The sequence below is a fragment of the Brienomyrus brachyistius genome, unplaced genomic scaffold, assembly GCF_023856365.1.
Source record: "Brienomyrus brachyistius isolate T26 unplaced genomic scaffold, BBRACH_0.4 scaffold47, whole genome shotgun sequence".
Classification (NCBI taxonomy): Eukaryota; Metazoa; Chordata; class Actinopteri; order Osteoglossiformes; family Mormyridae; genus Brienomyrus; species Brienomyrus brachyistius.
This window is the reverse complement of record NW_026042322.1, coordinates 512,558-619,432: the sequence shown is the minus strand read 5'-3', so window position 1 is coordinate 619,432 and position 106,875 is coordinate 512,558. Positions and strand designations below refer to the sequence as shown.

Genomic DNA, 106,875 nt, shown 5'->3' with positions numbered 1-106,875 from the left:
ATTACAACCTCCTGGACTCCTGTAAATTGGTGAAGACCTCAACCCCCCCCCCCCAATTCTCAACCCAATCTGCCCTTTATTTCAGGTGTCCTGTGCCTTTTTGATCAAAGTGTATGCTGTTTGGTTAGCAGAGGTGGAAATTTCATGTCCAGAGAGTACAAATCTAGACCAAGATTTTGTTTCAACCAACCAGTTCAGAACTCTGTGTCTCTGACTCTTTATGCTGAACTGGTTGGTTGAAGCAAAATCTTGGTCCGGATTTTTACTTTCTGCACCTGAAATTTCCACCTCTGTTGGTTAGTTACTGCTGACGTTTTATTCAGATGTAAACTGTTTTGCATAGTCTAGCTCCTGAAATAGGGTGTGTCATCTTTGCCCAAACACACCCAGAAAGATTGCTGCGGGTCTAACGATTACTGTAGCACCTCCTGGGCCGTGTTCATGAACGTACTGGCATTTGCAGACGAGTCCAGATATTTTATAATAGCTGCATTAATAAGCAGGTCTGGGTGGAGACCCATTTAAATGGCGGGGGGTTCAGACATTCAATCTCAGGTGGTATTTGCAGGCTGGTAGTTTTTTTTTATTTTTTACCAGGTGTCAGATTCCGAGCACGTTATCCACCTCCAACCTGTTACACATCATTTAATGAAACTACGTCCTTCTCAGGAGCAGGCTGCATTTCGGCGTCCAAATAAGCCGCACACATGGATTTTTAGCCAGAATATCAGACCTCTTGTAATACTTGCACCACACAAAGATATTCAGTTCCTGCATACTTGTCTAGGTGATATGAACCGTAAAGCCGACATTTAATTGCAAGATTTGCAATTTGTGTCAAATCCATCTTCATTAGCTCCTGGTAGGACAGACTATAGAGAGCGTGCAGTGATGTGTTTTGTCAGCAAGTAGCCTTCTCTGACTGATACTCTGTTATTACCTTTGGGGGTGATGTGGTGTGTGTGTGGGGGGGGGGGGGGGTTTTATTCAGTGGGTAATGAGATGGTTTTTTTCATGTGGGTCCACCTCCGAGTTTGTAGGTCCTCATCCTGGACAGTACCGGTCCCAGCCAATGCGTTCCCTAGGTGAGCATCACCATCGGTGCCCCCTGTCTGAGGCAAAGTGAAATTACTACAGACACAAGGTTAACTACTTACAGTCCCTTGTGTTTGTTCCCTGTAGTATGTTCTGTTTTCCTACTTTTAGTTTTGCTTGGTGTTTGAACCTCTCTGTGCTTGAAGATTTTACATGTACCTCACCTGTTCCCTGTTGCCCCAAGTCCTTTGTGATTGGTCAGTTGGTTATGCTTCTCGTCCGTCCCCCATCTAGTCTTGTTACCAGAGTATTTAATTGGCTGCTTTTGTTCCATTCCTCAGTCATTGTGGATGCTGCTGTGTGTGAGTTCCTGTCCCCCATGGGTCTTGTTTTGACCCCTTGTGGTCCCTTTATTTGCCGGTTCTCCCTTTCCGTTCTGTTTTGCTAATAAAACCCTGGTTTGTTGAGATCCCAGCCAGCGATCCCCCAGGCAGATACACTGTCCAGTTCCACCCACCAGAGATGGCCATCCATCTGCCACAGCCAGGTGTTACGTGGGCGTCCTCTTGGCCTGGCCCAACCACTTGTGTCCTCAACAATGAGGATCCTACGAACCGGATCACCCTCAGGGAAATGCGTCACATGGCCGTAATGCCATAACTGATGCTACCTCATAATGCGGGTAATGTGCCTCATTCGGGACTCCTCTAGCAACCGCTCATTTGACACAAAGTCAAACCATGTCTCATAATCATATAGCAAGACAGGGAGCACCAGGACGCTGAAAACTTGGACCTTCGTCCTCTTGCAAAGATATCGGGAGCATCACACACCCCTTTCCATCGCTTCATGACCCCCCCCCCACCCCCATCGTCTCTTCCAGTCTGTCTGCTGACTTCATAGCAAGAGTCACCAGAGACATGAATGTTCCTGCCCAGGTAAGCGAACCTCTCGACAAAGTCGACATTCCCCCCGATGCATGATTCATGATTCACTTGTACTGTGCTGAACTTCTCAGTGAACGTGTTCTTCCGTCACTATAGATGTGCATTGTGCCCTCTAGCGGACATAGGCGGTATAGCGCACCGATTAGTAAATATTACAGCTCAGTATGCGATTTGCACGCATAATTACCTTTAGAATGTGAAATAATGCCGCAACTCGAACATTATTGCCCACATAGCACAAATTATTATGTGCAAATCGTATTCACCATGCATTTGGACAGTAAATACGCCTATAAAGTGTAAAAAAATCTAAAATTATATGACATGTCAAAGCGTGGGATTTGAACACTATTTTATGGTGCTTAACCAGCAAAACCAACAACGAGAAACAGACCAAGTGGCCTCTCTGTCTGATTTATTTAGCATTTGTATCTAGGTGCGTTATCCCAATCGAAGGAAGTTGGCCGGTAGTCTTTGAAAACATGTATATTTAAAGCACACATTAAAAATACATTTGGTGAAATTGGCAATCAGTATGACCCATTTAAATGTATAAATGAGACTCCATCCAATACACAGAGGATCGTTGGGACCCGCTGGTGTGGAGTTCGATATTAATCCTCTCAAAGGCAGTAATTCGGTAATGTATTCGCTTACTTACCTACAAAAATAGTAATACTTACGAAGATATGATAATTAAATCAGATTTTTTACTGTAGGGTGGTACATCAAAGGCTTGTAGTAGCTATGAGAAGTTTTTAATTAGCCGAGGAGAGAGTGCATGTCAAGCTGGGCCGTCTTCGGGGTTAAAAAGTGAAACAAGGACGGCTGCTGTTTGAAGTTTTGGCTTAAGACAGAAACTGATGTGACTGCCTGATTGGTGCCGATCTTTACCGACTCGCTAATACGCTCATCCCCCGCTGTTAGCGTTTACAATCCCGTCTCTTAATTGACCGACTCCAACTCCCGGGGGCTCCTTGTTATTATTTATTGATAATTAATTGTTAAATAATTCACACCATGGAAACCTATAGCGTTTCAACGGACATGCAACTAAACGAGCATGTTTTTTTTGTTTTTGAAATGATGCGATTGTGGTCGGATAGCTGTAATATGGTTTAATATATATGGTCTGGTAAGTTAACATCGCTTACATGTTAGACATATGTACAATGGGTCCTAACTTACTTTTAGTAAATCGCATTCCTACACACTGCTGAATTAAAACATAACGCCCGATTTCGAAGGTCAATAGGACGTTAGGGTGTTGTTATAAATGTCATCTGGGTTGCCGAGTCTTCATGCCCGCAGAACCAAATCTTATTTTTATAAGCTCCAATAGGGGTCAGTGTTGGACCGACAATCAACCTCAATGTCACGTTCAGGCTCGGATCCAAACCATATTACAATGCATGGAATACTGAAATGTTGAAACTTTAAAAGATGACAAGTGATACGCACAGCTAGGATACCCAAACAAACACAATGAGTTTCGACTCAAAAATTTAACAAAAAGTTAACTTTTTGTGTTGCAAGTCTTTGTTGTTTTCACTTGGTTCTTGGTTAAATCTATGTATGCTAGACATTGGCTGTGTCTGAATTCGGGGACTACTTCCTCTGAAGGATGCGATCTACGTAGACCCCTTAGAATGGATGGACGGATCGTTATTTGTCATGAAGAAGGGGCTCAGGGCCCCTGTGTGGTAGGGTCTTGTATTTCATTATTATTATTATTATTATTATTATTATTATTTATTTATTTATTTATTTATTTATTTATTTATTTATTTCTATCTACAGCCATAGAAAAAAATGTAGAGACTCACAACACAATGTTTTGTTTCACTCATTTCTGAATCGATGGGTGTGTCTGTGAATAATATATATTTTTTTGCAGACTGGTTCTTCCCTGCTTCTCATTAATGAAGGCCTGCTTCCTTGCTTGCTTCCTTGCTTTATGGGACTTCAGTCCTGCTTCTAATAGCCTGACACACACTGTCCTAACAGTGCAATTCACACCTGCACTTAATGTCTCCCATTCCTTCTGAAGGTCACTTGATGCCATCCTACGATTCATGAGAAACTGTCAGATAAGTTAAGGTAACGGTCATCTCTGGCCTTAGGAAGTAGCTTCCACTCTTTACCTGGCTGGTTTCTGGTCCTTCTCAGTGTCTCCTGCTTCACCTTCTTCTTGTTTGCTGCCGTCTTAGAAACTTTGAACCTGGGAGCAACCTGCTGCTCAGCGTCGCCTCCTGCCAGCAGAACCACGATTAAACCAGGATATAAAAATGCTGATTTTTTTTAAAATATAGAGCGGTTTTAAACATTTTTTTCCAATTTATTTATTTATTTGTAAAAAGCGATTGTGTTGTTCTGCGCTTATAGTCATGTCTCGCTTGCTTAGTTCCCTTCTTTCTGTAAAGCACTATTGTAGACAGTAAAGCGCTGTCGTTGTTGTAGACAGTGCCGGTCTGAAGGCCTCCACTTCGTTTTTCAGACTCTGCCGCAGTTTCATTTCTGCCGGAAAGCGTTGAGCGGATTTTCTTCACAGACTGTCCTGAACTGACTTTAGGGAGCGATTCATCTGAAGTTATAACACAGTGTCAACATGTATCGCTGGAGCCTTTTGTGCTTCAGGCCCTGGGGAACAAAAAAGGGCTGGACAGACTCTGAGACGATTTATATATTTTAATATATATGTATCCTATGTATGTGTGTGTATATATATATATATATTTCCTTTGTAGCCATCACTGCAGTCTTCACTTAATCTAAGAGTACATCAAAGCCAGTCTGTTTTCTTTTCACTCACATCTGTATTGGTCCTTATTACCAAAGTGCGTGTTAATGCCCGCTGGGAACTGTGGTGAAAAAAAAACAAACACAAAAAACAGACATGTTTGCTTTTATCTTGCAAATAACTATTTATGCTGATACAAATTTGTTTTTATTTTTTGTAAATTAATTTCTCAGAAAAATGCGTGCAAGTATGCGTGTTTGTATGCGTGTGTGTGTCTATACACACACACACACACACACACAAAATGTTTAGGGAAAAAAAAATGCCTAAATGCATGACAAAAAACTTAATACACCCCTTTGTAAAATTTCTGGACACTTTCTGAAACATAATTGTGTGTAATAAGCTTGTGTTGGATGTTGCGTTATTTAACAGCATATGATGATGTGGCTTATCCATCCACAGCCATAGATTAATATCCAGTCCCAGGAAGCATACAATTACCAAGCGACTTGTATTTTGAGTCATTTTGATTTATTTTTGATATCCCAGAGTTGTGTATATGCAAGTAAATAAAGTGATTGAAACCCCCCACCCCCCCCGCCATAAACATCACCCCCGCTTGCCGAGATGAGATCCAAGCTCAGGGACCATGTTAGCATCCCAGCGCTACAGGAGTGTTCTGAAGCGCGAGATAGTGAATTATTGAACAAAGTCAGCGCGGCCCTTCTGAGAATCTCTTTTACTGGTCCTGCCTTTGAAAGCGGGGGCTGGGGGGGGGGGGGGGGGGCTTGGAGATGGTGAGCAGAAGCTCCATTCACTGCCCAGTCAGGGAAGGTCAGCCTCGGAGGGCAACTGAAGTGCGGCATGTGGCGTTTTCTAAATGGCACTGAGCTGGATTTACCTAGGCGGCCATTTTGGCTGAGAGGAGACGCTGCCTTCTGTTAAAGTGAACTGAGTCTCTTTTTGGCCGGAACACTATGGCCAGATCGGCGATATGGAGGGAATACTTCTTGGGAGAATCCAAAGCAGGATGGTGGTGGTGGTGGTGGGGGGGGTATATTCCTTTTGTCTGAAGGACCAGGCAGCATATCTGGAGCCACCTCCATCTGGCTGACGTAGAATTCCAGCGAATGGGAGTCGTGGTGGTGCATTCAAAGACAGATGGAGTTCAGGGGTCCCTCTGGGCACAAGCGGAGACGTGAGGCGCTCCGGACGTCACGCGCGCCGATTGAAGTTCGGCGCCGTCCGCCGTGGCTCTGCCTGGCGATACCCCGCTTCATTAGGGCTGTCAGTTATGCCACGCAAATGCGGGGAAACTCAGCGGCGGCCCCAGGGTTTAATCAATGGCAACTTCCACTGGAATGTGGCATCAAACATTCAATGGGGAGACATAATGAAGCTTGGGAGGGTTTTCAAACATTTTTTTTTTCCTCTCCACTTTTCTTTCCGTTAATCGTTAAAAAAAAAGAAAGTTGGTTCTTTCGCTCGCGCTTTCAAAACTTTCCTGTGACAGATTCCGCATTCGCTCAGATATTTCGTTCGTCCTTAAGTTCTTTCTCTCTCTCTCTCGCTCTCTTCCCTGGGCGATCTTCAGAAGTTCTGTTTACGGCCTTTAATGTGAAGTCTAGCCTCAATCAAAGAGCCGCTCAACGTGTACAAATTACACCAAGTCCAGTAATACATTAAAAATAGATGATCCGACTAGATAGGGGTATTCAGAACAATGCGGCATCCATGGAATCACATCCTGCAAATTTATGAAGAAAACTGGGAAAGGGGGGGGGGGGGTGGGGGGGGGAGAAGACCAAACAAATCAGAAAGGCTTTGAAGAAACGTCCCTCTGCCAAAGTTCCTTAGAAAAATACACATGCAATGCTAAGCCCCGTTTTGGGAGCCAGACCAGTCCTACAAATATTTTGAGAAAGCGAGGGGAGATGAAAGCAGGGCGAACAATGGAGCCTGGTGGTATTGTGATCTCCTGGAGGCCCTGCCCCGCTGCCTCTTTGTGTTGGGTCCAGGGTTTGTCCCCCCCCCCCCCCCCACACTCCCCAGGTTTAGAGACGTGTCCACACCTTGTTCCCATCTCCACCTGCAGCCTTCCTCTCTCTCTGTGTGTGTGTGCGCGCGCCTGTTTACCTATTTCAGGACACTCTAGCTGTTACGCAAGACCCCAGGCCAAAAGCAGACATATAAAAACATTAATATTCTCCTCTTGCTCCTCTTCGCCAGGACTCGTCTCTTTCTCCTTCGGCGTTGCCAAGATGAAATGATGTTTTTCGCGAAGTTCTCCCGTCCTCTCTGCGTTACTGCTGTGAGAATTACTTTTTGCAGGCGATGTAGTCTGCTTTCTACACAGACCGGGGGGAGGGGGAGGTGTGGGTCGGGGACAAATGCGACGATGAACAACCATGAAAAAAAATCACCTGCAGATAATATAATGTGACAAAACTTTATTAACAAACGCATGAAGAGACACAAACAGCTTCGGACCCTGAGCCGTCGCACCACTCCGGACCTGAATCTCACTCCACTGCTGCACTACTACACCTCTGTACTGTATATTTATATGTATTTATAATGCATACTTTTAATACATATCTATATAACACATTCTTCTGTCCCTTAGTCTTAGACTTTGTTTTTATGTTTATTAGTATTGGCTACACCGGGTCAAATTCATCGTATTCGTGCATTTTTGGCCTATGAAACTGATTCTGAATTATCCGGTGTTTCATTCTTAAACAAAATGTTACATTTACATCCCTCTAAAGCAAACAGACAGGTGAATATGACTCTATATGTCTCCCACACTCCCACCCCCCCGCCCCCCCACCTCCCCCCTTCTGGTGCATCTTAAGGTCTATGCGTTTCTAGCTGATGTCTAAAGGGTTGTGAACCTCACAGCCAGTCAGTCCTACATTGTCAGGAAGAAAAAGTACCAATTTGTAACAATTCTGTGTCACTAGGAGTAAACTATCAAGGGTCTGCCTGTTGTACCTTAGCTGTAGGTAAATGTTCCTTTTAAGGTACAGAAATGGACTCTGAGGATTATTTTTGTACCATTGGTGGTACATTAATGTTGTTTGTACCTTGGGCTGTACCATTTTTTTTTCTGAGAGTGTATAGGTGACACAGGCAGTGGCAGCCAGTTTCACTTTACCTCGAACAGGGGGCGGTGCTGATACGCACCTCAAGAACACAAGTGATTCTGCATGTGTTTCTTGTGATGGCAGCGATGACGAGGACAGAAGTCATGTGACCTCTTACCGTGGGCGAAACGGCATGAATGGCGCAGGGGAAGCCTGGATGCTCAGTCACGTTGTGCAGTATGGATTCCTGAGCTGCAAAACAAAGTAGAGTTAGGTTTTAATCTGGCTAGCAACGTGAAATTGCAACGTAAACAACTAAAAACGTGGCCTGTTCACCCTCGCGGACTTTCCAGTCCTGATCCCTGACGGAAATGTGCTGCATGGTTTCTTGAAACAGTTTTAATAGGTCACATATTTAACATTCTGTTATGTGTTTGTTGTAATCCACCAAACCTCCTCCGAGCCGCCAATCGCAAAGACCAGGGACTGATTATGTAGCAAAGTTATGCAGTACCTGTGGACTCCACTAGATGGCACTGTGTATAACGGTAGAGTAGCATGCTGGCGATAACAAAGGCGTTACGATACTTCTTGTCGATTGTACCTGATTTCTGGTGTGTTTCGGGAAGAGATGTAGAATTTATACAGGCCAAGTTTACGTGTGAAGGTAAGGGACAGCTTACACCCAGAGTACAACTACAATCAGTGTCGAAAAAGACTGAAGTATTAATAAACCATAAATAATTTTATTTAAAGCCACGGTTAGGCTTTGTGCAGGCTGGAAATGTTTAATTCCTTCCACGCTTGCTGAATTACATAAATTGCTAATAGCCACTGTCAAAGGGGATGACCCAGATAGCTTGCCAACAAATGTTTCTCTTCTTACAAATCCAAAGTGTCTTTATCGCATCTTGCTAACTCTCTTGGTTTGTTATTACGGTCCTTCAGAGGCATATATATAGACTCCTGGCTTGATTCTGTGTGCACGGTTTTAGTGTATCTCCTGACGTCGTCGCTTATCATATCCTAAGACGTTGTGTTTGCTTGGATTTCCCATTTTCCGTCGGCTCGTTCGGGTGCCCTCCGTGGAACGACCGAGCAGAGCCCTGCGTTTGTCGTCTGGATGTGCCGAAGCGAGCTCTAACACGTTTATCTCGCAAATTCCGCTCCGTTGCCCCTTTCCGTCCCGTCATAACAAGACCGCCGGGACTATGCACGCTTCAGATGCACCCTCGAGCAAATAAAATTAATCTGTAAGTAATTTATTTGATTTTTTTTCGTGTTTCTAATAGAGTACAGTGGCCATGTTGTACTTATGCTAAGAAGAATGTGAGATGCAGCCACCCCTTTTTAAACGAGGGCCTTTAAGTTGAATTCATGCTCCAGTAAAGAGCTGCAAAGCTTGTGGATTACTATAGTATGACTGGGTGGTCTTCAAGCCGCAGAAAACTCTGTAAACTAGCATGCGGCTGTGTCCGCAAGGCAGAGCATAATATGAGCCTTATAAACTGTTTGCACAATATGAGGGATTATCCAGCACCGGGCGAAAATTCCCAGGTCGTCTTCCATCCGCTCGTCCACACGACGGGCAGCGCCGAGCGACGGGGGCGGGACGGAGGAACAGAGTCTCCCGTCCGCCAGGACTCTGGCCGCCCTGCGTTGGAGAGGCGGAATGTCACGGACGGGCGTGAGGTCAAAACTCACAGGCTCTATCCTGGAAGGTAATCCTCAGTGATCTCCTCTAATCTGTCACAGATACGCTGTTGAATCGGGAGAGCTGCTAGACGAGGCACTTGGGGGGGGGGGGGGGGGTGGGGGGGGAGAGAAATGGATTAGAGCAAAACGTCTGCATTAACCGTGCTGCCTTATCTCTTAAATACTCCGAAAACAGCTTTGGCTTCTTACACGCGCTGAAGGGGAGCAGAAGGCTGAGGGGAATACCAGGCCGAGCCGCGGATCGCCGCTAATGTGGAAAGCGGCACAGGCATGCCGGACCTTTCCGGATGGACGACACGATGCTGCGGAATAATCTGGACTGCATCCATCCCTGTGGGATCCACTCTCTCCAGAGCCCAAGAGTCGTCTCTGGCAAACATTCTGGAACCTTGTGCTCGGAATTCCCCCGGCAACGGTGAACACGGGGTGGGGGCGATCTTTCGCGATATTTCGCAATTTTTTTGAATCCCTTGCCGCAGACTCTTGCTCTGTGGCTCCGTGGCGACCAGCTCTGCCTGCTGATTTGGGTTAATCGACCATCCTAAGGGTCAAATAGCCGGGTCCAGTCGCACCCAAAGCTTCCTGGGTCCGCCTGACGCCCAGCTGGTTCCGCCGAGGTGCCCCGTTGACTTGCCCACTCTTGTCCCCTACGGCCAAATAAGAATGGTGTAGGCCGAGGGTCAGGAAGGCCTTGAGAACCAGTCTTCGCTCCCACTGAGGGTCTTCTGGCCCTTCTGATGTTTGCAGGCAGGACCAGGGAGGATGAAAGGAGCCCTGATGGACGCCCCACCCTTACTCCACACATCCAGTCTGTCCCTGAAGAGCAACGCAGTCACCTCTCCACATGCACTTTACTCACCCTTTGTCCATATTTTCCTAATGGATGGCTGTACTGAGCTCTATGCCCAGCCACCCCCCCCCCCATATCCCTGCTTCTCTCCAAGTCTGTCAGCAGTAGGAGCCCTGTCACTCGCTGATTGGCCGATGCTCCTCATTTGAAGCGGCTTTTCCGTTCCCTCACGCGCTCCGAAAGATCCCTAATGAAAGGGCTGCATTGTTCTTTCCTATCTAGCTGTGTCTCCCGCTTGTCGGGGCTGATTGCCTTCTTCTCTTGTGGTGACAGGGATTATAAGGTGATTTATATGTGTTTACTTCCCATGCCAATAGTCTGCACCCTCTTTCCCATTATCTCTCCCAAACGTTTCCTCTTGGGCTAAATTCCCCCTCAATCTGGACCGGAGCACCTCTGCCACAATCGCATGCCTGATACAACAATCCTACGACTAACGAAATGTACTCAGATAATTTGCTACCGATTATTCAAGCGAGAGGAAGAGTCCCAATAAGTCATTGTTACTGCTGGCCCAGGGATATTTGGTTCCCCTTATTGTAGAATACCCATCCTGTATAACCTTCCGGACTGGATTCCGTAAGTACAGTCAGTCACCTTTATTGATTCTGACAGACAAACTCTTTGAAAAGAATCGGCAAACTCAGCAGTGTCTCCATTTGGATGCAGCCAGCTGTCAAAGTCGAAGACGACAGTGTGATCTGATTGGCTCGTGTCTTCAGACACCTTTCCGCAGGAGCCTATCAGTCACTCCCGACGCAGAGCAGATATTCATGAATCTGCTTGTGAACTTGATGACTTTCTTTGCTGTGGAAGCCACTGATTTATAATTGATCCGATTAAGCGTCTGGGCACAAATGAATTCTCGCTCACGCAAGCCTTCGTCATCAATCTTGGCCGGGGAGCGCGGGGGGGGGGGGGGGGGGGGTCGTGGCATTGAGCTAATCGGCGCTTTCTCATAATGGAAAGTACCTTTGACTGAAGTCATCTGAGATACGTCCTGTGGTTTACATGATTGAAGAGAGGAGAAAGCGCAGTGCATTGTACTCTCTTTTAATACTGCGGTGTATAATAAGGAGTGTAGCAAAACGCCTGTAATTATCTCCCAGCCGTTCGGGGGGGGGGGGGGTTTGGCATGATAATGCTCTAGATTCCATTAACTAATAACAGGTAGTAAGAGCTGCAGCTCGTGCCCGTTGACGGCGAGCCAACGAGGACCTGACCTCAGTGTCGTCTGTTCCTGGCGGCTGGTGTGGTCACACGCCACGCTACATGTAGCGTTACGGCGCCCCGCGGGGCTGGTGATTCACGGCCAAAAAAACACGGCGTATCGTCTTACAGAGAATTACGAGTTGTCAGACTGCCCTGGATGGTGGAAAGAACCCCCCCCCAGAGAGGCAGAGGGCGGTGGGGGGCGGTGTCCCTTCCATCATGGAGCTGCATCTTGCATGGGAGACTCGGATACGATCAGAATTGAATCCGAGTCTTGTTCGGGGGTGGTCTCAACGAGATTCGACTTAAGATCAACCTCACAGTTATGAGATCCTGAATATCCAAAGCCAGTTACCCCCCCCCCATCTTGGCTGTGGCACCAACTTTGGTCCGTCATTGTTGAATTTTGGAATCCTTACCCTTTTCGTGTCTCTGTCCACATTGGAATCTTTTCGCTCTTCTTCTCATATTCCTACATTTCTGTTCTTAGCTATTTCAGTCTTTTTTTTCCCTCCTCGGTGATTCTTGTTTGTCTTTCAACAGTTGCCAGTTCTCACAACCTCCTGTACCAGCCCAGCTCAGCCCCCAGCGCTGATCTCCGTTTTTCCCAGAGTAGCTCTTCCTTATTGCCTCTGCTTAAACCCAGGTACCCAGAGCTCTCTTTCAGCTCAGTCGTTTGTTTGTTTGTTTTTTTCGTTCTGTTTATATTCAGTTTCTTCTCCGCACCGTTTACGTTTGTTGACTTAGCCTCAGACTGCTGTAGCGAGTCCCATCTTACGCAGTGATGTCAGACACACTGGTCTTGCTGACCTCGGCCGGCATGACCTCCCCGTGGCGTCCCGTCCGTGGGCTGAACCGTAACACGATTTGTCTTATCTGGCCAAATTTGCCGGCAAGGAGGCTTTGAAGCTACGGCTCAGTGGCGACACGATCAGAACAGACGGCTGTTAAACGCAAACGATCAGCCACCGCCGTGTCGGGTTTGCGGTGAGCAACGACGACGCACAGGGCTCCTGACTTTTTGAACTGGCTCGGAATCAGCAGGCGGGATTCTTGGAAAACGGCGCGCATGTCGGCCGTGCCTCACAGCGCCCAAATATCTCTGGGATCCCTTTTGGGAATCCCTGGGGCAGTGGTGGCTTAATGGTTAGGGAAGTGCCCTTGTAATTGAAAGATCGCTGCTTGAAATCCCTGATTAGAAAGATACCACTAAGGTACCCTGAGCAAAGTACTGCTCCCCGGGCGCTGAATTAGCTGCCACCTGCTATGCCACATTGGCACATATGGGTCAAATGCAGACGACACATTTCATTGTTGTGTGCTGTGGTGTGTCAACAGCGATCTCTACATTATAACAGGAAATATAGGGAATTCCTGGCACGATAAAACTGCTTGCAGGATCTGCATTGGTTTTCTTGACCCAGACTGGAAAATAAAGATGATTATGTGAGAAAGGTTCGAGGTTAGGGAGAAAAAAAAACGTTCTGGAGAACATTCAACGTGTATTTTGGGGCTCAGTGCTAGTGGCGCCCTCAGAAGCATGATGGTATTAATGACAACTTGGTGGCCTGTGTTAGACTCTCACTGATTCATCGTGGGATGTTGCTTTTGATTCCTGATGTAAAATATATGCCCCTTCCCCATGGCTGTTTCAAGTTAGCAGATGTTATCAATTATCCCATTGGCTGTTTGTGTAAACAGAGCCCATTGATTGGATGGGTGTCTTACAGCAGGCGACAATCATTATTAAGGGTTTGTTATTCTCATAGCTGTGTCTTATTTCTTTTGGCATGGGACGGGGGTCTTCAGCCATGGGATTGTGGCTCCTTGGGGCCCAAAGATCAGTGTGCCGGGGGTCCACAGGGACGTATCGTAAAATGACAAAATGCACCGTCCCTGTTATTATGTGCTTTGCGCATCGTGGAAAAATCTTCTGGTGGGACCACCCCCTCCCCCAGAGGAATGAAATATTAAAGCCCCCCCCCCCGTGTCATTAGTTCTTAGATTCTTATGTGATCATGCATCAGTGGGGGGGGGGTCCCTTGGCTTTGCTCTGGTTTCGTTTGGAGTTTTCTGGTTAGGGAAACATGCAACTCTAGTCTTCCACAAGGGGCGTAGAAGGTGACATGTTGTCCTAGAACTTACCAAGTTTTCTGTATTCTGTTCTTCTATTGTCCAGTATAGGCTACCAGTTTGCTACAGCGTCGCTCAGGATAAATCTTTTAAAAGGCACAGCTGTGTGCGTGTGTGTGTGTGTGTGTGTGTGTTTGCACATTCCATCACTGCCCACCCCCCCCGTGAGCCTCATGCATTGGCCCGTTGCCCAGAATGCCCCGTGCCCATCGATTAGGCCTCCGCGGCCTGTCCCCGGTTAGATTTCCCGCCGCGCCGATCGGCTCGCACGCTCTCTGGCCCGCTCTGCCGCCTCATGCACGCTTTGATGTGGCGGCTTTAATTTGAAACTTAATGGAATCTCCACCGCTTGTCTATCGGAGTCTCCATCGCAGATCCTCCCGGTTCCTGTCTCCCCCCTGCATATGGAGTAGGGGGGTGGGGGGGGGGAATGTGTCAAGATTGGCAAGAGACAATTGGAAGGATAGAATGGCCCAGGGCGTCGGACAAATTAATTTTCAATGCGGTTCAGATGCAGAGGGTTGGGGGGGGGGGGGGGTGGCTTGGGTGTAGTAACTAGTTCAAAACTGAGATTTTTGCACCATCCACATTTCCTAAAGGGGCACTGAAAGTGTGTCAAGTAGACATTTTTTTTTATAAAAAAAATAAAACAACTGATGAAGAACATCGATAAACTAACAACACACCCAATCGCCCGGTAAACTGCGTGTAGCTTGTGTTTGTAGCCCATGGATGTGATATGTGATAGACCCCCCCCTCCCCAACCTGGAAATCCGAACAGGTGGTTCCCCCCCAGAACAGCCGGCTTGGAGGTGATATTACACGTGAAGCGTCTGATCAAAAAAGCCAGTCGGCCGTAAATCAGAGCTGCACCGCTACCAAAGGCATACTTCAGCGTATTTATACCGTTTAAATAAAATCATCATAAATGGCTGCCATCTGCGTGGAAACGGGCCTGGATTTATGGCCTGAAACGCACCGTCCTTCGGCTACCAATTAAAGCGCGCTCAAAGGCACGGCGGTGGCGTGTCCAGGCACGGCGTCCTCTGGGGAAGTCCCTCGTCAGAAGATGAGGTTCAAACAGGTCATACTCCGCTGCGGATCTCGCCTGTAGCACTACCAAAACATCAGTTAATGCTTTTGTGGAGGGGCTTTGCTTGGCATGGCAATGGAAAACATCCACCCGGCTTATAAGCGCTTATCCTGGCAGGCTAGCAGGGGGGTCTGGAGCCTGTCCCAGGCAGCACAGGGTTGAGAACGACCCGAACGGGACAGCAGAACACATGCATGCACACACTCAGATTCTCAGCCATAGTCTACAGGCAATTTAGAGATCGATTAGCCCAACTGCGTATATTTTGCATCAATCTAATTGAATGCTCCTTATTTTTGAGGGGTTTATAGGCGTTAGTTTTGCAGTCTGCACTGCCCAGTCCCGAGGATGGACCAATCATCCACCTGATCATCTGCCCACTGCAGTTCCCATGGCGCCCTGTGGGAGGCAGTGCATCTAACATCTGGCGAAAACGCAGCTTGCAGGTAGATTGGACAGTCCAAACACAGAGGAGACCCGCTACCTATTACGCACTGATGGTGACCTCTCAGTAAGCTCCAGGACTGAGTAACTGTGTGAGATACCTATTAGCTATTTCCTGTTACATGGAATCCTTCATAGGGAATGAGACAACTCACAAGATGTTGGATGATTCTGCTTACAAAGGGAATATGTGTGTGAGATAAGCCGAAGCATAAAAACACGATATGAAGATTTTATATTGTATCACGATGTATCATTCTTACGATTAGAAGCCAGAGTTTAGGTGATAGAATGGCAGTTCTGATTAGGCAGACTAGAGATTCACAGAAACCTGTACATTGTAGGCAGTGTGTCATCTGGGGGGGGGGGGGGGTAGAGGCCTGTGTGATCCAGACATCAACAAAATCTACGTATACTGTATGAAGGTTAAAGAGGTTCCTTTTTAAAAGCCAATTCTGCATCTAAAGCCTACCATGGACTGAGTAATATGGACAGTAATATTGATGTACAAGGCTTGAAAATACACTGAAGATCATTTCAGAGGAATTTCCCACCGTATTGCACATATCTCAACTTTTGACTTTTGCCAAACTCGACCCCTTACCCCAAAATAAGCAACAACATTCACCCAGGGGAGGGTAATAGATCCTTTCAGCCTTTGTACTTTGTAGTTTGTCCTCTGGCCTCATGTTGGGCCTGCAGCTCAGGGTCAGTGCTGACAGGACGGCTGTTCTGGGGTCAGTGCTGCGGTCAGGTCCACTGGCAAGATGACCACTTGACAGGACGGCTGAGGCAGTAGGAGGTTCCATAACCTCTGATATTTCCCTCCTTCATTCAGGGCTTTGTTGTGTAATTAAGAAACAGGAAGATCAAAGATTTCTTTTTGGAAATTTCTAGTCAGTTTTTCCATCTTGCCTATCTATAAATAATTGTCTGCGTATGTCTCCATTTGCTCTCTCCTGACTGGTGTGTTTTATTTTGCATTTTCACAGAGGGTCAAACGTTACTCCCAGATTGGTCAGAAACTTTGGGGCCTGGTTTCGTCTGTAATCGGCGCCTTAAATCCCTCTAGTCCTTCCTGGAGAAAACCCCTGAAATGTTAGCTTCCCTCCACAAGGTGCGTGTTGGTGGGTGAACAAACCTTATGGTTCAGCTATAGAAAGTGGGGAAACGGGCACATGTTCACAAATGGGCGAAATGATTGGCTTTTGAAAGAAGGTCAATGGGGTCAAGTAATGACTCCAGAGACCGAGGGTGCTGCTCAACACCAAGACTGCAAAGATCGTAGTTATGGTCTTGGCAAAACCGGTCTTGCCAACTTGCTTTTCAAGAACAAACTAGGGGCGCAATGAATCATGGGATTGGTCTCGTTCAGTGAGGATGCAGCGGATGTATCCCTGATATTTGAGGCTGGTCAAAAATGACATCCGGGGATTTTTACAGTCCTCTATACTTCTGCTCTTGAGTATCGGAATTAGTCTTTGACAATGGAAAATGATGTAAAACGGGTACATGACAAGTAGGGGGCGGCATGGTGGTGCAGTGGTTAGCACTGTTGCCTCACACCTCTGGGGCCCAGGTTCGAGTCTCCGCCTGGGTTACATGTGTGCGGAGTTTGCATGTTCTCCCCATGTCATCGTGGGGTTTCCTCCAGGTACTCCGGTTTCCCCCCACAGTCAAAAGACATGCTGAGGCTAATTGGAGTTGTTAAATTGCCCGTTGGAGTGCATGTGTGAGTGACTGGTGTGTGAGTGTGCCCTGCGATGGGCTGGCCCCCCATCCTGGGTTGTTCCCTGCCTCGTGCCCATTGCTTCCGGGATAGGCTCCGGACCCCCCCCCCCCCCCCCCCGCGACCCAGTAGGATAAGCGATGTGGAAAATGTATGGATGGAGAAGACGAGTAGGGTCGAGTGCGCATACTTAGAAACGCCACTAGAACGCGAATCTCACTTGTGGAGGGTCACATGACACCGTAAGAGAGCAGAGGCTTCTTTTCAGACTTTAAAAAGTAAAGAACTGATGTAAATAATAGAACAAATACTCTTTATGGTTAGAAATAACAAGCTTTCGGCTGATAAAAAATTTAAAGCAGCCTTGTCCAAATATCGAAGCCTCAGATTAGATCGGTTGTGAGTTTCGCTTTTTTTTTCCACCTGTACGTCAAAACACAGCATATTAGAAAATGGACGTGGCGTCTAAATCGATACGCGCCGACAGGTCCACTCCACCAACCCGCGGCCGCACTGACCGCTCTATTGCCGAAGGCCCGTGTCGCTCAACTTGGACGTGCAGAGAAGGATGCGCAGCTCTTCCTGCGAGCGGCGAGGACGCTTTTGGGGTCTCTGGCCTGGGGATGCAGCAGCGATGTGGGTGCAGAGCGGGAGACCGCCGAGGGGGGGCGAGTCTGAACACACACGCGCACACTCTCTCTCCCTCGCCTCCTCCCTCAAAGAGGGGTAATTTCCGCACCCACATGAAAGGCTCAGGCTGTGGGCTCCAGGCCAGAGCCCAGCTACCTGCAGACAAAGGAGTCTCACCTTGGGGTTTAATGCTCGTCCCTGTGCGGGTCGCTGATGGATGGCTCGAGGTGGGGGCTTCCTGCAGGATGGCCCCAGTGCAGCAAGCTCGCAGCTCTCGTGTTGCCTCACCGTCCCCACCCCCGGCTTGCCTCAATTAATCTCCTTGACATCCAGCGGTATCCTCGAGGTATGTCTCTGTGTGTGTCTGTGTGTGTGTCTGTATAGCGAAGGTGATATCAGGGCCGGTGTTGATTCTAGCAGCCATAGAGGGAGGGGGATAGTGGATGGGAGGGGGAGGGGGCAAGTTGTAACATGGAGGTGTGTCAGCCCCAGGGAAACACCTGGAAGGACAGGTGTGCTTTGTGGGGGAGGGGTGGCGGGGGGTGATCCTGTCTGAGTAGCAGAGCATGGCTTTGCCCCCCTCTCAGGTCCAACGGCGCCACCGCAGCAACCGCCCCGCTGTGCCCCATGCCCCCCCACCATGCTCGGTGTGGAGGGACTCACCTGTTAGCAGTTAGCTACCAGGGCCGAAATGGACGATGTTCCCCATCCACTGAAATGCAGTTAAAACCCAGTAAATCAACGGTGCAACCTGGACACTTGATAAAAGAATGGAGAAGAGTCAACAGTATCAAGGTCTAAGTATGAACATCGTCATCGTCAGCTTTACACCAGATAAATAATCTGTGTGTACTCGGATGACCTCAATTAACCTTATCTTTTTAAAAAATTGTTTTAGTTCCAAGTGCCCTAGACATCAACATCAGCTCATCAGTTCCTAATCGGAAATTTCAACTCGGACATCCCCTGAAGTCAAAATTCCAACTTGGAATCCAAAGGAACTTACGCAACCCTGACCGCAGAATTCAAGATGGCCGCACCATTTATCAACAGAAGTTAAAGCTGTAGTTTTATACTGTTTATTAAAACTTATGTCTTATTTGCATTTCTTTAAAGTGGTCACATACTCAGTACTGTCTAACTGCTATCTGTGGACATCTTGCTATTTTGTATTTGCGAAATACCACGTCAAGCATTGTTATCAACTGGTATCGCTAACAGTGGCTAACAATTAACTGGGCTAGAACTGGGGCCTGATTCCAAAAGCGGGATTTTTTGCTTAGATGGATGACTTGTCAGATTTAAGGTAGTCTGGGCTAAATGTAAGTGAAGGAAGATAAAGGCCATTTAAACTGGGGCACGTTAAATCCAACAAGTTATCCGGCTAAGCAAGAAATCCTGCTTTCTCAGAAGTTGGAAATTCCGAGGTGCATGAAGTCATGTCCGACTAATCTCCCGCTGAAGCTACACACATCTTGGAACAAATATGGCTGCCTCCATGAACACGCTGTTGTGTTTTGTTGCTTTATATTTTAGCAGATTTGGAGTGAGATTATTTTTTTCCGTAAGACAAACAAACAAGAAACATGTAGTCAAACCACATTAAAGGCTTTATAATATTTTAATAGATCCATAGCGATAAACCTTTTTCAGATGCAAACCACAAACAAAATAAAGACACTAACAAGTCTGGTAAAAATGTGATATTGCTGCTAGGATACTGTTTACGGTCACGATACGGTATTCTCTAAATCGAACACATGCAATTACATATTACATATTAATACATTTAACAAAATAAACATTTTTAATATTTATAAAATAGAATTACTGTTGACCGTGTAAGCCGCCATGTTGAAATGACGTCACAGGGGAAACTCGGACAGCAAAATTCCGTCCAGCATCAACGTCATAAAAGACGCGTGTTTCCGAGAGGAAGTGACGTTTTTCGTGACGTCTTCATCCGAGTTCCGACTCGGGGAGAGATGATCGAACGCAGGATAAATAGTTTCCCGACTTGTACAGGAATGCTGTGAACTTGCGTGTGTCATCAGTATCAGCTCCAACATCCGACCTCCGAGGTAAATGGAATGCAGCGTTACATCTGCTCAGTGGATAGTAATAAAAGGAGTTACTGTAGTGAGAACCAGTCCCTACATTGGGGGTCTCCAATTCGGGTCCTGGAGAATTACTATCCAGTAGGGTTTCTATCCTACCCGGCTTCTGATGAGCCACACCTGTGCTCAGGTAATCGACAGGTGTGGTTCACCAGAAGGCAGCTACAACAGAAATCCTACTGGACAGTAACTCTCTAGGACTCCATTTAGAGACCCCTGCCCTACAGTGACAGTAGACCCCCCAACTTCTCCGCCCTCGAACCCTCCACAGTTGAACTTTGCAATCATTCATATCGTATCTGCAGAGCAGCTCTAACATCTTACAGCCCAGTGTTCGCAGGAATGTGTGTGTTAAAAAAAAAACGCAATTAAAAGTTAACCAGAGCTCAGTGTTGACTTTAGCGGCCCCTGCTCTTCTCCCTACATGTTTCAGTCGAGCAGAAGCATACATCGGCTGTTTGCAATACACTCGATCCCAGCTCTTTAAAGAGCCCCGTATTGTACCGACGATGTGATGATGTTGTCGGAAGGGCACGTGCGGATTTTTGTTGCAGTTTCTTTTTAATTAAACTCCTATCAATTGCTTTGAAGTTAATTAGCGAGCTTGGTTTTGTTGGGGGGGGGGGTTGTTTCTTGAATCTGGGCTTCTGTTTTACCTTTGATTCATCCATTATTTTACATTTTGTTAATGTTTGCTGTGGGTTTGTGATGCCAATGTTTGTACAGAACCGTCTCAGTTAGCAAATAAAAACAGCGACTCGTTCCGTCGTGTCTCCACGTTCTGACGTCGTGCTTGTGTCCGCCTGTATCTCCATCCACCGAAGATGCTTGATGTTCCTGCTGGATGGTGGTCATGTTGCCATGACACCACAATGATTAAACCTTGAAGATAAAGCTTCGATATTGTGGGATGTTCAGTGTCTCCAGTTCCATGAGTTGAATGCTGTTTGTTCTCCATGGGCCAGTTGATCTCGGCGGAGTCAACGTCAGTCTGTACTGATCTTATGTCCTACTGGTAATGACAGAAATGCATAGTGAGGTATATGCATTGTGTCAGATTAAAACAATCCTGAGATGTCAGACCAAATCTTTCTTCGCATATTGAAGTTCTAGAGATTTAAATTTTTTCATATATCCATCCCATCACCTATCCATCCATCCATCCCTCCATCTATCTTCTATATGGCCTATCCAGCACAGTTCACATAATAAACTTAATTTGATCACAGCACATTGTCTACAGCAGCGTTTCTCAAACTGGGGCCACGGACCAGTGCCGGTCCATGGGAGGGTTCCTGCCAGTCCGTGAGAGGGTTCCTGTCGGTCCGCAGAGCCTCACTTCTGCCCCAATCAAAATTCAGTCAGATCAGGTCAGGTATTATAATAATATTAATACTATCTATCTTTATATCTATCTATCTATCTATATAAGTTTGAGAAACGCTGGTCTACAGCATTCATTGTGATATCAATGCATGTGGCTTCACCAATGCGGATTCAGCTATATGTATAATTAAAGTATAATGTAGTGTGCAGTGCATTTTTACCACTCTATCCATAAAATGTCATCTTCTGTACCATGAAGCTCAACCGTCCCTGTTACTGTGGTCAGTTTTTAATGGTAATCAGTGATTTATGATATATATGCATGTAGATGTATATGCACAAATGTGCTTATAAATGTGTAATGAGTTTGCCTCTTTATACACTTACGATTTTGTTCGATTTTCCTTTAAGTCACATGTGAATTCTTGATGTTTTCACCTGCATTTAGAAAATTAAAACTGCGTGTGCGACAGACGTGTGGAAGGTCACGCCTGAACAGGGGAAAGTTTACTAAAGATCGTCTTAAACGATTCACGCAAAGTTTTGTCCTTCGTGTTGCCATTTTCAGAAAATCAGATACCTTAACGACGCCTCTTCGTTAGAAGTTTCTACTTAATGAAATCGTGTCTTTGTTCCCCGATGTCTTCCTGCAGTTTCCACCCTCGCGGGAGAGCGACACTGGCAGAACAGACGCACGTTTTGAAGCTCTTGACTTTGCGATGATGATATATCTTTCCCGTCGCACTTCCGTTTCTCAAATAGAATGAACTTCAAAAGCGCTCCCCCGAACAGCGGGACTCGAACGCGTCGCCGCTTGCGGATGACTGACGGCGCGTCTGCGGCGCGACGCGGCCGCTTACATGAAAGACCGCGGAGACGCGCACGCTGTCACCGACAGGAAAGCGATGCTTACAAGGGAACGATGGCAATGGCCTCTGCCTGTAAAAGCAGCCGCTGTCATATTATTTATGTAGCCTAATTCACAATCCGACCCCCCCCCCCCCAAAAAAAAAAAAGATTTTCTATATAAATAGATAAACACGTGTGGTTTCACTGTTTGTCAGCGTGTGTTTCAGTAGACAGATTACACGGGTGGCAGGTCTCTGTATGTGAGAAAACTCGGCACAGGCTGTGCGTTATCTCCGGTTTTCCTAGTTCATTGGGAGCCTGGGGTACAGCTGATCTCCTCCTGTGGGAGAACATTGTAAAAAAAAAAAAAAAAAAAACAGTGATAGATTGTGACACGTGGAGTTCTGCGCAAAAATGTTAGGCTGTCAAAGAAGATGTTTATCTTCTATTTATCTGGGTAAATAAGCAGGGGCAATGCTAAAGCTTTTGGGTTCATGAAAGCATAGCATTTTGGACCTCCGAGTCCAGACCGATCCAGCTATTTTGCAAATTTTTTGGGCCCCCGTCACTCAGGAACCCTTGGAATCGTCCTAACTGCCCCGCTCGGGGGAGAAACAATAAAAACTAACAAGACTTTCATCTGATATGTTGTTGGACGGCTAAAAAAACACCACTTCAACTCCCAAACCTCACCTCAGGGGCACCCCAGCTATGTATTTGTTAAATTTCACCACCAGTTAATTAATTAACTTGATTAGTCAAATAGCACAGTGAGGTATTAATTAGCCATATGAGGTAAAAATACATAGATGTATTGGACAGCTGTTGCCGATATATATTTTAGGGGAGGTTTAGAAATGGCTAAGCAGACACACTTTGACGAACCTAATATTATCGATTATCACCAACATGAAGGTCAGACAAACATCATTTTCTTTGACTGCCTAAGACTTGCGCCGTACTGTATATTGTATATCTGTGTGGGTATCTGTCCAGGAACCTAATGCTCTGTCTCGTTGATTTTGGAGCTTATCCACAGGGGACATCCTGAATGCGATGCCAGTCCAACGCAGGGTATGTACTATGTATATTTTCGCATCTGCAACAGGGGAAGGCAGTTTTACTATCTAGAAACATCCGTGTTTGGGAAAATCAACACCTGACCAATTAAGGTGTATTATACTTCAAAGGCAATGGGCTTAAACCTCATCTTTGCCAACAGATGTCTATTTTTAGGCACTGTCTATCAGCAACGGGAGAAATAATCTGTAAGGTCGTCTTGAGAAAACGGCGCTTTGTGAGGGCACTGGTGCACCTTGGGATAGATGCTTTGTTCTGGAAAGAGCCTCTTTCGCGCTGGCTGAACATAATGGAGGATCATTACCAATCGACAATGCATTCTACTAGAGCCAGGAGTCCGTAATGAAAATTAATTGTATGGTACACAGCGATACTTAAGAGTTGTGCATGAAAACACAAGGCAATGGAGAACATCCTAGCTTGAATAGGAGTGTGGATTTCCTACGTGCGCTGCCATTGGCTGGTGCTGGCACTGGAAGCGCGTGCGATTGGTTCACGTTTCATACCCTTTTTTTTTTTCCTTTTTTTTGTTTTGTTTTCTTGAAGTGGGGTGGGATGGAGGGCTGCCTCTGTACTTCAAAAGAATTTGTAACCAACCTAATTCAGCTGAAGCACAGGACGAGCAAGTAAGAAAGATGAAAGATGAAAGTCTGTCGTCATGGAAACAGAAAGCACATCGGCACAGTCTAGGGCACAAAAGGCTAGTTCTGCGGTATGTTGCATTTTCTTGTGAAAGGACATGCGGGGAGGTTTTAAGGTAACATCGTCGCCTTTGAGAGAAATTACTCCAAGCATGAGCAGCCAATGCAGAATGTTTATATATATATGCTCTTTATATAACTTAAATAAAATATATAACAAGTTTCATTTTGGATGAAACTTTTCCTTTATAGGAGACTAAAAGCTATAGTGTGTAGCATTAGTCAGGTGATGGCAAATAATCCCACCCCATTTACAATTTAGTTTCAGTGATGCGTCTCTCAAGGCTTGAGGGCTCCTTCCATCCAATTATTTCGGAGAGAATCCGGATCCTGAAACATCTTCCGGAGACGTGCATTTCGGGACTGGCCTCTCTCTCATGCATTTCACCTGCTGGTCTGTTATGAGTAAACAGCTGGGTTTGTCAGACTGATACACTGAGGAGAAAGGTGGGGGGGGGGGCACCCATTAAACCAATTGTGTGCATGGGGGGGAGGGGGGGGGGTTGCACAGATCACATTTGTCCCAAAATGTCCCTAAAGTGTGGTAAAACCCGAAGCTTGTTTACATTTGGGGACAATTTTCAAGTCCCCGTTTGGATAACCCCAATTTTCATAAATGTTTAAATGCATTCCAAAAGGTAAAAATGCCAAAAGACTCATATTTCCTTTGGTTACTTATGGTTAAGGTTAGGGCTGGGTAGGGGTTAAGGTCATCATTCATGTTGGGATTAGGGTTTTCCCCATATAAATGAATGGAGAGTCCCCACAAAGAAATTATTACAAATCTGTGTGTGTGTGTGTGTGTGTCTCCCAAAAGATATTTTTAGTGGGCTTCACTGCTGCTGTAAGGAAGTTTGCCCACATGGCCGTAAGCTGGGCGTCTACAAAGCAGGAGCTAGCGAAGGTTGTTTTAGATTTTTCCTCAGTATACCATGCTTGCGGCCACAAAAAAAAACTTTCTTTACATCAGCTAATAAGAAAGGGAAGGGGGAGAAAGGATACATGTTTACCTTCCGCGTTTTTTTTTGCTTGCTAAGAGGAGATTGATGTTTTTAACTTGCCAGAGTGTCACAAATATGCAACAGAAGTTCAAGGCTTCAAATAGCATCGCTGACAGGTTTTATGCGAGGATGAAATATTCATTTTAAAATTTGGTATAAAAATAAATGAAATAAGTGGAAATGTGAAATAAATAAACATGTCACGTATCAGAATATGAAAGTAAATTACAGAGCAGGAAGAACCTTTGAACACCTTTTTTTGTGCTTTTTTTCCCCGTTCTTTTAAAGTCGGGTGCCAAAAACCGTCTTGATTTTTTTTGAAAGTGGTGCTTCGCCATGTTGCTCTACACGGTCTGAAGGTGTAGTATTCCCAGAAGCTGGCCTCATCAAATTCCCAGCCTTAGAGCAGTTTACGACTGAAATGAAAGCCATGAATCATGCGGGTAAAAATTCCAAATGAACTATTCACATTTTTTAAATGGAAGCATCGACAGAACTGTAGCACGGCTTTTTTCTGTCATATCCTGTCCTAGTCACAATATTTGAGTCCTGGTGCGGTGGGTGTGATAGATATCCGATGGATATCTTTAAGATATTATTGACCTGTGTGCAACCAATGGCTGTTTGCGGTGCTACAAGTTGAGCGGCACTGTTCAGTGAAGCTGGTGCCGATAGGACGGCACCCAAAACCTGGTCTGACCCGGACACATCCTCAGAAGATACCGAGGTGACCATCTGAGCTCTTACCTTTCGATAGACCAGGTGTCTTCTGAACTCCTGATCACAGCTGATGACAACGAGAAAGTCTAATCTAATCGAAACCCCCCCGAATGTCTCGCCATTAAGGTGACGTTTGATGTCAGACACTGATTGGAGGTTCTCTAATGTGTTCGATTCAAATTCCCGGTACATCTGAGGCACGGTGAGTCTAGTGGGGAGATCCACTCAAAACAATGAGATCAATTAATCCTCCCGAGTCCCGTGGGAGTTTTAATCTCTGCCGGGGGCCACAGACGGTGGCTTCTTCTTTGAATTATATCGATCCATCCCATTACATAAGAGATGTCATTGGATGGCCAAAGACCTCAGGCATCGGCACAGGCCCTCGAAATCTGAAACTTGAATCGGATCCTAATAGTGTACCATGTGCTTTTGGGGATTTTATATTTAATTACTGTATTTTTGTCCTGATTGTGGCAAGTTTCTTGTGCTCAGAATACTGATTAACTCTTCTGTTATCGGAGCAGGATTCGGCGCGGACCTTACAGAACCTGTCCGAGGCGTGTCTGAGTCGACTGCTCGCGAATGCAGGTTGCTCTGGACCCCCCCCCCCCCCGGACTTGGAAATGAGGGGTTGCACACCATTACAGGAAGGCGGCACGGAACATACTGGAACATAGTTATGGATTTCTGTCCCCTGTTTTGAGTTCTGGGGTTACATTTTCTGTTCATGGAAGCGAATGGCGTGTCTATTCGGCGTCAGCAAAACGCCTTTTTACGGGAGATTTTTGTTTTGTGTGCAGTCCTGATCTCCACTGCGCTGCCTCCAGGACTATGGAGACACCTTCAATAACATCTTTCTTTCGGTTACAGAATCTCAGGGGGTTGTTATGGAGCGTCAGGCAATTCTGCGGCTCTCTGGGGAGGGGCGGGCACGTGACACTGGCCGCCGGCGGACTTAGTCCTGAATCCCTCCTGCCTTCTCCACCACCACCAGAAGCCGGAGGAGACAAAAGCCACAGTAGCTCTTAATGTAACGCTGCCTGAGAGAGCATCAGTATCAAGGGTGCGGAAGACAGTACAGGCAATAACCCCCCCCTACTCACCCAGCCAATTATTCATCTTTCTAGAAGATCCTGGGGGGGGGGGACAATCCTCTCTGTGGAGCTGCCAAGCATCCAAGGAGGCCGCAGACTTTAGTGGATTACAGCTGTCCCCTCCACGCACACCCCCACCGCGCCCCCACACCCACTGTGGCCGGGGCGCTGAATGCAGTGTAAAAGGGGAAGGGGGGGCATGTGTGTTTTGGGTTGCATCCCGTGATAATTCCCCCGATGGTGGCTGTCCGCTGAAGCTTTGTGTCCCACGGCCGTGTGAGCAGCTCCCAGAATCCACCAGGACCAGAACCAGACTCGACCGAGCCGGGCGTTCCTTTTCCGCAGCGTCGCCCTGAGAGTCATTGGCGTGTGGACACAGGAACTAGCACGGTTGGCTAACATGCGAGGGTTGCTAAACCGTGATGATTTTTATGAATGGAATTTCAAGGTCTCCCAAACGGCACAGCGGCGACCCAAAGCGCATTCCTGCGTGGGAAGTGAGCGCTCCCCCTAATAGCCGGTTACAGAGGCGTCACGCCCACCTGCGTCGAGGTGTGCGGCAGGACCCAGCCGGCCACGCCCCATCCCCCTCACCCCCCCACTGCCGCGCCGCAGCCCTTGAAGCTCGGCGTCTGTTGCCCCGCTGCCCGGGGATTTCCTCTCCCTGACTGCGGGCCGCATCAAAGCCTGGCTGCCGCTCAGCCTGAAATACGTCTCTCTTTTGTGTGTGTGTGTGTGTGTGTGTGTGTTTCCTCTGGTCTGTCTGAAGAGTGTCAGGCCAAGCTGGGCGAGACTGGGCCTACCTAAGATGACTGGGCTGGTGGACTGGGCCGAGCTGTGCCTGACTGGGCCGAGCTGTGCCTGACTTGGCCGAGCTGTGCCTGACTGGGCCGAGCTGTGCCTGACTTGGCCGAGCTGTGCCTGACTGGGCCGAGCTGTGCCTGACTGGGCCGAGCTGTGCCTGACTGGACCGAGCTGGCATATGTTAGCAGATCCAGCTGCTCGCTGCCTCTGGGTCCAACTTGGATGTGGCCCTAATGACTCGCTACCGTGAGCTGTACTGTGATTTTCCCCTTGGGGGGGCAGATAAGAGGCTTCCCCCCCGGACAGCTATAGAAGCTCAGGTAAAGCACAACGCCTTCTCCCCAGTCCCCTCTCACCTGAGTCTGGCCCACAATCAGGACACAACATCTTTATAAGTATCCTGGGTAGAAACACAGCTAGCTGGGGTCGTGGGGTGGGGGGTCATTTCTACTTTGTGCTTCATGAAGGGAAGGGGAGTCTTACACATTACAATGTGGGACATCATGTGTCAGTGGGGGGGGGGTGAAAGTGTAATGTGAAGATGATTGGATGATAGGGGAACCTCCTGCTCAGGTGCAGGAATGGGGACAAGAAGTCCTGGTGTAGGGACAGGAACTCCTGGCGTAGGGACAGGAAGTTCTGGTGTAGGGACAGGAAGTTCTGGTGTAGGGACAGGAAGTTCTGGCGTAGGGACAGTAAGTTCTGGTGTAGGGACAGGAAGTTCTGGTGTAGGGACAGGAAGTCTTGGGAGATGATTGTCAGCAGAGACACTATGGTCAATTATCTTTTCATTATTTGCAGAAGTCGCTGTTAGTTCTGGATCTTTCCGGTGTTCTCCCAGAAAACTATGGTCCGCATAAAACATTGCTGGAAAACATCACCTCAGGCACAAAGGAGAGTCTGTTTGCCTCGATAACTATTGACGGCTTCCCTAAAAGCGTGACTCCCGCCCGCCTCTGGGAGTCTCGCGACTTGCACCTCAGCGGTACCCTTCTCTGGGTGGCGTTTATTATGACAAGAAGCAGTGGGTGGGGGGTGGGGGGGGGTGCGACAGATCTAAAACACCTTTCAGCAGTGGAGGGGAAAAAGCAGAGCCCATGTGACCGCAGTGTGCTGGGTCTGCAGGGGTCCACACCTCAATAGCACAATTATGATAAACGAATTACACTCATTTCAGAACACTGGGCAGCCGTCTCTTTCTTTGTTATTGTATATTTGTTTTTACAGGAGACTTGTTCATGTCCTCCAGAACTTCCAGGAATGGAATTCCAGCATCGTTGGCCGCACTCATACTAGGCCATCCATACCGTGCACGAGCACATCTGACCCCCAATGTCCAGTTCGTAAGACTGGTGTTAAGCGGTACGCTTAACTGCACCCTTGCCTGCTTGCAGAGGTCTGCTAGAGCACAATCAGTTGGGCAAAGTATGTATGTAGTGTGATCGATAACCATGCCTGAGTACGGAACACAGACATGACTTGAGTGATGCGGCTGACACACGCATGCACACATGTATGCTACACACGAACCAAACCCGGAAGGACCTGTGTGATACCACTTGCCTTCCTATGTTTTCTTTAACACAAAAAAAATCACACGATGATGATAAAAAAGTGATCGGGCCAGGAACGTTAAGCGCAGTGTTGGCGCGGACCAACAGGGGGAGCAGGGAGAGGGACGACTGTGCTCGTGCGCGGTACAAGGCAGCTGGGCCTAGTGTGCGTACGCCCTTACTCACAGTGGAAGTGTGTCTCAGGACACTCATCCAGGTCATATTGGACCCCAGAACCTGGGAATATCCATCCATTCCGTAGGATTGGAAGGAAATGAAGGTCTGGAAGGAAATGAAGCAAGCAAATAAATAAATGCCTGACAAGTCGAGAGCGTACGGCTAACCCACAGAGCTGTAATGATTAGCGCTGGGTGGGGAGACATTGGCCTGATACTCGGAGAGGGTGGGGGCAAGGGGCCGGTGTGGGGGGGCTTCCAATGAGGGTAAACACCTTGCCACCCAAGCACAGATGGCTGACTGTACATAAGCCCTCATTTACATTTTTAAAAACACGGTTGGAAAGTGTGCCCCCCCCCCCCCACCCAATCCCCGGAATGTATTCTCTGACTTTCCGAAAACAGTCCCGCGGTATTCTCCGTCGTTAGCCGAAGACCTCTCGCCAGCGGATGCACACGGACACGCACAGAAGGGCCAAATTAATTGCCCCTGTGCAGAGGCGACTGTAGGAGACCATCCCGTAACCGATGCCGTGGTTAACAACGCGCACGATCGCGCTGGTGGAGGGCGTTCGGAGAAAGCCGGGGATGAGTGTTAGCTCTGACGGATCTGCCGGCCTCTTTCATGCAAATAAGTCCGTGCGTCTCAAAATATCAGTGTCACCCCTCCCCCCCCCGTACTGATAGGATGGGTGTGCGATTAATCTCTTCACATAATTAGCGTAGCGCATCTCTGCTAGCAATCAGCAGTCGTTTTCAAACCCCGCATAGAACGACGCTGTATTTTTCTCCTTTTTCCTCGTCGCCCTCGTTCCACAGCCTCTCCCTCCACTGTCCCCATCCCATCCCTCCTATTCTCTGTTTATTCCCAATTATAAGAAGCCCCCTCTGGCTTTGCCATATTTGGCGAGCGCCATTCAGATGTAGATGCCGTTAAATCCTATCCTGGCTTTTTTTTTTTTTGTATTCTTTGTTGAGATTTTCGCTCTCTCTCTTTTTTGTTTAGCTCGTATCGCTAAACGTAATGTTGAAATAAAGAGGGGGGCGGGACATAAATGTAAATTCGTTTCACGCGCTGCACCCTCAATCAAACTCCTCCACATAAATACCACATAAATATTTCATACGAGATATTTAGCATTATTCTCAGCCCTAATCCGTCCAGAACCGAACTCCCCCCCCCATGCTGAATATCCAGCTAACAATAGGCCTGACGCAAAAGTCCCCCCCCCCCCCCCAAATGGCCGGCTGCCGCGAGCCTGAATGCCTCTTCGTTCCGCGGGAAACGCCAGCCCTGTCCATCCCAGGCTCCGCCACCATCCATTTTCGCACCCCCGAATCACCGGCCAATCAGGCAGCCCGTGCACCGGGCAGGATGTTGCGTATCGAAGGCAAGGGCCCCGTCTCCACTGCCGCTAAAAAAAAAAGGTCAGAAGCCTCGTCGCTGGGCTGTGGTTCCTGGGAAATGAAGCAGCGACTGACTTTGGTGATCCCTAATTATTTCATGCCCTATGGTTCCGCGATATAGGCCGAGATGATAGCACCGACTGGATTAAAAAGGGCCGTTGTGATTGACAGCCGCCTCCCCGTCCCCGAGGAGCTCATTAGGCCGCTGACAGACCCTGCCGGGCGCGGCTGCGCGGGTCTCTGCACCTCTGCTCTTTTCACTGGCAATTTTTTTTCTGGATCTTTCTACCGCGCGGCGCGATTGGGACAGAACGTCGGCGTGTTCCTCAGGAGCCGTGCTGGGCGGCTCGGGGCTGGTGCAGAAAGCAGAATCCTTCCCCTTTCATTTGGGACGTCTTGTTTGTGTGGGTGGGCGGGGCGGCGGGGAGGGGGGGGGTTAGCCTAGTGTTCTCTCTACCCCCCCCCCCCCCCCTCGTCAACAAAGCGGTGCCGTTTGGAAAATCGTCCTGAAGTGTTCCTGGTTTTTCCAGACCTCAAAGAGACTCCGAAGAAACTCTCCGACTTTGATGCCCAACACTCCCATCTTCCCAAATGCTATTCCCCGACCCCCCCCCCCCCCCAACTCCCCGCCCCCTCCCTCGTTCCCCAGAGGAGGCGAAGGCCGCGGTAAACGGCAACGGGGAAAAACCCGCAAGTCTTTAAAGCCCTGCTTTCAGCCGGCGGCCCGTCAGTCGTTTCCACGGAGACTGATTCGCGTCTTTGAAGACGCGCCGGCCGGGTAGACAGGCGACATCAATCACCTCCTGCTTTTTATTGACCACCTTCGGACACGTCGCCTTTGCGGGCGTGCCGTTAGCACTCTGTCTGAATATGACATGAATGTTATATGTGCTCCAGGTGTGGGGAAGTATGTGCAGGTGTTGGCTCATGTTGGGGGGGGAGATGTCGGGGAGGGCCCCCCCCCGGGGCTGGGGGCCGCTTGTTAGCCCCGGGTGCCTCGTGGCCCCTATCCTCACAGACCCAGGGGAGCCTTGATCAGTAGGTGGGCCCCTGGGGTTTGCAGCTGGAATTGGCTTATTTCTCTGCATGGGAAGATAAGCCAGCATTAGTGGGACACCCCCCCCCATCCAGTGTCTCCCTCCACCGGGCAGTGGGGCTCTGGCACGGCCTTGCGGTTGAGGACAGAACTGGGACTCGTGGCTCCCCGGGACCCCTCTGGCTACGTCAAGCAGAACGACAATATCACGAGTAAGTCGAGTGACAGCATGTAGGCTATCTGCATACACCCCCCCCCCCCCACAACATGAAACCCGTGTCAATGTACCCAGAACACTCACAGAGCAACAGAAAACCAGAAATGCAAAATGCAGATCCAAACCATAGCCCTTTCTTCATGTTAGAAAGTTCCGGAAGACCTCCCAATTAGAAGCATGAAGTAGGAGGTCGGCAGATAGACCGTTGAGCATTGGATGTCACCCGGCCCAAATTTATTATGCCCCCCCACCCCCGTTGTCCGCGTCCCCCAGCCGAAACAGGCTCACGTCGCCTCCGCTGGCTGGGATTTGCACGCTCAAGCAAAACGAGCGAGTCCCTTTTCATCTCCCTCAATTTAAGCGAAGGGGAGAAGGGGCCATTAGAAGGCCTCTCCGCCAACAGGCTGGGGACCCGCCATCTCCGCACCATCGCGGGGTGGGTGGGGGGCAGTGGTAGCTCCCATGCTAAGAGAGATGACAATATCACCTAATTAACAAGACCCGTTTCATCATGGCTGCCCCGGGCGACCAGGTCCTCGATGCTTGGGATGGAATAAACATTGTTTACAGTCTCACCAGGCCGGGATTATTCCCAGGTAAGGAGGGTCGCTTGCTAGTCCATAAAAAACCTTTCAGCGCTCAGCCAACAATTAACCAGGAGGCAGAGATAAAGCCAGGCCTCGCCGATGTTTGTTTTCACTGAAATCCCCACGCTGAATATTTCCTTTTGAAGTTTCCGAGGAAGGGCCTCGCCCGCTCTAAATCAAAGACGTGTCATTTCTCTCTAAATGGCTGTAGTTAATGTCGACTGCTTTGTTTTCCGACTGTTTTTTGATTCCGACGCGGAGAGCGGGCCACAAAGACGGAGGCGTTACCGCCGGGAAGAAGCAGCGTACCTGTTTCCTCAGGTGACGACGGGCAAAACGGATTCACACGGCAACAGCGACGTCAGATCAGATGGGGCTGCGGCCGCGCTTATTATAGAGATCTGGTTTTTAATTTTTTTTTCGTCGTTCAATATTTTTACATACAGCAATGGCGGATGGGCAATGTATTAATAGCTCTTCACACGTACGAACAATAGCAACGAAAGCTCATTATAGAAGATGGGCCCAAAAATAAAGAAATATATTCACTAAAGAAATTAACCCGTTTGAATAGAGTGTGACAAGTCTGTAATTAGCGTGCGTGTTGCCATCATTACACGCACAGGAAAGGGACTTCTGTTGTCATCAGCCGGAATAATCCGAAGAGATTAATAGGAAGTCCTGCTTCACCGCTGAAGCATCGCAGACAGGGAGACGGAAAGAAGTTCATATGGTTGTGCTGATAACATTGGAGCCAAGCGATGATTCATACTGGGCTATTTAAGTTTTAATGTGCGCATTATCCTGGATTAAGGCTTTTGATTAGAGCTTTAATCGAGGGCAGTCGGGGTCCTGTTCTGAACTGGGCGTGTGAAGGCGTCACTTTGGATGCTGTCATGAACTCAACCTATGACCAAGTGCTCGCACTTTTCTGAGAGGAATGCACCGTCCTCAACCAATCAGAGTCAGGAGATGAGGTCACGTGACATCATGGTCACATGTCCTCCTGAATGCCTGATGGAGCTCCAGCTCTTAGCTGGACGAGGGATCCCACAGATGGAGCGGTGTACCTGGAGACGCCGACGTGTGACGTCTGTGAGTGCGCCCCCCCCGAGCCCCCGCCATCCCCCTCTCAGCGGTACCCCAGCCTGAGCGGTCCCATCTGGCCCCGGCAGCGGGGCGCCCAGCCTCAACGGGCAGGGGGGGGCCCCAGCGGGGCAAGGCGAGGGTACAAAGGCAGGATTAGTGCAGCTGCCAGTCTCCTTAAGATCCTCCGCCACACTTGCCGCATACCCCTCAAACCCCCCCCCCCCCCTGCCCCCGCCTGTATGATGTGCCGCAATTAACCCAGCACAATAGGCCCTCCGCTCCTGCACAGAGTAAAAAGATGTCGGACACAGTCGCTTCGGGGGCGGAGTCACGGGCGAGGCAGGCGTATGTGACACTGTTAGCCTTTTCTTACTCTTTTTTCATTTTATTAATATCATTATTTGTGCTTCGGAAATAAAGCGTCCAGTTTGGACAGCGGCTGGGAAAACAGTCCCCCTGCACCCGCCGCATGCTGCTTTTTTACCATCATGTGAACAGAAATTTGATCTTTTTTTTTTAAAATAGATTGTCGTGATCAAAGAGTCCATTTTGATCGGTCAGGCGGAATGGACTTGAGATTATGGTCAGTGGTACCATTTTTACTTTTTTTTTTTTTTTTTTTTTTTACTTATTTCACAGATGCTTTTATCCAAAGCGTCGTACATTTATTTTGAGAAAGCAGGCTCAGCCAGTAACTGGGGTAACTGGGAGCTGAGGGTCTTGCTCTGGGGGCCCAATGGTGAAAACACTCTGCCAATCATGGGATTTGAACCAACAACCTTCTGCTCTCAGGCACAGCACTCCAGCACTAAACTCTTAAAACCCTGTGGTAGTGACCCCTGAGCACTTCGATTAAAGCTGTTTGTTGGCTTCGCTGTTCAGGCTCCACAGAAACCCTCCCCACAGCGGGAATCGGCAGGAGTGGCGTATGCCGGGGCCCTTGCGTCACCTCCGTCCGGGCGGTCCTGGGGTCAGCATAGCGCACGGCGGCGAGTTCTACGTCATGCAGCATTGAGAACAGATAGTTTGCGTGCCTCGGAAGTTCTACTCGACCAATCAGAGACCAGCCACCGCTGAAGTACGCAGTATGTGTGAATTAACAACATGCACGACAAACAGCCCATAATATTCAGCTGTCATTAAGAGCCCCTCTGTCCACAGGCATGGTGCATAACACCGTTATTTATAGAAACTATATCCTACTGTTTTATTCTGCAGGTTATCCTTAGCAGGAGAGTTCCTGCTATAGACGTGACATGTGCATCACATTTGAACAGCAGATCTGCTTTGTGCAAATGGGAGAATGGATCATCATTTTTAATAATCTCAATTATAAGTTAAAGAGATTCATTATGACTGGTAGTATTTTCTTCTTCTTGCTGTTAGGTTCTTTGAAAAAACGTCTTTTATGACAAAATCGTTACGTCTGATCTTTAATTGGAAGAAAATATTCAGGAAGAGAATAAACACTGATTTAATGATCACGCTGATTTAATGATCATGCTGATTTAATGATCACGCTGATTTAATGATCACGCTGATTTAATGATCATTCCTCTTCTTATTCCTCTGCTGTTGTATGGTATTCCCTTTCCCTCAGATTTTTGGTGATGGGAATGTGCACAGGGAAATATGAGGAGCTCCCAGAAAAGCAGCGTGATGTCACTTCCACACGGGCCGCACGACGGCACGGCCGCGACCAGAGCTTATCGCGCAATCGCCGCGCCGCTGCAGACTCCACACGGGCTTGTTTTGTCAAACGCCTTCCAGACTTTCTCTTTCATCTTCCGGGGATGTTGGGATTCTATCACAGCCCTTTCTGTGGGAATGTTGTGGCTCCGTTTCCATGGCAAAAAGTCGCTGAAGGAAAACCCGACGTTAGCTCGAGAAATGCTGCATAGCCTGTGTCCAGTGTTCCTGGGTTCGCCTGGATCATCGAGAAGAAAAGCGGGCGACGCGTTTCGCTGTTCGCCCGAGACAGCACTCCTGTGTTTCATAATCAGATACGCTTCCCTGAGTCATTTTCTTCGTTACTGAGACTCACTCAAACTCTGTACGGTCTATGAATAAGAAGGGCGGAATTACAACCAAGAGCCTGGTAGCTGGAAGTCAAGGCCGTGCGTAAGTGTGGAAAAGGTATTACGGTATTGCGCCGGTAAGCCGCAGGAGGAGGACATTGCCACTTGTTTTACGTTATTTACTTGCTTGACATATATTCTGATTCATTAAAACGACTGTTTTTGCATTTATGATGGAGACCTCAGCAGGATATCCCATTGGTCAACATTCCGCAACTCTCTGATTGGCTGCTGCCTCCGGTGACAGATGCAGAGGTCGCATCCCCCCCTCCATCCAGCAGTCCTTTACAACCCGTTTCAGTTATAGGTGTGTTAAGAACATGGTGACATCATTGTAAGGGATGACATATTAAAGTGCCCCCCCACCCCAGTTCTTAGGGGCAGGGAGGGGTTGGGCGCTGACTAATGCTTGTACATTTACACCCGTCACTCAGAATGCAATTAGATATAATCTTTTATTCTTCAAATCCCCTTTAAAGCACTGAGTCTGAATAAGCCTGGAAGAAAAAAAAAATCAACCCCCCCCCCCCCCCTCCCCGTCTTCTCACTGACTGGGTCCCAATAAAAGGGGGGCATTAGATCAATATACCATTGGGATGAAATTTATGGGACAGATGGCTTTCGGATCCTGCGTCACCTACCCCCTCCCTGTCCCGATCGAAGGTAACCCTCCAAATTCAGAGCTGTTTGGCCATGCCCCCCCCCAGGAATCGCCGACTCCGACCTCACGACGGAGCAGAGGCCACGACAAACTCCCGCGTTCCCATTTCCAGGTTAGTCCGTGTCCTTGGCGCCCCGTGATGATTCCGCCCTCAATTCCGGTGATAAGCCATCAAACAGACTTATTTACGGGTGAATCGCCCCCAAACTGGCCGAAGCAGGATTTAAAGAAAAGGGGGGGGGGGGGGGGCATCAACATATACAGCGAGAGTCTAAAGGGCAGTGTCACCCGAGGGGAGCTGTCTTTCGGTGGGAGACTACGGCGTCCCACGCTTCTAAGGCGCCAGTGAGCGGGAAACATGGGACAGGATAGACCCACGATGTCCGGGGGGGGGCATCACTTAACATGAGCGTCGGGAGTCGGCTGGGGATGAATCACACGTCGGGCCTTCAGTGCACGTGAGATGGCAAGTCACCAGCAGACAAAAGAGAGAGACGAGTCATTTTATGTGCCAAAAAAAGAAATGAAAAACATCTGAGGGCTGGGGGAAGCCTGAGAGGACCTGCCGGGTCGACCCGACGTGTCTGAGCCTGGAAAAACTGACTAACCCTCCTGGGCTGGGGGATTCCAGGGGCACACAAACGCAGAGGGAGGGAAGGAGCTCAACGGCGCCGCTTCACACCCCGGTGGCCGTCAGTCGTACAACACGTGCATCCACACACAAACTCAGCAGCGGTCAAATGTAGCGCCATGCGGGCATGGGATCCGGGGAGTTGTGCCCCCCCCCCCATTATCAAACTACCCTATACACACTTCACTGCTGTTCAAGACAGGACAGAGTGAAATCAGCTTGCTAAGTGGCCCCCCCCCTCAGCGAATGCCACCCACCTACGTCACTTAATGAGTTGACTGCCACTGCAAGCATGTTTGCATACATACACTCAAGCCAAACCAGTGTACCTGCACTGGGCTATAAAGGCAAGCACCAGCCTGGGGTCATAGTTCACGGCAGCAAGGACAGGGACGTGCTTGATCTGTAAGGACACCCATGGGGGGGGGGGGGGGGGGGCAGAGATGCAGCACGCGTCAGCTTTGTGGCAGCGAGAGTGATTTATAAGGGCGCGGGAGGTTCTGGGGTCAGGTGACCCCTCAGCGGGGTCGGCGGTGACCCGTATCTGTGTCTTCCACCCCCGAGGGGGCTCTGCTCTCACTTTCTCCCCCCCCCCCACAAAAGAACACAAAAGTAAACAGAAGACAACCAACACTTCCCAGGATGCGAAACATGTCTCCGCTGGGTCTGTCAGGGTGGGGTGAGATTCGGCCTTGTATCCGCCTCCAGCCTGGCGAGTCTGGGCTGCCAGTCGCGTCCCATAGCCCGCCCATGCTCTCCCGGGGGGTCATTTTAGGGTGGCAGAGGTACAGCACTAAACCTTGGTCTATTTATGGGTGGCCAAGATTTGCATGAGGATGATAAATTTCTAAAAAAAAATAAAAAATAATAAATGGAAACAAGCTTTTGTGTTGGTCACCTGGATAACCTGCCTCTTCTACATACTAACTGACAAAGTTATTCAAACCCGCATTAACACACTCTAATGCCAACGATGCCAACTCTCATTAGCTGTAACCTGTAGCCTAGCTCTGCTGCCCGCTATATACAGGACAGTCATCATGAAGCAAAATAAGCAAATGCATAAACTGTAGAAAACGTGAAGTTCAAAATTTTAAAAGAACCGTGTCGTTGTTTAGGACGCACACGGTGCTCCCTAGTACGTGTGACGTGTCTTTACACGTGCGCGCGTCCGGCCGCGTGTCGAAGGGAGCAGGACTTACGAGCCACTTGCGGACGTAAATCAAACTTTGTAGCGATACATCGCATGACAAATCCCCTTTCCTCCCCCGATGGGGGGATAATTTCTTTTTAATAACACCGTGTCTCACACTCTTAGTTGGTGTTACCATAAATCAGTAGATCACAGGGCAGGCCAAACTATGCCTCCGGAAGGCGTCCCCCGGAGCCGCGTTTTCCAGCTTCAAACGGCAACTTTCTAATGTTTTTGTATCTATCAAAGGGGAGAAATAACGGCGTGCCCCGGACCTCCCCTGTCTCAGTTTCATATGCTTGATAAATGGACCCCTTTTAGAAGTTTAATTGCAAACTGTTTAAATCTTAATGTGATGTTTGTTTCCTGTCCTTTTTTGTCTATGGCTTGAAGCGCGCAGCTGTAATTTCACAACGCGAGAGATGTCATAATTGCAGCAGGTGGAAAACCCGGCGTTGCACACGGCAGACTCCGGCGCCTGGACCGCTTGTATCGGCGCCGAAAACAGCACGCAGTATCCGGGACGCCTCGCAAAGGGCTCGCCTGTCACGGCGCACTGGGGTCCCCTTGCACGCTTTACGCATTTAAATGCCCCATCACATAGTACGACTTTTGACTACATGGGACCAGCAAGTGACTGCTCCCCCCGTGATTTTCACTGCATCTGTAATAACGCTTGTAAAATCTTCTCTAGAAATAATCAAAAGTTTGGGCAATGCCATCGATTATAAATACACGGCTCATTATTTTGTACTCTTCTTAATTATCATTATAAATAGACCTTATATCAACGGTAAATTAGTCATGTTAATACCACTGAGTGGCCGCGTCAGTTTGCGTCATTTGCCGGCGATATTTTTCTATGCATACGCAAGACAGTTGATATAAAAGAAGGCGGGTTTCCCAACATGTACATGCTTCCGTAGAAGTGCATTTTTATATATCGTTGGGCTTATTGATAACATTTAAGTCAGAAATTCGCAGATGGTGGTTTGTTTTGTTAATAAGACTGCAGGGTGATCAGAGAAAATGGGGGAAACTCGGGAAATTAGAACTAAATAAAATGAGAAATCGGTTTGAAATCCAAGCGCACTTTCATGGCCGATATTCTGTCATTTCCTACCATGATGACCACACAGGACTCATTTTTAACTTTTATCTTAATAATCTACAGTAGCGAAGGAATCATTGTGGGCTTGAATTACTGCAGTGAAAGAAATCATCATCTTCAACTGCAGGCGAATTTTCAGGCTGGAAATGGAAGCTGTACAGAATCCGCGGCCTGGTTGCATCACCATAGATCACACTGCAACGACGACGAAAACGGGCAGTTTCTTAACTTCTCTCTTTTATTATTCTGCCTTTTCAAAATTGAAAACAATCCCGAGATAGTAACTCTTTGGACGCTTCAGAGAAAACGCACTCGGATAAACAAAATAAATTGGTCAAATTGTTTCAAATTTGACATTAAACAACTGGCTAAATTGTTAATCTTAATTTGACCCGTTTGGACGCGGTGTGAATGAGACTGACCTTCTGAAAGCTGCATCAGTGGCTCATTAGCAAACTCATCTCGGATTTACCACGAAAAACATGCAACTTCTGCCCGATCCGAACGTCTTCAACTGATATAACCTAGCTGAAAACGTTTAAATGTAACGCTATACAGCTGGATGTTGATCGCATATAATAATTAACGGCTGAACCGTATAATACATAACACTGTTCAGCCCAGAAAACAGCAAGTAAAATGGAATCTTTTAGGACGTCTTTTTTTAATTTCATTCTTTACTATTATTGTTAAAAGCCAGAATTGTTTCTGTTATGATTTTAAAAAGCCTCAACCAGCTTTTCTCCTCTTTTTGAGGGTGGTCCTTTTGTTTCTAGAGCACTCGTAGTATAAGAGAATCGTCTGTACTTACTGAGTTTTATTCCAATTCCGCGTTTCTTCAGCTTGACTCTTTTACTCATTATTGCAATGATATTGGTGTCCTGACCTGGGGCGTGATCTGTCGGCGAGACAAAGAGGCCTATGTGCTTCTAATGTATGGTGGGTGTTTCTAATACTTTGTATCAGCAAATCTGCAGTTTTCCACAGTTTTTTAATGTAGCATTTTATTTAGTTCGCATGTGCCAGGCTCGGTGCTTAACTCGACCCAGTTCCCAGAAGGTCCTGGAAATTCTGGTTTTCTTTTAACAACGCCTTTATCAATTGGTCAGATTCATTTATTAGCTACTAATGTAGCCTATTTAAAAGCACCGTATAAACGTGGAATTGTAATCAAGCTTATAATATTGAGGGGAAAAAAAGTTCGGAGGCGAAAAAAACATATTTGTGGAAACCGAACCTGAGTCAATGAAGGTGGGGTCGTGTTTCAACCAGGGATGCACTGACTTTTTTTAGTACTGCATTGTGATGTAGCTTTCTGCTTTTGACAGGATAGCCCACCTTACGGGCATGTCTGAATTGACTGATCAAGCTATGATGTATTAGAATCATTACTAGTTCGAATCCGTCGTGGTCAATGTTCACCCACAATGTCTTCCGATGTAATGCACTTCACACTGTTGTTGGGGAGAAAAAAAGGCTGACTGGGGTATTTTATACGTTGCTACAGGACACAAATTATGCACAGCGTTTCGTAAATTATTGAACATTACAATACTCCGATACTGAAGCAGCCCTCTCTGCTATACTGTGGTCTTGTTGGCCATTGCAAAGGTAGAATAAACGGCTTAGACCAGTTGGGGTAGAAGTGCACCCCGATCGGGGATGAGGACAAAGCTTCTTAACTACTGGCTTATCTATGTTTCACGTCTTTATTATAGACCCACTGAACAAAAACCCAGCAACCATCGCATGCGTGAAACATGCAGCGCGAGCCCGCACGACACCTTCATCCTCGCGCGACTGGCACCAGGGCGCACGTGTACGCTTAGCTTATTGTGAATGTCGGCTGGCTGGGGAGGGGTGAGATGCAGAGGTGATTAGATCCGGCGGGCAGGGGTCTATTCAGTGCCCTCAGAAGACGCGGTTTCATTTGACAACTGCGGTGTCGGTACCAGCAGGCAACATATGCCAATCAGGTGTGTCGCTCCCTCTGGCTAAACGAAAACGCCTCAGAAGTTCCTGCGAGCTGCGCCTCCCCGTGAAATAGTCCATCCGGGTATTGCAGATAAAAATCAAAAGTCAACAAACGTGTAGAGTAAGAGCAGGGCGTAGATGCGTGTTGAATTGTTTTAACGCAGCTGTGCAAATGCGTTGTTGTTCATACAAGTCGTCGTTACACTAAGTTCGAAAACGCATTTATTTCTGTCCTATACCTTAGCCACAAAGAACGCGCCCCAAACTCCAGAGAAATAAATCATATTCCAGAGAGCTGGTAGAGTGGGTAGGCTGAACCAAATCTTCTGAAAGGGTGTCCGGCACATTCGTTATACAAGCATATCCCTTTACGTAAGCTACGAAAAAAAAGGTTTCTACATATCTCGTGGTGGGTAACGAATTCACCAGATAGTGGAAAAATTACACCTCCGTTCCAACAAAAGCTCTGGAACCGAATGTTAAAAGGTGGATTGGAGAGTTGTACGGGGCATTGGTCAGATCTCTTAACTCTGGGGCTCCAAGGTCAAGATTTGACAGTTGGCGCAATTGTTACTCATTCTTGCCTTGCAGGCCTATATAATATGAGATCTCCTTCATCATTGATCTTCTCGATTGATGAGTCTACACACGATGGGTATGGAAGGTACAGGCCTATATATTTACCGGAGCCAAAAACTATGGCAAAAGATCTGTTAATTATAGTACCAGTCATTTAAAGAAAATAATTTAAAGATAAGCAGACCATCTTCATATATGTTTTCGACACCGGAGTCCGTCTGAAATTAAATGCGGATTTGTTTGTGCTGTATACCAAAGAATCCCGACGCAGCAACACGATTTTGAACTTTCAAACTATTAAAGTGAGACTCCTGCCCCAGGATTTTATGTTTTATTTATATTCTCAGAAAATAAATCCAATGTGGACGTTTGGACACTTTTCCTACTTACACATTTCCAAGGTGGGTTAACAGTCGCTTTAAATTACACAATAGGTCATTCTAACCGGAAGGAAAATCATAAATTAACGTGTACAGTTTTTTTTTCCAAGATTCAGTGTATGTGTAGGCCTAATTAAATCTTGGAGCAATCAAATCTGTTAATAATAATGAGGCATCCACCGTAATTTTCTAATAAGGGTGTGTGTGTTTACATTGCGATGCTCGTCGGCAAACTGGAACGGACAGAATGGCAGAAAGTCCGAAAATGTTGTTCTGAAATGAAACGGTACAACAAAACCGGTTTCCCGTAAGGAGGTGGTTCCCGTCCGCTCATTTGTGGCCCGAGTTCTCATTTGAAGCGCGGCTCTCCGCTCCGCCTTGGAGTTCAGCCAGTCGTGGTTCTTCTTTTTTTTTCAATCCACACTCGGATCCAAATCCAAGGCTTTGATCTTCTCGCTGTCTCCTTACCCGGAAGAGAACCCTTGCCTTCTCTCTCAGCTGGGATGAGTGCACACGTGGAAATGTTGGCTCGTCTCCATGTCCCTACCAAATTTAGTCATACAAAGGGAAAGGAGACGGAGGGGTGGGGGGGACCGGGGATGAAAGACCCAGCCGCCGTGAGATCAAAGGCGACCGCGACTCCGCCTGCTAACCCCACCTCCGAGCTTTATAAAGATCTGCCTGCTACTCCAAAGTTATTCTCACGCAATCTTTCCACAGCTAGCCGCTGAAGCGGTACCCCTCCCGGTTTTAATTTTTTTGTCTGTCTCCAAATACGTCCGACACGGAGAACCCCCTCAGCCATTATTTATTTACTTTTTCATAAACCCGGAACAAATGTTATTCTGAACAAACATTACAAAATATGTCGTTACGGCAGTACGACGGCTTGCTCCGATTTAAAATTACTTCGCTTTCCACTGTTGAGTGTTTCCTTCGTATTTGTTACCTCGTCCTTATTTTAATAATTTGAGAATTGTCTTTGCCTTTAAGAACTGTTATTTATTTTAAAATGCATTTTAGTTCATTCTATAATTCCATGCTGCTTTACCAAAAATATATAAGATACGGTTAATCGGAAAACATTTCAATGCGGTGAAATAAACATCTTCGAGAAGGTCATGTTCAGCTTCATGCAGTGTTTGGCAAATATCATAAACAGCACCGTTTTCCCCATGACGATCCATGGAATATACTTTTAATTGTATATATTTTTACTGAATACCCATGGAAATCGTATGTAGAAAGTGTCGCCAATTTCAGCCCGGTAGGTAGTTCCGCATTAAGTCAAAATTCTAAATTCAAAAGACATTCACGGAAAAACTTTCCCGATTAACAGGTGAAAGACCAGGAGGCACTACGGGGGAAAAAGAACCCCCCCTTTAAGCAGACGCTTCTACTAGAATTCGTAGCAAAAATAAGGTTTTAAAAGCTTGGTTCCTTTTGGGGATGTTTAGATTAACAGCAAGATTAATACACGTTGGTTGAATTACGCAAATATCAAACCTGTTAAAGCGCTTTTTTCTCACGTTTCATAATTTCACCAATAATAAAATAACCGGGACTATGGCACCGTGTTGATATTTGCACTGAACTCGAACAGTTTCGATAAGAAATGTTTACAAGATTTTAGATGCATTTAAAATGAAAAATTTCAGCACCGTATTGTTCATATAAATGCCCCTGTTTTGCCTGGACAATGCGTTGTCTGAAACATGTATTAATAAAATATCGAATAGCTATTCGCAATTACAGTTTTAAAAATGTCTCAGAATTGTCTAGATTAAATATCGCTTCCAGTGAATTGCAAGTTAACGACTTAAACAAGCAACAAGAAAAAAGAAGTCCTACTTGTGTAGATTTAAATACGTAGCAAATTGTTCTGGGAAAATTTTATTATAGTGGGTAATACGGCATTCTCATTTTTCACAGAAGATGACTGTACTGAGCACAAAGGATTTATTAAACAATAATCCAAATATGATTAAACAAAAATTGTGTTCTGAATTAGTATTGTGTGTAAGGATTAATAAACCACAAAGTGAATAGGTTTAAATGTATTTTTAAATAATTCACTGTTTTAGAAATACGATACGTGTAAGCATCTCATAAGCAAGCTCTGTGACTTAAGGGCATTTAAAATACTCTGATTCGCGTCAATACTTCGCTTACGAATTGATAAGATTTTGTGGTGGGGGGGTAGCGAAATTAACACAGTTCATACGAGGCCGGGTAAATTATCAAGTGTTGTGTGTTCAGACCATCCGATTCCCACGGTGCCACGAGTTGCAAAACGCCAGGTAACCACCCGTGATGAATGGAAATCAGTCCGTGCGCATCTACATATTTCTTACCCCAAGTCCGCCTGAGCATCCTAACTTAATATAGTTTTTTTTTTCACATCCCAGTCGTAAGTATTTCTGCAGCCTGGTGTCGGCTTCATATACACCGCAGCCCCCGCCCCGTGCTTCCCCCAGCAGTCTACCCATTTGCGGCGTATAAATCTCTCTCTCCCGGCGCTTCGAGGAGTGTCAATCGGTGCGGTGTCAATCACGACGGCGGCGGCTTGTCTTTCATCTGCGCCCTCGCAGCTACGGCAGGACGGAGCATCGTGGAGGAGAAGGAGAAAAAAAAATAAGAGGAGGAGGGGAAGGAGGGGGAAGGAGAACTACATTACAAACACACTCGCAGAGACGCCACATTACTCGCGGAGCGGAGCCCCAGCCTGGACCCGCTTTACGACGCGTCGGAAACGCAATCTTCAAGTTTTCTTTTCGTTCCCGTCTGGTCTTAACACTTTTCAGATTATATAAAGTTTTTTTTCTCTCCCCCCCAAGATCAAGGATGTATTTTAAATTGAAGAACAGAAACAGATGCTCGGCACGCCGCAAATAAGCGGACTAAAAGATTTACTTAATGTGAATTTACGAGTTAACACGCGTTGGGCAGGTCGCAATTAAATCTTTCCTGTTTATTTTTCTCCACCGGGAAGACGTTACGCAGTGTGGACACTAAACGGGGAAATATATGAAGATTCACTCACTTGTATATGCCTTTTTTGTTTATTTATTTTCCACGAAGTTCTTACCGGGAGAAAAGCAGCGTGGTTTCCTTTTAATTTCTGGCTATTTGAGCAGTTGTGATGTGGTTAACTTTTGATATTTGAGAAACAACCTGAAGAATGAGCGTGAACTAAAGTGCCAGAAAGATAACATCATCAGATGTGTTGGGCTTCGTGTGTTTTTGAGCAGTACCGAGAATCCATAATATTTTTTATAAAGCCAAAACATACAGGTATCCTGTTGCTGTAGTCAAAACAGGCAGCCGGGGGAGTTCGTGCTGCCGGGGGCTGACTCACGCTACAAGATCCCGGCTTGGGTTCGGGACATCGAGACGCTTTAATCCCGCTCTCCCCCCGCGAAGGGTGCCTTACCGGGCGCACTGACTTCATCTGCGCCGAGATGCCACAGCTGGCTGGCGGCGGAGATCCCGAGCTTTGCGCCACGGACGAGATGATCCCCTTCAAGGACGAGGGAGACCCGCAGAAAGAGCAGATCTTCGCCGAAATAAGTCACTCGGAGGAGGAGGGCGACCTAGCGGATATCAAGTCCTCGTTAGTAAACGAGTCCGAGACCAGCCCGAACAGCAACAGTCACGATGTAAGTATTTTAATTCCATGTGTCGCTTGGTAAAACTTTTTTTTCGCTTTAATATTTAGAGGCTTATTAATGGGAAAAACAGCACGAATTACTTCGACTGCAATAGGCTATTTGCAGGCGCGTTTTAGTCGTTTATTTGGATGCAACATCTGACCTAGACATTACGTGGAATAATTTATACATTGATTCACATTTTTTTTTGCCACATGATTGGTTTATGCGTGGATTTTAATTTACCAAGAAAGTGGCGATAGGGCGAGAAACAAAGTACAACGTGAATCCTATATTTCCTTTGTAACTTATTTTCAAATGAAATTATCGCACTAAAATACTTGATCACTGTTTACCATGAAAGGCTGAAAATACGTTGGTTTCTTTGCCCCGACGACTTTAGTACACGGTCGCTATTCCCCTGGACGCAGGGGCGTTTAAAACAATATGACGGTTCCGCACAGCTGTTTAAAACTTCAAATATGTTTATGCAGTGAAATTAAGAAAATACATTTGCATACAATACATTTTACGCAGGCCTACATTTTCCCGTGTAAATTGCACTCTCCCACTTACCGGGTACGTGATAACGAGTTAATATTAATTTCCATATAATATGCTCAATGTTTTTTTTTCATCAAGAAAAAAGACGTAATACAAAAAACATTGTGGAAAAATTTTTTGTGTGTGTGTATATATAAATATATATAAATAAACTCAGGCCGTATATACCATGCCGGGGTTCCCTCTTCCCTCCAGTGTAACCGCTCCGATTTTTTGTTTTATTACCAGAAAATTAAACTCTGCCATCGATTCCACGTCCTCTTTATTAAATAATTATCATAATTTTATTTTAATCCAGTTCTTAATCCAGAATCTGTCTTCGCTTTACATTCCCCTGCGCTGTTGTTGAGTTTTTCCTCTATTGCGGTGTAAACAGCCAAAAGGAGGGGAAAAAAAACAGCCGGCGAAAACACCTTGCCTGGCTTGTTTACCCCCGTCGGCAGGAGCCGCGGCTCCAGGCAGAAGACACAGTTGTCAGCGCGGATTGTTATTAAGTGTCCGTAATGGAATTTGTCACATTTCGGCTTGAGTGCTAAAATACGATGGGCACCGAATTTTAATTGCGGATCAGCCGAAGTCGCCTTTTTTTTCGGATGGCGGGCCCCCGGGAGGAGTGAACTCCTAACGCAGGTCGTCTTGTAAATTCCCGTTGAGAAATGTATGATTTGCCCCCCCCCCAACACACACACACACACACACACACACACACCCCAACCGTCCTTTTTCTCCATTGCCACCCCTCCACCACCAAACGGACAGCGCATTGTAATAATTAAACCCGTAAATCTTTGAGTGCAAGATAAATAAAATGTAGGAAGTAATTTTTTTTTGTAGCACATGGGCAGTGTTTTTGCTTAGCTTGTGTTTGGTTTCCCTCCAGTTTTTTTTCCGTGACACAGAACGCGTGGGACACCCTGCACTTATGATGGTCTGGCTAAATAATCCCTTCGTGTCTTGCCCTTGTTCGCTGAGATGTCTGGTTTCTCTGTGCATGTCTCCTGTGCAGGCGTCCCGGCAGTCCCAGATGCCCCCGGGCGCGTACCATGAAAAACATAGGGAGCACCCTGACGACGGTGAGTCCCCGGCACCTCGGCCGTGGCCCCCCCCCACACACACACACACACACACACACACACACACACACACACACCCCGCCACGGCGTCGGGCGTGTACTTGCTGCTGCGTGCCAGGACTTTATCCAGGGCTGCTCTCGATCTGGAGACGTCGAGCCCGGCGCCGTTGGTCCCCAGTTTGCCCTGTCGCTAGTCTGCAAGGTGATGCTGTCCCAAGTGAGGAGATCTGGGAGACCATGAGTCTGATCTGGTTGTCGGATCAGGGATAGCAGGAAGCGTCGGGCGGGGTACACAATTTTCTGCCACCCTCCCCCTCCAACTCAGGTGGTTGTAAACCACACAGCATCTAAGTCAGGGCTCGCTGTCACCTGATTGGCTCATGGGCACGGGTGCTGCTCCCTAATCGGGGTGTTTTTGGCCCCGTTCACATCGCCCCAGGGGGTCCCTGTCTGTCCTGACCGTCTTTCCATAGCCAAGAGCTTTAAAGTCATTTAAATTAGGGGCTTAAACTTTCCTTTCTTTATTCTGCTCTCTGTGGCAAACGCTGGTGTTTCTCATTCTGTGAATTTAAATTTTTTAAAGCTTTTAAAAACTGGGTCGCCTCAAAGTGCCGGTTTTTCTCATGTTTGCGAGCTCAGTTTCCGCACCTTGGTGCGGCGTTTGATGCCCGGTGGTAACTGTGAATGTTTATCAATTAACTGGCCAGTTACTAGTTTTTAATTGTGCCGTCTCATTAATCCAGGTCTTGCCTTTGGCTTGATTGATGCCACGTTCATGTTTGCCTTCAATTCATCCTCGACATTTGTTATTTTTTAAGGTTGAAGGAATGAGGTTAGGATCCATCTCGCAGTGACGGAGTCCAGGATCAGTCTAACTTCAAACATGAAAGGGGCGTTAAACTCACCTACGTGTTCGTGGGTCATGGGGGGACAAAATCGCCCAGGTCTCCACAAAGTGCCCCCCCTCTAATAAGAAAAAGCAGCTGCTGTTGTCACTAATGCCACGTTGCCACTCAGAGGAGAGCGTTTGATCCCTTTGTCATCCCCGAATGGGGGCGTGGCAGTGGGTCGGGATAGGCGGGGATGGGGAGCGTGTCCGCCTTTTGTTCTGCCCCCTTCCCCCCCCCCCCACCAGTGAAAGGAGCACCCTTAAACTTAACGGCCCCCTTGTAACAACACTCACAAAACTGCCATCAGCCCCCCCTCCCCAACCAACCACAGCACTGTCAGTCTTTCCACGGGTCCGAGGGATGCAGGCCCCATTTGGGTCAGAGGTTGTAACAAGCTTGGGAGGGGGGCACTATTTTGGCACTATCTGTCTGTTTTTCTTAAATGCTCCTAATTGGCACAGGGGGGCTCTTTGTTCCCTGTAATAATATAGCTGGTTGCTCTGAAAGGCAGACGAAGATGGAGGTAAGGAGCAGTTTAGGAAATAGTAATCCGGGAGTCGCTGCTGAGAAGTTTGCCGGCTTCCTGTTTCTTGTGATATTTCAATTCATCTTCACATAGATTGACAGCTCTGGGGCTGATTTCTCTTCACCCGGGGTTCTGTTTTTGGGTTATGTCAGAGAGGTGTGGCGATGTGATTAACGCATCCAGAGTCTGATCAGCATTGTAATCTCTGCAACCCAAGGTCCTGAAAGGTGCGTAAATCCTTATTAATCTTTCCCATGATTCTCCAGGGAAGCACCAGCATGACCTCTACGGCAAAGGCCACCCCTACTCAGGCTACCCGGGCTACGTCATGATGTCCAACGTGAGTGGTGACTCCTTCATGAGCAACGGTTCGCTGTCTCCGCCCATGGCCCGGACGGTGAGTCCTGCCCACCTCTCCGGAATGTTCCACGGTTCCTGTAGTCGTTCCTCCCGTCTCGCTGTTTCGTGGTCGAGTCCCAGCTCACTAGCCTCATCTACGGATGACTGATGTATACGCTCTGTTAAAAACTGTTAATTGATATTGCTAGTGATTAATGAAATATCAACAATTTGCACTAATAGGCTCTTCAGAAATATCTCTGACGCTGGTTTGCGGTAACAATTGTCGTAGTCTGTCTGCACGTTGTCACGGCAGCTGACGAGAGACTGGCCAGCACACACACGCAACACTGAGTATTACTGGTTTCCAGTATGATCCAAGGCCCCCGCTGGCTCTCCCCTCCTGAGCTGTGCCTGTCTAGCCAGCGGGGGGGCTCCAACACCTGCCCCTCACTAATCCCGCTTCGTGCTTTTTGTCCTACGCCCACCCCTTCCCCCTCCGACGTGCTGTCCTCGCCCCCCGCCAGTGCAGGGATCTATCACGGAGGCATTCCGATCTTTTTTTTTTTTTTTTTGGTCTCACTTTATTTCTCCTTCCTCATGATCCGTGGCGGAGCTTTCAGCCACATTACGGACCTTTTGTTTGTGTATCTTTGTCTTTTGGCCCTGGGACGGATTTTCGGCCCAGTGTGCCAGGGACCCGTTCGGATTGAGGACACGCCGTGGCTACTGGTGTCCTCATGACCGCTTGCTGGTCGGGGCCATGTAGGAGGGCTGCGTTAATGGCTCGGAAGGTGGCAGAACCCCATTGGACGCCGGACTTGGTCACGTGACCCCCAGCGAGCCACCGCATAGGATTATTCTGTATCCACCGCTTCTGTTTTCATTTATTCATAAAACCCAAAATGGTTGACGGTGCTGCGTGTGCCAGTCTCGGCGCCGGGGCTAATGGCGTCGCTTAGGAGCACATTCTGCCCCAGGGCTCTTCTTGCAGTATGTGGGAGGGGTTGGTTTGCATACGCGCCCGTACCGAACATCTCTTTCATGAGCTGTGTTTAGGTTGCAAAGCTGAATGGCTGCCAAAACTAAAGTGTTTAATGGCTGTGGTTTGTTACACCGCCATCGACCCCGTTCGGCTGTAAGATGGACAGGCGCGGATGTATCAGAGTCCTGGCATTTTAATGTCAGATTATTAAAATGAATGTATCTGTTACTGGGCCTGCCGTAATGACTGTTGCCAGGTGTGTCCTCTGGGGGAGGCATATAACATTACGACGACTCTTGTTATTTCGATTTAAATGTGAGTCTCCAGCCTTGGTAATCGCTCTGTCAAGATCAAAGGCTGTTTTCCCTCTCTTTCTGAGGGATGGATTGATTTCCACCGGTCCGGTTCCACGTTCCCGCGTACGGTCCCCGGTGGACCGTCTGTCTCGGATGCGGGTGCCTGGGGAAGCCTGAGAGGAGCAGGGGAGTGCCCCCACTGGTGCTGAACCCAATGCGTCCACTCCAGGGATGTCCGGCCCGAACGTTTCCCACAAGACTGATGAGGAATCCCCCCCCCCCCCCATCCCAGATATGGATTTTAAAGTGGACTTTTCAGGAAGTACACAAACGCCCAGCTTGACCCTGATGGATCTATGTCATCTGCTCCCATAATGGGGACCTTGTCCGGAATGTGCCGCCTTTGAAATAGGTCACCCAGTGACTTTTTGCCATTAATAATAGCTGGGGGGGGGGGGGGGTTGTTTCCATTCTATCAGGATGCACATAAATTACGTGAAAAATTAGCATAGTGGCTTATGTAAACATCTCCGTCCGGCGTGTCTGCCGTCCTCGTGCATCTCATTCAGACTGCAGCCTTCGTAAGCTGCCCAATGCGGGGCTGTGCGATACTGTAGAAGCCACTCTCTTAGTACGAACAGTGACCAGTTACCACCAGTTATTTTGGTCACTGTCATGCGTTTCTCTCGGAATTTGCTTCTGAATATGGTTGCATCTTTATTTTTTTGTGGTTCTAGGTAATTAGTGTCTCATTTATTTTTTTTCCCTTCCGGTAGTACTGTGTTCCTATATTCAATATTAATGAAATGTTTTGTAGTTGTGTGACTGGATCATTGCAGATGTAGTGCTGATTGGCAGTTTCCTAGTGACCTAGAGACTTTGCAGGCCGTGTCCAATCCAGTGATCTTCTGTGTGTCGCCCATCGCCCTGACACCATCATGCGCCCACCTGACCTTGGATTGGGTTGGGTCATTCGCTTCCTCTGAAGTGCCACCCACTGTGGTGGGATGGGGGGGGCGTTTTTGATTTCTAATCTGTTTTTATAATGAGGTAATGTTATCCTGCAACGCTAAACAAGCCACACTTTGTGCCTCTAACTTGTTTGTTAAACAACCCCCCTCCCATCCATAAACACAGTTGTGAAAATGTAGAGTTGATTCAAAGTGTGTGTGCCAATGGTTAGCGAGCCTCGGTGGGTCCTTTCGGTTGATTACTTTGGCACACAAACGGAGCATAACGAATACCACCCCCCCCCACCCCCGTCCCCCTGCTTGGATTGGTTCGATATTTAAATAGCCGACATTCTGCCTTTATCTCAGAGGGCGTTGGGAATACCATATATATTTTTGTCTGCTCTGTAGACGGGAGTAGGAGTGAAACTTTAATTTAAATTTGATGTTATATTTGGTGTGACATGCAATGTATTATACATGTGGGTGCTAAAGGATGCTAAACGCGAAGAGTTTGAGCAGCGTTGGGGTTTGGGTGTCCTTCCCACCCTCTGTCTTTATGGAGGATTTCTGGCATCGTTCCGGTTGAGTAGGTTCTCATGGGCGCGACGATGTGATCCTCGCAGGGAGTCGGAACCTAGACTCTCAAAGTCCGCTTCCGTGACCACATGCATGGACGCATCAAGACGCGTGGCGCTGTTTGACACGGTGTTTGGGGTCTGGGACGACCCCGCTTCGCGAAAGGGGATTTTGCCGCTACTGCTGGCGAAACTCTTGCCCATGAAGGGCTTTAAGAAGGAGCCCGTCCACTGGCTGGTCACAGAGTCTTCAGTTGGCTTGTGGCGCCTGTAGGCTTATCCCTTAACTCTGGAGGGATGCAGGCTTAAGTCTGACGGTTGACACCAGCTTTGCGTGTACAGATAGCCGGAGGTCATGTATCCTGTGCTGGGGAAGGGGCATTGAGGTTGTTTGTTTCCTGGTTCCTTAGGGTGTTTTGGTGTCCTAGAGGACAGGGTAATGTTCAGCTTGTGCGTCGAGCTGCTCTTTATCTGAGGCCCAATCAGGTTGTCTCACCTTGAGGCAATGAATGGAATCGATGGAACAGGACATACAATGATCCCTTAAACACCAACTGCAGCACCGAGAGTCACAAGAATGTTCCTGAATCCGCAGTAGGGTTCTAATGTAATTTCAAAATGGACAGCAGAAGGTCTCCAAAGCCTTGCCTTGATACACCCTGTATATGTCTAGACACCCTGATGGTACTGGGTTTGAAATTGATTCATGGAAGTTCTTGGTTATAATTATAGTTTTCCGAACGTGACACGAAACCATCTGGTCCGATCTTGTTTTCTGCGTCGATTCACGTGGACGATTTTGGCCCCGTGAGCAGATTTGTAGATTCGGTGCTGGTTGGCTTGTGCAGAGAGTCGTGGTCGTTTGGTGACCCAGCCCAGCCACAGCAGCACCTGGTTGTGACATTTGCCAGCACAGGCCTTTCTGCTCTGGGCTCCAAGGGTGAATCCGCAGAGCAGTTCACCGCCACCCTTGCTGGAGGTCTTCATCGCCACCTCGCCGGGCGTGTTCTGCCAGCATGTTTCCTTGATTCCTCACTGTTGGAACTATGGTTAAGCTCATCCATCCTGCAGGAATGAGACCTGCAGGAGACCAGGGGAGCTTCCGTCACTCTGCATTCCATCGTTTGCCTGAACATCACTGTGGTTCCTCCCCTCTTTTCTACATACCCTGTTTTGGTAGCTACATCATCAGTTTTGTGATATTTGAACATTTTAAGTCTCTCCTGTAGTTATGGGATAGTTCCTTAATGGAACCTGGACTTTGTGCAACATTAAGAGTTTTATGACTGGCACACCTATAAGGTAATCAGCTTATAGTTGGTAGGTTGACCAAAACCTTGTCAATGACCAGTTTCCTATTGAATCCTGCGTCACGCTTGTCAAGATTTTTGGGCACGGAAGTTACTCTGGTTTTCATGGTATTGGAATGAACCTTGAAATGTTACCCAAGCTGCTGTCCATCAAGTGCGACCACCGGTGTTGAATGGTCTGTGTAGACCTTCCTCCACGGTTCACGGGCTTCCCAGGACTTTCCCGATGAACCAACGGCCGGCACGTTTGTCGGGTGTCGGGTTTAGTTATGATGGTGGGTGTGTTTTCAGCATCACGTGGTACAATTGATTGACAGCGATATTTGTCCAGTCGCGGCTGTGTAGATGTGATTTACTGGCGTCAGTAAAGGGGTGGAGAAAGATTCGTGACCACCAGGTCTGATTGGTTAGGCTGGTTAGATGGAACATGAATGGATATAGACTGTTATGACCACATCAAACCCTTTTTTTCCTGCCCCCCTCTCCACCCCCACACACACATACACACAGACTTCTCTGTTCTCGTCTGTAGGAAAAGATCGGGGGTGGGGAGGGGTAGTTATCTGTCCTTTTTGTGTGGTCTAGACTATAAAAAAGCCTGTTCTTTGGATATGTAAAAAGGCTGTTTTTAATTTTTGGGAAACGCATAAAAACTCCGCCGTTCCTTTTATATCAGCCCGCGATTGAAAACAAATGCTGCCCTTCTTCTTTGAACTGCCCCAATTACGGAGTTGTGAAAATAAAAATTGGCCGGTACGTTCCCCCCCCCCCCCCCCTTGCTTTCTCTCTCTCCTCTCTCTCCTCTCTCTTCCTTCTTCATCTCTCATCTTTCTCTCCTTCTCTCTGTCACCTGATTCTTGCCTTCCCTCTCTCTCTTTCTTCGTCTCTCATCTTTCTCTCTTTGTCACCTGATCCAACCCACTCTTTCTTCCTCTCTCTGTCTTCCTTCTTCCTCTCTCATCTCTCTCTCCTTCTCTGTCACCTGATTCTCGCCTCCTCTCTCTCTCTCTCTCTGCCCCCCCCCCCCCCCTTGTTTTTTAGACGCAGAGCGAGGGCTCTCTCTCTCGCTGATGTCAGAGTGAAAACCCCAAGCGTCGGTTTTGCGGGGGGGGGGGGGGGGGGAGCGAAATGCAATCCAGCTGCAATCCGTGACGCCGGGGAAGCGGGCTGAGGGGTGCACAAAGCCCCCCGTATTCCCAGGGCATGCAACTGCTTGCGGCCTCCGCTTTGATCTCTTCAAAGCCTCCTGCCTCCTACTAGCCGGAGAGCCTTGGCTGCTGTTCACTGAAGCTGGAGAGATGGGGGGGAGGGAGAGAGGGAGGGTGTCATTGGTTGGCGGGGGGGTCCCTATAATCCCCCCCCCCCCCCCCCCCCACTTCCTCCTCTTCTGTGCTGAAATGAATCACAGCGCTGGAGCAATTATGTGTAATTCAGCAAGGCTAGATTAGGGGGTCTGTTACCTGGCCCCGAGGTGGAAGGGCGGGGCAGCCCAGAGATGAGAGGGGTTGGCCTGTAATCCCGCTAACGTGCCGCCCGTTCTGTCACGGGGATCCTGGGGTGGGGGTGTCGAGGATCTGGGCAGTCGTGCCGTCCAGTGGGGCGGAAAATCGCCCCACAATGTGGTAATTACACTTGCAGATGTACCCATATTCCCCGTTGTCCTGGGTAGGTTTGTTTTTGCGTCTCCCTCATGTGGGAGGTGACTGACAATGAACTGCTGAGGTTCTGGCTGGCTAGTTTGACTTGTTAGACCCCCCCCCTCATATGCCAGAGAGAGTGAGTTTTGACAGTGATGCCAATGGATGGTATTTTATTTTCAGGTTATTACAGCATTCCTGCCTGACGGTATATAGTAGCTCTTTTTTCCCTGTAATATAACCATGAGTTGGAAACTTCTGGCAAAGCTTAATGAATTTCGCCTCTTAATTTCCATGGGAAACGAAATGTCGTCCGTCCACGGAATGGACCGGCGAGGCGATGCATAGCCCCGGGGAGACCTTGGTGCGTAATTAAACCACGTGCCTGGCCCTCTCGAGACGGGAGCCCAGGGACTGTGGGCAAATGCACTGGCGAGAGAGCCATGTTGGCACGTAAACGAACGTGCACGGGGTCCTGCTCTCTGTCGTTTTTTTTTTTTTTTTGGCGGGAAATCAGGCTTCATAAGTCACAGGCCTGGTCATGACAGAACAGCGGTTTCGATGATGGAAGCTTCTGAGGGGAAAAAAAAAACACTTCCACTTTTTTGTGAAGGATCTGTCTCCAGTCCCCACGAGCACTGGTGTGCTGTGTGAGTGGTCAAGTTGGTTTTTCTCTTGTGATTTCTGCAGGATCTGAATTCAGAGAGCTATGGATCTACAGTAATATCAGGGTGAAATTCTCATGTAGGAATAGTGAAGTAGACGCCTGCTTTCCGTAGGTATCCAGTGGTGGCATGGAGGTGGGTGGATAGATGGAGCCAGGAAAGTGTCAGGTCGGGGTGGGGGCATAATTTCCATGAATATGCTGCCCTGGGCAACATGACTGATGGGCCCCCTCATCCCCTCGACGTCAGTCATCAAGCAAGCAGTCAAAAATATCAAGCTCAACTCCTTTGGTCCCCTGCTTGTGACGAGTGAATTGCAGTGATAAGCATGGTCAGGGACGTTGGGTCGGGGCCAACTTCCGGAGCGCCTTTGAGCTCCGCCCGCCCAGTGGGGCGGGCCGTGGGATGCAGGCCGACCTCACCCAGTGCTTCAGGTGACCTCGGCACTTTCGAGTTTCTCAGAAGTGGCCTCACGCTGCCCGATTAGCTGCCCTCAGGTGTCAGACCGAGGTGGGAAGGGGTTGCGGCAGGGTGCCGGCGTTCTCTGAGCTGCTCGCCGTGCCGGTGAATGGGGCATCGTGATGATGTGTTTTGGTGTCGCCCAGTTTCAGAAGAGCTCGTATGATTTGGGCCAAGAGGATCAGATTCAGACTAGGTGCTGAAGGTGAACAGCCTTCATACTGAGATGGTCAGTCTTCAGTCGCAGTATTAGCATGGATTGGGGGCCCGTGGCTGAACGAGTCATTGCAGTGAGATATGTCACGTGGTCAAGATGACTAAATCCAGCTTCTCAATAGTAAAGCCAAACAAGCTGCCAGTGGTGGATAGTTTGGGTCCAAAAAAGTAAAAATCTAAACCAAGATTTTGCTTCAACCAGCCAGCTGAGAAACTCTGTGACTCAACTGGTTGGTTGAATCAAAATCTTGGTCTGCCATTCCACCGCCTCTTGGGTGATTCTGTGGACGGTGGATGTTTCGATATTTGTCTTAGTCAGTCTGTTTGCAAGACAAATATTTGTAGCACCTCGAATTAGACTCCCAACACTCTGGTTGATATGAACTTGCTGTCATCTGGAGTGCTGGGTGATTTGCAGGCATGGAGTGGGATTATCAAGAAGGTTTGGTGTCATGATGGTTTTCTTTTGATGGCGTCACATGACCAGCACAGGTGTTTCACAAGTTTCAATGTTTTGTTAAATCTACACGCGTACGCTCATTAGTGTCCAAACGCGATGGCTGTTCATGGACTTTGGCCCGTCGAGGAGCCAGAAGGGGGAGGGGCTTAACTAAAACAGACCACCGTGTGGCTGTAGCCAAAGGCAACTGCTGTTTGATTGGAGGGTATTATGTGTAGGCGGGGCCACAGGCCTCGTCTGGCTCTGAGAAGGTAATGCGTGCAGGAAACTGAGAAAACACTGAGACGTGAGATTCGGTTGGCGAATCGGCGCTGCAAAAGCAGCTGTTTAGTGTCTTACGAGTTAATCTGTCAGATCGTGCTAAGCTGCCGCGGTTTGGTGGAGAGGCGGCTGGGGACTGTGTGTATTTGTGGAGGGTGGGGGGGGGGGGGTACTTGGTGGCTTATGGGTAATGTGTCAGTCGCTTCTACAGTTTTGATTTGGGGCCCGGTCTGTGTGAGGCTGTGACCATCCCCTTACCCAGAATCCTCTGGGGTGCCTTGTGCTGTCGAGGTGTGACCCATTTTCGTTTTAACTGCTGTAGCTGCTTCATTCAGCAGAACTGCCCATTAAACTAGGTTGTAAAAGTACTGTAGGAGGTTGGGGGTGAGTGCCAGAGTAACCTTAAAACATAATTAACCGGGTCCAAAGGGGGTTCCGGCGTGCGGCCTTGTGACGTCCGAAATCTGATCTCCCATGGCGACCTTCCAGCCAATAGGCATCCATTTCACTCGCTCTCATTCTCACCTCCGTCCGGCCCTGTTCCGGGGACCTCGTGGACGTCATCTCGCATACGTAACACACACGTGCACGTGTCTGGCCATGGCTTGGTAAAGGTCACTTTTTCACAGTGGCAGGGGGCCACCCAACGTGTATAAAATGGATGCATAACCCCCCCCCCATTTTCAGAGGTAGCTGGATCGCACGGCGGCTCTCGGTCTAATGCCGTGGCGCAGTTTCCAAATATAATCCCGGAAATTATGGCCTTGGGACTTGCCGTGGAAACCGTGATGCCGCACAGTGCCGGAGGATTCCAGCATCCCGCTGCCCTTGGTGGGCCGCTTGCCCCGTGTATCTAAGCGGCACCCACCACACGCACTGCCTCGCGAAACATTTGCAGTGAAATCATGCGGCGCGACCTGGTGAATGACGTTTATACCCATGGCTGATTTTTGGCGGCGGTGTTTTTTTTTCTTTTTTTTTTTCTACCAGTTTACACAGGTGGGTGTTTCTGCAGCAACGTGAATAAACAAACAGACAAAAGCCGGATTTCTGTGGGGTTTAAAATGTCGTTAAGAGCTGCTTGGGTTTTAAAGGCAGTCTGGGTGTTTTCCCCAAAAGCGCCTCGGTTTTTGGTCATTTGTAGGCGATTAGCTGACGGGATGGGGGGAGTGGGATAGGGGGGTGTGGTTCTGGGGGGCCGGGCCAGGTCTGTGGGCTGTCACCTCAGTGGAATGTTTGACCTTTTTCGGAGCCTTTGATCTCACCAGGCCCTGCTGAGCTAACGAGTCTGTGCCCAGCCGCAAGGTGAACATCCCACCGGTGGGGGTTGGGAGGGGGACTCTCGGCGCCAAACGCTGCCCCGCACATGCCTGCCTCCACCCATCCACACCGACGCCTTATCTAGCCAGACCCTCGCAGGCCTGTTTGCTGTATCGTCGTGGTATTTACCGGTTTGTTCACTCAAGATTTTCCATCAATCAAATTACGTCCCTGACATTTTTACTGGCTCTTTCCACATTCCTCGAGTCTGGCCGTTTTTACCAAACCGGTTTACCTCGGTTTTGGTCGCCTCCGGCTCAGCACAGTGTCAGTTGGCCTGTCACCTCAACCTTCATGGGGGGGGTGGGGGTCTGTGTTTAGCACTTCATTGTGCCGAAACCAGGGACTTCACTGTTCTTGCGTAGTTGGTAATTTGGGGGTAGGGATGGGGTGTATGCTCTCTTCCCCAGTAAAAGGTCACGCTCACACGGGGGGGGTAATGAAAGGCCTTGTTGGGGGGGGGGGATGGATCCGGATGGCTTTGTAGCGGACGCTGGCGGGTCAGAACCTTTGTGCCGTGACCTTTCCAGCACGGGGGGGGGGGATCTGGCTCGTGCGGGGGGGGGGGGGATCTGGCTCGTGGGCGTACACAGGAAATGCATCGTTTTGGGGGTGATGGTTTATTTGTCTGTCTGTACCCGACTCTGAGTTTTTGCTGCCACGAGTCGTCTGGGTCGGCTGAGGGTGAGGGGTGTTACTGCCTGCTTGGGGGGGGGTAGGTGTTTCTCCAGGGGTGTCTGTATTCGGCAGTGTGAACGCATTACTGGGGGAGGGGGGTCGGGGCAACCATCCGCAGAGATGACTGCTGTAGGGCTGCAGTGTTGAACTTGCCAATGGTGCAGTGCCCAGTTTTGGGGGGGGGGGGGTGTGGGGGTAACAGGCCATGTCTGGAGTGTGTGGCTCTGTCCCCTTGCTGTGTACCTGAACGCTGGAGGTGAGGAAGTGTTTGATCCCCCCCTGTGTGGGGAGGGGTTTACGCGCCTGTTTACCATCCCGCATGTGACGACTCTCCCCCAGGCCAGGCGTGTGAAGAGGCACAAACAGGAGCTGGGGTGGGGGGTGTCTGAGACCAGCTATTTACTAGCTTGCAGATCTAGGTAAACCTTTCAGGAGTACAAGGATTATTACTTTATATTGGTTACTTCATGCTGGAGTACAGTGATTATTACTTTACCTTGGGTATCTGTTACCAGAGTATAGTCAGTACGTTTACATACACACTAAGAAGATCATTATAGTGTTAGTCCAACTAACTTTTTAAGTACATGTAAGTGTTAGTCTGACTGAAATCGTACTAAAGCTAATTTCTCAATGTCGGATTATGACAGCCAGATAATGCGATTTTCTCCCGCATGTGTGTGTTGAGTCAGACTCGAACTGGCCTAGGCGCTCTGCACATGCCCTACAGTCTCCCCCCCCCCCGGGCTTTGACCTGGAAGTAACAGAAGCTGGTACACAGCAGAGTATGTCCAGCACGTCAGAAAATTTACAGTACTGTAAAGCTGCTCAATTCACTGCTCAAAGGACGCTTTTCTAAAGCACCAGTTACTGTACTTTTGGTACTTCAAGAAGGTACCAAAAAGTATGGTACTTCAAAGTGTTGCTTTTCCACTGATGCCAAAAACTGGTACTGGCGTCGAATGACATCACAAAGCCAGGTGGAGAATTTTGTACTGAATTTGAAAAATGGCTGTAGTAGGACTCGACCACAGGCAAGATTAATACCAACATTGGATGTTATACACATTCAATTTTTACACCTTTCCTTCAATTTGGTACCAATATTGTAACTGGAAGGAGTTTGTCTTGCTCAAACATTTTCATTCTGTCATAGGAAAAAAATCCTAGCAGGTTTTAACGATTATTCATTTTCAAGATTATCTAGTATATGTTTCAAAATCAGTTTAAAGTTTACCCTCGCTGTTTTTGCATGAGTGCTGCGTATTCTCTGAGACGTTTTAAATCACTCCTAGACAGGTTTGTGAGAAATTTATGTTGAAGCCTTTTGTTGTTTCATGATTACCCCAGTATTTATTACAGCAAAATCACATTGCAATATTTGAGAAATTTCCAATACCGTGCCGTCATAGATTATTATGCAGAATACTTTTATTTCTTGTTATTCTATCCTGATCTGTTTGTATCTGTTCTTCCGACCAGATCGCAATTAAAGCTTGTCGTTTTGTTCATGCACCCATCATTATTTATTTATTTACATCTGTGACGTAAAAAGCTCAATACTAATAAGCTGAAAGGAGCTATATCACTAATCGTAGCGGAGTTCCCTCCGTGCATGTATACTGGGACAAGGCCTAGTAAAGCTATGACCTTGGATACCTTCTTACCAGAGTACAGTGATTATTACTTTACCTTGGATTCCTCTTACCAGAGTACAGTGATTATTACTTTAGTTCCCTCTTCCCTGCTCTTTACCTTCCTCCCCCAGACAAGACCGCAGATGGGAGCTGGTCTCTGACCCTGACCCTGCTGTATCACTGCCCCCCCCCCCCCCCCCGCCCAAACAGAGAGGTGCTGTTGATCGCTCGCAGCCCCTGAGCACCAGGTCCTGATCACGCCTCGACTCCGGCTGTGTGGAGCCTCTGTCCACTCCACTGCCCCCCCCACCTCCTCCTGGGCGCTCCGGTTTCCTTCCGCAGTCCAGAGAAGTGTGAATCAAGGTTGTCATTGTAAAAAAGAACCCGCACCCCCACCCTCGACTCCCGCCAACAGCACCTGCCTTACCTCCAGCCGCTTTCGCTTCTCACCGGGGGGCCTGGATGGTTCTTTGCGCTCCAGCGGCTCTTTCAGACCCCTGAGTTGCACAGCCCCACCCCCCCCCCCCAGATCACACTCACCCCTCACCCCCCCCACCCTTACTAAAACCCCACATCTGAGCCTCTCTGTTGAAAAGGGCAGCTCTTCCCAGCTTAACGGGCAAATGCCGGACTGGGACGTTTCTCTTCAATCTGCGTCGCCTCTGCAAATATGAAAAGAGGGGTGTATAAGCCTGTTACTATGAAAGGGGATGGCAGAGTGAATCAGCGGGCGGGGGGGGCAGCCAGCCCCGAATCGATTCGACACAGCGGTCACTCACGGGCTCCCCGAAGTCACTGACGACTGCGGGGGGAGCGGTGCCGGTGCCAGCCCACTCCCAGCAGCTCCACCGCTGCCCGTCTGATCCCCTAAAGCTTTACGGAATTCCGGAATCACGTCCGCTGCGGAGCGGCTCTTTTGAAGTGCCGCCCGGAATTCTGCATGGGCCGCTACACCCAGGAGAAAGGGGAGTGCCCCCCCCCCATATTTTTGGGGGCTGTGTAGGCCACTTGTTCTCTCCTTCTCACCTTTGCAAACCCCTTTAGCATCACGATGTTACCTCGCCCCCCTGGCCGTCTACATGGGAAGTTAGTTAGCTTGATACCTAAAGCTTCTACTGGTTTTCTAATGGGTCATGACTTGGTTACAGGCATCCAGTCCTACTGGAAAAGGATGCCGTTTCGTTTGACTGTGTCCCCCAGTGCCAGGTGCCGTTTCGTTTGACTGTGCCCCCCAGTGCCAGTTCCGTTTCGTTTGACTGTGCCCCCCAGTGCCAGTTCCGTTTCGTTTGACTGTGTCCCCCAGTGCCAGTGCCATTTCGTTTGACTGTGTCCCCCAGTGCCAGTTCCGTTTCGTTTGACTGTGTCCCCCAGTGCCAGTGCCGTTTCGTTTGACTGTGTCCCCCAGTGCCAGTGCCGTTTCGTTTGACTGTGCCCCCCAGTGCCAGTGCCGTTTCGTTCGCCCCCCTCCTCCAGTGCCAGTGTCGTGTCGTTCGCCCCCCTCCTCCAGTGCCAGTGTCGTGTCGTTCGCCCCCCTCCTCCAGTGCCAGTGTCGTGTCGTTCGCCCCCCTCCTCCAGTGCCAGTGTCGTGTCGTTCGACCCCCTCCTCCAGTGCCAGTGTCGTGTCGTTCGCCCCCCCTCCTCCAGTGCCAGTGTCGTGTCGTTCGCCCCCCTCCTCCAGTGCCAGTGTCGTGTCGTTCGCCCCCCTCCTCCAGTGCCAGTGCTGTTTCGTTCGCCCCCTTTCTACCAGTGCTGTTCGCTCCTTATCTCAGGTATGCCGGTGAACACTGTGTTTAGTGTTTGTTTTTAATATCGTGAACTGGAACTTTAAAACTTAAAGCTGCAGTTTTGGCAAAAAGAGAGAAAAATGGCAGGCGTCCTTTTGAAGAAGCATGTTACGCACATCGAGCATATGGGATTATCCCTGGTGTCAGAGGAACCTTGTAGGGATCCTCATCTTAAATTTGGTCTGTACTGATCTATGCTATCTGGCCTGTTCTTCGGGATTAACCCAAAGTGAATGTAACACGTGCAGGTGACCCCCCCCCCGGGCCAAGGGGGTGTTAAACCCAAATCTGCTCTGGCTTCTATTGGGTCTGTTTCCAAGACGGCTGGGTCACTGTTTGCCAACAGTCTGTTTTCACAGGCGCATGGGGGGGACTCTCTTGTTTTTGTGGGACTGAGGGGGGGCCATCTCTGTTTTAGAGGATCGGTGCATGTTTTGTGTGTCTCTTCCCAACTGCTGTGCTAATTAGCATGTGTGGCATTTGGAGACAGAACATCTACCCCCCTCCTCGCACCCGCCACTGGCCCCGCCCCTCTGCCGGCACTGCATCCCTCCCCAGTCAAAGACGAGACCAGAGCTTAGAAGCAAATCCTTCCAGCTCTTATCTGCTCCCCACAGGAGAGCAAATGCGAGCTGAAGGCTGTTAAATTATGAGACGGGAGGGGATGGTATCGCTCAGCCAGCTAACACGCGCGTCCGGGCTGGGGGGCCAGCTAGAAATTGGCAGGTGGCCCCCTCCAATATATAAAAGGGGGGGGGGATTCTTAGGCGGGATAAGACGTGTTAAACAGACTTATTCTTGTCATTTTAGCAAGATTATATTCTGCCGTTTGACCTGCCTCTCGATGTGTTTTTATTAGTCCCAGGTCTCGTCCCATCAGTCCCGGCCTTGCTTTTGGTGTGCCTGCAGTGCATGCTGGGTAAATATCCTTAGCCTTTGACGTGGGTGTCGCTCCCAGTGGCTCTGAGTCCCAGGCGGTCGCTGGGTACCGGAGGGAAGTCAGCAGCAGCCCGGCATTTGACTCGCACGCGCCGTAGAGGCGGGCTGCGTTTTTCCGTACGTCCGGCTCGCAAGCCGTGCTGGGCTGCGGATTCTGGCTTTTTTTTTTTTTTCCCGGGTCAGTGGCTTCCCGGAGCCTGACGTCTTTAATCCCGCTGAAGTGCCCGGGCTTCTATAATCCTGCCATATGGCCCCCGGAGTGACAAAGGATGGATGTGCTCATTCGGGAATATCGGAATTAAGGGATCCAGGCAGGTTTGAATGAAGACGTCAGTCTCCTTCTGTGATGGATGAACCGAGCAGTGAAAAGACCAGCCGTGCGCGAGGGACGCGTGATTTAATAGTCTCTGAATAACTGTTGTGGGGGGGGGGGGGGGCTTGCTGGATTTCTGGTCTGGAATCCCAAACCTGATAGGCCTGCAGTTAACCCCCTTGACAGCCATGGCTCAGTCCCACCCCGCTGTTGGTGATACTGGTGGCGGCGCAAGTGACTAGTTACTAGTCCATCAGTACGCCCCCCCCCCCCCCCCCTCCTCCCCCTAGCATCGTGCTGTGAATTCGGCCAGCTGTTACCATGGCACTGGCAGGATCTGGGGGTGTGGATTTTAGCCCCCACGCTCTGCTCGAATGTTTCCTCTCTCGCATACCGAAGCTGTTAAATTCCCCCCCCACCCCCACCCCCTCACACACACACACACACACACACAACCCTCTCCCGCTGAAAGAATGTGAATCCTCCCCACCCTGCCACCCTATGCCAGCCTCTGTGGGATGTAGGGCGGGGGGGGGGGGGGGTTGGAATACAGGAGCTGATGTGATTGGCCTCGTTCAGCACGGGAGCGGCTGCAGGCTACGTTGAGCACCCCCGGCGCTGTAATTAAGTCTCGCGTTTGGCTTAATGACGGCCTTTGATCAGTGGCTGAAGCCCCCCCCCCCCCTTCTGAAACAAAGCCCAGCTGAAATGCTCGCCCTGGCCTAAGCCTCGACTCGCTCTCATGGCGCCAGCAGGATGTTGCACCATATAGGCTGACCTCTAAGCAGGTGACCTTACTGTCTCGACGGGTGGGAGGGGCCTAAGATTTGCTCGCACCCCATTCATGACGGCTTTCTGTGGGTGGGGCATTCTGCCCGGCCAATGCTGATAGACCTCTGATCTAATCAAACGTCCAGTTAATAGTTGAAATGATCGTGTGTGGGTTAGGGGTCAAGACGCTGGGCGCGTGATGGAATCCCAGACTCTGCAGAGTGATGTCACTTTGCAGAATGATGTCACCTTGCAGAGTGATGTCACCATTGGACTGTTGACTAAGCCCCTTAACCCCCAGTTCCTCCCAGGAACCGTCTGACCCTGCTTTCTCAAAAATGTCACTTTTTAAATAAAAACATCTGCTAAATAGGTGAAATGTAATTGAGTACTTACTCTGGAGCTGGGAATTGAACCTGGGACTATATGTACTCGTATTTATACGCTGTAGCTGCTCTCCATGCCGTTTGGTGGGGGTTTTAGGTACATTCTTTGGAGGGACTTTTTAATATGCCCCCTTCAGGAGTAGGTGTGGTAGTCGCTGGGCCGGTCTTTGACTGTCTCCCCTCCCTTTCTCTTCCAGTCCAACAAGGTGCCGGGGTGGTGCAGCCATCCCACGCCGTCCACCCACTGACACCCCCTCATCACGTACAGCGACGAGCACTTCGCTCCCGGGGCCGCACCTCGGGCCACCACCCCCAGGACGTCAACTCCAAACAAGGTAGGACTCTCTGCCGCCCCCTAATGGTGGAAGGCGGGAATGCGGAACCTGACATCCTGGTGAACCTGTTCTGGAAAACGAAGCTGGGAATGATCCTGGGGATATCCCTGCTCCTTTTTTGGATTGCGGGGGGCATGTTTTATGTGGTGTGGCTGTATTTCCTTCTCCTGGGGGGCAGCCTGGTTTATCAAGGAGCAGCGTAGTCTTGCCCTTTAACTTAGCAATGCATTTTTATTTATCTTACGCTTTCCTTGTGAGAGGTCAGGACAGTGTGTGCCAGGACAGGGTAGAGGGCCTTTCAAAGTGTGTGTGTGTGTGTGTGTGTGTGGTATGTGGGGGGGGGTGGTGGCCTTTGGCAGGCATTGCGACCGAAACTCAACTCCATATGTGTCCCGTACTCCCCCTACCCCCCCACCCTCGATTCCTGCTGATATTCAGCACGTAGCCACTTGAAAGCTGCAGATTGGACAGGATGCAATGGATTTGCAAAGTTTGTTTATATATATGTGTGTGTGTGTGTGTGAGAGAGAGAGAGACTTCATGGGGCCAAGTGTCACCACTTAATTTGTATCTAAACCCTTGGCTCTGTCTCCGCCCCCTCTCCGCTCCATTGGTCCATTCCAGTGAGTAGTTCAGGTGATGTCATCATTACCAGATTGCCCTCATCAGCAGCCGCCAAAGGCCGTCTCCATCCTACTGATGACGAGCATGTCCCTAAAAATGCCATTAATCCCCCGTGAAACGCACACTGAGCTTCCACCATGTCTCAGCGTCATGTGCACGTGTTAAGATGTTAAGAAGAAAAAATTAAAAACCCTTCTAGAAGCATTCGGTTTGGTACGAGTGTAGGGTGAATTTTACCGAAAGGCCCGAATGGATTATCCTGTTGTGGACTGTTACGTCTCGCGTTGGTAAACGGAGTTTGGGATAATCCTCTAACCGGAAAGCTAGCTTTTCCTCGACGCTGCCAAACCACGCAAATTTCTCAAAACGGAAAATGTGCCGAAAACAATGCGAGTGTGTGTTTTTTAAATTAACCGTACACGTTGAACTTGCTATTTAAATTTCAGATTTTTACAAAAACAGTACGTGAGCACTATGTATCCCTCAAACCACCGTCCAAGGAGGTAATGGCGACTGTAGATATTTTTGACTCAGAAACTATATTTGCTTTGTGTGTATTTTTTTTCAGTGTTTCTCCGCATTTATTTGTTGGATAATAAGATGGTTCGCTTATTGACTGTGCTCGAGTATTCCATGTCGCAGTGAGAGACGTTCTTGCTGTAGTGTTTAGGGGTTTTGATGTGGTGAGATGCAAAGCGGGGGGGGGGGAAGTGCCGTGATTCCAGCCAATCGGCTTTAAGATGAAGATGTACGTTGCTGAATCCCATATAGCAGCGTTTCCAAATCCGGTCCTCAGGGACCCACAGACAGTTCACGTTTTTGCAAAAATGTGGGCTTTCTGGCAGGGAGTTCGGAGGGAGCGAAAACATGGACTATCAGTGGGTGCTCGAGGACTGGATAGGTAAACATTGCCATGTACGGTGTTAGTGATTGACCTCTGGACCTTGAAGGAATATGGATGGGGCTTGGATGATCACAGTAGGCTTGGGCAGGAGGAATCGCATTGTTATAGTGACCCAGAAGCAAGCCTTAATTAATGGGGAATCCACCTTTTGAGAAGGTATAGAAACTGCCCTGTGGGCAGGGCCAGGGAAGAAGGGGGTGTGGCTTGTAATCGTCCCTTGAAGCCTAAGTTGGGTGTTGTGGTGGTTGAATACCGCCTGGTTGATGTATGTCAACGTCTGTTGCTCTGTGATGGTAAGCATGTCTGTTGCACATTGCGGCTTATCACATGTCGTCCTTGCTTGGGTTTTCAAATGCCAAAACACTTTAGGTCTGGGTTCATGACGAACATCGACATTCGGACTTCATTAGTGGTTTTAGGCTTTGCGCACTGATGGGTCCTCTCCTCCTCCCCCACCCCCCTCCCCCCACCCCTCCACACACAGGCATGCCAAGGCATCATCCAGGGCCTGACATCCCCAACTTCTACCCCTTGTCCCCGGGTGCAGTTGGCCAGATCACGCCTCCACTTGGATGGTGAGTCCTTCAGCTTTTTTTCTTGTGTCTGGCTGTTTCACTCGTCCAACTCCTCCATCCATGCAGGACTGCACCCTCCCCCCCCCTCCCCGAGCTTGGTCCGTGGCCCGGGCATCTGCACCCCATTACTGTGGCTTTGGACGACCACGGCCTGTTTAGTCAGGCACATGTCAGGCCGACCGCGCCGGTCATGACCATGCGTTCCCAGAAGCCCCCAGGTCGTCACAGACCCCCACTGTGCGGCTCTGGAGGGGGCGCTGTCCTTCCCGCAAGTCCCTGCTTGGAGTGCCCGCATGGATGGCTGGCATCTGGCTGGTGTGGGGTGTCACAAATGGCATTGCCACTCCAGAGGGATTTTGATTGGCCGACATACCTGGCCTTGGGCGAATCGGGGGGTGTCAATCTGTAGCTGACGCCTCAGATGCAAGTTTTTTGGAGCGTTTGGACACCCCTGTGTGTGGGAAATGAGGCCGGGGGCCTTGCCTTTTGGCTCCCCCATGGCGCTGTGGATCTGCATCGCCTGCTGTGCTGGGGACGACCGCCCCCCCCAAACAACCAGCTGACTGCTAACTCGCCTCCCGGGGAGTGCCAGTGTGGGTCCCAAAACAGTGGGAAACGCCTACGGGCTGTGCCCCAGCTGCCCCAGTGCATTCTGGGATGCAGCAGTCAGTAGACATTCTGCCTCCGTGGGAGGACAGAGGGCGAGGACCGCGCTGAATTTTTACGAGCAGTTAAATTCCTAGCGACTACGGCCCGACTTCCTCGATATCACAGAAGAGTAGGAAGGCCCTTGTGTGTGTTGTGTTTTTTCTTTTTCTTTGCCAGGGTTAAATTATGGCTGCCGTTTTCAGATGCACATGTGTTCCCTGCACACTCCCGAAAGCACGAGGCTCTGAAATGGCGACCAGGCGGCTCCACAGCCGCTTGTTTGAGGAGTGACACGGTTCATGTTTAATAGAGATTTATCATCCGCCACGGGTTGCTCTGTCAGACGGCGTACATGGGTCAGGCACGTCGGTGTTGTATGTGTGCTTTATCTTTATGAAACTCCTCCAGGTTTTCCCATCACATGGTTCCAGGCCCCCCCGGGCCCCACGCCACCGGCATCCCCCACCCTGCCATTGTGAACCCCCAGGTGAAGCATGAACCACAGCACGACGGTGAACTAATGCACATGTGAGTAGTTCTCCCTCCCCGCCCCCCCAACACCCTGTATGCATGTTCAGGTTTTCTACCCCACTCGCTCCAAACACCCCCTGTAGGGTTGCAGAAGGCATAGGGCTAGGGTTAGGATTAGGTTAGGGTTAGGATTAGGTTAGGGTTAGGATTAGGTTAGGGTTAGGGTTAGGTGGGAAAACATGGACAGCTGATGCAATGACACTATTGTACCACCCTCTGATAGGCTGGCAGCGGAGCTGATGGGGGCCAATCCTGATTCGATTGAAGCCCCATTGGCTGCCCGGGGTGGTTTTTGTGTGTGTTTCCCTTCCTCCCCCCCCCCGCGTATTATAACCCCGCCTCCCTATGTTGTTTCTGTAGGAAACCTCAGCATGAACAGAGAAAAGAGCAAGAGCCAAAGAGACCCCACATCAAGAAGCCACTGAACGCTTTCATGTTGTACATGAAGGAGATGCGGGCCAACGTGGTGGCCGAGTGCACGCTGAAGGAGAGCGCCGCAATCAACCAGATCCTGGGCCGGCGGGTGGGTGGTGGCCAACCCAGGAGGGGGCGGGGCCAGTTGGGAAGAGGGCGGGGTTAGTCCAGTGTTCCAGAGGATGAAATAAATGACCTGCAGCCATTGCAGGATAATGGTGACCATATTCGTCCTAAATATGGGGGCGTGGAACGGCTGAATGTATTTACTGCCCCCCTCAAAGCCGACGAGCCACAGAAAAGGGCATTTGCGGCCACGTGGAGTAATTGCTCACTGACATAGTTTTGTGGGGGGTTTGGGGTGGGGTGGGGGGGGGCGAGTTAAATTGGAACCAGTGTTTTGATATAAAATCAAAGTTTTCACTGCGTATGTTAATCTCTTCATCGCACCCCCACCCCCCCCCCCCCATACAAAACGCTTGGAAGTTAAAAAGGATTTTTACCAAAACACTCGCACACGTCTCTTTGGAGGGAACTTGAAAGTGCATGCCAGTAATTGAGTGGTTTTTCTCTCCCCCGCACGGAACAGTGGCACGCTTTATCTCGGGAAGAGCAGGCTAAGTATTATGAATTAGCCCGCAAGGAGCGACAGCTACATATGCAGCTCTACCCCGGTTGGTCCGCCAGGGACAATTATGTAAGTATGATCAGGACAGCCTGGCCGCTGAGAGGGTTTGTGTGCCGCTTGCTGTGTGTCTGCGTGCGCACGTATCTGCGTGCATGTGTGTCTGCGTGCGCGCGTGTCTGCGTGCGCGCGTGTCTGCGTGCGCGCGTGTCTGCGTGCGCGCGTGTGTGTGCGTGCGCGCGTGTGTGTGCGTGCGCGCGTGTGTGTGCGTGCGCGCGTGTGTGTGCGTGCGCGCGTGTGTGTGCGTGTGCCTGATTGCCGCTTCTCAAACGTGTGCCCCCAGCACTCATTCTCACTACACCACAGAAATGCGCCGTTTGAGGTGTTGATCTGCCCCCCCCTCCTCCAGCCCCCCCCCCCCCCCCCCCAGCCTTTGATCTGTCCTGGTGCCTTTGCCACATGCGAGGAGATTACGCAGATTTAACAGGAGCTCGTGGTACCTGGGGACCCTTGGATTCCCATTAACGCCGCCACTCTGGATGGGCGAGGAATGGGGCTGCTTTGTTCCTAGACGAGAGGATTTAACTTCAGGGAGGAAAAAGGTTGAAGTGTTATGCCGGTCCAATAATTAAGCGATAAGATGGTAACCCGGCTTGCGATTTAACCCTGAAAAGTCAGAGTTAAGTGGAAAATGCCCCCACCGTCAGTGACCACGTCACTGTGTACACAGTGGCCCCCTCCAGCACAGACGTAGCCCTGGTTGCTTACCTCGCTGGCGGCACAGATTACTTCGGGATTATCCCGGTTTTACTGCAAAGAAGTCCCGTCTCACTGGGAAGGAGGGGGCCCTGAGCAGTCTCCCTGGGGGGGGAGGACCGGTTGACACGGCAAACGGCGCCTTTGGTTTAGTGATGTGAGTGCTGGGGTCACACCTTAAGAGATCTCCCGGATATTCCGCAGGGTAAGAAGAAGAAGCGAAAGAGGGAAAAACTCCAGGAATCGACGTCAGGTAATTCCAGCGTTTTAATCCATTCCCACACTGGCTCCGTCGGCCCCCGCACCCCAACACCCCCAGACTTCAGAATTAGTCTGTGGAGAATCCAAGCCAGGAGGGGTCTGTCTCCCTGACCCCCGGGGCCCCCCGTTCTGCGCGCTCCTGCCTTTGACACACGGCGGGCAGCCTTGTGCGTTTGCGGTGCCCCTCTAAAAAGCTTATTAAAAGGTCCAATCTTCTGCAGGTACAGGCCAGAGAATGAAAACAGCTTACATCTGACCAATGTAAGAATCCCCGTTTACGTTTCTGTGTAGCGTCAGCAAGATGCTTTGTGGAAGGAGTGTGACGTATTTACAGGCTAATCTGGAAAGTCCCGCCTGTGTACTGTATATCAAACGGGGCTCACACAACGGGCCGGGCGTCCTGATAGGCCCGTGCCTGCACGCACCACACACCACACACACACACACACACACACTTGCATTGAAGCCATGGTTCTGTGACTTAGGATGTAACTCACTTCCTTCTGTTTTGTCCGATATGCTGTTTGGGTGTCGTCCCTGAACTACAGGCTGAAATTCCCATTGCAGTACGAACTACTGTCCCAACGAGAAGATAAATCCCATGCCTTTGTGTGGGGGTGCCTTACTTGTATTTTCCGGATGAATGGATTTTGAAACGCACTTGCGCCTCAACGCATTTCAGATGAGGATTATTATTCGTTTTTTTTTTTTTTCTTTCTTCTGGCAGATTTTTAGATTCCCACAAAGTCATTTTATTGCTGGGGAGCAGCAGCCCCCATTAGATGTAGGAGCGTAGCTGGTGCTGGTTTTAAGCACCCCCCCCCCCCGGCTGTATCGCCTCACATGGTCAGCACATGAGCCGGTACCAAGCCGCCGGGTCTCTGTTTCTCTGCCAGGATTCGCTCCCATGGTTCCGCTGCAGCTTCGCACCACGAAGAGAGACCATGTGGGGAATGACTGTGTGTGCGTGGGGGGGGGGGGGGGATTATGTTTATATTACATCGCGAGGACCGAATGTCCCCCACAATGTGATAGAAACCTGTTACTTTGACATTGTGGGGACCATTTCTCAGGTCTCTACAAAGATCTGTGAATGCAATCAAAAAACTAAAAACACTTCTATTTAGTTTGGTTATTTATGGTTAAGGTTAGGGCTGGGTGGGGGGTTAAGATCGTCATGAGGGGGTTCGACTGATGGGGGGGGGGGGTTCCCGGTGCAGTCTATATCTATCTGCCCCAAATGGGTTTATCTTTATGCTTTCAAGAAGCAGTGATTTTGTTTCCTTCTGATTCACATTTTTTCTTTAACTTTTAAATTAATGGCAAGCTGCCCCCGTTCCTCAGCTGGGAGCCCATCTGAGTGAGTGAGGTCTGGGACTGGGACGGCTAGTTTGGTGAGACACATCCCCGTGGATGTCTGCCTCCTCATCGGGGTACCTGGAGAGACGGGGTCATGGCCCCCTTCTGAAGCGCTGTGACAGCCTGAAGCTGATATCCGTAACGCAGAACATTGGAAAGCTGGGAAATTCCTCCATATATTTTGATCTCATGAGCGGGATAATCTTTGCTCAACTGATGACATTGTCAACACTGTACACTCACTCATCATGTGACCTCATACAACGTCAGCAATTGGCTCCTGGAAGTTTATTGCTGCCTCTCCATTGGTCGTCATTCTCCATGGAGATGGCAGTCTCCATTCAGTGGGCCCGTCTGGTTGGTTCTGGTCATGTCACGTGCTCTGCCATCGCCCCCCTCCTCCCACTTTCTTCATGTCGTGTTGTGGGCGTCGATCTTTATCTGCGTGAGACGTGTATGAGTCACCGTGTGTTTTCCAGGCAGGGGGGGGATAAGGTAACAATAGTGTCCCTTCAGCGCCTTTGTTGGGCCCGGGAATGGTCAGCCATCACAGAAGGGCGGATAGTTTCAGAGAGGGCCTTGCAGATGTCCTTGCATGCTGGTTCTGGCTGGTACCAGTCCAATTCGGATTCAGTTTGTGTTCCGGAGATGAGATGGATCTTAATGAGTTTTTCGGCGTAAAATGGACTTTAATGTAGCCTGGAGCTTCAGCGATGTCCCACGATGCACTGCTTCACTGCTTGTCTGTACCAGGTGGTGTCTCTGTATTTCCCCACCACACCCTGCTCCCCCTCCCCTCAAGGTCGGCTGACCCAGGGAGGCCCGTGAAGGAAGCACATGCGCTGCCGCCTATAAACTCAGGCCTCCATGGGGATAATGTGGGTGGGATCCCCAGAAACTCCGCCCCCTTCTGCTGGCCTATGCCAGCGGCACCTTTGAAGCACGACCACAGTGGAGGGACTGGCAGTGGGGCTCCCTGCACCGGCCTGGCCCCCAGCTAGGTCTGCCTGCCCGGGGAGCCTTCAGATGTGGCCGACTCCCCCCATCCCCCCTCCCCAGCAAATGCTTGTGGTTCTCTGAAGGGATCCTGATGTGACTCTTGCATGCTGCTTTTCTTGCGGGCCCACACTCCGCGGTGCCCCCTGACTCCCCAGAAAGCGCTGGAATCATCTGCCACTCATTACCGGAGGCCGAAAACCCTGAAAAACCTCGAAAAGCTTGTGGGTGCCATTTCCTCCCCGGAGCCGGTGCTACAGGCCCGGCTGACAGAGCGAATTAGGCGAGGTTTAAAAATACCGGCAGGTAGCGGCCACATCGCGCGTCTCCGCCACTCTGCTGTTCCGGGCTGACTGGAATCCGGTTAGCGCCGCGGCGGTGGCTGTGGGATGGTGAGTCGGGAAGGACGCGTTTCCACAAATCCTGCCCGATCTCCCCCACCGCGATCGGACCACGGCAAAAAAAATTGTCCCTCTGTCTGTATCTGCCACCCCAGCATGAAAAACCTATGGTAGTTAGGTTTGTTTGGGAGGGGGAGCCCATCCCGCTGCCTGTCAGAACAGAGTCTCACTGGCCTAGCCCTGCCCAGAGGGGGCCGGTGTAAGCGTGGCATGGGGGCCCGGCTCCACTGGCATTTCCGGAACATTCCTTTTCCGTTTGCCGTGCTTCCCGATTCGGCGTATCTTTCTCCGCTCACTTCCCCGTTTTGCTTATTTATAAGGTCGATATTTTTTTGGCCATATTTTTTTCTCTCTCTCTCTCTCTCTCTCTCTCTCTCTCTCTCTCTCTCTCTCTCTCTCTCTCTTTCTCTCTTTCTCTCTCCCTCCTTCCTCTCGGGGCTTGGAGGAGCAGCCCGGAGCTGCCGGGGGCCGGCGGCACTTTGATTTGCGCCGGGAGGTGAGGGCCGCGATCGGGGGCCCACGATCGGGGCCGCGCCAGTTATCTTAACCTCCCACACTTCAAAGGGGACCCGGCTGGCTGGGGAGGCGGGGGCCGTGGAGGCCGAGGCCGGGGGAGGGGTGGGGTGGGGGGGGGGGGGGGCAGTCGTGGGGGGCCGGGCGGCACTCGCAACAGAGCAGCATTTCATTTCCTGCACGTCCAGTCGGCATTCCTGAGCGCTAATGGTGGTTAGGGGGGAGGGGGGGCAGGGCCAGTCGCTCCTGAATCCCGGCGTTTGTGTGTGTGTGTGTGTGGGGGGGGGGGCTGGCAGAGACCTTGCCCGCTCCCCAGGCCCCCTTCCCGAACAGGAAGCCCTCCGCTTTTCATCTGGGGCTGTGAGGGAAAACTCCTCCCCAGGAAGGAGTGCTGGGAGCCGGAGGCCTTTGAAAAGGAGGGGGGGGGGAAGGTTAGGGCAGGGGAGGTAAATAAGAGCCAGAGGGCGTCTTCACCGGCGCGACCTCCCGCCCCGGCCCAGGGTCAGCTCCCCCCGGGCGAGCCAGCCCTGCTTCTCTGCTCTTTCATCCACATGTGGTAAAGTAGCCTGGGTGGGACAAAGTGGGGGTTTGAGGGTAGGCCTGTCTGGGGGCGGGGGGCACCGTGGCATATGCTCCAGGGTCTGGGTGGAGAGGTAGGCCTGGACTGTACCATTTAATACGGTGCCTCCACAGACAGGCATTTTGGGGTAAGGAAAGTCCAAAATCATTTAGCGTTTAAAATAATTTTCTGTCGCCGAAGTCCAGCCGTTGCCACTTTGTGTAGCGATGGGGGGGGGGGGGACGTCGGTGTGAGTGACCCAGGACTAATGGCCGTATTGTCCCCGTCATGCTCACATGCTCTGTTGCAGATCGCTTGGCCAATTAGGCCAATTTAAGGGCGACCCTGTGTGCTATTGCGGGGTCCCCATGTCCCCGTCTGGCGAGTGTGAGAAGCCAGTCTGAACGGCTCATTCAAACGCACTGCTGCTTATACCATTACAGGACAGATCAGGATCAGAAGCTGCTGGCTGCTCTCTGTAGCCACTCGGCACGTCCGTGTGCCTCTCAGTGACACTAACCAGTCTGACTCTGCTGACTAGTAGCTGTTGATGCCTGAATCGTCTTTCTGCCTGATGGTTTTTTTTCCCTGTGTGTCTTTTTTTCCGCCGTAGGAGGAAAGCGAAATGCGTTCTCCACGTGCAAAGCGAAGGCCACAGCTCTTGGTCCCCATTTAGAGATGGAAGCCTGTTAGTTCCGAACCCCCCCCCCCCCCCCCCCCCCCAAACCATTCCCCCTGGCCTCCCCACCACTATTCGCTTCCCAAAGACCCCCACGCCAAGCGACACACCACGCTCTACGGGGAGAAGAAACAGACAATCACAGCCGTAAAGACCTTTCTCTTACCGACCACGCAGAAATGCAAGCGATCGGTGGAGACCGACCCAAACCCCCCCCCCCCCACCCGCCACGGTCCTTCACGGTCCTTCACGGTCCTTCACGGTCCTTCACGGTCCCTTTCGTCCAGCGTCTGCACGGAGCACGACCCAGCAGTTTTGCCACGCAAACATTCCACCCCCTGTGTTACTCTTAAGTAATTCAGTTCATACCAATTCACCCCCCCCACTTCCCCGGTTGTTGGATGCACACCCACCTGAAAGAAGCTTCAGCACCACGTGGGGGTAAAACCCCAAAAGGTCTCCCCCGGACAGAACCTTTTTTTGTTATTGGACCAGTTGATGGCAGTTTTCCCCCCTCAATTTATGTTGAATGCTTTTGTATTTTGAATTTGGTTTTAATTTCTTGGTGTATATTTTCAGTGATCGTTTACTTATTTTAATTAACTGGTATATATAAGCTTTTAAGCCCCCCCCCCTCCTCAAAAAAGCATCTTGCAGAAATGAGACCTAAATAGGCTTCTACTGACTATTTGTACCAAATAGTGAGGCTTTTTCCTTCGGGTGTAGAAGAGAGCTTATCGTGTACATTTAACCCCCAGTCAGGATGCTTCAGTCTATCTGTATTTTTGGAGGCGAAATAAGGAATAAGACATTACATGCTTAAAACCTATATTTTATTGTTCAGAACAGACAAATGAAGCAAATATATATTTACCCAGCACTTGACATTTTCTTTTATTGTAATAATGTACTATGTCTTCTATTTCTGGTAGCTAATAGTGTGGTTTTTTGCCATGTTTATTTCATGCAAGTAATTCTGCAACTTCGTTTTGTTTTTTGTTTTTTTTAGTATACCAATGCATTCGATCTTGTTTTATTCTCATCGTCGTCTTGGTACAGCACTTTGCTGCCAAGTGGTTGCATTTGAACTGTGTTTTAACATGTTTTTTTTAAGAAAATAAAAGGCAGCATTGACTGATCCCGGATCTTTTGAAATGTGTTCATTTATAACTAATATCCGTACGTGAATAGATGCTCTGGTTATAATTTTGCCGGCACTGCCCCCTAGTGGCATGCAAAGGACACGCAGGATGCCACTACTTGTGCTTTTCTAAAGACAGTCCCGGATTGTCATTGAAAACTGCTCCACAGCATCTCCATAAAGACATGGTTGAGTCCCTTCCGCGGCATGGGCTGGTAAGTCACCATTTTTGGCGTTGTCCTCTTGCATTTTAACTTTAAAACAAAATTATTTCATGCTTTTACACTGTGCTTACACAGGACTCTGGGTAGCTTAGCTTCTTTAAAAAAAGGGGGAAAAAACCGCATTCGTCGAAAGATTTCTCTGACATATACGCCTGTTGTAGTAGCTACCTTATATTCCTGGATGTGCGATGAAAAGGCGTTTTAGAGAACTTTGTATAAAGGCAGGAGGGGGGTTCCCATTACGGCAATGCGATACCGGTAGGCTTCGCGGAGGTCATGCCCGAGGCCGGAGGCAGCGTCTCCCGTCTCCAGATCAAAGCGTTTTTCTGTATATATGTCAAAAAAGATAAGCGCGATAAGTTATTCAGATCATTTAGAGACACTGCTGATTGCGGCGCTCGCAGCTGGTAAGATACTTATTACACAGCAGAACCTGGATCAATCTGTTTTCAATGACAGAATAAATGATTGTGCGATACATAATTAGGTGAATGAAACGGAGAGAAAGTTCCAAGTACAGGGAGAACCCTGCAAATCGTGGGTACTGATGTTGAAGGAGGATTGTGGACTTGTTGGGTGGGTAGCCGTCGTACAGGGCAAGGCATCAAACGAAATGATCCGGTACATTACCCCCCAAAAAAAGGGGGCCTTTGAAACGCACACGGGTCTGCATCACCCTTCTATTAGCGACACTGACGCGGCATCTCTTTGAAACTCCTAAACGATAAAACGCCTTTTTAAGAAAGCAGTTTGTTCCTAATTGCCCAATATATTCATGTCTGCTGAAACGCACTTGTAAGACGAACATGGAGCCCAGCCACGTGGCCGTTTATCCTCCGTATTTACGATGGGTGCTGCACTTCTGCACGCCTTTAAAAACGATTTACCCCTTAAGTAATTCCAGGTCTACAACCGGAGAGACCTGTTCATATCATATTCTCCAGATGTCTTAAATGTTGCTGCAAATAGTTTCAAAAACGGGACATCGGAACCAGTCCGCTACAGGGTAACCGCGGACGCTAAATTCACTTACACCTTTTATTATGATTAGTTTTTAAGATAAACCTAAAGATTTATGTAATTCTTGCCATATCGCTGGAGCACTGGCGCCCCCTTGTGCACACTATGCGATCTGCATTCCCCTTTTGTCTGACCGACGCGTAAACACTGAAACCATGTCAAGACACAAACGTGAAGACACGGAAAACATTTTAAGAATGCCCTTTATTGGATTATACAATACGATTGTAAAAAGTTAAGCTGAGGGGCACAGTGATTGCATTGACAGTTTGTAGAGAACTTGAGATTAATTCAAGACCACACAGTACCTGAATTCTTACAAGTGTGAGAACCACACAGTCATCCATCAGAGTGGGAGGTGACCCACTCACCCCTGTTTACTACTTCTTCCTTGACAGGCTACATAGCCCAGGTTGTCCCTGGTTACTTATGCTTGTAGAATCCTTCTCCGGTCTTCTTTCCGAGTTTGACCTCTGCCACCAGCTTGTTCAGCATCGGGCTTGGAGCAAAAAGGGGATTTTCTGGGTCCATCGCATGCCAACCTAGAATTATAGCAATTATTACTCTGTCTGTTTGAATTGACATTGTAAAAATATTTACATTGATGCTAAAGCAAATCAGCTAAGGCAAATTTTAACCTAAGCCAGTAACCGGTTTACAATGCATGCCATGATAACCCAAAGCACATTACAGAACTGCAGAGCAAATGCTTGCCCACGATTCAGACCTACAACCTTCCGTCCACTGGTCAACGGCCTTAACACTCACCGTCGATGATGAATTTCGAGGTGTCCAATCCCACATAGTCAAGAAGCTCAAAGGGACCCATGGGATATCCAGCGCCCAGCTTCATAGCCATGTCTATGTCTTCTTTTGATCCGTGCCCTAGGAGAGTCAATTAGCCAGTGAGCTAGATAGTTAAGCTGAAATATGTAAAGCTATACTGCGACGCTATTCTGCCAATGTAAGCTCGTACATATTGCTACCGCAGCTAGCGTGGCGTAAATGCTAACTGCGAAAATTTCAAGCCAGCTCTCATATAACACGTGATCACTGTAACAGCGTCACACCTCTTTCGTGGAGTCGAATGGCCTCCATCATGTACGGTACAAGAAGTCGGTTCACCAAGAATCCTGGGGTATCCTAAACAAGGGGAACACGACTCGGTCCCATTCATATGCAACGGTTCTATTAGTATCTGCTGTTATTGGCGTTAAAACTCTTACCATGCAAGATACGGGATGTTTTCCCAAAGCTTTGCTGAAGTCATACAGAGCATCGAATGTCATCTGACTAGTCTGTGATGTTCTAATCACCTACAAACATCACGTCAGAAGGTGAGAATCATCAGCTGTGCTTCCCACTCGAAAACAAGCACAGAACACCAATCCTCTAGATGTTCTGCCATTGGAAAACATAACAAAATACCTCCACAAGCTTCATCATGGGAACAGGGTTGAAAAAATGGAGACCTCCAAATCGGTCCAGCCTCGTCGTGGTACTAGCGATGTCTGTGATGGGCAGCGATGATGTATTGCTTGCAAATATTGTGTGCCTGTCAATTGAAGGAAATGAGAGGTTCTGGAACTTTTCTGCATCCTGGGGACAATTTTTTTTGCACTATTAACACTAAACACTGAAATATTTGGCTGTTGGAGAACCGGAGGATAAGATGCTTGGCCTTTCAAATGTCAAACAGAAAAGCTTTGAGTTACTCTGGGGCAGCTTTGTCAAGTGAACTGAAGAGGCTCTGCTTGACTTTAAGATTCTCCACGATGGCTTCCACCACCAGGTCCGTGCTCCGCACCGCTGAGACTGCGTCGGTGTTCGTGGAAATGTTCTTCAGGACCTTCTGGAGAAACTCCGCTGCCGCCTGGAACACGATATAAACACACTTGTCATACACAAGCTGGACTGGCTACAGAGCAGTACTCGGAGACAGTAAGGTAGCAAATGTGTGATGATTGTTCCATCTCTCTATAGATATGCAGATATGATCATAAACTTATGGAAAACGGACCTCTGGCTTGTCTGCAAACTTCTTTTTGGCCACTCTCTTCAAGCTACCTTCGATTCCCTGGGCGGACTTCTTCAAGATATCTTCTGAGGTGTCCACCAACACTACAGAGTGTCCTGTACTTGCAGCAATCTGTGAACGAGAGCATTCAATATTCACATATTATTTTCCTTTATTCATCCTTGGCTTTATAGTACTTGGAGAGCACCTCCCGTGGTTCAGCATGACAGTGGGTCAGTAGCAGGCTCCGCTCCATTGGTGGTAAAAGGTGGTACCTGACATAGTGGTGTGCAATACTGCAAAATTTGCTATCGATCTGATACCAAGTAAATACTGGGCCAATACTGCCGACACCAATACTTTTCACTATAAAGGTAGCTTATGTACTTTATGGTTCAGTGGACTAACCGTGTGTGCCTGTAATCAGAAGGTCGCTGGTTCAAACCCACATCTGCTACAATTTTTGATTTCTACTGTTAGTCATGTGCATGTTAAAACAGAGGACAGATTTTAAGCAAAATGTATAGGCAAATTAAATATTTTTATTATTGTAATGAACTGAATTTGCAAACAGGAAAACTGCACAAAATTATTACTGGAGAATAACGTTTTAAAACATACATTCTTTCCTTCAGTCTGTGATTTGTGTTCAGAAACAATTATATCAAAATTTCTCCTTTTCATTGCACTTCTTGCTTTTCTTAAATAACGTGCACAAAACGATTACCGGAGAACAAATGTTTTAAAACTTAAATTCTCTTCAGTTAGTTTTTGTTCAGAAACAACAATAACTAAAATATTTCCCCACTTTCGTTACACTGCTGTTTATGTTAAGTTGGCACTACCCGACTGTCCTCTTGTATTCGGGAGTCTTGAAGTCGATGCACACTACATGACTGATGAGGGGGGTCACACACTACAAGATCTTTCACCAGAAGGAATTGCTGACGAGTCCATCTGGTCTCCAAACTGCGGTTTGCATACGAAAAACACACGGGTGATTGACAACCAGAAATCACAGTTCTAGTGTCAACACGCTACGAATTACGTTTACAAATAATCTAATCAAACAGGCACCACAACATCACAGAGCAGAAGAGCAAAGTGTGCATGCAAGAAGTGAAAGGAGCAATGTTTGCACAGATATGTCTACTTTTTGATGAAACGGGAGTAATGGACCGAAGCCAGAGTTAAAGCTAAAGTATCGATCCTATCACGCGAGTATCAATCCGATACCACTACCAACGTTGGTATCGATACTGTTGGTTCGATCCGCTCACCCCTAACCTGAAATGTACTACTGGGTGAACATGACGCAGTTGCAAACATTTTTGTGCTATTATTAAACGCGCACGATTAATGATCAAAGCTCTATCATATCCAGTTACTTTATGTTACCTTGAGCAAGCAACGCAGTGTTTTCCACTTTATGAACATGCACGGAAGTTGACATTTTATGCGTGTAACAAATTTTAACCACGGAAAGTTCATGTTAGTTACAGATTAACGACACTTGCCAGTTTGTCTGCGATCTATGTGAAAGGTCGCAGCCAGCTTTAACTATCGCCATGTTGACGGACATCGGGCAGCGCACAAGGTTTAACCTGAACTAACCAGATCGTCGGCGTCACGTGCCTAATTAGCTGGTTTGTGCACAGCGCTGGGGGGAGCTGCGGCTAACTGCTACGCAAATAACTAGCACTTACTGTGTAACAAGGCGAGCTAACCGGGTAAAGCGAAACGAGCCGGGAAGCTAATGCATGCAGTTTTATTTCCCGTTTATTTTCTGGTTTCTTGCTTTGGGTTTACCTGCGCTATACCCGCACCCATCAGACCACCTCCGATCACCGTGATGTGCTTGATAGCTGCATGCCGGGCGGCGCCGGAGGACAGGCACCGGATCAGGCAGTGAGTAGCGAAAGCCATGTCGAATCTGCGGCGCCAAGGCCCCGGCGTCCTGTGCATAAATAGCTGCTCGGCGGCGCGCCTCCTCCGGGGACGACGGGCGCGGGCTCTCGCTCACGTGGCCGCTCTTCCGGCGCGCCCCCGTGGCCTTTGACACACTTCGGCAGTCAAACGCACTTTGCGCCCATCAGGCTGAGGGTGTCAGTCATTAAATGGCTGCATCATAACAATCACGACTTTGCACGGCGATAAAGTTCGTGAGATATTGTGATTTTAATAACAATCACACTATTTTGTAAAAAGAGTGCATGTTAATGACAGTTTAAAATAAATCTAGAATCCGTTGAGTTTTCAGCAGCAAAGACAGACGTATTCATTTTAACAACAAATATAAATCATGCTCTATAATAGCAAAAATTTTATTTCAGTTTTTTCGATAAAACAAATACTTTTTCAACATGGTGCATTTCCATTGTAATGTCACATTAACGGTCATGAGAATTGGCTTCAGATGCTACAGTACCATGTATAAATCTGCTAATTTCCTTTGCCAAGAAACATGAAAATCTCAGTTGAACTGAAAATCATTCTAATACATATTCTGTGTAAAAACTGGCTGTAAAAAGGCACTTTAACTTACAGAAACTGAAGAAACCGGGTATTAAAATGAACAAAAAACAAACAAGCACCTTTGCTACAGGGATTTTTCTGTGTTGAACAGCTGCAGCATTTTTCTGTTGTTGAAACTGGCATCAAAATCCATTTTCAGGCGTCTGAACAAGGAGACACTAACCAAATTGATCGTCGTCTCACAACCCGATCCTCAGAGACCCCTGGACAGTCCACATTTTCGCTCCCTCCCAGTCAGTCCGCTCCATTTTCTCTCTCCCAGTTCCCGGACGGTCTAGAGCTCCCTAAGGACCAGGACTGGGAGATGCTGCCATAGATTATGGACTTAAGACTTTTTAAAGGCAAAAAACCCCCCAAAAAACATAACACTTCTGGTACAACCTGAAAGATTACGGTAACGGAACACATTATTATCCAGCTGCCTGTGATTTACTCCTTAAATTGCAGTATAAAAATCCCGTATTAAACACATCCTCCTTCCCTGACCTGTCCACATTGTCCCAAGCCGAGGGCAGCGGGTCCCCATAAACAGCTTTAACAAGCATTGTAGCCATAGCAACATTAAGGCCATGTGATCAAGACGAAACATACACTACATACATTAACATAATACTTATCAATACTTCTTATTTTGAATATAAATAGAACAGAGCTGGAATACTTTAATTTCATGTGTAATACACAAGAGGCACTTCATCTCAGACTTTGGCATGACTGTAATTCCTGGTGGAGCGTTCAGTACAGCTGACCGCCAATCACGCAGTTCCCAAAGAGGTCTACTCCTCTCTGGTGCTCTGCACCTTGGAGTACTTCTTGCAGGTGTTCTTGAAGCAGGTGGGTGGACAGCAGACGGGCCAGCAGAAGGTGCTCGGGACCTCGGTCTGCACGTTCCTTTCGAAGAAGTTGAAGATGGGGTTCCACCATGTGTATGTGAGGTAGTTGTTGGGCGAGCATCTCAGTATCTATGGAGGAAATGGCACAGGGGAAGAAAAAACGAACTGGTGAACAGAACCTGGAATTTTCCCCGAACGTTTGGTCACACCGATGACCTCTCTGGACGCCCAGATTAGACATGCGGGTAAACAAGCCTCCATTCAGCTTCCAGACGCAGAGGGTGGACATTCGAGTGAAAGTAAAAACATAATCAAAATCTAGTGCCAGTCTGACGACACCACCGCAGACTAAAGTCAGGATATTTTAAGGGCTGAAAAACACGAGATGGTGGGATTTATTTGACACGTGCCAAGGTGATATGGTGCTTAACCTGAAACTTTCCTAAAGTGCAGGTGTCAAGCAGCATCACTGCTAACCGTTTTTTTCTGAAGAATTTAGACAGTGTTTTCGGACCACCAACAGGGGGCGACATGGGAAAGAGTACCAAACAAACAGGAAAGGACTCCTCTTTGACTGCAGAAGAGTAGCAGAGTGACGTTTCAACCAAGTAATCAGTCACTCAACTTATTTTTTTAAACATATTTTGTGAATAGCTTCTGTACATGTTGCCAGAGAATAATCATAGGACACCAATGCTTTACTTCAAACCACTCATAGCATTGTATTGGTTTGTTTATAACGTTAGTATTTTAAAACACATCCCCACAAGGTGGCGATATTGAGTGGTGTTGACGTCGTGTGGTAGCTAGTGGTGCTGGTGAACAGCCTGAATTGTCGAGTTGCCATGGATACGGGTGTGAGCTGAATAAATACGCCAAAAAAAATAGATGAGCAGTCGCCTTTCCGTTTACATGCTGCGGCTCCTGTGTCGAGTTTTCCCGCACTGCCATCCTGCCACGTGTACGTCACAGCTGAGAGCAACTGGGAGCCGCACCAGACTTAGGGGCACCGGGGGATCGTCCCATTCCGAAACTCACGATGGGGGAAAAAAAAAATCCCTCGGATGTTTATCGATGGCATTCGTGAGAAGAGGATGCTTGTTTCAACTGGCATATACTCAAGGATTTTCCAGTGAACTGGGGCCACATCACTTTCCAGCAGATAAATGCTATATATTTATTTATAACCGTATCACACAGCCTTCTGAAACTTAGAAAAAGGAAACACACTCTGAAATTGATCAGAATGGAGTGTAAAAATGGAACATAGAATGATTTCACTATAACTAATTATTTTTAAAGTTGATGGACTGACATATGCCTTTCTAAGGACTACAGTTATCGATAAAAGCCAATGAAAAAGTCTACAATGCCTGCTGAATTCCAGGATCAAGTAACGGTAATTGTAGAACAGCAGTGGTAGAGAAATTCCTCCCCCCCCCCGGAATCTTCCTTAAATCAAACTGTGGGGGGTAATGGTTGCCTATGGAGACCACTGCAGTAAAGACCCGACGGGTGACGTCAAGGCATGGCCGACTCACCTGCAGATTGGCCATGGTGTGGTACCACCAGAAGAGGCGGGAAGTGATGAAGTAGGCCACCACCACATCCACACTGTAGTGCTCATGCGCTATCAAGATGCAGACCACGCCCACAGCACTCAGCAGCCAACACATCAGGTGGTACCACCAGAAGGAGCGCGGGGAATCTGGGTAGACGGTGACAGCGGCGGCGGTTAGCATCTTAGCCTTCAGGCTAGTGGATGGTTAAGCGCTAACGGCTAATCGGCCGCACGGCCCCACTTACACTCCTTGATGAAGAGGTAGGTGAGCGTGAGCATGACTGTGTGGCCGCTGTATAAGAAGTCCCCGCACATGAGGTGCGAGCCCGTGATGGAAAGGCCTCCCCCGGAGATGAGCTGCAGGACCCGCTGTACCTTGGCCTTGGAGTCCCCATATAGCTGCAATACACCAGCCCAGAAGTGAGCGGGCGCAGCTCCGGCACCAATGGCGCTAATCTCAGCGCATCGCACAATACAGACTTGCACCGGCTCATCATTGCTGAGGCAATTAAGGTCACCGTTTGCTGCGAAGTATTGGGCCAAAAACAAGCATAGAAGATCAACAACATGGCAGCTGACCATGCGATCACATTCACGACTGTGGAATGACGTGATGAAAATGCAGTTGACCAAAAAAAAAAAAAAAAAAAAAAACGAGTGATGGTACAGCAGGGGTTTCCAACTCTGGTCCTGGAGAGCTACTATCCAATAGGTTTTCTATCCTACTCGGCTTCTGGTGAACCACACCTGTTGATTACCCAAGAGCAGGTTTGGCTCATCAGAAGCCGGGTAGGATAGAAAACCTACGGGATAGTAGCTCTCCAGGACCGGAGTTGGAGACCCCTGTGGTAGAGTACGGCATCTCGGATACCAGCGGTCTTTAAACAAAGCTATAATGGCAGAAAGAAATTTATGGCTTAAATTCTGTTCCCCAGCTGGAATAATTGCGGATAAGGGACATTCGCATCCTTGGGTTAAGGGGGGTGGGGCGTGTAGCCGAACGGGGCCTGCCTGGGCCTGGTTATCCGGCTTACCTTGGGTGCGCATGTCATGTGCATCCCGGGCACAGGCAGCGTGGTTATGTACATGGTGACACAGCGATAGAGGTACAGCGTTCCGATCAGGAAGAAGTATCTCCTCCCAGCAATGGACCTGCAATGTGGGCGGTGATGGACACTCAGGATATGGCCAGGGTCACAGGTCACAGAAGGCAGCGGGACCTCTGTGTTTGGACTAATTACTGAAGCGGCTAATCAGGATTCATTATTCTGCTTGCCGTCATGTGACTGGAAGGCGTTTCTGGCTTGTATGGCGCATGTAGAATAAACTTGGGGTGACCAACGTGGGGCAAAAATGCAGAAGATAGACTGTAACTGGACAAATGAGGGCGCTGCTGAAGGTGTTACTTGCAAGAGGAGAACGGTGCTCACTTGTATTTGAGGAAGAGCCACTGTATGCCCCAAATGCCCACGAGGATCATGCCGTTGATCTCCGTCACGGAGAAGGCCCACTTGACACGGTCGATGTAATCAAAGAACTTGTCAGGCAGCGGCGGGCTGTTCTCCTTAGCTGGGACACGCTCATGGACCACCGTGATCACAACCGTGGTCAGGATCAGGTTGAAAGCAGCGTAGATGAAAGCGATCGCCGTCTTCCACCACTCCATGGGAAGCGGATCGCGCCTTCCCCCAGGGACGGAGATCTTGACATAGTCGCGGTGTTGGCTGATCCCCGAGCGAGAATTCAGGTCCCCGCTCGGCAGAGATAGGGTGAGGCCAGAAGCGTCATCAGCACCTTCATCCGGGTGGGCCATCACCCCGTCTCCTTCCCCCTGGGGCTGTTGAGACAGCATGAGGCCTTCCAGCTCACTTATGGGATCTGGAAAAATCTGGAAGGCTGCAGAAAGCAATATGTTTTAATGCCATAATATAGGAGATTTGGGACAAATTTGGACATCTACTTTTCTGCACTAAGAAGTCTGGAAAATCTGCTTCTGCAGTGAAGGAAAATGTATATCCATCCAAGCATTTTATGAAACCGCTTGTCCTATTCAGGGTTGCAGGGGGGGGGGTCCTGGAGACTATTGGCGCAAAGCTAGGAACAGCCCAGGATGGGACGCCAACCCATTTCAGGAACACAATCGCACACCATTCACTCATACATGCACCATTTGGTAACTCCAAATAGGTTCAGCATGTTTTTGGATTGTGGAGGGAATCCGGAGTACCCTGAGGAAACCCCACAACAACACAGGGAGAACATGCAAACTCCACACACATAGAACCTTGGTGGAGACTCAAGCCCAGGTCCCAGAGGTGTGAGCCGACTTGGCCACCGTGCCACCCTGGGAAATGTACAATAAATCCATCTAAAATGTCGACTATTTAGTCCCTGGTAAAGAGAACACTGGACATAGTATTTCAACCCGACCTTCGGATGTGAACATCTGTGGAGAAGACTGGGAAAGTAGATCCTAGTATGTCTGCTTGCTGAATAATGTCAGACGAGGCCCCATCCTGTGTCGTTCCACCGGGGAATAGATCTGGCCCATTTGAACTCATGAGTCATCCGCGTATCTTCCCATTCTTCCAGAAAGCCTTCCGCAAACTAAACTAATAAGCACCTATTAAATTACCATAGGCCTGTAGAGCGAGCTCATTATCAGCCAGAGAAATGGCCGACCCCTCCTGCCTGAAATGCTGCGTCTCCCATTTGCGTCCTCTACGGCAGCTCATTGGGCCACAACTCGTTTTTAACGCTACCCTGAAGCTCAAAGTTACCTCTACGAAGTAGAACAGGGAAGTAGACACAGGGTCAAGTGCGTGTTTGCCAGGAGGAAGAGAGACGCGGCGACCTGCTGTGGTGCCTGCCCCACATTCAGCCGTACGCTTTATGGCACGCCTTCCTGCTGGGCACGTCTTTCACAGTAGCCTGGATTCACGCCCGGCACTCTGGTGCACGGTGCCAATTGTGCTCTTCCCAACTTCATCTCATATTCATCAGTCCCACGTGGGGGAGTGCAATACCTGATTTTTAACCCTTTCAAATTCCTTGCATAGAATTTTACAAAAAAAAATAAAAAATGGGAAACAGGTTCTTTTTTTTTTTTAACTTGTGGGCTGGACTCACTGGATTTGACTCTGCTGAGTCCTTGAGATATTTTTACAACTAGATTAGGGGAAATATACACCTATTCTACTTACTATAGAGTCACCGTGTTCAATTTGACTATGAAATCACATGGTTTTTTTTTTTACATGGAGTGAGAGACAGGCGATGGCGTATTTGTTGGAGGTAACTTGGTCAGTTTGGCCGTGGTTCACACATAGATCTGGCTAATCAGATGCAGATCAGAAACACTAAAAAAAAAAAGTTTTTCTTCCTGGAAATGATGTCATCTGCTGATGACAACCAAAGGAAGGATGCGTGCCCGTCTTCGTGTCTCCATCTTAAATTTTGGCCTCACCTACTTGCATCCTACCTGTTGTCAGCATTGACCACAATAACCACATAGAGCAGAAGTATGAGCCATAGCTAGTTTGACTACTGTTTAACACGACACCCAACTGTATCATTTCAGAAAACAAATCTGGATTTCAAAGCCTGTCAGGGGCCTACTTGTATAACAGGGTGGGTGAGCAGAGTAAACATCCGAGCAGACATTTGAGATCTAACAGAGACAACTAACAAGAAACCGAGAGTCTACAATGGCCAAAGTTTATCGTTCTGGTAGGGGGAAAAAGGCCAACTTTACATCGTGAACAATTAATAAATCAGGCGTAGGGTGGGCAACCTTACTATTTTAATTCATCTTCCAAACCCATGGGGTAGCACTTGAAGTGGTTATAGTTTTTCTGTACCATATGGCAACAAATAAAGTAATGTACAAGTAATCTGGCTGCCTTGGAACTAATCTTGTTATTACAAGTGCCACCACCCGTCTGGTCTGAACACAAGGCTATATTTTTCTGAAGGCGTGCAAGGGTGTAGACGTACCAATTCGTACTTTAGTTTAATGACACGGTACCCTGTACTCCGACGATTTTCTGCATCCCGTGTTCAAATATGACTTCAAAGAAGCAAGGTCAAAAAATAGCCAGTCGGCAGGAGAAGCCAGCCAAACCATTAGGATCCCAGTGTTGGAGCCTGTTCTCTGTTTATGGGATTTAAATAAAGTTTGAAGGTACGATTCAAAATGGAAGTCAGCTGTATGTTCGCAGAAGGCTGCAGGGCGATCAGTGCAGTCAGGATGGTGTGGAGATTTTGACTCATAAGGGAGCTGTTTTACAAGAATGAGAAGCAGTGGCCCTTGCAGTTTGAGCTATTTTGAATGAAGTGGAACAGTTACAATCATGCATGTAAAACAGGCTTGATGCATTTGCCTAATGCTCTGTCAAACAGATCTGTTGACCAGGTTCATCTCTGTTATTCAAACAGTAGCTACCCACTGCAACAGGAAATAAGGTCTGCATCGCGGGGTAAAAATGACAGGCTCTGGACATATCGCGGCGCATTAACATGGCATTTAATGCGAAGGTTGGTCATAGAGGCCAGGAAAATGGACCATTATGGAATCGCCTTACTGCTGGATCCAGGCACTCAGGGGTGTAGAGTTTCTGGACCTTGACAAACTGCTTCCTTCATTACTTATCTGAATACACATTCCCCCATCCGAGGTCCCTGTTGGATGCTGGGGTACTCGCCTTCCGCGTGTAATGTTTGCCTCACCGCTACTGAGCTTCTGTTCTAGTTTAGATTATATCTTTGTGGTATGTGCTACAGCCCACTGTGGTTTTTAAGAGATGGGATCTTTCCTGATCAATTCCCCCATAGGACTTCACAGTGCGATGGCTGTCTGTATCACTAACAATCACTATCAATAATACACCAACAACTCAACCGTATGAGAGCAGGTGATCACTGAGGGCCGCTCAAGGCAAGTCATTGCCTGATTACATAGATATGGTAAGTGTGATTCAAAAGCATGGATTTAAGCTGTGCAATGCGGGTGCTGTGCTAGAATGCGGAAATCAGAAGGTTGTTGGGTCAAATCCCAAGACTTCACCATTGCGTTTATATTCAAGGCCCTTAACCCCCAACTGCACCAAGGACCGGCTGACCTGACTTTATCCAAAAAAAAGAGCATCTGCTAATTAAATATATTAAACAAAGTAAATGGATGTATGTGAATTCTATTTTTATGGCTGATCGTACAATATTGCTCATTGCTCGGACATAAAATCGGTGTGTAAATCCTAAACCTGAAACTGAGTGCGTGTCGCAGGTTTTTATTTGAGTTGCCGCACTTCTGCACAGGTTAATAAGTAGCACAGAATGGGGCATTTTATTCTCCATAGCTTGATCCTCAGAATCTAACAGGAAAAAATGGCAACAAACATTTCCTTTCTCCAATGAAGACCCTACTCACAGGTTAGTGATTCGGGAAGGTGTGCCGCTACACAGCAAACACCCTCAGGAGCCATGCTCCTGGAGGATTATGGGATAGCTGGCGTCTCCCTGCCGTGACTGAAAAGGTATGTGTGAAGCTGTCTTTCTTTACCTCAGGGTCCCAGGGGCAGGACAGTAGCCTCTATGCTGTGGGAAGACCCGCAGCTGGTATATTACAGAGCAGGGCGGGTGCGTCCCTGCCCAGAGCGTAGCTCTCCAGATTTACTTTTGAAGAACGTCCCAGAAACCCCACAGTTTTTCACCACAGTCTAAAAATAAAAGCGCGGTGATACAAAGCTTCCATCCCTCGCCTCATGACTTTCCTCCGGGAAAATAAAGTGATTTCTACATTTTTCAGGATTTTTTGATATTTCAGGAAACGTTTTCCAGAGCAGATCCAGACACAGTGAAGATCCCAGCATTTTTAAATAGATATTTCTCAGTGAACAGAACCCTTGCGTGGTAGTAATTAAGCATTCTGGGCAGTGAACATGGCTCTCTTGGTAGCTAACTGGGTCATTTTACATTTCCACAGTCATGGGTTTGAATCACACACAAACATGCCGCATGTTCATGTGACCTCACTGTGAAGTTTCCAAGACATGCTGACAAGCTCTAAATTGCTCCAAGTGCCACAGTGGCACCATCCAGGAGGTCTCTCTCTGGAACATTCTCTGGAATAGCAGTTCTTGAAAAGGACAGATACAAGTAAAGATTTAAAATAAATCAAGAGCATTGGCACGTTATCCTTTCCAAGAAGCAGTTATCTATCGACGCAACCAGCTGCCTAAAATTTATCTGTATACAATATTACAAAGCTCATAGTCTATGTGGAGTTCACAGGCTAACGTGAGAAGACCTCTGTCATTCACATAAACCAAGAAACACTCGCCCAGTATTGTTAGATGATGATAATAATAATAAAAAAAACTCTTTTCATAGTGCTCCATCTTATCGGCTACCCGGTACTCGTGGTTGGATGTAAATTAGTATACAAACCGAAAACGTCGACCTGCGTAGCGCAATTTTCCAGTTAAAAAAAGGCCGTCAAACTTACTGATGTTCAGTATATGCAGGAATGCAACCGGTAACCGGTACGCAGTAGTCGCATTATTTTCTCACTCAAGTCAAACTAAGACAAAACTGCAGGTAGCCCAAATATTTCAACCGAATGTGAACCCCTCACACTTTCAGTAAAAAAACAAAGAGAAGCGTGACTAAATGTAGCTTCAGAACCCATATATACAAGCAAGCACAAGAGAGGGACGCAAATTTCCCGGTCGATGTATGTATCATTTTTGTAAAAAAAAAATAAAACGTATACAAGAAACGATCGTCTATTTTGAACTTGGACTATAGATTTCGACTGTACACGTGTGAAAAGACAACTGCTGTAAACAAGCGCATCAAACGCTGGATTCACACAAGTTCATGTAAAGTGTCAGCGTACCTGAGATCCCTGAGAAAGAAAGCGGACAGATCCGGAGACCTTCAGCGTTCAGGCTCGAAATGAAGCTCCCGGTGCTGCCATGAAGGAAAAGCGAAGCGGCGCTCCTCCCAGATGCTTGACATCAGCGCGTCTCCAAACGCTCAGACCTGCAGCGGATCGGCTGCCTGGATGAAACGCGCAGCAACGAAAACCTAGTACGGTGAACGTAAAGTTCACCATTCCTTGTTTGGTGACTTTGTGGACTTTGTCCGATTACTTTATGGATTCGTAAAAAATAAACAAAATGCACAGTGGCTTCAGGCGTGTCTGTGATACAGCATTAATAAGAATTTTTGTAGGTACTTAAGATATCGATATTTAAAGTACGATTGCCGTCAGTGTTCAGACCTGTCGCAATTTTGCTAAAGTGATTTGATACGTTAAAATTGATCAAAAGAGAATTTATATGTTTTAAGCGTACATCTCTTAAGAATATTTTATGTACTGTTTTTAACACAAAGCGTGATCTGTAAAGACCACAACATGTTAACGTGCTGATCGCTTAATAAAAACAGTCAATTAAGACAAAAGAATACCCCAGTGTCATATCATGGCCGTATAGACCTACGACATGGTTACTTTTCAAACCATTAAGATACTCCTGGTATATAAAAGTCCTACAAACAGCTGTAATTTCACTTCTTCTCATGTGGAAAGGGCTAGCTTACATTTTAAAATATCACCCTGCGGCTTCTTTGTTCCTAAATTTGTGTACGCCACAAACTCATTCGTGAACTACACGAAGATTGTTTATATATAAGAATTTAATTCTGAGGAATGACCTTTTTAACTTTTAACGCTTTCACCCGGAGCGATATACAATTTAACGGAAATTTGAAATGTGATAATTTAATTAATTTAATGAACCAATATCGGAGTATATATACCCATGTTGGGGTGACTGTAATTTTAACACCACAATGAAACATTAATGTTTTCATATTCTCTGTGCGAATCCTGCCTACTTTATGGCGTTAATCTGTTAACTTTAAATGGTATAATGCTGAAGTACTTCATAATCTTAGCCTAATCGTATATATAAAGCGAGTGTCTTTTTTAACTTGGTTGCAACAAGGTTGCTGGAGTGTAGAGCTCAAAATTACAGTTATAGCAGTAATGCTTGCAGGATTTTAACGAAGATTTAAAGACGTTGTCCGCGCACAGCAAATATTTAATTATGTAATGTTTTTTGCAATATTAATTTATTTGGACATAGACAGCACTTCTGGCTGTAGTCTGGTACATTATTTTGGATAGACGTATAAGTAGACTACTACTTATGTACTGTATTGTGCTAGAAATATCAGCGACAGTATAATGTACCATTAAACATTCTGACTGATGCAGACCAGTTTATGTATGTATGAACTATAACATATAATGTAACACTGTATAATACTTAATGTAATGTATGCACAGAATATAATGCTTAGGACAATACTGCGAAGATGTAACCTGTAGAGGATAATGTAACCTTGTAACCTTTAGAGAATGGATGCCAATTTGGCTACGTGATCATATAAGTATTTATATTTATTGCTAAGGCTTATCATACCTCAAATTTACTCTGTAGTGTATCACTGTGTTGAAGGGAAAAATATATAACAGACTCTGTAGCTAAGCAGTGTGTAGCAAACATAAACTATCTAGGCGTATTACTGCAGGAAGACCTGGATGCTGAGCTTATTGCTTACCACCAAAGTGGCCTTGAACGAATTACATAGATTCTAGGCTTATTGCCACAGTTATATTTTCCAGAGTTACTAAGTAATAAAAGAAATGATTAGCAGCGGATCATCCAGGGACGGGGAATACCAAAATCCCAAATGAGAATAACATAACACTGGCGAACGGTCGAGGGAAAGATGATGCTTAGGACATTCCCTGTGAGGAGTAACTGTTAAGAGATAAGAATAGTATATAAGAATCGATGTAAGGCTGTAAGCCAACAATGGACACGCTTCCGCAGAGCGTCCAGCCTCGGTTGTAACTTTGCTGCTGCAATAAACACTGAACCTGAAGATCTTCACGAGAGGCTCCTGACTCGCTGGGAGAGAAAAAAAAACACAACAAACCTGGTATGGTTATAAATTCCTCATGTTATTTGAAAAAAATAATGATCAACTTTTTCAAGTGTTATAAATAGTCTTAAAAGACCATTAGAATTATACATATATTTATAAGTAAATGTACACGTTGTATGACCTATACGCTTAATGCATTTCCACCAATGGCAACACGAGCCGTATGGGTTTGTTTCTTTCACGACACGTCGTGGGTTGTCATGGAGACGCGCCACACGGCGGCATGGCGTCATTTCCGGTGATGTGTCCGTAAGCCGTGAGTGTGGTGATTCCTGTCTGCGGCCCCGGAGGGTGAAGCGCTGTGGGGAAAGCTGTTCACCTTTCTTTTAATGTTTCACGTAAAAACTAAAAGTGGCCAGTACTGCTAACGCTTCTCTTTCGGACAGACATGGAGACGGCCGGGAACTCGCATAAAAAGCCGAAGCTAAGTAACGCCCCAGAAAACTGGGTGAGTTTATAATTACGGGGCTTCTTGTGTAGCTTTATCGCACCCAGACATTACAGTAGCCGCGACTTCCTTCTAATTTTGTAGGCGCGTTTTAGTCTGAGCACAAAGAAGTGTAAATGTTCTCCATGTGAGCCCGAGCTTTTAACTCAATTTTCCCTTAAGCGGCTTTTCTATTCTGACCCAGAAAACAAATATCTGGCCAGCATTACTTTACCAGCCGCCACAAGTTATGCTAAAATGCCATGTATTTAATGGTATGATGGTGTTGACAGGGAGTGTTAGAGCCCTTGACGGATTTGTGTATTTATTTTAAGATTGAATAATTTGTATTTCCCTTTATTATCTCAATGTCTTTAATTAACCTCGATGTTGTTGTTTGGGAAACTATTTTTTTAAAAAGGTCGGATTTCGCAGAATTATTTAGATTTTATGGTACGTGATAGATCGTGATAATGGTTAAATGATGGTTGTATGGTTTTAATTGTGTCTGTCAATGAAGGGGATGCAGCGAGCGACAAACGTAACCTACCAGGCGCACCACGTAAGCAGGAACAAGCGTGGGCAGGTGGTGGGAACCCGGGGCGGCTTCCGCGGATGCACTGTGTGGCTGACGGGTGGGTTATGTCATCTCCTTATCACATTCACCATTTAGGGACATTGAAACAAAAAAAAAAAGAATTGCAACATTGAAATTTTATTTTTTTTGCTCTGTTTTGTAACTGCTGTCAATCCGCTGGACACTTAATTGGTGCCATGATCTGCTTGCGAAGTCGCTCGTGTCACGTGCCGTTTTTAATAGGTGTGATAACGATGCAGATGTTGCCCATCGCTGGCCTTTGCAGGGTTGTCTGGGGCTGGGAAGACCACCATGAGCATGGCTATGGAAGAGTACCTCGTGTGCCATGGAATTCCCTGCTACACTCTGGACGGTGACAACATCCGGCAGGGCCTGAACAAGAACCTGGGCTTCAGCCCGGAGGACCGCGAGGAGAATATCCGGCGCATCGCTGAAGTGGCGCGGCTGTTCGCCGATGCGGGGCTAATCTGTATCGCCAGCTTCATCTCCCCTTACAGCCGGGTGAGCGCCTTGGCTAATTCTGATGGAGCTTTGAACTGGTCCTGAGTTGTTGTGGAGGGAGTGGCGTTGTTCTGAAGTCAGGCCCTTGTTCCGCCCTCGCAGGACCGCGCCAACGCCAGGAAGATTCACGAAGCCGCCGGCCTGCCCTTCTTTGAAGTTTTTGTGGACGCACCACTGGACGTGTGTGAACAGCGGGATGTGAAGGGGCTGTACAAAAGAGCCCGAGCGGGAGAAATCAGAGGTGAATCAACCGGGACACTAAGTTCCACTACATCAGGGTTTGTCAAACTCCAGTCCTCGGGTGTCGGAGCCCTGTGTAGATTAGTTCTTTCCCTGTTCCACCACAGATGATTCAGCTCAAGAGCTTTGTGGTAATTAGCACAAGGTGTTGCAAAGAGTTGAATCAGATGTGTTAAATGAGAGGAGCTCTGGCCCTCCGTGACTGGAGTTCGACACCCAGGGCTGTACTACATCATAATGTTGCTGTATCTCATAAAGTAGAGCGTTGCGCTAACAATGCAAAGGTTGTGAGTTCAAATCCCTGGGAGCGCACATGAATTGTAACCCCTCTACTGTAAGCTGTTTAAACTTAAAAGTATCAGGTAAATGAGTTGATGTTAATGTAGATCATCGTAAGTATTTCAAAATAAAGAACCTGCATTTAATAGGTTGCTCAAGTCTATGGCCGGTTGATTAATCTTTTACATCCTTGTTAAACTTGAAGTGCATTTATTTTGTAATTACTTTGTGCTTAGAGTCAAAAATATGTGTAAGTTAGCCTTCCGGGCCCTGATAATACGTGCAGCTGTGGCACATCGAAACACGGAGAACGAAACCTGCAACGGGCTGCCTAAGCTCGGCTGCCGGTGTCGTACTCGCAGTTCTGGCAGTCAGATAAAGTGCAGGCTGCCGTCAGTGACCGGTGAGCGCCCCCTGGTGACTGTCCTCCTCTCCTGCAGGCTTCACCGGCATAGACTCCGAGTACGAGAAGCCGGAGGCACCAGAGCTGGTGCTGAAGACGGACTCCTGCAGCGTGAACGAGTGCATACAGCAGGTCATTGACCTCCTGCAGGAAAGGGTAAGGGCTGTCCGGATGATGTGGCGTCCTGTCGCAGTGCCTGACCAAAATGAAGGTGGTCTGAGATGACTTTTAGCTAATAATGGTCACCATATGCATCCATTGGTAGTTTTAGCTTTTAGTATTTTTGTGTTTTTTTTTTTTTTTTTTAAATAGCCTTTTCTGTTTGTTTTCTCAATGATGTTAAAGTTTCTTTGCAGTGCAAATGTGTGTGTAAAAAAAAAAAATAAAAAATAGCAAAACATTTCTGTTTCCATGGTGATAATCTCTCACCCGTAATCCTGATTAGGACATCGTGCCAGTGGATGCGTCCTATGAGGTGAAGGAGCTGTATGTGCCTGAGAACAAGTTGGACTTGGCCAAGGCGGATGCGGAGACACTACCGGCTGTGGAGATCCGCAAGGTGTGTGGCCCAGTTCCCGCCTGCACCGGGACCAGCTGTGTCTCTGAGTCTGGGCTGTAAGGTCACGGTAATTTATGAAGCACATTCTAAAATCGCGCTTGTCGACCAAAGTGCTGTACAGGGTAAGCAGAAGGAAAGAAACGCTTAAAAGGAACTAGACAAGAGCATACAAGCACATGCGATGAAAGAGCATGAGGTGTTGGGGATAATGGCAGAGAGGGAAACGTCAAGCTATTGACTACAGCAGGGGTAGAGAACCTGACCCATGGTGAGCCAGTGTGGGGACAGGCTTTTGGGATGACCTCTCAGTTAGTGATGGGAATTCCGGCTCTTTTAAGAGAGCCGGCTCTTAGGGCTCCCAAGTGGCTCCCAAGTGGCTCTTCAGATTTTTTTGGTGCTTAAATGAATTTATTACCAGGAATAATGTAAAATTATTAGTGAAATGAATTACTATGGTTGGAAATCACACGCAATCATTTTAGCCAATTCCTCATCAGTTGTGTCCTGTTTGCACAAACTGTCTCATAGAGCTCTAGGTTGTAGGTCTAGGTGGTTGTGCTGCTGTACTGGATGACGGTGTAGACATTGACAAACTGGCACTTTCAACAGTTGCAGTAGACAAACTGTCACTTTAATTAGTAGCAGTTTCACTTGCTTGTCTTTTTTCTTCCCACTGCACTGATGGATGTACAGTTCTCATGTGCCGATGCAGGTTATTTGTAGAGCCTGTTCGATATGAGATTTTAACCTTGCAAGCTCTACACTCTGCCTTAGTATTATCAATGCAATTGAAACATATCCAAATTTTACTCCGTTTCCTGCAGTCACTCATTTTGTCGCGCACATCTTCGTTCCTTCCTGTTTCTCTCTCTGTGCGTGTGATTGCTGTATTTGTCTATGGGTGCGTTCGACTTCACACAGCCATTTGCAGTGCTAGCTTAAAGCAATGCATTCTGGTCCCAACGTAATGCATCATAGTTAGATTTTTTTTTGTCCGACTTCAGCCGGCACTGCAAAACGTCACCATCCGTCACCATGTCACATGGTACAAAAACCTCGAGAGCAAGACGACTTAACACTTAAAGCCCAAGTCGATCGCACCCTGTAGCACTGCCCCTCCCCCTCCTGCTCAGTGCAGACTTGTGTATCAGACGCATCGTGTAGTTGACCAATCCGTGCGGCTTGAAAAAAAAGGCAGGAGCCTGATCCAATCGTTCACTTCAAAGAGCCGGCTCCGGGAGCCGTTTCGTTCGCGACCGACACATCACTACTCTCAATCAGCCAATAATAAAGCGGCGGCTCTTAACTCCAGTCTTTAGCACACACTCTTATTGGCTGATTTGAGAGTTCCTCCCAAAAACCTGCACCGGCCCCTCCTTGGAACAGGATTGCCACCTCTGGGTTGAAGAGTGAAAGGCGCGTTTTGAAGACGGGATTTAAACCTATTGGGAGCCTTGTAGGATGCCTCGTGCTCCGGCCCTGAATGTTGCCCCTATGCCGCAGGTCGACATGCAGTGGGTGCAGGTCCTGGCCGAGGGCTGGGCGACCCCCCTTGAACGGCTTCATGCGGGAGCGGGAGTACCTGCAGTGCCTCCATTTTGATTGTCTTCTGGACGGTAAGAGTCCTCCCCGCCTCCCAAAGGTGGCGCTCTGCGCCTTTTTAGTGTGATCAGATGGGCTGCAGTCACTGGAACAGTTCCTGAGCTATTAAGTACTTGGGCTAATTTTCCTTGAACTGATGGGCTATTCAACAGCAGCTGGTTTTCATAAAGCACGTCACTGTTTTAGTGTTCCAGTGCTCATGTTTGACCACTAGAGGGAGTCTTTGGGCCAGCTAATTCAAGATGAAATTAACCTCAGCTTGACGTGTTACAATGTGACATGAAGTGTAGTCACAGGAAGTGTGGGAGATGCTTATCTATGCTTACATTATACTTGAAAGTTTTAGAAGTTTTTTTTCTTCGTATTGTGTACTTAAAGGTTCTTGTGACCTTTTATTCCTTATTATTCTGTCTGCTTTTGAGGACACGGTGGCTGAGGGGCTTCACACTTCCAGCACTGAGGGCTTCAAAGCCGCCTGCGTATGTGGAGCTGGCATGTTCCCTCCGTGTCGCCTGTAATCCCACTGCGCGGTTTGTGCGCACGTGCCCCCACCGTATAATGGGCTGGCATCCCGTCCAGGGTGTCCTACAGCCCTGTGCCCTGTGATGGACTGGCATCCCGTCCAGGGTGTCCCCCAGTCTCGTGCCTTGTTATGGACTGGCATCCCGTCCAGGGTGTCCCCCAGTCTCGTGCCCTGTGATGGACTGGCATCCCGTCCAGGGTGTCCCCCAGCCCCGTGCCCTGTGATGGACTGGCATCCCATCCAGGGTGTCCCCCAGTCTCGTGCCCTGTGATGGACTGGCATCCCGTCCAGGGTGTCCCCCAGTCTCGTGCCTTGTTATGGACTGGCATCCCGTCCAGGGTGTCCCCCAGTCTCGTGCCCTGTGATGGACTGGCATCCCGTCCAGGGTGTCCCCCAGTCTCGTGCCTTGTTATGGACTGGCATCCCGTCCAGGGTGTCCCCCAGTCTCGTGCCTTGTTATGGACTGGCATCCCGTCCAGGGTGTCCCCCAGTCTCGTGCCTTGTTATGGACTGGCATCCCGTCCAGGGTGTCCCCCAGTCTCGTGCCTTGTTATGGACTGGCATCCCGTCCAGGGTGTCCCCCAGTCTCGTGCCCTGTGATGGACTGGCATCCCGTCCAGGGTGTCCCCCAGCCCCGTGCCCTGTGATGGACTGGCATCCCGTCCAGGGTGTCCCCCAGCCCTGTGCCCTGTGATGGACTGGCATCCCGTCCTGGGTGTCCCCCAGCCCCGTGCCCTGTTATGGACTGGCATCCCGTCCAGGGTGTCCCCCAGCCCTGTGCCCTGTGATGGACTGGCATCCCGTCCTGGGTGTCCCCCAGCCCCGTGCCCTGTTATGGACTGGCATCCCGTCCAGGGTGTCCCCCAGTCTCGTGCCTTGTTATGGACTGGCATCCCGTCCAGGGTGTCCCCCAGCCCCATGCCCTGTGATGGACTGGCATCCCGTCCAGGGTGCCCCCCAGCCCCGTGCCCTGTTATGGACTGGCATCCCGTCCAGGGTGTCCCCCAGCCCTGTGCCCTGTGATGGACTATAAACCCCGCCCCCCCCACCTCCATGGATCTGACTGGGATAAGCATTTACAAAATGGCTCGGCCTGCTTTTGCCTCATTGGATTTTCTAATAGAAAAAACACATTCTAATACTACAAGGGCACTGCTTTCAGTAGGTATGTTTCTCTAAGGAGAATTATTGCTTTTTTGCAAATAACCTTTGAGCAGTATAAATGCGAAGCAGTCCTCTGTCTGTCCAATAATTGGTCAAGCAAAGGTCGTAATATTAATGCCGAAAGTATTCCGTAACCCCCCCTAGTCCCAGTCGCGAAACCCCAACATCAGTTTTTCTGAGATTTCAAATTACCCTTCCTAATCCTTTTTGCCAAACCCTACATTAAGGATGCAGTTAGCTGTTTTTTGTTTCTCATACGAGATGAACATTAAACACGTCCTGTTTTTATAAGGCGCAACATGGTCGCATGTCAGAGCCCCCGCGCCCCCCTACTTTCCTGTCCCATTTGACTTTGGCACAGGTCAGGACACACAAGGTTTTTGCTCCAAATCTCCATTTTATGGAAACCAGCTGCCTCCGTTACTTTGTGATTAAAAAATAGGGGGGGGGGGCGGCCGGGTGTGGCTGGGTCGTATTCAAATGGAGGGGCTTAGGGGCTCACCATGCCGGATTAATCACGCTGAGGGAGCGAGGCAAGGCGGCCTGCGGAAACGCCTGCTCCCGACCGCCGCTTCCACAAAGTGCTGCAAATCGGGGTAAAATCCATTTGCCTGCAGAGTAATTTCACCCCGCATTAAGCAGGAATGCTCCGCCGCCCCCACCACCATTACCCCCGTTACTTACTGGTCCCCAGTCGGCGTTCTGCTGTTCCCCCCAATCTGCAGGGGTCACGTTGGGTATTATTAGGAAGAAAGCGCTGTCCCCCAAGTCGTCTCCACGACCCGTCGCTACAATTATCATGATTAATAATAATAATATTTTTATTTTTTGGGATGGGCGCTTCTCAGCGCATTACCCCCCCCCCCCCCCCCCCCCCCCCCCAACGCTGGCAACAAATTACCGAGAGACATGAAGCGATTAGCGATAATAATGGCGTTACGAATGCACGTCGAATATCGTCAGAGTGGAAACAACCAGGGGCGCTAGAGGAAGCTCAAGAGGAAGAGGGTAAAACAAAAACACAACCCCCCCCCCCCCCCCGAAACTCCGGCGTTCTGCGGCCAGCTGGCCCCCGTCGACACTCTTGCTATACCGACACCCAACTGCCAAGCAATCTGTCATTTAAGGTGCCGGAGAGGCCCAGTTGCTCCCTCTTTTGGATGTAACGCTTCCTACCCCCAGGCCTGTACTGCATGTGACTCAGGCATTTCCCAAGAATGATGCTCTTTGAGTCTCACGTTTGACCCCACCCTGCCTCTAGGTGGCGTGATCAACCTTTCTGTGCCTGTGGTGCTGCCTGTCTCCGGCGAGGACCGGGAGCGTTTGGACGGCTGCACGGCCTTCGCCTTGGCCTATGGGGGGCGTCGCGTTGCCATCCTGCGCAACCCCGAATTCTATGAACACCGCAAAGAGGAGCGCTGTGCTCGCCAGTGGGGCACCACCTGCAAGGAGCATCCGTACATCAAGGTAACCATTACTCCTCCCGGAATGACACCGGGGGGGACCTGAGATTAGTGGCCTCCACTGCAGCTGAGACCTGCGTGATCCGTGTATAGGCCTGCCATCGCATGCATCCTGGCCTGGTCCTCTGTCCCGAAAATCTAATCGATTTATGGAGCATTCGTGGTCTTTCTGGGTTGGTCTCCTCCGCCAAAATCCCAGCCGCTCTCTGCCTCCAGACGTGTCCCGTCACTCATTGCATGATCAGTCCCACACCACTTGGTCCCGGGATCGAGGCCAGCCGGGCTTCAGGCCGCAGTGTGGATCCCGGCCCGGGCTGAGAGCGCTGCGGTGGTGCAGTAATCGGCAGGCCTAATTGCGACGTTATTTCCGTGTTTCGGGAGCTCTGATTAATTTATCACCTGAGGTCAGGCGTTTGGCTCTGTGTGTGGTGCCGGAGCGAGAAGTGATCACGCTCGATGGCAGCTTAAGTAATTGCAGCGTGGTGTGAGGACTGGGGTTCGAGCACCTGCTGGCCGTAGGCGGCATGGTGGACCAGAGGGACCCGTGCTGGGCTAACAGAGAGCGGAGTATGAGTCATTGTCAAAGTGCAATTTTCTGTTCTTCCTGCTGACGGAGTCCCTGGCAGGGCCCCCGGTCAGGAAACCAGAAGTCATAGGTCACCACCAATAGGTTAATGAAGGTAAACGCTGACATCATCCCGATGACATGATGAAGTTTTCATGTGTCCCTGGGGGAATTTTCGTTTTACGGGGTGGTTTGGTAAGACTCGTTAATATTCATGAAAGAAGTGCTACCTGATTGGCCAAGTGAATGCCTTGGACAGAATGCCTGGGACACCGTGCTAATCGCTAGCTGCCTGGGACACCGTGCTAATCGCTAGCTGCCTGGGACACCGTGCTAATCGCTAGCTGCCTGGGACACCGTGCTAATCGCCAGCTGCCTGGGACACCGTGCTAATCGCCAGCTGCCTGGGACACCGTGCTAATCGCCAGCTGCCTGGGACACCGTGCTAATCGCCAGCTGCCTGGGACACCGTGCTAATCGCCAGCTGCCTGGGACACCGTGCTAATCGCCAGCTGCCTGGGACACCGTGCTAATCGCTAGAACACCATGCTACAAAATACAATTAGCCTTTGATAAGGCATTTACTGTGTTTGGGTTCGGCCTTAGACGGAATGCCTAAAAAACCACGCTGATCACACTACTCTAGATACTTTATCTTACCTCCATCAGCCTGACTTTTGACAGCAAAAAACAGGTAGCACATGTTGATGGCAGAATGATCAGGACAATCAGGTAGCTTCTCTCATGAACATTAATGAGTTTTCCCAAATCACCCTGTAAAATTTTCTTCCTTTGGTGGAAGGGATGGTGGCCATAATCCTCTTGGGCTGGGGTGGGGGCTCTCTTTGGATTGGGGGGGCTGACTGTAGTCCTGCTTAATTACGGCTTCTGTCTTTTGTGCTGGCAGGAAGGGAGTGACATCACGATTCCATTGCTAACATAGGTGTGCCCCTCACCCCCATTCTGACCCCTCCCAGATGGTGATGGAGAGCGGGGATTGGCTGGTTGGAGGGGACCTCCAGGTTTTGGACCGGATCTACTGGGACGACGGCCTGGACCAGTACCCGCCTCACACCCACAGAGCTGCGACAGAAGTTCAAGCAGATGAATGCAGGTGTGTTTTGGGGGGGGGGTTGCTAGATGCAGGCAGGGCCGGGGGTCCAGTGAGATGCTGAGTCTCCATAGCGACGCCGCATCCCTCCTCCTTTAGATGCAGTGTTCGCGTTCCAGCTGCGGAATCCAGTGCACAACGGGCATGCGCTGCTGATGCGGGACACGCAGCGGCGGCTGGTGGAGCGCGGCTACCGGCGGCCCGTGCTGCTGCTGCACCCGCTGGGCGGCTGGACCAAGGACGATGACGTGCCGCTGGCCTGGCGCATGCGGCAGCATGCCGCCGTGCTGGACGAGGGCGTGCTGGACCCCGCCTCCACCGTGGTGGCCATCTTCCCCTCGCCCATGATGTATGCTGGCCCGACCGAGGTACGAGCGCCCCGTGGGTATCGGTGCCAGGCTCGGCCGCTGTGAGGAAGGTCGTTGGATTAAGTTCCACGGTCTATTCAAAAGCCCCCAGTTGATCCCCAGACTAAATGAAATTGTGTGTGTTGACGTCTATTTGCTTGACCCCCACCGCTCCCACGCAGGTCCAGTGGCATTGCCGCGCCCGCATGGTAGCTGGCGCCAACTTCTACATAGTGGGCCGCGACCCGGCTGGCATGCCCCACCCAGAGACGGGCAGCGACCTGTACGACCCCACCCACGGTGCTAAGGTGCTTACCATGGCCCCCGGGCTCATCAGCTTGGAGATCGTACCCTTCAAGGTGGCTGCCTACAACAAGGCCAAGAGGGCCATGGACTTCTACGACCCCAAGAAGTAAGTCCCCCCCCCCCCCCCATCGTATTGTCTGTGGCAGTTTGTTTTTTATAACCAGCATGTTCCCATCAGCATGTTGGGCAAGCTTTCATGTTGGTGGGGGGGGGGTGAGGTTGTATTCACTATGTTCACTATGAGGGTTTTATGGAAGCGGTGGCACCACTATGGGTTTGACTCCCCAGAAGGGGTGGTGGGGGGAGCCGGCATGGGCTCCGCAGTCCCACAGCGGCTGTTATTTCTGTGGCCCTTGGTGCAGGTGGCTGATTAGCTGGGATCCCTCTGAAAGACGTCCTGCTGCTCATGTTTTTCAGCTTTCCCAGTGCATCATGATCCGCCTGCTCTCTGCCTCTCCCGCCTGCTCTCTGCCTCTCCCGCCTGCTCTCTGCCTCTCCCGCCTGCTCTCTGCCTCTCCCGCCTGCTCTCTGCCTCTCCCGCCTGCTCTCTGCCTCTCCCGCCTGCTCTCTGCCTCTCCCGCCTGCTCTCTGCCTCTCCCGCCTGCTCTCTGCCTCTCCCGCCTGCTCTCTGCCTCTCCCGCCTGCTCTCTGCCTCTCCCGCCTGCTCTCTGCCTCTCCCGCCTGCTCTCTGCCTCTCCCGCCTGCTCTCTGCCTCTCCCGCCTGCTCTCTGCCTCTCCCGCCTGCTCTCTGCCTCTCCCGCCTGCTCTCTGCCTCTCCCGCCTGCTCTCTGCCTCTCCCGCCTGCTCTCTGCCTCTGGCCCCCCCTGGATAACGACAGACGCCCCTTAGCCACGCAGTTGTGTGAAAGTTCTGCAGAAATCATTCCTTTTCTGTTACTCAGACCATTAAATCCTTTGTGATATTTTTCAACCCTGAAGGTTACTTTAATTTGCTTTACGTACGGTATTGATTAGCACATATTTTAATTTCCCCTCTCAGCTGTTTCTCTTAAGCATTTGTTCAATAAATCGGGCTTTTGTGATTTTTCCGTTCCTGTTCGCTGGCAGCGTGCTGTACTTCCTGCATTTCCGCTCCGCTGTAGTCAGGCAGCCGCCTCTCCGCCCTGCCATGTCAGCTGGCACTCTTGCATCCAAACTTAAGCGACTAATTAGCGTTGTTTATCTGAGACTGCAGCACGGTTTATTTGCGGACTCTGTGTTTAAAGTAAGAAGCGTAACACGAGGTTCTCATTTAACGGACGAGGGCCTGTGCTGGGGGGGGGGGGGGGGGGGGGGGCGTCTTACCAGGACGTTCCAGAGGCGAACGGACACTGACACAGGAGTCCAGCGGTTAATCCATGATGTCGTTTATTTTTTGCGATATTTGTGGCAAGTGTGTAAAGACTGAGCTACATGGTGGCTCCCCCTGCTGGTGGCATTGTGTCATCACAACCCTGGGCTCGAACCCGAGACCATGTTCGGTCTCGTACCCGCGCATGCAGCCATGCCAGAACCTGCCGTGTAAACCAAGCACCTGGCACGTTCCCTCCCTCCCTCTCTTCTTTTCCCGGTACATTCTGGGTCTCTCAGAATCAGAACGGTGTGGGGTCACGTTCGGTTTGCTCACGGCCGTCTTTTTTATTTATTTATTTATTTTTTATCTCCCCCAGCCATGAGGATTTCGACTTCATCTCAGGAACCCGCATGCGCAGGATGGCCCGTGAGGGCCAGGACCCCCCAGAAGGCTTCATGGCACCCAAGGCCTGGACGGTGCTGAAGGAGTACTATAAGAATCTGGAGAAGGCCTAGGGCCCCTACGGGGGGGGGGGGGGGGGGGCGGACGGGGACCACAGGGAGAGACGGGGACATTTTTACGCTGTTCCCACACCTTACGTCGCAGATTTCAGCAGATGCTTCACACAACCGTCATCCCTCCCTTCCCAGGCGCTTGGATGACCGGCTCTTTATGTAAATTGTTTTATGAAATTGTTTTTTTTTAAAAAAAAAAAAAGCAGTTTGGAAAATGTCCAGAACCCCCCCCCCCCCCCCCGTGTCTTCCGGTGTTTCCGGCGTCGCCAGAATGAATCTGAGATCGTGGTACCTTGATTAACACAGCGTGTTACTGTCTGTTACTGTCTAATCTGAGTTGTATGAACGAAGACCTGCCATGCTTTGAAGGTGACGGGAGCCTTTACACGCTGTAGGTAGGGTAGCTGCATTATTTTTGGAAGTTGTGACCGGATTTAACCTGCAGTTTTCAGTGATAAATGGAAAATTTAACGGTGGGTATCTGGGTACTGTCCAGGCACCAAGCTCCCCGATGGGCCGGTACCACTGGGGTCGGTGCCGCGGACAGAGAGGGGGCAGCCATTGGGTCATTGTCTCATTCAGCGCAGTGCAATGGCTAACCCTGAGAAATAGGGTGGAGCATTTTTACAGGCATTTAAGGTAATATTTGATTTATGTCCTGTCAGTTTGCTCCTTTTACTATTCACGGTTTTTTTTTTATGCTAACGACGAAACCTGTCCTGTTAATGTGCTGTTTCATTACTGCTTGATAGCAATTTGTAAAATTCATATTTATCGAACTCTTATTTAAGGTGTTGCTGGCTTGTTTCTTAACCTGTGACTTAACCCTGTGTTAGTCTATTTTTCTGAGTATTTGTCAGTCTGTCAAATAATAATACTGTCACAACCTATAGTTATCAGTGAAAATGGTCTGTTACTTAATCTTTTTTTTTCTTTCGTTTTTTTTTTTTTTTTTAGTTTAATACTACCATATTTGTCATTCACAGCCTGTGCTTATGAATTATACTGTCTCCATTAAACCATTCCTTGTCAAAGCAGATGCGTTGGTCCTGTGAGCGGAAGGTTGCTGGATCGAATCCCGGAATTGGCAGTGTGACGTCACTGTTGGGTCCCTGAGCCAAAGCCCTTAATCCCTAATTGCTCCTGGTGCTGATGAAGACGCTAGATAAAAGCATTTACTGAATAAATGAAATGCAAGTAAGCCGACGTCCTGTTGAGTACACCGGAGCCCCCCCCCCCCCCCATGTTCAGATGTAAAGTCACATTCCCTGAAACCTGTGGAACATCATCCTTGTCAAACGTTATCATGCACTCGTGCCTACCTCATATCGTCCCTGACCCCCCACCCCCCACCCCAGTAAATTCCGGTTCTGTGAAACTTGTGGCTTAGATTAAGCTAGGAGCCAAATGAACCCCATCTGCTTCCCAGATGCCGTTTATGCCGTGGAGACGGAGTGTGAGGGGTTAATCCCGGACCTTAATCAGGCGGCCCTTTTAAGGGCGGCCGGCAGATTTCTTAATCTGCCGAAACGCGGGAAAGCTTAGAGCGATAGGGAGCCTGCCAGTCTCTGTGACCCCTGCAGAATCCTGATAGATCTGATGCTAATCACACTTGGACTCCCACCACTGCCTCAGGTGGTGGGGGTGCTTTGGAAAAGGCTCCGTTTTCTCCGTTGTCTTGGTCATTCTACCCCCCCCCCCCCAAACAAACATCATTCATAGTTACTTTGCTTCGTTTGTATGGGATCTATAAGCAGGGCTCATGTTGTAACG

The 106,875-nt window shown here is 48.8% G+C and overlaps 4 protein-coding genes and 1 long non-coding RNA gene across 6 annotated transcripts; 3 read left to right on the top strand and 2 right to left on the bottom strand.

Annotated features, from left to right (window-relative positions):
• The first annotated feature begins 8,938 nt into the window (after nt 1–8,938).
• Nucleotides 8,939–11,284, top strand: LOC125723315 (uncharacterized). The gene is made up of 3 exons (XR_007386859.1): nt 8,939–9,067; nt 9,372–9,535; nt 9,706–11,284. It is a non-coding gene; the product is annotated as an uncharacterized LOC125723315 (long non-coding RNA).
• A 33,111-nt stretch (nt 11,285–44,395) lies between these two features.
• Nucleotides 44,396–74,893, top strand: lef1 (lymphoid enhancer-binding factor 1). The gene is made up of 12 exons (XM_048999704.1): nt 44,396–45,646; nt 47,208–47,274; nt 48,957–49,087; nt 62,091–62,250; nt 64,872–65,009; nt 67,022–67,112; nt 68,169–68,288; nt 68,652–68,814; nt 69,295–69,402; nt 70,291–70,339; nt 70,569–70,609; nt 74,789–74,893. The coding sequence occupies exons 1-11, from the start codon at nt 45,449–45,451 to the stop codon at nt 70,601–70,603; spliced, it is 1,260 nt and encodes a 419-aa protein (XP_048855661.1). The 5' UTR covers nt 44,396–45,448; the 3' UTR covers nt 70,604–70,609; nt 74,789–74,893.
• A 2,531-nt stretch (nt 74,894–77,424) lies between these two features.
• Nucleotides 77,425–81,264, bottom strand: hadh (hydroxyacyl-CoA dehydrogenase). The gene is made up of 8 exons (XM_048999795.1): nt 81,066–81,264; nt 79,260–79,388; nt 78,955–79,112; nt 78,668–78,794; nt 78,466–78,555; nt 78,310–78,382; nt 78,008–78,124; nt 77,425–77,781 (listed from the first exon to the last, which is right to left on the bottom strand). Exons 1-8 carry the CDS (start codon nt 81,219–81,221, stop codon nt 77,663–77,665), a joined length of 969 nt encoding a protein of 322 aa, XP_048855752.1. The 5' UTR covers nt 81,222–81,264; the 3' UTR covers nt 77,425–77,662.
• Nucleotides 81,265–81,410: 146 nt separating this feature from the next.
• LOC125723320 (phosphatidylcholine:ceramide cholinephosphotransferase 2-like) lies at nt 81,411–91,515 on the bottom strand. Of its 2 annotated transcripts, none has more exons than XM_048999794.1 (6): nt 91,084–91,515; nt 85,616–86,022; nt 85,220–85,337; nt 84,431–84,584; nt 84,166–84,332; nt 81,411–82,753 (listed from the first exon to the last, which is right to left on the bottom strand). In XM_048999794.1, exons 2-6 carry the CDS (start codon nt 85,996–85,998, stop codon nt 82,568–82,570), a joined length of 1,008 nt encoding a protein of 335 aa, XP_048855751.1. In that variant the 5' UTR covers nt 85,999–86,022; nt 91,084–91,515; the 3' UTR covers nt 81,411–82,567. The 2 variants fall into 2 exon arrangements, with proteins under 2 accessions (XP_048855751.1, XP_048855750.1); XM_048999793.1 differs by having other exon boundaries at nt 85,616–86,081; nt 91,084–91,508.
• Nucleotides 91,516–93,433: 1,918 nt separating this feature from the next.
• On the top strand, nt 93,434–106,137 carry papss1 (3'-phosphoadenosine 5'-phosphosulfate synthase 1). Its single transcript, XM_048999803.1, is given in 14 exon segments — nt 93,434–93,654; nt 94,154–94,268; nt 94,497–94,732; nt 94,835–94,973; nt 95,692–95,810; nt 96,100–96,213; nt 97,717–97,761; nt 97,763–97,829; nt 100,764–100,969; nt 102,508–102,594; nt 102,596–102,644; nt 102,741–103,009; nt 103,171–103,400; nt 104,964–106,137. Coding segments are annotated over 14 exon segments (1,875 nt in total). The 5' UTR covers nt 93,434–93,594; the 3' UTR covers nt 105,103–106,137.
• Nucleotides 106,138–106,875: the final 738 nt, after the last annotated feature.

Excerpts from the sequence above, each read along its gene's own strand:
- lef1 (XM_048999704.1), top strand. The coding sequence starts at position 45,449 with ATGCCACAGCTGGCTGGCGGCGGAGATCCCGAGCTTTGCGCCACGGAC. Across the intron at positions 45,647-47,207 it reads CGAACAGCAACAGTCACGAT|GCGTCCCGGCAGTCCCAGAT; the intron begins GTAAGTATTTTA and ends TCTCCTGTGCAG. Across the intron at positions 69,403-70,290 it reads GGTCCGCCAGGGACAATTAT|GGTAAGAAGAAGAAGCGAAA; the intron begins GTAAGTATGATC and ends GATATTCCGCAG.
- hadh (XM_048999795.1), bottom strand. The coding sequence starts at position 81,221 with ATGCACAGGACGCCGGGGCCTTGGCGCCGCAGATTCGACATGGCTTTC. Across the intron at positions 79,389-81,065 it reads TGGGTGCGGGTATAGCGCAG|ATTGCTGCAAGTACAGGACA; the intron begins GTAAACCCAAAG and ends TCTCGTTCACAG. Across the intron at positions 78,383-78,465 it reads AACATCCCGTATCTTGCATG|GATACCCCAGGATTCTTGGT; the intron begins GTAAGAGTTTTA and ends CCCCTTGTTTAG.
- LOC125723320 (XM_048999793.1), bottom strand. The coding sequence starts at position 86,037 with ATGCTGTCTCAACAGCCCCAGGGGGAAGGAGACGGGGTGATGGCCCAC. Across the intron at positions 85,338-85,615 it reads TGGCTCTTCCTCAAATACAA|GTCCATTGCTGGGAGGAGAT; the intron begins GTGAGCACCGTT and ends CCCACATTGCAG. Across the intron at positions 84,333-84,430 it reads CTACCTCTTCATCAAGGAGT|ATTCCCCGCGCTCCTTCTGG; the intron begins GTAAGTGGGGCC and ends CCGTCTACCCAG.